This window comes from Cricetulus griseus, chromosome 5, assembly GCF_003668045.3.
Source record: "Cricetulus griseus strain 17A/GY chromosome 5, alternate assembly CriGri-PICRH-1.0, whole genome shotgun sequence".
Lineage (NCBI taxonomy): Eukaryota > Metazoa > Chordata > Mammalia > Rodentia > Cricetidae > Cricetulus > Cricetulus griseus.
Genome location: NC_048598.1, coordinates 56044166 through 56148348, shown reverse-complemented (window position 1 = coordinate 56148348; position 104183 = coordinate 56044166). Strand labels below are relative to the sequence as shown.

Here is a 104183-nt window from a genome sequence, read left to right as displayed (position 1 = left end):
AAGGAGCATTGGAGTTTATTGAAAACTCTAACCCTGGCCATTTTATAAGAAAAACACATTATTAGAGTAGAGCTGAAGCAGTTGTCAGTCATGTAGAAGAAATTGTAACGAGCCAAACATGTTAGTATTCAGGCATCTGTACTGGCCTGCCCGTGAGGTTCTGATAGGATATGTCCTCAGCTGCAGTCACTAAGAGCACCATCTGTACACATTTTCCCTTTTAAAAGGGCCCTGCTGGCCTCTTCTCTCTCTCTCTCTCTCTCTCTCTCTCTCTCTCTCTCTCTCTCTCTCTGTGTGTGTGTGTGTGTGTGTGTGTGTGTGTCTCTGTCTCTTTCTCCCCCTCCCCTTTTTCCTCTCCCCCTCCCCCTCTCTCTCGCTTTTTGCCTGTCTCTGTCTCCCTTCCCCCCTTCCCCCAATTAAAAAAAAAAAAAACCTCCACATAAGCTCTGTCAAATGGCATCTTTCTTTCTCTCCTGCTTTTTACATTACAACAAAACAGACATTCATTAATTATTTGGGCATATTTCTTGAGCAAGTTAGCTATATATAAAGCAAGAAAAACATTCCTTGCTTTGCTCTGTTTCTATGCATGAGGTGTGGGGGATGAATCACACCTCTGAATTTTTGTAGCCCTGGGTGGCCTGGAACTTGCTATGTAGACCAGTAGCATCACCTGCTACTCAAAGACCAGTTACAAATTTTATAGCTAGTCCTCTTGAGACTTAACCATTGGTTTAGGTTTTTTTTTTTTTTTTTTTTTTTTCCTACAGGATCCCAAAGAGTCACCTTCACTCCCATGACAGCTGGAAGTAATTCTAAGAAAACAACGCCCTTTCCCTACTGTTGACTTATAGGGTGTTTTTTTGTTTTTCCCAAGGATATAGATAATTGTAAACTGCTTAGGGTTGATTTTAAGTTGTGCAGGGTGGGGAATGGAAAAATGACATTCAGGAATCTCAAACTCACAGAAATCTGCCTGCTTCTGCCCCCACTACACCTTGTATGTCACATTTTAAAGGAAGGGAAATGTTGTTCGTCCAGGCTGCCTGAGAGGAACAGGAATAAAGAGACTTTCAAGGTTTTTCCTACCCAAAGGTCTTGTTACCGCTGGAGGATAAAGCCAAAAATTTCGAGTTTAATTGACTAAATGGGATTGGCCACTCAGTAAACTGCTTCCTGAGTATCTCCTATTTCCCAACCGGAGCAGGATGGCAGGGAGGGACACGCAAATCTGAAAGGGACTTGGGGAGCACATGCCGCTCGCTATTGGTCAAGAAAGGTAGAGAGAGGAGAGTTGGCCAGGCTTGGAACAGGCTACGGAGAACAATTTTATTAGAAGTTAGACCCGTTAAAGCTGGAGGGCCCATCTGAGGCAGCAGGAAATGACTGCTTCGCATATGTTGTGTGAAAACACCATCACAGGTGCCACCTCAGACCTTAGCGAGCACAAACCTTCCCGGGTGCTTCCGCAAGCTGTCCCCTACATTGGCTGTTGGATTTAATGTTTCCACTAGAGGGCAGGCTAAACTCACAGATTCTGGGCACGGAGCTTCAAGTTCCTTTTTAGTTTTATTTATTTTATTTTTAAATTTATGTGTATGTGTACCTGTTTGCCTCTGCACCGAGTGGAGAACATGCCTGTGGAGGTCAGAGGAGGTTTTGAAAGTCTGGAACTGGAGTTACAGATAGTTGTGTGCTGCCCGGTGTGGGTCCAGAGATCTAATCCAAGTCCTCCGAAAGAGCAGCAAGTGCTCTAATGGCTGAGCCATCCACCCATCTCTCTAGGCCTTGTTTCTTGTTGTTTTTGAGATGGGGTCTCATGTATCCCTGCCTGGCCTTGAGCTGGTCATCCCCTCTGGACTGCTGAGAGTAAACTCATGAGGTGCCAAGCCCAGCTGGGGCTGTTGGATGTCCTAAGCTTAATCTCACCTACTAATTATTTCAGGCTGCTACTATTTTGTTTTGTTTTTGAAACAGGGTCTAACTTTGTAGCCCAGGCTGGCCTCAAACTCACAATTCTCCTACCTCAGCCTCCCGAAGGCTAGAATTACAGGTGTGTCCAGTTCCTGCTGATTCTTTTACTGGTGGTGTGTGTGTGTGAGTGTGATGTAGCACTATTAACTATAGTCACTGTGCAGTACTTTAGATTCCCCCAAATGTATGACTGAAAGTTTCTTTCTTCTGAGTAATAACCCCTCATTCCCTACCATGGCCACCCTCAGCCCCAGGCCATGACCAGTCTGGTCTCCACTTCCCACAGTCTGACTTTTGGAATTCCACATAAGTAAACTCATACAGTGTTTGTCTTTCTGCATTTGGCTTAATTCCTGGAGTATGATATCCTCAGTGTTCACCAGTGCAGGTGCAAATGACACAGTCTCCTTCATTCTTCAGGCTAGATAGTATTCTGCAGCAGATAAGGATGACATTTTCCTTCACATTCATTTCTTCATGGGCCCTTAAGGTGGGGATGTGCTATTGTGAATATTGAAGCAATGAAAAGACTGGCTTGGAATTCCCTGTGTTGATTTGCTGACCTCAAAGGGGCAGCAACGCCCCTGCCTCTGTCTCCCAAGGCTGGGATTACAGGTGTGGGCCTGTGGCTCCTCTGGTGTTTTGGATTATATCATCTATCCTTCTAAATTCTGTTTTATTTTGTTTTATATTTTTTGGCTTTTCAAGACAGTGTTTCTCTGCCTAACAGCCCTGGATGCCCTAGAACTCTCTTTGTAGACCAGACTGGCCTCAAACTCACGGAGATCCACCTGCCTCTGCCTCTGCCTCTGCCTCCCAAGTGCTGGGATTAAAGGCGTGCATGCCTAGCCCACTCTAGCCTTCTAAACCCACTGTTTATTATTAGGACTTGGAGCCATTTATAAGGCATGAAGAAGTTGCTCCTTACAGAAAAAAAAACTGGCTCCACAGTTCAGAACATTGGCTGCTCTTCCAGAGGACATGGGTTTGATTTTCAGTACCCACAAGGTGACTTACAACATCTGAAACTCCAGTCTAGTACATCCATATGTATGCAGCCAAAACACACAGACACATAAAATAATAATAAAAAGATACTTCATGCTGGGTGTGGTGGCAAACATCTTTAATGCTAGCACTTGGGAGGCAGAGGCAGATGGATCTCTGTGAGTTCAAGTCCAGCCTGGTCTACAAAGTGAGTTCCAGGATAGCCAGGGCTGTTACACAGAGAAATCCCGTCTCAGGAAGGAAAAAAAAAAAAAAAAAAAAGACATTTCAAGAAGTCTCCAATGGAACCAAGTGCAGTGGTGCAGGTCTGTAATCCCTGCACTCAAAGGCAGGCTGGAGGATTGTGTGTTTGAGGCCAGATAAGACTATAGAGAAACAAACTCTTTCAATAGAAACAAACAAGTTACCCTCCTCCTAAAAGAGAGAGAAGCAGAGGAGAAGAGAAGACAAGGGAAGCAGGGTGTGGCTCAAAGTGAAGTGCTCACCTTGAGAGCATGAGGACCTGAGTTCAGATCTCCAGTGTCTGCAACAAAAATGTTCGGCATTGTGGTTCCCTCATAATCCCAGAGATGGCAAGATGGGAGGGGACAAGCAAAATCCCCAGAGCTTACTGGCCAGCTAGCTTCAGTCTGGACCATTGGAGGACCTAGTCTCAAATGAAAATTAAAAAAAAATTAGAAGAGTGTATATGGAGGCCTTGTAGAGAAGCTTCCCCTGGGAACCAGGGGAAGAAACATTATTTCAAATTTATAAAATTTAGTGAATTAAATTATTAAAATACATAAGTATTATTAGATATAATATTTACTATTGCCATCATAAAAAAACCACACATACACCCAGTTAAGTGGATTTTGTTTTGTTTTGTTTTATAGTTTCTTTTTTTTTTTTTCTTTTTTTGAGACAGAGTTTCTCTTTGTAGCTTTGGAGCCTATCCTGGCACTCGCGTTGGAGACCAGGCTGGCCTCGAACTCACAGAGATCCACCTGCCTCTGCCTCCTGAGGGACTAAAGGCGTGAGCCAACAACAGCCGGCTTAAATGGATTTTAAAGCACACAGTGCTAGGATTAAAGCTGTAGTTCAGAGGTAGGGTGTTGCCTGTCATGCATGGCATTCTATGTTCAATCCTCAGTACTGCCACACAGACCAATAATGATGAGTGTGGTGTGTAATGGCTGAAATCTCAGCACTTGGGAGGTGCTGAGCAGGAGGATCAGGAGTTCAAGGCCATCCTCAGAGCAAGTTTCAAGCTATTTGGGCCACATCCGACTTCGTCTCAAAAACAATCCCCCAACCCCTCCCCCCAAAAAAGCATGACCTTACAGCTCAGCAGGTTAGAAGTCCACCCAACTGTCACTGAAGTCCAGGTGACAGCATGGCTGTGTTTCTTCTGTTTCTTGTCCTACCTCATCTCCAGAGGACCTCCAGCAACAACTTGAATGCTAGCAACATTCATTTTTCTAACCTTTCTCCCATCATCATTGTCCCCTCTGACTTCAGCTGAGAGAGACTATCCAGTTTTAAGGGCCGGAGTGATTAGATTGGGCCTTGTTGGATAATTCAAGAGTGATAAAGTGTGATAATCTCACTCCTTAATCTCCAAGACCTTAATCACACCTGCAGAATCCTTTTGCCTTATTATAGAGCACCTTTTTTTCCTGTGGGGGTTAAGAAACAGCCATTACCTTGGAGGCACAGACAGGTAGATCTCTGTGAGTTCGAGGCCAGCCTGGTCTCCAGAGCGAGTGCCAGGATAGGCTCCAAAGCTACACAGAGAAACCCTGTCTCCAAAAATCCAAGAAAGAAAGAAACAGCCATCCCCCCCCTGCTGGAAGTTCTGCCTACCAAGTAGAACATACATCTATTGAATACAGTGTGGCAGGTGTCAATTTTGGGGACAGCAGTAAGTGAGACAAGGACTTGTCCTGTGAGGCTAGAGTGAGGACCAGTTACAAAAGGTCTCACACTCAAAGACTTTCTTCAGGAATTTAATTGAAGTTATAGGAACCCATATGTGCCAGACACTCTTGTAGGCTTCATGAATACAGAAGTTTCAAAACTATAGTAAAGCTATTTGTAGTGACACATGCCTTTAATTCCCTTCCAGGGGCAGAGGTAAGCAGGATCTCTATCCATGAACAGTCTGGTTATGTAACAAGTTCCAGACCAGCCAAGGTTACATAGTAAAAGATGTCAAAAAAAAAAAAAAATCAGTTAAGCCAGGCAGTGGTGGCACATGCCTTTAATTCCAGCACTCAGGAGGCAGAGGCAGGGGAATCTCTCTGAGTTCCAGGCCAACCTGATCTACAGAGCTAGTTGGAGCGGAGGAGCATCAATTAATAAATTTTAAAAAAGAACTTTTAAAAGTTTCAAAGCCTTTTCTCAACTTCACTTCCTTCTTTAGGTACCAAATCTTGCTAAGAGCTTCCTTCTTCCTCCTCCTCTCCTGCCTCCTTCTTTTCTTCTTCATTTTTTAAAAATTTTTACTTATTTATTTATTTTGAGACAGCGTTTCTCTGTGTAGCCCTGGCTGTACCAGAACTTCCTGTGTAGACCAGGGACCCACCTGCCTCTGCCTCCCTAGTACTGGGATCAAAGTCGTGCATCACCAGCATCTGGCAAGAGCCCTCTTCTTTATCCTTCTGCTGTACCTATCCCACAGACCTTCAACTCTGACTCAGTGCTGTACCTGGGTGTCTAAGTGCTACAGAACATTCAGATAGTATTGCATAGCATAGCTGTGACTTCTATGCTAGCTGTAAGCAGATGCTGTCCCCATTCCGAGCCCTTTCTTGCTTGGTGCTGGGGATTAAGTGGCCTCTTGGTGCTGGGGATTAAGCCAGGACCTTTTGTAAACTGAAGTTTCTTTTTATGGTCATTTAACTTTAACCATTTCCTTAAGTCTTCAATTCTATCTTTTGGTTTTTTTTTTTTTTTGGTTTGTTTGTTTGTTTGTTTGTTTTTGAGACAAGGTTTCTCTGTGCAATCCTTGCTGTCCTGGAACTCTCTCTACAGACCAGGCTGGCCTCAAATTCAGAAGTCTACCTGCCTCTGCCTTCCAGGTGCTAGAATTAAAGGGCTGTGCCACCATGCCCAGCTTTCTTTTCTAGTTTGACTCCCTTTCTCTCACAGATTGCTTAGAGATTATCAAGGAGTAACTATTTTTCCTCAGGGTATAGCCTCTAGATGTACCAGTCTACAGACGCCATCTGCCCATGAGTGTCTCTACTCAGAGACATCCCAGGCATCCATATCCCATAAGTTTCAGTCCCATCTCCTTTTCTCAGTTGGGACAGTTTTCATTCTCTTCCTTTCTCCTCTTGGTCTTCCCTTTCAACCTATGAGCACGTTTCTTTCCTAGAAGAAAACCAAGCCAATTGAGGAGGCTCAGCACGCAGAAGACAGGCAGTACGATCATGACTTTGAAGCCAGCTTGGCCTACATAGCAAGTTCAAATTCCAGCCTGAGCTACATGTGAAAACCGGTGCCAAATAATAATACCTTTTGTAATCCCTCATACTCCTCTGTCTACTGCATTATAGTTCTCCTCTGGCTGACACACTTCTAGAATGTGTCTTTTACTCTTCAAACCTCTGGAGCCTCATCTAACTCCCACAGGCTCCTCTTCCTCAATGAAAACACAACAATACTCTCCCCCAATAATTTAGAACTGCAAACTCACTTTATTTTATTTAAGATTTAGTTTATTTTTAAACTATGTGTATGCTTGTATGGGTGTGTGCACATGCCTGCAGAGGCCAGAAGAAAGCAACAGACCCCCAGAGTTACACAACACTGGGGAGCTGCCTGATTTGCCTGCTTCTGCCTTCCAAGTGCTGGGATTGAGGCTTTGCACCACCAGGCCCAGCTTGTGAACTCACTTTTTGCATTGCTTTCTCCTCCGTAGGACCACATAGACTTCCTCTACTTGTTTAAACTCATTTCCTACTACATGGTTATCATCTTTCTGAGCTCTTTCTAGCTTCTACTTTTTCCAGCCTAAGAAGCCCTTGTCTCCTGGAGAGCTGCTTAGGTTTATTGCAGAGTTTCATATAAAAAATTAAACGCCCCATATGCTTTATAAAGACATTTCTGACTTTACCAGACTGGAATGGTAGCATCTTCAGTATTTCCTTGAGGCGAGACAAGGTATGCTTAGCAGCTGTTTCCATGGGGGCAGTGGGCATCACAGCTGAGATCCCCCAACGCCTGAAGGGGTTCTGAGAAGGAAGGCTGAGAACCATGATCTTCACAATGTGGCAGGGAAGGGAGGGGGCAAGAAAGGAAGGCAGCAGAGGACAAGATCCATGGTTGAGGAAAGGGTATTTGGAGTTATTTTGCAAACCAGATGCAAACGTGAAGCTGGCCAGTACTGGGTGGAGCCTTTAGGAAAATGCTTGACACGGGTGCTTTCAGGGAGGTGCTCAGAGAAAATAACAGTTTCAAAGTTTTCTTCCTATCTTAATTGGTTTGGAGGCTCCTCTGCTTCTCCTCCCGCCTCAGGTTGGAAGACCGCCCTTGGGCAAACCGGGGAGAAAAGTGCCAACACAGCCTCCCCACCTGCACCTCCTCCATCAAGGTGGTAGTTCTTTCGGGCATCCCTAGCATGCATAATTATGAGAGAAATTCCTCAAACTGGTAGCTGAACGCCCACCCCGTGTCCCTTCCAATAGGGTGATCTAGCTTGCTTTCACCTGACCTCAAAGCAAAGGGTTCCAGCCCAGAAAGCGACGACCATCTGCTAGCGGGGAGTGGGACTGCTGGCCCCGGGGTCCGCTCAGGACGCCGAGCACGGTGCGGAGGCGGGAGGAAGGGAGGAAGGCAGGGAGGGAGGGAGTAAGAGAGGGAGGGAGGGGGCCCAGGTTCCCGCCGCCCCGCCTTCCCAGCTCGGTCGACTAGGCGATTCGGCTCTGCGGCTGCTGCCGGCGGCCTGGGCCGCGGTCCTGGCAGGAGCTGGCGAGCCTCGCACGCCGTGCAGTGCGCCGGCTGTCCGGGAGATGGCTTCTCCACGCTCGCCCGCCGTTCGCGCTATTGTCTCACCCGGGGCCGCCTGACTGCGAGCTCGTGCACACTCCCGGCAGACAGCACCGGGCCCCGGACCGGCTCCCACACCCGTCGATTGCCGGTGCGTCCACTTGCAGCGGGGACCCCAGAGCCGGCGTGGGGCGGGCGAGAGGAGCAGGCTGCACTGAACATCACACGGGGGCTGGCGCCTTCTGGAGCCTCCGAGCGAGCCGGGGCGTGGGAGCCCACATCGCCCAGCCACGACAGTCAGGGTGTCGCGGCAGAAACCGCGACCAGCGCAGGTAGGACCAATACTCGGCGGTGAGCACCGCCCCGGGGCTGCAGAGCGCCCAGCTAGCCGGTGTGGCGAGGACAGAGCTCCCTCCCCGAAGCACCAGCACCAGGGGCAACAATGGCAGCGCCGAGAGCCCAGCCGGTCCCCGGCGCCCGGCAGGTTGCTCGCCCCCACCCCATGGCGCACCAGCCACTCGCGGCCTCGCGGGCGGTCACCCACCGCCGCCTCCATCGGAACACACTTCCCGGGTGCAGCTGTAGGGCGAGCTGAGCCAGGGGATCGCTTTGGAGTCGATTTGTTTATTAGTTTGTTTAAGAACAAAACCTGTCCTGGAGTGGGGGTGATAGGAGTGGCGCTTCCTGTGCAGCGGGTGAGAAGTCAGCGTCCACCCTCCGGACTGTGTACATTTTTCGGCCAGGAGGAGGGTAGGATTGGCCTTATAAGGATAATGCAGCAGCAAAAGACTGAAAGCTTGCAGGAGAGACTGGGACCCTCTGGCCCAAGTCCCCGGCCCCTCCAGGAAAGAGCTCCTCTTTGGAGCTGTACTTGTCCCTCGTTTTTTCGTTTCCATACAGCAGCAGCTTTGGTGTTGTGGTGTGATAGAAGCTGGAAGCCCCGACAAGGCTGCCAAGCTGGGGTGGGGTGGGGAGTCCAGGGGCTTGGCAGGCTTCTGGGATGTGGAAAGAGGTTACCAAATGCATGAGGTTAGTGCATACACCCTTGTTGGCTGAGGTTGAAGTGTGTGGAATCTGCCATTGCTCTTGCTCCTTCAGGGCAACATAGCCCTACATCTCACTTTCCTTTTGGGATCTTTGTGGTTTCCCTGTCCCAGCCCACCAGTCACGCTTAGGGTGGAAGTACTATTGTCTCTGGCTGTCCTGGTAATTTTATTCACCTTGGTCAGAGAGTTCCGCAGACTGGACTGATGAGCCCTAGCAGGCCTGAGACTCTTTAGCCGGCTACCTGGGCTACCAGAAGTGGGCTAATACTGCCCCTCCTTTCTCGAAACTACCTGCTTGTCCAGGAATGGCCAAGCAGATGTAAGCAATTTACACTGAATTCCAGCCCTGAAACAGTCCTGAATGAAAACCTACTCTATTTGCTTCCCTTAGGCCTTGGAAAGATATTCAGGAGAGAACTGGTCCAGGAATGGCAATCCTGACCCACAAATATTCTCTCTCTCCAGCTGCAGCTGCAGCTCCTAGAGCATTGTCTGTGGGCCTGAAGAACTAAAGTTCCTTCCGAGCCTGGCAGTCCCAGTTGGTGCTGAGTCCATTGAAAAGTTAAGTTGAGGCACATTTTATGGCCTGCCTGAAAGCTAGCATCTGAGGAGATAGTGGCTTTAAGGGAGAGCCCTGGGCCCAGGCTGTGGCTGCTTCTCCTTTGGCTTTTGGGTGAGCCCAAGGTTTGGCTTCTGTAGTTCAGAGCTTCCTGCTGAGTGCATGGGTGTGTATGTCTGAAACTGATGGAACTCCCAGGCCTGGCCAGAGGCAGCCTATCCCTTTTCCTTTCCACTGGAACTCTGGGTAAGGAAGGTTTATTTGGGGGCCTGGGTATTTTTCTGGGGTGATCCTTTGGATTTGCCCAGTGGTCTGCAATGTCTGTCTTTTTTCTTTTTTTTTTTTTTTTCCACTCCAAGACCTAATTGTGCTCCTACAAAAACTCCACACCCTTGTGGGCCTTTAGGTCCCTTGTGGTGCCCTGCCCCTGCATTTTACAGGTGTTGTGTGACTGTTGGGGCCATTGGAGAGAAAAATGGAGGAGTGTGCACTGCTTTGGGGGTGTTGTGAGTTGTCCCTCACCCCTGCAGGTGTCCACTTGGTCCACACAATGAGGAATGGTAGAGAAAGTGATCATGGGGCCTGGCTTTGAGTGAGTCCTCATGAGACTTTCTTTCTAGACCTGTGAACATGGACTCTTTGTGAATTTGACTTCATTTTCATATTTATAAAATGGGAGGGAAAGTATCTATGGCTCATAGGATTGTTTAAAATGTGTTGCTTCCCCAAATGAAATGATGTGTGCAAAAGCTGTCAGAAGGGTTTGGAGAGATGGCTCAGTGGTTAAGAGCACTGGCTGCTCTCCCTTAGAACCAGGGTTCAATCTCCAGCACCCACACGGCAGCTCACAACTGTTTGTAACTCCAGTTCCAGAGGATCCAACACCCTCACACAGACATACATGCAGACAGAACAGCATTGCACATAAAATAAATCAATAATTTTTAAAAAGCAGTCAGAAAACTGCAAAGAACCCCACAAATGTTGGTTATAGCATCTTTCCTAAGAGAGGAGGAACAGTCAGGCGTGTGTGGATATGGAGTAGTTTGAGGGGAATATGGAGTAGGGATCATTCCAGAGCCTTTCCCTTTTGAGAAAGGGAAGTGTGGCGTGAAAATATAAATACTATTCCTTGTGTGTTCCTCTTTAAATAGAGCTGACAGATGGGAACTGGGAGAGAGACTATTTAGTGTTTGTAGGGAATTGGGAGAAAGACTTCCCAAAGGCTGCCTACTGTCTGCAGACAGGGCAATGCTGACCTGGCCCAAAACAAAACAAAACAAAACAACCATAACAGCTAACACTGGTATCAGCCAGCCAGTATGTGACAGAGGTGGGATTTGAAGCAGGAAAGCTTTCTGCATATTCCATGCTCATAGCTCAGTGTCACTATAAGAGACAGAGAACAGGTGGACAGCAGAGATGCAGAATGCATTTGTTATAGATTCCCTAAATGCCCAAAAGATGGCACCAGACTGGAGCCACCTTAGATAAAATGCTTCTTAAGGACAGGGGCTCAGGAAGATGCTTCCCACACCCAGCCCCAGCACTGCTGAAGGCCTCTTTAGTTCCCTGCTGTTCGGAAGTGCAAGCGTGAATGTGAGAATTCCTTAGACTCCCATCTCACTTGCTTCCCCTATAAGGATAACCAGATCGAGTTATTTTGTCATCTTCTGGACAACGCTGGTAGTGGATCTGGGCTTAGAAGGCTCTGGGGAAAGAAGGACAGCTTTCTAATGTTTCAGTATATTCGAACTGGATATATTTGCTCTCTCTCTGTGTGTGTGTGTGTGTGTGTGTGTGTGTGTGTGTGTGTGTGTGTGTCCGTCTGTCTGTATCTGTATGTTCATATGTCATACCATGCATGTGGGGTCAGAGGACAACCTTCAGTTGTCAGTCCTGCCTTTCACCTTGTTTAAGCCTGAATTTCTTTGCTGATGAGTAAACCATGAGCCAGCTGGCTCCTCCTGGAGATCCTCCTGTTTCTGCTTCCCATTCATGGCCCAGCACTAGGGCATTGGCTTTTACCTGAGGTCTCAAGCTCAGCTCCCAGAATAGAGCAGCAAGCTCTCCCCCACCCCACCCCTCATTAAGCCATCTCCCCAGCCACTGGTGTCTGGTTTTGTAAAACAAATGTGATGGATGATTCTTATTTCTTCTGATTGTATGAAGTGGTAGAACTGAGAAGGACCTTGACGATAACCTCCTTGAGAAGTGGCTTCAAGGTCACAGCTTTGCTAGCAGCACTGGAATTTGATGCTGGCACCAGGGCTCAGGACAGAACCTGCTCTTCTGCTCTTTCAGCTAGCTCTTTAGCCAGCCCCGTCACTCCCTCGTCACTGGCTTCCTTGTTGGGAAATTCCCCTCAGAGCACAGGGAATGGAATTTACTCACCCTGGTTAAGCAGACTCCGGACTCTAGCTGCTATTCCTTCTTCCTGAGAACTCCCTAGAGGAAGCCTCTCGTGGTATCACATTTCAAAGAGAAGTCAAAGATCACATGCCTCTTTGGAAATATATCCCCTCACTGGACCTGCATCCCTCCTCTCCTCACTATACCTTCTTCCAAAAATTGCTTCTCTCCCTTACCTGGGCCTTCCCAACCCATTCCAGACACTAAGAATTGTCACCACAGACTTTTTGTGTTTTTATTTATTTGAGACAGGAATTCACTCTATAGCCCAGGCTGACCTCAAACTCACTATGTAACCTAGCCTGGCCTTGATCTGCCTGCCTCTGTCTCCTGAGTGCTGGCATTAAAGGCATGTGCCACCAAACTGGCCCAAGGATTTTTTCTTAGCTGTACTTTGGACCCCACAAAGAAGGGGGGAAAATGATGCCCTTGGGCAAAAGTTCAAGTTCACAAAAAAGTGGGAGCATATGATAAATGATTGACAGCTAAAGCCTCCCCATCTGTAGTATTCTTAGCGTCATCTCAGCATCCTCTCCCTGTTCCACAACCTTAGAGGAAATGGGTGAGGTGGCTGGTAATGGAACTGTTTCCCTTTACAGAAAAAGACCAGGCCTAGCAAGATAGTTAGCAGTGTTCGAAAACATGTCCAAGTCATTTGTGCTGGCTAGTGTCTTAATTTACTTGGATTTTTTGTTTGTTTTTATGTGTATGAGTTCGTATATGTAAGTGTACTACATGCTTACGGAGGCCAAATGAAGGCATCAGGTCTCCTGGAACTAGAGTTATAGATGGTTGTGAGCCACCATGTAGTGCTGGGAATTGAACCTGGATCCTCTGCAAGAGCAGCCAGTGATTTCACCCACTGAGCCATCTCTGAGCCTTGGCTTGCCGGGCTGAAGCAGGACAATGTGAGATACATAGTGATTTCCAGGCTAGCCTCAGCTACAGTATAAGACCCTGTTTCACAGAAACAAAACCAGTTTAGAGGACTAATATCTATGAAATGCTTTTTAGCAGTAAATACCTACAGGAATAAAAGTTATTTTATTCTAATCACTAGTGTGGTACCACATGTAAGTGTATAAGGAGATAGGAAGATTTTGGAGATGTCCTAAAGAGACAGAGCAGCTTCAGTGAGGGAAGCCGAGCTCAGGTTGGTTCTGCACTAGGACTGGTACTTGCAGAGGGAGAGTGGATGCCAGAAGAGGGGTCATGTGAGTGGCAGTATGTAGGAAAATCCAGGAAAATGCTTAGTAGCTCTCAGGGTTTGGGGGAGCCTGCAGGGAGCTGACCTGGGATAAAGCTTCTTGAGTACCTGATAAATAAGGGGAGAGACAAATGTTTCCTTAACTAAAAAAAGAATTGTCTATTTTTGCATATGTGTATATGTGCACATATGGCCACCTGCCAGTGGACGCCAGAAGGAGGCGTTGAAGCCCCCAAGCTAGAGTTATGTGCAGTTGTCACTATGGATACTAGAAACTGAGCAGTAAGAGCAGCAAATGCTCTTAGCCACTGGCCTATCTCTAGCCCCTTTTTCTGTTTGTTTATTTTTTGGTTATTCGTGACAGGGTGTCAAAAACTCAGACATCTTGAACTCACTATGTGGTGGAGGCTGGCCCGGAACTCCTGACCCTTTTGCCCAAAGCTCTTAAGTGCCGGGGTTGCAGGCCTGCTCTGCCAAGTCCTGGTCTGGTTTGTTTGCTTTGAGGGAAGGAATCTGAATATTGAAGAGGGAACTTGGTCTTTGTTGTTGTTTGGTTTGGTTTTTGCAAGAGGGGCTTACATAGTAAAGGCTGACCTCGTACTCCAGTGCCTCCTGCCTCTCTCCAACTCCAGTGCTGAGATTTACAGGTGTGTGTGTGTGTGTGTGTGTGTGTGTGTGTGTGTGTGTGTGATGCCTGGTTTGGTCCTTTTTTGAGTGGCCTGGTCAAATGAAGGTATTCTGGTGGTGTAGAGGGAGAGCATGGGGGCATGTTCCAGAATGACTACCAACATTAATGTGACCATTTGGTCCAGTGCAATGAGCCTGGGTTTCCATGTGAGCCTTCGTTTCCCCTGTTAGTTTGGAGAGGTTGATAAATTTTGGGTTCACACGAGTTTCAGTTTAACCCTTGTTTCCTGGTACTGTGACCTTGGGCAGAGTGCTTAATCCCTTCCCTGTTTTATAGTTTCCTCACCCGTAAAATAAGTATAATAATATCCACATTTAGGGACTGTTGTACGGATCAATAAGACAATACTTAGCACAAAATACCAGAGGAATAAAAGGCCAATTTCCTCCTTCCTTTCACTGCCTCTGTACCCCTCCCTCAACTGCTGACAAAGCACACTGGCATTTATGTGTTGTGAGGTATTTCCCTGGCTCCTGTGGATTTCCTTGCTCCAGGGTGCCTGGCCTTCAGTCACACCCTGGGTACACTCACCCAAACTGCAAGCCACATCAGCTGATCCCCGCTGAGAAAGTCCTGTGCCTGCTGCTTCCCTTGGGAGACCCTGGGTGTAGGTCCCATAAAGAAGGAGCTGGTGAGTATGCTCTATAGAGCCAGGTGGACCCCCTTCTGCTAAGTGACCCTTTTACTAAGAATAGATTTAGGCTCTTTCTCCCTTGGAACCTTCTTATGCAAATTGGGGGTTATAGATGGCAGGAAGGTGTTAAATCACTTACCTATAAAGTAGCACCAAACTGCCTGACACCTTCCTCCCACACCACCCATCACTTCCCTCTTTGAAATTCTTTATGACCTTACTACAGAGACTTGAAGCAGTCTCTTGAACACCAGGCAAAGGTGTGGATCCTTGTTCACAAGGTGTTTATGGTTATCAAGGCTCCCACTGAGCAGGCATGCATGGCATACATACAGAGCATAAGGAGACTGAGAACAAGATTTACAGGGGGAGTGTCTAAGGATTTTGAGTGGTAGGTAGGAAGGGAAAGAGAAAGAGAAAGTGTGTTGTGTGTGTGTGTGTGTGTGTGTGTGTGTGTGTGTGTGTGTGTGTATAGGGGGACATAGGTAGCTAGGTGTGATTCAGGTGTGGATGTGAAACAGGGCTTGGGCAGATCCTGCCCCTCTGTAACTACAGATGAAAGGTTGGATACAAACTAACTTATTACTGCCACATGTCCAAGGTTAGCCAGGTGAATCTGGGGAAGCTTGGCAGGACCTCTTGAGGTCTGGTACCATCACAACCTTGCTTGCTCCCCAATCTCTTCCTGTGGCTTGAAGGTCCCGGGCACTGAGGATCTCCAGAATATCTTATTTCTTAGATTCTCTTAGGGCTGTAACCCTGAATGGGGCTTTTTCCTCTATTAGAATGGATACCATTGAGTTCTTGGTCAGCACTCTAGTTTGGGTCCTTAACTGACTTAGAACATGATTAGGCTATCCTCTGTGTTGGCATCAAGGAGAGGAGGGCCTTCAGCTGGAAGCTGTGCAGCCACTGGGGAAGGTCTGGTGGCCACCTGGATCAGGCTGTACTGAGAATAAGGAAGACTGGAGTTGGAGGGATCAATGACTCCAAGAGACAGGCTACCCAATGAGCAGTACTAGGAGATCATTCTAGAGAGAAGCAAGGGATTGTGGGCTCAGGAGTAGAGACAAGGATACCTGCACTGAAAAACTTCCCACCTGTCTCTGATGAATGATTATCCCTCCCACCAAGGTTTCCACGGCCTGGTGGGCTGGGATTTCTCCTTTTCTCTGATTTTTAAATGCAAATTGCCCTGGAGGGATTCACACCTTGGCCTCTAACACCCCGTCCAAATTAGTATCTAATGCCTGTAAGTATTCTATTTTAATGGGGACTTTTTTTCTGAGTGAAAGATGCAAACTGGTTCACTTTCTCTTCTCATGTCTGTGTTGTTCTTCTCCTCCTGTGTTGATGCTATGGTTTCCTCATGCCTTCCTGAATCAGGAAATAACTAGCCTTTCTTGGCACTCCCAAGAGGTCCTGGAGACCTCTGGGGACAGGCTGTCTGGGGTCTGTACTTTCCTGGGGTGCAGAGAAAGTAGACACTGCATGGGAAGGGCCAGGGCTGCCCCTAAATCTGGGTGGCTATTTGTCTTTCTCTTCAGGGCTACTTACTTTCCTCAGATGACTTCTTGCCAGTGACACTAAGAATATGACCTCAGAGTCTAAGCCATTTCTCTCCTCTTAAGAAACTAATGGTTGCCAGGCAGTGGTGGCACACGCCTTCAATCCTGCACTTGGGAGGCAGAGACAGGCGATCTCTGTGAGTTCGAGGCCAGCCTGGTCTACAAAGGGAGTTCCAGAACAGCCAGGACTGTTACACAGAGAAAACTTGTCTCAAAAAAGGAAGGAGGAGGAGGAGGAGGAGGAGGAGGAGGAGGAGGAGGAGGAGGAGGAGGAGGAGAAGAAGAAGAAGAAGAAGAAGAAGAAGAAGAAGAAGAAGAAGAAGAAGAAGAAGAAGAAGAAGCATCTGATGGTGGGGTGAGGGTATGGAGGGTCTGCAGATGTAGATACAGAAAGTGGAGGTGTAGGGGATTTAGGAAGATATAAGGAGTGGGGCAATACAGAGTGATAGCAAGGTGTAGGGGTGTAGGGATTGTGAGGCAGTGAGTATACAGTCTGAACAGGGGAAGACATGGGATAAGCCTGGAGTAGGAGGAGATACAAAGGGTATGTGCAGCATGGGTGTGGGTGTGGGGCTAAAGGAGATTTCGGGAGCATGCTCAATTTGTGTGATCCCTACAGCTTTGGTTGCCTGGGAATGGCTATAGTCTGTCAGGGGTCAACATGATGTGAGGAAAGTGAGCAGGGACTGAAGATGCTCCACTGTGTGACGACCTGGCGACACCGCTGATTGGAGAACCCTGTGGTAGGAGAAGGAAGACAGCGAGCAGGGCCTGGAGACACGTGAGATAGAGCTACCCCAAAAGAAGCTAGCTTCTGGTGCGGCATCAGGGCTGGTGAGCTCCTCTTCCGATCCTCATGAATGGTGGTTTGACCTGCAGCCCTTTCTGCTTAAGTTCTTTTCAGGGCCAAGCAAGTGGCAGACAGCTGCTGGCAGCCCACTGCCCACATAGCCTGTCACTGCCCACCGGTCCCCACATTCAAACTTATAACCAGTCACCTACAGATAGGACTACCACAGGGGGATGCCTACTGGCTTTCTCTGCTCTATGTGCCTGGTTGTTCTGGGTCTCGCTCTGTGAGGCTTCTGGTCCCAGAGTTCTGGCGTGCGTGTGCAGAGGACTGGAAGCAAGAGTCTCCTCCACATCAAGTCTATGGCTCCTTCCCAACTCTGAAGCAGCGCAGTGAGGGCCTCATAGCCCTGGCTGTCCTGGGACTCACTTTATAGACCAGCTGGCCCTGAACTCACAGATATATGCCTGCCTCTGCCAAGAAGGGAGATTTTCTAGGAAAGTTGTTACCAGAAAACAGTCAAGAAATTGTTACAATTTAATGGTTTCCCCTATTGTTGGATCCAGCAAAGATGTTCGCCTTTTAAAGAAGGTCCTCCAGGCATTGTCTCTCTGTCCTCTAGCTAGTCCCAAGTCTCTGCAATTGCCCCAAAATACATTCCCATCCTCTTACCTGGACATGGACCTATCTTGACATACCCTTCAACACTGTCTCCTTGCTCTGGGCAGGCTCTAATAGGGGCTCAGAAGCCACCACTAGCACAGTGAGGTGGCCAGCACTCTACCTTATGTTCTTCCCTCTAGGGAAGCCTCCAATCCAAGCAGGGTGTCCCTTTTGTCCCCTGGCCTGACTGGAGAGGAGCAGCTGTAACCTATTGGTGGCCTCTGTTTCGTGTGCTGGCTTTTTCTGGGAATTTTTCCCACCCATTAAAGAATCCCAGAAAACTGGTTTCCATGGCATATGAGCTGGGGAAACTGACTATAGGCTGGTGACTGTCTGGGTTTTGTAGGAGGCTTCAGTTTGCATGAAGCAGGCAGTGTGTTGAAGCTAAGCTGAGGAGGAAGATGGCAGATAGTGAGGCAAAGCATAAAGAGCTCCTGTGCCCTGTTCCCTCAGTACCCATCTTTCTCTGTCCACCTCCAGAACATAGTCCCTATAGTGCTGTCAGGAGACCAGGGCTCCTCACTGTCAGTGTATGGACATGTGGTGGTTTGGGGGATTTAGGATGGGGTGGTGTGGGAGTTGCTTGGAATGGGGCCCAAGAATTCCCTCTGCTGGAGGCCTTGTTTGGTAAGAGGTAGTCTTCCTGGGAGCTCCCCTGGCCAGCCCCATCCCACCTCTCTTCTCTGGAGGCAGAGGAATGGGAACAATCCTGTGCCCTTTAGAGGGAATCCGAGGATGGACTGAAGGAATCTGTCTGGTTTGGGGGATTTTGGTGAAGGAAGAGAGGGAGCAGAAAGCAGGAGCTGTGGAAACAATGAACCGAATGAAGCTGCTTTCATTTGGCTAAAAGGACACTAGCAAGGGAAATGATGCGGACCCTCTTAGTAGGGATTAAATGAACACCGACCGCAGAGGAGAATATAGGCCAGCTAAGAGAATGACCATGTATGCAATGCAGTGTGTGCTTGTCTATGTTAGGGTTGCTATTGCTGATAGAACATTAGGACCCAAGGCAACTGGGGAGGAAAGGGTTTACTCTGCTTACACTTCCCGGTAACACTCCAGTGAGAGAAGTCAGGACAGGAACTCAAACCTGCCAGGAATCTGGAGGCAGGAGCTGATGCAGAGGGCATGGAGGAGTGCCACTTACTGTTTTACTCACCAGGGTTTGCTCAGCTTGCTTTCCTGTAGAACCCAGAACCACCTGCCCAGGGGTGGCACTACCCACAGTGGCCTGGGCTCTTTTATATCAATCACTAATTAATAAAATGCCCTACAGGCTTTCCTACAGCCTGATCTTATGAACCAAGTTTCTCCTTTGAGAATCCCTCCTCTCAGATGACTAAAGCTTGTATCAAAAACTTTTGAGCACAGGGCTTAAATACAGAAGCAGGGATTGGACCTTTCTGATCTTCTTCCTGGGGAAGGAGTTGGATTCCTGGCAGGAGACCCAGGGACTTGGTGATGGTCCCTGTTCTTGCTGGAGTTGAGGAAGAGCAGGGCAGCAGGTGTGTGGTGTGAGGAGTCGGACATGGGTTCCTAAGGAAAACCTCTGAAATTCTGTGTGGGTATTGAATACAGCCAGAGGTCTTCCTTGGAGAGAAAAATCTGGAAGGCAAAGAGGTTAAATCCTTGTGGAAAGCCACATGTGCTGGGTTATACCTGTAATTTCAGCATTTGGGAGGTAGAGGCAAGGTGGAACAAGAGTTCAATACCAGCCTTGACTACATAGTAAAGGCAAACCTGAGCTTCATGGGACCCTGTCTCAAAAACAAAACAAACAACAACAACAACAACAATGAAGGGCATGGTGGCACACATCTTGAATCCCAGCACTTGGAAGGCAAAAAATGGTGTATCTCTGTCAGTTTTAGGCCAGCTTGGTCTATATAGCAAGTTCTAGGCTAGCCAGAGCTACATATGGAGAGCCTGTCTCAACAAACAAAAAGGAAAGAAAAAAAGGAAGAGGAGGAGAAGTCAGCCAAGCAAACAAACAACAAAACAGCAAACAACAAAAATAACAAGTATGGCCTCCATCCCTGGACCCTGTGTCCTGAGGGAGGTGACAGTCCTCGAATGGTCATCTTTCCTGAGTAGGTTGCTCAAGGCTGTGTGAGTGCAAGACCCTCCAAAGTCTTGTTTGAGAGCGCTCCGTTATTCTTGCCCTACGAGGGCTACCAGGATGTACATTGTCTCCCTGCAGGCTCCATGCCCCAAGCAGGGGTTGAATTATTATTGTTTTTTTTAAACTTTCCTTTTTACTTATTCTTTGTGTCTTTCACATCATGTATCTCTATCCCATTCATTTCCCTGTCCCTTCTTATCTGCCCTCTGCCCTTGTAACCTACTCCCAGAAAATAAAATAAAATAAACTTTAAGAGGAAAAAGAAAAGAAAAAAGAGAACCAATCTCATCATGGAAGCTGTAGTGTGACACAGTGAGTCTCTTTTATTCATATATCTTTACTTCAAACTGTTCATTGCAAAAAGTCATTGGTTTGGTTGGAGGCCTCTGGTTTCTGCTACACTATGGATTTGATGCTACTGGTCCCCTAGACCCAAAGTTGCAGGATCTCCATGACACAGGACAACAACAGGATAACCAAGAGGAGTTCCTATGAGGGCCCAGCGTTGAGAGGGGTTGAATTATTTACATCTGTTTATCACCTTTGCTGGACTGAAAACTCCCTGGAATTACATTCCAGTTGCCTGGATGTTTCTTGTATTTGTTGATTTTCAGCACCATTGGGGGATAGTTCTGGCTTGAAGGAGTTTGGGGAGGAAATAACCCAGAGTCCTTAAGTTCCTCAGATCTTGAGCAGAGAGCTACAGTGAGATAGCTGGAAGCTTCTCTGTCTGGGGGAGTGGGGGTTGGGGCTCCCTCTCTGGCATAGGCTCACAGGAGGGAGGGTCTGCTTTCTCCTGGCTTTCTGCCTGGGCTGCATTGCCTCCCAGCCTGCCCCTTGTCATTTGTGGGCCTCTGTATAGACTGCGTGTGTTGCCTGGTTCTGCTTGGACCCTGGCACCAATCTACTTGACCATGATCATGTTCTTTTCCTTCACCATCTGACTGTCCTATGTTTGGGGGGGGGGGACGATGTCTTTTTACCCAGTTCTTGTCTTCTAGAGAACTCCTCAGGTATGGTGTCAATCAACCCAGCTATACCTCAAAACATTTGCTAAACCTCAAATCACTTGAGAGACTAGTGAAATACATGAAGCCCAGGGACTCGACCTATTGATTCAGGACCTTCAAGGGAGGGGCCGGGAGTTTATATGTTTGATACACTTCCCAGATGACAATTACAGGCATTCGAATGTGGACTATTGGACTATGGAGGAGGCTGTGTTGTCCTATGAGTGTGACATTTTGTGGGTGTGCTAAGAGCATTCTGTTTACATAAATTGCCCTGGTACTTAGGAGAGTCAAACTGAAGTATTGATAGCGTTACTTTCAAATGCTTAAGCAGAAAAAGAACACAAATTGGTGTGTGCAAGTGAGGAGAGGAAACTGGCTGTCAGTGACTCTCCTCTTTCCTGAGACCTAAATGGCAATTTGTTCCTTCCCTCTTCCGTTCCAGTGCTGAGGATCAAACACAAGGCCTCTTAGAGGGTAGGCAAGTTCTCTACCAATCAGATATACAGCCCAGGCTATCGTTTGCTTTTTAAAAATAATTTATTTATTTTTATTTTATGTACATTGGTGTTTTGCCTTCAAGTATGTCCATATGAGGGCATTGAATCCCCTGGAACAGGAGGAGTTACAGACTGTTGTGAGATGCCATGTGGGTGCTGGGAATTGAACTCAGGTCCTCTGGAAGAGCAGCCGGTACTCTTAACCACACCACTGAGCCATCTCTCCAGCCTCCTGTTTGCTTTTTTAAAAAATTCCTAGTACTCTTTAGAACCAATGGACCACAGCAATTTCCAATGCATCTGCCCAGCAAAGAGTAGTAGAGAAGAAATTCCACTGGGGAAGGGAAGAGCAGGGAACATGAGACCTTCGCTACTTAATAGTTGGTTCCCATGCATGGAAAATGTAATTCTGAGTTCTCAAAGGAAGCCAGTTCACTGTCTCCTGACTGACTGCTGCATTCTGTCCCCTCTGACCTCCCCTTTTCTGTGCTCTCTGAGCCTCATTTCACCTCAGAGTCAGCAGTGATGCTGTCTGTCCTGTCTCCTTACTTCCCTGCCAACAGCCTAGTGGTATCCTTGCCCACAATCAGGGCTGGTTAGAGAGGGGTAGCTCGTCTTTCTTCTGTTTGAATTCTAGAGTGGGAAGGGCCCGAGGAGTGTAGCCTCATGGGCTGCCCCTGGACTTTTCCTATGACTTTGGAATTCTTAGCAAGTCTCACTTTAGGGAACCAGAAGGCGTGTCTGACTTTAAGAATCTCAGAAGTAGAAGGCACCTTGTATAGTTTTTTTTGTCCATCTGTGCTCCTCCCTGCCTTGACGATGCCACTCCAACCCAATAACATTCTGTATTGGAAGGACCCTAGGAAAGGATACCATCTGTGCTCTGGTTACCCATTTCCACATCTACAAAATCATCATTGCTAGAAAGTTCCATCCTTAAACTCCACTCCACAGCCATTTTCTGCAGAAGGATGTTAATTTGAACTTGAGGAGGTTACAGGGAAGGAGGGAATGGCCTAGAGGGCCAAGTGGACTAGAACAAGTGATATCTGGACACATGTGAATTCCCCCTAGTTGGGCAGTCAGGGATTTTGGGAGTGGCTTTAATGGGAGCAGGTACCACATGACAGTGAGGACCGGGAAGGGAGCATGAGGTATTGTCCACTCTTTCTTTAAGCTTAGCTGAGAATGGAAGAAAGAGCTGAGAGACCCTAAAGCCGAGGGAGTTTGGGCTATAGGTTTGTTTTTAAATTGGGAGAGGCATTGCTTATATGCCAAAGTGGGAAACCCAGGTGGGAAGAGGGCAACTCCTGAAACCCAAGGAACATTATCCTGTAGAAGATCGAGTGGGTGGGGCATGAGAGGAAGCCTGCTGTACTCAGCAGGAGACAGATGGAATGAAGGGGGGATGAATGCAAGTGTGGATTAGGATAGTGTGGGAAGAGGCAGGAAGTTGGGAGATTATTGTCCATGCCCTTAGTTTCCTATTTCACAATGGTGCCCAGCCAAGGCAAGTGTCACACACACAACACTCTGCTCGAGGCTGAAAATACAGTTGCCTTCTGAATTAAAAAATCTTTTCTTTTTTCTTTTTCTTTTCTTTCTTTCTTTCTTTTTTTTTTCTTTTTTTTTTTGTTTTTTTTTGTTTTTTTTGTTTTTGTTTTTTTCAAGACAGGGTTTTTCTGTGGCTTTGGAGGTTGTCCTGGAACTAGCTTTTTAAGACCAGGCTGGTCTCGAACTCACAGAGATCCGCCTGCCTCTGCCTCTGCCTCCTGAGTGCTGGGATTAAAGGCATGCACCACCACCGCCTGGCCAGGATTAAAAATCTTAAAATGGGCTGGGGTATGGCCCTGTAATATAGCGTGATGGCCCAGTCAATCCTATATTGAACATTTTTCTAGTATCATATATCTGTAAAAACACCAGGGTACTGTTTTCTGGGACCATTTTCCCTCTTCTGGATAATGAAACCTGGCTATCTTGTCCTGGTCCAGGAGTCATGTCTGTGTCCCCCTGCCCCCACCCGCCACCCGCCACCCCCACCATGGGTCAAAAGTAATCTGTAGATCCTGTGGGGGGTGGGAGTCAGCAGGCAAAGGGAAGACAGCTGTTTTGGGCTAGTCCATCTTTGGGGACCTGCTAAGTACACTAGAAATCACACATCCACATAGCCAGCTATGGCTCTGACCAGAGTCCTGCCAAATTCTAGAGTGTCCTAAAAGGCACCTCAGCTGAAGGGGGACCTGTCTCCAATTTTGAGTTGAGTCGAACTTGCCACTCAGGGGCTGGGGGTGTGCCTCAGTGGTAGAGCACCTGCATAGCATGTACAAAGCCCTACTCTCCATCCCTGTTTTTTTTCTCTCTCTCTCTGTCTCTCTGTCTCTCTCTCTCTCTCTTTGTCTCTCTCTCTCTCTCTCTCTCTCTCACACACACACACACACCTAGACCTACCTAGGTGTAGTGGCACACACCTGTAATTCCAGTGCTTGAGAGGCAGAGACAAGAAAAGCAGGAGTTCAAGGTCATTTTCAGCTATGTAGTTAGCCTGCCTGAGTTACAGAGACAGATTGGGGTGGGGTTTTAAAAAAGACACACAAACACACGGATCTATCTGGACCTTCCTATGGTAGTTTTCACCTCTGTGGTCATGAGGAATAAGTAACTTGCTATATGGCTGTGTAACCCCTCGGGTGAAGCTGTCCTATAGAATGAACACTATCTGACATTTTTGTGAAACTGTGAGCCTCCCCATGCTGTTAAAGAAGTGACTGTTTCACACCCCCAGCTACAGACACAAGACGATCTCCTGGGATGTTGTTTTATTTGAGTTTTTATTAAATACCATTACCCCACTGCGGATCAATTAAATCTAACCTGTCGAGAGTATGTGGGCATTGGTAGCTGTGAACAGACCCTCTGTGTTCTTGAATTACAGCTCCAGAACCACAGGACAGACCTACCTTGTCATTATGTTCATTAGATCAGTGCCTCCTGACTCTTCTCTTGTTGTGACTTCAGAAGCAGAAGGTACCAATCCCGGAGTGAGTGGTAGGTTCGCGCAGCTGAAGACGTCTGACCTGGGCTTCCTAAGGGCTGAGGATCAATATTTTGGCAGATCCATACTCAGGCACCCTGTCTCACCTGTTGTTGAACTTTGAATAATTATAAAGTCTACTAAGTAAGGCTGTGTTGTACATTTATATTTTGCTGGGGTTTAATTGACGTGTCATAAGCAGCATATATTTAAAGTGTACAACATGGTAAGTTTGGTATATGAACACACTGGTGAAATCACCACCACCGGCAAGATAATGAATGGGCTGCCAACATAGCTCAGTGGTAGTGCTTGCCCAGCATGCGAAGGCCATAGTTGTGATCTCTGCAGAAAGGGAGTGGTGTGGAAAAAAGCAAAATAAGATAATGAGCATATGCATTGCTCCCCAAAGTTCCCTATGGTTTATGGTAATCCTTCCCTTTCCTTCCCCAGATAAGCATCCATCTGTTTTTCCTCACAGTCGCTCAATCTGCATTTTCAGAAATTTCCTGTAAATGCAATGATACATACTCATACTCTTTGTCTGGCAGGTTTTATTCAAAAGAGTTAATTTGAGATTCATCCACGATTTTACATTTGTCAATAATTCATTCATTTTCATTGCTATAATCATACATTAGTAAGTGGATCACCTTTTTATTTGATACAGGGACTTATGTTGCTCATGCTGGCCTTGAACCCTTTTGTTTTTGTGGTTTTTCGAGGCAGAGTTTCTCTGTGTAGCCCTGGAACTCGCTCTGTAGAGAGCCTGGCAAAAACCTACAGCACCCAGTATTCCCAGGCTGTCTCCCATCCAAGTACTAGCCAGGCCCGACTCTGCTTAGCTTCCAAGATCAGATGAGATTGGGCGTGTTCAGGGTGGTATGGCTGTAGACCACCACACCTGGTTTTATGTGTTTCTGGGGTCAAACCCAGGGCTCTGAATATGCTAGATGAGTACTCTACTAACAGCCTCAGTCCCTACCCAGACTTTTCAGATTTTCAAAAGACTCATTCACCTGCTGATAGATATTATAAGTAAAGCTTCTACAGCTACCATTTGAGGCTTATTGTTATTTACTTGTAGTGCTGGATGCTTTATTATTTATTTGTAGTGCTGGGTATCAAACTCAGAGCTTGTGCATGCTAGGCAAGCATTCTACTGATGATTTCCTGCTCCAGCCCTATATTTAAAGTCTGTGTACAAGGCTGTGTAGCTGTGCAGAGTCGAGTCGTAGGTAGACACGTGGTTGCCTCTGTCAGAAGCTGCCTAGTTTCCAAGGGAGTTATACCATTTTACATTCCTAATAGCTGTTTATGAGTGTATGAGAGATAGCCTCTTTTCTTTGCTAATTTTAACTTTTAGGTTTATGTACTTTTATTATATGCATATGGCCATTTTGCCTGTATGTGTATATGTGCACTACATAGTGTCTGCTGCTCTTGGAGGTCAGAACAGGGTATTGGATTGCCTGGAACTGGAGTTACTGATAGTTGTGAATCACCATATGAGTACTGAGACCTGAACCTGGATCCTCTGCAAGAGCAGCCACTGAGTCATCTCTCCAGCCCCTTTTGAAACATCTCCCACGTCACCCAACCTGGTTATGATCTCCTGGTTTCTGCCTTTCCCTCCTAAACCCTTGGTTTATAGCATGTGCCACTGTGCCTTGTTTAATTTTTTTTCCATAAAGCACCGGGGATCAAACCTATGGCCTTTAGTAAACATTCTGCCACGAAGCCTCGTACCCAGGACCCCTCCCCTTCTAATTAAAGATACTTTATTATTATTGTGTACACATGTAATAGGAGCATGTGAGTGTGGGTGGGTGGGCTATGCCACAGTGTGTCCTCAGAAGTCAGAGGACAACTTCCTGTGTTTTGTTCTCTTTCCTTTCATGGTGAGTTCTAGTGATTGAACCCAGGTCAGCAGGCTTGTGCTGGAAGAGCTTTTACTCCTAAACCATCTCACTGCCCCAACTACCCTTAGCTTTTGAAAAATATTTAGGAAGTGCTGGGACTGGAACTAGGGACTCATGCCTGCTGGACAGACATTCTCCCACTGAGTTCCACCCCTAGACAGCTGTCCTCTCTCCCTGAAGAGACCCTGCTTCCCACGTTTACTCATGGCTGATGAAAAGTACCTCTTTGAACAACTCGTGAAAGTTGTCCTCTGATCGCCACTTGTGTCCATGGCACTCGTGCCCTCTCCTAACAACAAATAAATAATTGTTAAATAAACCATGTACCTCTCTCTTCCCTTGAAGCACGTGTAACAGAAGAAAGGATAGGAATTAGGACCACAGATGGAGACATATGTAGAACGATGGCTGGAAAGATATAATAAAGTTGTCCTGGTATCTCTTTTGTTTCTCTGTCTTTCTGTTCTTTACTTCTGTTGTGGGTATTGAAGAAATGGGCACTGACCCAGATTATATCACCTTATTGTCACAATATCAGATTATTTGATAAGTTTTACTTGGTAACTAAATTACATTTCTACCCCTTGCCTGCAGGTCCCAAGACAACATGTACCAGCCATCCAGGCCTGACACTGGCAGGAAGTAGAAGGCTTCGGTGTCTCTTGTGCCCACACCCTCATCATGTCTTCGATTCAGGGCAATGGGGAACACTGGAAGTCCCTAGAGTCGGTGGGCATCAGCCGCAAAGAACTGGCTATGGCTGAAGCCCTGCAGATGGAGTATGATGCTCTTTCCCGGCTCCGACATCACAAGGAGGAGAGCAGGGCCAAGCAGAACACAGAGCCCTCTCTCATCAGCTGGGAAGAGCCAGCCTTAGACTTCTACAACAAGCCAGCAGGCAGGCGGACAGACCTCAAGCTCTTGCGTGGCCTTTCTGGCTCTGATCCTACCCTGAATTACAACTCCATCTCCCCACCAGAAGAGCTCTCCAACTCTACCTCCCAAGATCCCCAGCCTGGCCCAGATCCCTGGCCCAAGGGCTCCCTGCCTGGAGACTATCTCTATATTTTTGATGGCTCAGATGGGAGGCTCTCCTTGTCTCCAGGATCAGGTGACACAGATGGCTCTTGCAAGAAGTTATCCCCACCTCCTCTGCCTCCTCGGGTCTCTATCTGGGATGCCCCTCCCTTGCCTCCCAGAAAGGGGTCCCCCTCACCCTCCAAGATCCCTCAGCCTAATGACATCAACAGTTTTTCTTTGGTGGAACAGCCACCTGACAAACTATTAGGGCCCCAGGACCCAGAAGAGGAAGAGCTACCTGATGGTGGAGGACAGCGACATATGCTGGGATCTGTGGACTATGATGGCATTAATGATGCAATTACAAGGCTCAACTTGAAGTCAACTTATGATTCCGAAATATTGTCTGATGCTACGAGGGGCTGGAAGGAGGGTCGGGGGCCCCTGGACTTCAACAAGGACACCTCTGGAAAACCTGTGGCCCGGAGCAAGACGATGCCCCCTCAGGTGCCCCCCCGAACCTATACTTCCCGATATGCCAACAGAAAAAATGCAACACCTGGCAAGAACCGCCGGATTTCTGCTGCTCCGGTGAGGACCTTCCTGTGTGTTCGTTCAGAGTGTGGACTACTTTCTCTTTGCCATTCCGAATTCAGACCTACCAAACACAGGCCCCTTAAGTCCTCTCTTCTGCTTCTGCCTTTGGGACCTTTGGGCACTTGATGTGGGAGTTGGGAGGGATCCAAGCTAGGTTTTATTATGGGAGGCTGGGCCAGGAGTATCAGGGAAGGTCTGGCTCCTTTTCTAGGCTAAGTTTCAGTGTCTTGGTCAAAAGAGTCCTTATAGGGGAACCGTGGCTTCTAATAGGTACTTCCTTCATGATGTAAGGACAGATTTAGGAGTCACCAGACTTACCTTTGACTCTGGCTGAATGGTGGAGGTGGGACTTGAGCTGCTTCTTACTCCTGAGGCCCTGCCCTGTCAACTGCCCTACAGTGACAGCACGGCCCTGATGACCATCCATAGTGTTAGCTGCTTGTTCAGTGTTCACAGAATACCAGATCTCAACAACAACCCTGTCCAATGCTCCAAAGTCACACAGTAAGACATGCAGAGCTGATATTAGACTCTGGTCTTGTTCCAAAGTCTTTCTCCCTCTTCCTCTCACTTTCCCCTCTTTGCTGCTTTTTATTGTGATAAAGTATATGTGACCTAACATTTACCTTCAGCCATTTAAAAGTATACAGTTCAGTGGCATTAAGTACAGTCATGCTGTGGGGGTGTTTACTTTTAGCCATCTTTCCCCACTGAAAATATTTAGAAAAAGCCCCAGCAGTATGATAATAATACATTATAAGCGCAAAGCCTACATTTCATCCCAGGTGGCTTCCACAGCAGCCTTGATATATTTCTGGTCCATGGAGTGTCAGGAGTATCTCCAAAGAGGGGACCTGGAGGTCACCTTGCTTTTAGCCCTGACTTCTGGGCGGACACCCTGCTCCCTGCTCCCGGTGAGGCAGGAGGCTGCTTTATAGCTTCAGACTGTAGCACCCTCTTTCCTCCTTACCCATTGTCTTAGTGCCCCGGGGCTTTCCCACCTCATGTCCAGCCTTGGGGATCACTTCCAACGCTGCATAGCTGCATGGTCCTTCCTTCCTCTGCATTTGCAGAGTGAGCCCCTCAAAGCCTAGTCAGGGTGAGCTTCAGTCCCAGAGCTCAGGCTTTTTAAAGGCCCGACTCAGAGGTGGGGCTGCTCCTGCTATTTATAGGGACGGGGAGAGTCATGTCCTTAGCTTAGTTCCTCACACAGAGCCGGGCCTGCTCACAGAGTCAGGCAGCCCAGGGTAGGTAGTCACCTTTGTCTTCCTTCCCCCATCTCATGTATCACCAGAGTACCGAAACGGAGCCGGATCTGGTTCGGAGTCTCCTTGAAGAAGCAAGGGCAAAGCAAAAAGCTCTTGCCAGTCCTGGGGTGGGGGAAGCAATGCGGCATTGGTCCTCCCCACCTCAGGTTGGGGCAGGGGCTCAGCCTGCTGGGAGGGAAAACCCCTTGAGCTCTGTGCCTATACCCCCACCCCGCCCTCGCCGGGCTTCCAGGCGGAAGGATTCTTATCCCAGGCCCACTGAGCCATCTCAGGAAATGGCTGGCTCCAAATGCCAGCCTGGTACCCCCGCTGCCAGCCTCTGCCTGGCAGACTCCCCCTGCCAGCATCGGACGATGCCACCAGGGCCTGCCAGCCGGGCAAACGTAAGTGGCTTTTGTTTTCTTACAGTGCCAGGGAATGGTACAGAAAGGGCATGAAATGGCCTTCAGTGGCCATTCTGTTTTTTTCCCCTCTCCGTCTCTGCCTCTCTTGCCTCTTCTTTCTCTCTGACTCTCTCTCATAGGTTAATTGCTGACAGTGGTACTATTGTTTGGACTGGGACACAGGCATACGCTTGGCAAAGCCAGGGCCTCACATGCCAACTGCCCCACTGTTGCCTTCCCTTTCGTGTGCTGCCACCCCGCTCTACACACACCCAGGGAAGCAAGACTGACCAGAGGGAGGGACACTTGAGGAAGCAGTCAGAATATTCAGAGATGAGCTTGGTTGCTGCCTTCTGCCCTGAGGGACAGGGAGAGCATGAGAACAGCTGAGGGGGTGATGAGAGGTGAGGTCACTCACTCACACACACACACACACACACACACACACACATACACCACACACCACGGCCTCAGACACCCCCTTTCCTCCCCAATGCAGCTGTTAGAACCTGCTGCCTTTACCAGATGCAGCCTGGGACTCCATGGAGCCAAAGCCTCATTCCTGGGTGGCTGCCCTGGGCAGGCCTGTGAAGCCTGTCAGTACCAGCTTTCTCCTTATTTGTTCCTCCCTAGGGCTCATTTGAGGGTTTCCTGGGTGTTTGTGAGCAGCTCTGGGATGGGAGATGGTTTGGGGCCTTGTCTAAGGACCCCAAGCACCACATGCATGTTCTAGGAGAGGAAATGGACAGTCCGGGCAGGCTGTCTGTGGCCCTAGCCACTAAGTTTCTGAGGAGCCTACGGGAGCCCGGCTAGGTCCTCTCTAACACAAGTCCTTCTTACTGAGAAGGCACATGTGTCTGAATTGTACTTGCTACTGAAGAGCTCAGTCCTTGAATCTGGTGTCTGGCCCTGGATGCTGAAGCTTTTATCCAAGGCCAGGCCTCCCTGGGAACCATTTGGACCAACCACCTGTCTGATCTAGCTCAGCTCACCTGTATGTTTCTGGGAGCCTTCCCAGAAGACTTAGGCATCATCACTGTGTTACATACTTGCCTGAATGGCCACACTGGGCTAGTCAGACATGTCCCCCTCACAAAACAGGTATGGCTACTCTTGTCCACTGCCCCAGCTTCTGTGCCCAGCCCAGGCTTCAACTCCTTTTTCAGTTTGGTCTTTGGTGTCCTGGGTTGACAGATAATGTATTTCTAGATTCCCATTTTTTTTTTAAATGTTAAGTCAAAAGTCCTTATACGCAGACTGTCTTTACATCTGGGAGGCCCTTCAAAGAAGGGGTTCCATAAGAAAAAACACTGAGTCAGCTGCTCTTCCCTTAAAGGTGGGCTCCCGGCCCCACACCACCGCCAGTGGCCACGAATTGTTTGAGGTCTCAGAGGAGAGAGATGAGGAAGTTGCTGCATTTTGCCACATGCTGGATATGTAAGAGCTGAAGGATGGGATGGGGTGGGGGGCATGTGCGTGCCTGCGTGAGTGGTTGGGAGGATCCTGAGTCTCTGGAGGAGGCTTACCTCTTCCTTTAGGAAGGAGGAAGTTTATAATAAATAAACTTTCCCTGAGTGGGAGCCTTCCTCCAGCAATTTTATAAAAACCTGTCTGCAGGTTTTTTTTATGAAATCTTAGAAGTTTGCCAGATGTAGTGGCTCATGACTTTAATCCCAATACTTGGGAAGCAGAGGCAAGAGGATCTCTATGAGTTTCAGGCCAGCGTGGTCTATATAGCAAGTTCCAGGCCATCCAGGGATACATAGTGAAACTCTATCTCAAAAGAAAATAAAGTTTTAGAATTTTGTACATTTTTAGTAAAATTCACAAACCTTGATCAGCCTAATTATCCCTGACTTCAGGCTCTTCCCCTCAACTGCCCTTTAGGGGTAAACAGACCTCTCAGTGAGGAAAAACTTCTCTTGTACTGAAGAGAAAGGAGATGGATTTCTAACTACTTATTGGTTAATTCTGTTAAACTTAGTATGGAAAACTCCTTCGGGAGCTCTTGCTACCATTCCACCATGGGGATTGTTTTGCAACTGTAGCAGAGATGGCAAGAGTACAGCTTCCTAGGGCTGCCTCCCCACTGCTCCAGCCTGACCCCTAGATCAGGGGGCTGAGCTCAGTAGGGACAGAAAAGCCCTTGGGCCTTAGGGTAGGAGGGCCCTCATCAGGGTTCTTTGAAGGCATAGTAAGAGTCCTCCTTTTCCTCCTATACAGCCTTCGGACAGGCTCTGACATCCAGGACTACTCCCTAACTGGATATGTCTGGAGCGCTGTCACCCCGAGCCCAGAGCATCTTGGGGATGAAGTCAACCTGAAGGTGACTGTGTTGTGTGACAGTCTTCGGGAGCCACTCACTTTTACCTGCAACTGTAAGTTAGTGGGGGTTATGTGAATGCCCCTGGAGGTGGGCGGGGAGGACTGTGTTTTGGACTGTGGAGTCCCTTAGCTTTGATTCTCATCTCTCACTCTGTAGCCTGAATGAGGGTCAGATGGGACCATGCTTCTGGGGGCGGGGGAGCTTTCTAGAATCTAGTAACTTTCCCCAACCCCACTGTTGGTTTGTCTGCTTTATCTGGCTGTTGGTAGAGGTACTAGAGACCACTTAGCTGGTGATAAAGGATCAAAGTTGGGAGGTCCTGTCCCACCTGCCCAATGTCACTGTCCTCCCTCTTCTGCCTTACTCCTTGTAGGCTCCTCTACTGTGGACTTGCTCATTTACCAGACCCTCTGCTACACCCACGATGAACTGAGGGAAGTGGATGTGGGGGACTTTGTGCTGAAGCCCTGTGGGCTGGAGGAATTCCTACAAAAGTGAGTGAATGGAGTAAGGGACACGTGGGACAGAGGTGGCACCTGCCTCTGGCTAGGAGAATGAGGATGCTCTTAGAGACCTGCGCTAGGCTCGGCATTTGCCGCTCTTCCCCAACCCTGCAGTCAGGACTCCTGCTTTCTGGGCACAATCTCGGCCACGTTGAATTTTCCCTGGGAGCTCCATCTTCCAGCTGGGCTGGCTGGATCCTGAGCCAAATCTCCTGTGGAAAGAGTTTGGAGCTGGAATTAAGTAACGATGAGGTCGTATCTGTGTGCAGGGTTCTGGTTGCTGAGAGATGTGCTTTGTTTGTGGAGGCAGGTTTTGGGCAGTGGCAGGATGCTTTTCCTACTCAAGAGGACATGCAACCACTGGGCAGAAGTGCCCTTATAGAACCAAAGGGAGAAATTACAGTGGCTCTTTCTGGCTTTTTCTTGCCAACATGCCTTTGTTTCCACTGGCCTGTGCAGCTGGTTAACCTCCTTCTAGGCTGGCTTCCAGCTCCCTCCAGCAGTGCCCTCTACCGAGGCAGCTTCCCTGGAAAGTGTGGTGTGGGACCAGCTAAGGGAAGCCCCCTCTACTACTCTGGACTGTGGAAAACTGGGGTGGGGTAGACAAGGCTCCCATCCTCAGGGATAGAAAGTGGCAGCAAACATCAGGAGCTCTGCTTTCCTCCATTCAGGCTTCTGTGTGGCTGTTGCACCAAGTGTGACACCCACTTCGAGGAAACAGGCCTTGGGGATAGGGACAGGCAAGGCCTGTATCTCCCTCATTGTCAGTTTCTGTGACTGCAAAACTTCTGTGGAACTGTACATTTTCCTTCCAGCAAATCTAGATAGAAGAATAGTTTTCTATGGTTAGAGCACAAGATTGGTAGTCTGAAGTAAAGATTCATTTCTTGACTGATTTCTTCAGCATTGGGGATAGCAGGTACTCCCTGGCCTCTGCATCCTCGTCTAGAAACTGAGGGAAAAGAAGCAGGCCCATCATGATATAATTCCAGGGTGCCTTCAGCAGTGTTCCATGCTGTGTTCACTGTATCCTTGCCTCCCATACAGGGGCATGGAGGGGTCCTGGATACAGGGTCTCCGGGAAGCACTAGCTTGAGCAGCTTGCCATTGTTAGGAGGGAACAGGGCTATGGTGGGTAAATCGGACCCCGGTGAACACTATACTAAATTCTGGCTTTCTGTTGACCAGTTGTGAAGCCTGCTTCTTAGTGTCTTCTGTGAAGAGTGGTGAAGTTTTAGGTTGGCAATGTAGCTCAGTGGTGGTAGAAGTGAAACCTAGCACAGGTGAAGCCCTGGGTTCCATCTGTGCAACACACACACACACACACACACACACACACACACACAGATAGAGGGAGAGATCTGTGCACTGCACACACACACTGAGGGAGAGACCTACACAGACAGACAGACAGACAGACAGACAGACAGACAGACAGACAGGACCTGATGAATAGTCAGTAGATACCAGCAGCAAAGGACCAGCCACCAAAGAGGATTCCTGGGACTCCAAAGAACATAGATGCCACATTTTCCCTGAAGACTCCCAATCCTGGAGCCCCAGGTCCAGTGATAGTGGGAGATGTCAAGTGGAATGTTCCCAACGAGATGAGCCCAGATCATGGTCCTTGGGTCGTGCCTTCCACCCCTACCCCAACTCATGTGCACAGCTGAAGCCTTTCACATACAAGTTGAAGGAAGTCACTGAGGCAATGATGCTTTTCCCTGCCCACCCTGCATAAAAGCATAGTGCTGGTTCCTGGGTGGAAAGGGCTAGAAAGTTGCTAGTTCCCAAGGAAACCCTCAGGATTGTTTCACTTGCCTAACTGGCTGATACTGAAGGGAGTGTTGCTCCAGGATGCAGGCAGCTCTGTGATAAGAACCTTGAGACAGTCCTAAGGGAGGTAGGTTGGGTTTCCTGCTACCTCCCCCTCTCCAGCACTGCACTCACTCTTCCTTCCGCACAGACCCTCCCGCAGGCCTGCCTGGCAGTCTAGCCTCTCCACCGCCATATTTCAGTTTTACTTTAATCTTAGCAGGTCAGAGCTCATATTGCAGGTCTGGTCTCTCCAGATGTGGAAACCCTCAAAGTCTAGGCTGGTTTTGTTTGGCCTGAGGCCCTGTACTTCCAGAAGTTTCTGCACCCCTCTTCCCTTTTGCTCCCGTCCATTCCCCTCTATTCTAGCCCAGATTCCCACCTCTGCAGAGGAAGGAAGTCCGTTTCCTGCTTCTGTTCCCCAGATGCTATCGCTTGGCTCAGCCTGCAGCACAAGCCCCACTGAGTGGGGCTTGCTCAGCCCTTTCTTGTGGGTTTCCTTTCAGATTAAGGTGTGATTTGGGGGAGAGGAAGAGGTTGGGTAGTAGAGGGACTCAGCTGTGAGGGTGCGAGCAGTGAGAGCTGCACATTCCTTTTAGAAAGCTTGAAGACTTACACGGGATTCTTATCTGGCAGGGCCATGGAGGGAGAGGAGAAATGGAACCCATTTCAGGATAATAGTTCTGGAATTTTGGTGGGGGTTACCTCATTTGTCCTCAGCACCTTAGTAGATAACACAAAAAGAAGACTGGACATAAGTCTGTGTTACAGCCCATCTCCCCTTTGTTGTCAAAGCCAAGAAAATAGGATTTAAACAGAGGCCCCTAAGAAGTCCTTCTATAACCCAATTCTTTATAACGGGTCTCATCCTTAGAATGAGCCAGTGAGTCATTATTTGTGAGGCTCAAGGGTTAAGTGCTGTGGGTGGCTTTTATTCAGATAAACTCCATGACTTCCCCCCCAGGCTTTACCATGACATTTGGGGGAGTAAAGGATAAGGACTCCAGCATAGGCCCTTTCCCCTTCCTTCTCTCTTCTGTCTTCCCTCCCTTCCTTCTTGGTTGTGTCTCCCCAGGCTAAAGTATATATCTCTCCTCCCACTGAGTCCTTCAGGCACTAATGGTCTTATCCCCCTACCCCACCAGTAAGCATGCCTTGGGCAGCCATGAGTATATCCAATATTGCCGCAAGTTTGACATCAACATCCGACTACAGCTGATGGAGCAGAAAGCCATACGGAGTGACCTGGCCCGGACGGTATGTGTTGGAAATGGCTGACAGCTGTACATACCTGGGGAGGCAGAGTGGACAGAGGGACATTGGTGGGAGTGGGGTAGGTATGCTAGGCTGAGACACAGGCATTGTTCCTGTCTGATGAGGACACTGTTCACTCACTCAGGTAAATGATGACCAGAGCCCTTCCACCTTGAACTACCTCATCCATCTCCAAGAGAGGCCAGTCAAGCAGACCATCAGCAGGTGAGAGTGGGTACCACCTAGGTGTAGTCCAAGCAAGAACTATGAGGGAATGGCATAGATACGCTTGCCTGGTTTCCTGTTAGTGTGATAGATTCTCATAAATGTCTGGGACTTTGATCCAAGAAACTTGTCAGGAATGACCCTACCCCAGGGCGCACTTCCTCTCTTCTCTCAGAGAAATGGTTCTCAACCTTCCTAATTCTACAACCCTTTAATACAGTTGTCCATGTGTGGTGACCCCCAATCATCAAATTATTTTTGTTGCCACTTCATAACTGTAATTTTGCTACTGTTATGAATCATAATGTAAATATCTGATATGCACCCCCCCCCCGGGGGGGTTGAGACCCACTGCTTTCGTGCTTTTTCTGTCATTTGCTAGGTGAGAGGTAGCAAAGTGGAAAAGACCCCTTTCCCATCCTCATGGGGCTTAGAAAGAGTGGGAACTCCTTCACATCAGAGCAGACAAGAGGGAAGGGAAAGTGTGGGTCTCCCAGGACAGTGAATCTTTTGTGATCTCCCCTGTGATTTTTCTCACCCCATACCCCCAGGCAGGCCTTGAGTCTTCTGTTTGACACTTACCACAATGAGGTGGATGCCTTCCTGCTGGCTGATGTGAGTACACACCCTGGGACTGAAGAGAGGAACCACGGGACATTTCCTTCTCCCCAGGTTTCCAGCAATCAGATGACAGTTTGTGACACCTTCTTTTCATCTCTCTAGTTCTGGGCAAGCAAACACCTCCTGGCTGTAGGGCAGATAGCAAGTGTGTTAAAAGGTGTTCTGTCCCTCTGTGAAAGTCAAGAGGTGGACTCTGATGGCTGTCTCTGGAGTAAAGCATCTCTAAACTAAGGGTGTGGCCCTAGGCTTTTTTTTTTTCTATGAAAAATGCCCAGGGATACCTTCTTAAACGGCTTGAACCCGTGTCATAGATAACACACCACGCCCTCAGGGAAGTGGCAAGTCTCAAGGCTAGATCAAACTTTCCCTCGAGGCTTTTACACAAATATGAAGCTAAAGCAAAGGTCTTTGGAAGTGGTCTTCAAAAATCAAGTCCCTTGGCAGGCATGGCGGCACAGGGCTTTAATCCCAGCACTTGGGAGGCAGAAGCAGGCAGCTCTCTCAGAGTTCCAGACCAGCCTGAGCTATATAGAGAGATCCTGTCTCAAAAAACAAAGCAAAATAACAACCCTGTCTCCTCAGTTCCGTCAATCTTAGATTTTTCCCTCAGGGGCAGGATGTCTAGTTCACGATCCACCACTATTAGAACCCATTTTGTAGCAGCCACTACCATAACCCCGGCAGTGAGTTCTTAGACAACTTTGCAGTGTTCTGTATTAGTTTAGGGGGTAGGTAGAGGTGTGTAGCGGGGGTGGGGGGGGGTGGGAGGTGAGAGGGTAGTTTTAGCCTCAGGGAGCTTGTGTGGTTAGGGAAATGGAAGGCTCACGTAACACTATTAGATGGAGGATGGTGACTGTGGGTGTTGGGAGGGGGAAGCTTTGTGAAGGTGTAGGTGTCCTGGTCCCCAATCTGAATTGACCTAAGTAGTCATGGCCAGACAGAAGAGCAGAGTCCAGATGAGAAAATACTGAGAGCCAAAGTGTAGCGAAGAGTGTGTTTGGTGCATCTATGGCCATGAACAATTGGCGGGGTCATTCTGTGGCAAGTCATGAGAAGCCTAAGAGAGGAAGGGGGGCCTCAGTGTGTTTCTCTCACCTCCTTGCCATTCCCTGCCAATTGATTTCTTAACCCTTTAGGCCTCTGGAGTCCTGTGTGTGCTTGTATAGCAGAAATAGCCATCACTGCAGACCAGGGATAAAGGGTTTTAGGGGAGTGACCGACAGGCTAGGGAGTGACGGTTTGCTGAGGCTGAATACCTGAAAATAAAGTGTGGTTCCTGGAATTCCTCCTTCGAGTCACTAGCTCTGCACACCCACGCTCTAAGACTGGGTTGGGGGTGGCACAGAGCTCAAACACTTCCCTCACTGTATGGCCTCCCGCAGGGGGATTTCCCGCTGAAGGCGGACAGGGTGGTCCAGTCTGTCAAGGCCATCTGCAATGCCCTGGCTGCCGTGGAGACTCCTGAGATCACCAGTGCTCTCAACCAGCTGCCTCCCTGCCCTTCACGCATGCAGCCAAAAATCCAGAAGGTAAAAGTGTTAGAATGAGAAAGGGACAGGGATGTTCACAGGTAACCAGGTTTCTGATTGCCAAGTAACCTGTTGTCCACTTACTAACATGATCTTCTAACAGTGTGTGGTGGCCCACGTCTTTAATCCTAGCATTTGAGTGGCAGAGACAGGTGGCTCTCTTGTGAGTTTAAGGCCAGTCTGGTTTACACAGTGAGTTCCAGGACAGTTTGGGCTGCATAGTGAGACCCTGTTTCAAAACAAACAAACAAGGTTCTTCTCCGACACCATCTTTTATGTGTAAGCAGTTCAGATACAGGAGCTCCTGGGAAATGGATGTCAAGCATGTGCCCTCTCCTTAAGCATAGGGGTGGGCTAGCTTCAATCTCATGGGAATAACCACATGAGCCAAGAACAGCTTTATTCAGTCACCAAGGCCTTGCCTGACAGTTTTCCTTATCCGTGAGGGTGCAAAACTGGGGGGGTGGGGGGTGGGGGTGGGGGTGTGATTCCAAGGGCCAGGTAACTTACTCCATAGTGGGCTGGTGTGCTGTAAAGACCTGTTAGCTCCACAGATCCTGTATCCCCAGCCTTACGGCCTGAGGGTGGGGCTCTTTCCTTGAGGTGAGCATGATTTTTTCATCTGCTTATTCTGTCCACCCTGTGGCTCTGGTGTAGACCGTCACTCCCTCCCTCTCCCCAGGGAATCTCTGCTCCTCACATTTCAGCCCTGCCTGGCCCAGATGAGCACAGCTGTGAAAAGCCCTTCCAACTGTGATAAAAATGGGCTGGGGCTCTGTCTGACTCTCTCCTTCTTCCTTTCCCCAACAGGATCCCAGTGTGTTGGCTGTGAGGGAAAACCGAGGTAAGGGCAGCGCTCTCTCTCCCTCTTTGTCCCATAGAGGCTGGACACTGCCAACTGCTGGCTCAGTCCTCATTCTTCTTCCTGCTTGGTCGTGTGTGTGTGTGTGTGTGTGTGTGTGTGTGTGTGTGTGTGTGTGTGTGTGTGTGTGTGTGTATTTCCCCTTGAGGTGTGGTCACAGCTGGAGCCCACATTTCTTTCCACAGATCTTTTTCTCATTAGTTTTGCTAATAACCAGTTCTTATGGTGTTACTGGGAGAGGATGATGAGGTAGAGGCATCGGCAAGGATGAGTTTATCCTTCAATCCAGATGGAAAAGCTCAGCTCGCCCTGCTGGGTTGTGATTCTTCTCCTGGCAGCCACGGCCCTTTACACTTCCAATTTAGAATGGGACTTGGGAGATGGGAGGAAGGATTTTTCCCCAGGATTCTTTCCTTGCTGCAATTTTTAAGCAGATCCTCATCCTAAAAACCATTGTCACTGGCTTCCTTCCTTCCTTCCTTTCTTTTTCTTTCTCTCTGTCTCTCTCTCTTAACTTCCTTCCTACCTTCCTTCCTTTTTTTTCAAATTTTATTTTATTTTTTCTTTAAATTTTTAAATTTTATCCTTTATGTACCTTGGTGTTTTGCCTACATGTATGCCTGTGCTAGGGTGTTGGATTCTGGAACTGAAGTTACTGATAGTTGCGAGCTGACATGTGGGTGCTGGGAATTGAGCCTTGGTCCTTTGGAAGAGCAGCCAGTGCTCTTAACCACTGAGTCATCTCTCCAGTCCTGTCACTGGCTTTCTTAAAAGTGAATGCGTCTTTAGACTTCACAGACCAATAAATTGTCCCCTACAGTCTTCTAGGAACTAACATAGTTCTTTATCTCTCTCTCTCTCTCTCTCTGTGTGTGTGTGGGTGTGGGTGTGTGTGTGGGTGTGTGTTGGCACGTGCATGGTACTGGAGATGTACAAGCTTGTTAAGTACTGTTTATTGTTTTTTTTTTAAGATTTTTGTTTATTTATTATGTATACAACATTCTGCTTCCATGTATTTCTGCACACCAGAAGAGGGCACTAGGTCCCATAACTGATGGTTGTGAGCCACCATGTGGTTTCTGGGAATTGAACTCAGGACCTATGGAAGAGCAGTCGGTGCTCTTAACCTCTGAGCCATCTCTCCAGCCCCCTGTTTATTGGTTTTTTTTTTTTTTTGGGGGGGGGTTGACAAGAAAATCCTTTCTTGAAAAAGGATGTGTTTTTATTTTATATATATGGCTGTTTTGCCTGCGTGTAAGTATGTGTGCCACATGCGTACCTGATACCCACAGAAGACAGAAGAGGGTGTTGGATCCCCTGGAACTGGAGTTACAGTTGTTAGCTGCCAGTATGGGTGCTGGGAATCAAACCCAAGTCCTCTAGAAGAGCAGTCAGTTCTCTTAACCATTGAGCCATCTCTCTAGTCTCAGGAAAAGATTTTTTAAAAATAACATTTTAGCACTAAATTATGTTAAGTATCTATGTTAGACAGGACCACATTTAAAGCTGGGCATCTCTTGACAAAGGCTCAGGTATGCTCCTGTCTCTTTCCTATTTCTCCACAGATGGGTAAACTTTGTCACAGCTATTAGAAATTGGATGGCATTTGGGGATCACTATATATCAGCTGTCCTATATTGCTAGTGTCATGGCAACAAAATGGCCCTTGTTGAGTCCTAATTGAGTTTTCTCTCTGACCCCTGCTCCTTCACAGAGAAGGTGGTAGAAGCCTTGACAGCAGCCATCTTGGACTTGGTGGAGCTGTACTGCAATACATTCAATGCAGACTTCCAGACGGCAGTGCCTGGCAGTCGAAAGCATGATTTGGTTCAAGAGGCCTGCCATTTCTCTGGGGCTCTGGCCTTCACTGTCTATGCCACTCACCGCATTCCCATCATCTGGGCTACGAGGTAAGTCAGAGCTCTGGGGAGACAGATGAGCTTGACTTCCTGGTATCTTCTCCCCTTCTGCATGTGACCTTACTGTCTTCCATCTTAGTGTGTGTGGCCTTCTGTGGCATTCTGGTACAATGGGCTCAGAGGATGAGCCTAGTGCCTAAGGGGAGCCCAGCCAGTATCCATCCCAGAGAGAGAAAGTCCCCTAGGAGATAGATAAGCACCTGCCAGTCCCCCCAGTGCTGGCTGCCTCAACATCTCTGCCCCCTCCAGATCCAAAGCCAGCTGAGGGAGACAAGTGACAGATGGCCAGTTCCCAGATAGAGTGTGGCCCAAGCCAATGGCTGCACTCCCCTGCAGATGCACAATGAGGATGGCAGGGAGGGGGTGACCCTTTGTCTGGGGTTCCCTTGCAGGGGTGGATGGAGGAGGACGTTCTTTTGGTAGTCCTCAGCTCTTCTGCTGGATCCCCAGAGTCCTGAGGCCTGGGGGAATAGGCATTTGGCCCCATCCCACCCTTACCAACCCCTCCCCCCTCCCCTCCCTTCCCCTTCTTTCTTTGTTTCTCACTTAATGTATTCCTCTGGGCGATTGGCGTAGAACAAAGGAGGCAGCCTGGGAAACAGGGGCCTTCTCTGACCTCTTCTGTCAGGCACCTGTCATGAGCCACAGGGACCCCCATGTGTAGGCATTCATGGCAGCATATGTCGTTTTCCTCCCCCACCCTTCTCGCCTGCACTCACACACACACATACACACACACACACATACACACACACACACACACACACACACACACCCGTGAGCTGGAACTGATTATAAGGAAGAGGCTAGATGGCCATTCCCATGAAAAGAAGAAAAACTCTTGTATTGAACGTGGGCCTAAAACTCTGGGGGTCCAGGGATCCAAATCAGGTTGTTGCTCCTAAGCACACTTCTGTAAGTCCAGCTTGGTTGTCCCGACCCTGACCTCATGTTGCATTCTCTAGAGATCAACAGAAATCTACTAGAGGAAATGGAGATTGGCATTAGGGTGGGTTGAGATTGGCTTTAAAGAGCAAACTATACTGACCTGCTTTCGTTCCTTTGTAGCTATGAAGATTTCTACCTCTCCTGTTCCCTCAGCCATGGAGGCAAGGAACTATGCAGTCCCCTGCAGACCCGACGGGCTCACTTCTCCAAGTATTTGTTCCACCTCATCATCTGGGACCAGCAGTAAGTCCGCCCTAGGCTGCAGGATGGCTTCAGACCAGCCTTCTGACTTCAGCAAGGTCCTGGAGCCATATTCAGACCTGGAACAGAACACAAGCCTGGGTTAAATCAGGTTCCATTACTGTCCTTACCAGATAGGTCATGCTGCTTCTTGAGTCTCCATTCCCCTGACTCTTACATGGGATATAATTTTTACCTCTGAAGTTGTTAGGAACATCCAATGAGAAGTATCGGTAAAGGCTCCTTATAATCTATAAAGGATCATACAAATATTCCTTGCTAATTTTAAAAACAGTTTATTGTTTTGCTCATGCCTCTCTTAAAGAATTTAACTGGTGCCGGCGGTGTTGGTGCACACACCTTTAATCCCAGCACCCAGGAGGCAGAGACAGGCAGATCTCTGTGAGTTCCAGGCCAGCCAGGACTGTTTCACAGAGAAACCCTGTCTTGAAAACAACAATAAAAAGAATTTAACTGGTCTGTAGGATTTCTATTCTCTCTGTTTCTCTCAATATTCCCTAGAATAGGCAGAAAGGCTAAGCTAAGGTATAGCTCCAAGTAGTATTTGGCTAGCATATACAAGGCCCTGGGTTTCAGCTCTAGACAGCATAAAACTAACAAACAAAAACCACACCTAAAATCTCAGCACTTGGGAGACACAGGCAAGAGAATAGCTATAATTTTGAGGTCAACCTGGGCTCCATAGCCAAGTTCTAGGTCAACCAGGAGATCCCATCTCAAATACACATACAAAAAGAATTGGGCTGTCCATTATGGATAGAACAAGGAAAGGTTACCTAGAGGGAGGAGGAATGGGCATGGAGCCTGAGGAGAAAGGCTGTTTCCAGCTCTCTCTCTCCAATCCTGTGTTCTCTCTAGCCTGTCTGCCTTAGCCTTTTGACCTTTTTAACCTGGAGGTGGGTGTGGCATTGAAGGGAGATAGACAGGTTATAAATGTTGATAGCCACCAGCACAAGATGGTATCATTTACCATTTATTAACAATGATTTGGTTTCAGCAAGGAAAGCTTCAGCCATAGAAAACAGAAAAGACATGAGGGGTGAGGGGACCTTGAGGATGGCTTTGCAGGTCTTTGTCTCCCAGTGCCTTGCCTGTGCTGTACCCCCTTGCTTGTTGTTGCCCCCACCACCACCCAGCTTCACTTTCCCAGGCCAGCTATGTATGGGTCCTCATTTACAAAGCAGCAAATGCAACTTAAAAGTGTAGAATGCAGATCACAGAGACAGAGACCTCCCTGGGGAGGTCAAGGATGCTTCAATAGGTAGATGAAGGGTCTGGGTATTTTATAGATGGACTAGAGGGGAGGCAGACCCTGTCGTCACACTTAGGTCATTCTTAGAGCAGTAACAACGTACAATAGCCACTAACACTCACCAGGGTAGGAGAAACTCTCTGGAAACAAGGGAGCTGCATTAAATGGTCCCTGAGAAGCAGAGCGTGGTGCTCAGGGCTGTAAGATGAGCAGTCAGGAAGCTGAGCAGAGCTGCTGTGAACTTAAAGCCAGCTTGGACTATATAGTGAGACCACTGTCTCAGTGCAACCTGGGTTCAGTGCAGCACTGCCAAAGCAAAGAGCCCTTGAGTTTCAGTATTCCATGGAGACTGTCCATCCTCACTAGATTGCTCTCTAGAGGTGGGTGCTGGGGACCTTTTCCCTGACGGAGTCAGAGATACGATACCAATGCAGCCCAGTCTTCCATGTGGGCTGTCTTCCATGCTAAGTGTGAGAGCTTGATCCACAGGGCCAGGTCTCTAAGGCCTAGAGCCATGTGCAGGGCATTGCCTCAGCCCTACCCTCCCTAATGTCCCTAAGAGGCTAAGACCTCTTAACACTTCTTCATGAAGCCAAGGCATGGGGGAGAAGGCACAACACTGTGGTCAGGGCTAAGCTTTGGGCCAGCATCTTCAATAGATGATACTGTAGACAGCCTAGAATGGAGGAGAATCGACCGCTCAACAAGATCTTGAAGAGTCATTAGGACACTAAGAAAACAACTTGCTTGGTGGTAGAGTGTTTACCTAGATTCATCAGTACCACAAAAATGAAACAAATAAATAGGTAAGTACCTGGACAGCTAAGCATGGTGTTTGCACACCTGTAATTCAGCACTTAAGAGGCTGTAGTAGAAGGATTGCTATGAGTTCAAGACCAGCCTCAGCTAAATAACAAGACCAGGGAGGGATGGGGGGATGGGGTGGGGGAAGAATGAGGACTTAGCCCAGCATCTAGTGCTTAGTAAATGCTCACTCCTTTACGGTCTTCATGTTAGTACCTCAGCCCTGATTTTCTCAGTTCCTGTTTCTCTGTTCCAGGTGGCTGAAGGTGGCTAATGCATGGAGAATATTTGTGTGAACATGCTATCTATGTCACAGCACCCAGTTCAAGTATAACTAATGCCACACAGCAGAAAGGACCCAAACTATAGTCCCTGATTCCCGTAGTGAGCATGTCAAGCTGTCAGTTCAGTTGTCCAAGATTGTGTGGCCAAGCAGGAGCCCCAGCACTTTCTCTGGAGGAGGCAGCCCCAGTGTTTGAAGAAGGGCTCACAGAAAGTAGAATTTCTCAGGCAAAGAAAAGAGTCAGCTGTCTGAGAGAAGTTGACCAATCCCATGCAAAGGGTTAAGGAGGCCATTTTAGAATCCCATTTGGAATTCTGGGAAATGGGAGGCCTTGCTTGCTTCTCTGTATTATGGTTTCAGTCAAAATGCCCCTCCTCTTCTTTCCTTCCTCCCAAGATTGGGTCTCATGGAGACTCAGATGTTGGCCTTGAAATTCCAGCAATACTCCTGCCTCGGCCTCCCAAAGTCTGGGATGATGGTCAAACCATGTATCAGCCACGTTCTACTCTTCCCTGATGTGTGTGTGACCAGACCAACTCCTCTCCCTGGCTATGGTGTCAGCTGCTTCTCCCTCTCACCGTAGCAGGATAGGGCATCTGCTCACTCTCAAAATAGGCCCAGGAGCCCTGCTCTGTCACCTCCAGCCAAACCCAGGCTGGCATGTTTGTTGGCTACTGAAGGGGCCCTAATTATAGCTGTGGGGCCCCCAGGGTAGAAGCAGCTGGGGCAGACCTGGAGTGTGCCAGCCTGTGGCTGTTCAGTGCCTCTTTTGAGTGGAGACTTCCCCCAGGAGTGAGGGGCAGTGAAGAGGGAGGTGGTCTTATCTGAAACCTCTGACCTTGGGGGCGGCTGCCCTGCCTCTGTGCCCTTTGGGTGTAGAAGCAGCTGGGCCTTGGGCCAACCAGGAGGGTGTGGCAGTGTGGACTTTGGCCCAGAGACAGCTTCCCGGAAAGGTAACCGGGTGGGTCTTGGCTTTCTTTTCCCCAGCCCCCAAGCTCTAGCCACCTCCCCACACCCAAATCTCCTTAGCCTGAATTCAGAGGGTGTGGCTGGTGTAGTCCAGTCAGGGCAGACCTGAAGAACATCTGGCCTTGAGGAGTGCTTGCTTTCATGTGTCCTGTTGCCTTTCTCAGTCCCAGGGAACTCTGAAAGTCCCCTTATCTTTCTTCTTGGACTTTGAACCTATTTGGGGGTATGCCCCTGGGGGCTAGGAGAGGGGCCACAAACAGATGAGAGGGCTGTGGGGGGAGGGCAAGCCGAGTGCACCAAGGCCAGAGAACTTGGTACTTCTTCCTGGTGACTCTGGGATGGCACTGGGGAGGGAGAGGGACTATTGAGTTGAAAGGAAGACCAAAGGAAGCTTTACTGACCCTCTGTGAGAATCTTAATGTGAGAAAAGGAGCCTGGTACAGGACAGAATAGGCAGTCACTTGGACAGTGAGATGGCTTTGGCTAAGCAAGTTCTGCCTGGGCCCTGCCTGGAGTCAGGAATTCCAGAGACATCTTTGTGGGTTTCTGGGAGTCTATAGTAGGAACACCCAGAAGGGGCCCTGCTTACTTTGGGACCTGTCCTGGTTCAGTGAGAGGCTAATCTAGGGACATATGTGACACCTGAGACGAAAGCTGATTCTCTGCGTATACTTGACTTCCCAAGTCCCCCAGCCCCAGAAGGCTCTTAATTTTGGTTCCCCTGTTTCCTAGGATCTGCTTTCCAGTGCAGGTGAACAGGCTGCCTCGGGAGACCCTGCTGTGTGCAACACTCTATGCTCTGCCCATTCCGCCTCCTGGGAGTTCCTCTGAAGCCAACAAGCAGAGACGGGTGCCTGAGGCTCTGGGCTGGGTCACTACCCCTCTCTTCAACTTCAGGCAGTATGTGAGCCCCAGGGGAACAGCTTCTGGCCTTGGAAGGGAACTAGGGGGATGGAGTTTAAAGTCCAGTTGCTACACTCAATGCCTCCTGGGAAGGGCTGGCCACATGGAGCTCATTGTGAAGTCCAGGGGCCCTCAGCCCTAGTAGAGAAGCCAATGACAGGACTAGAGACCAGGACTACTTATAGAATCTGGTAGGTGGGGGAGGGGGCATGGGAGCTTTCTTCAATGGGAGCCTTCCTAGAGATTAGAAGATCTGTGGGGAGAATCAAAGAGACAGGAGAGGGGAAGAGACTTCAACTAGAAAAGGTTTGGGGACAAGAAAGCAGCAGAGGAATCCCCCTCCACACACACACACACACACACACACACAAACACTCACACCTTCATTTACACAGTGGTTGTTGGCTCAACTTGCTCTCCTTCTATCTCAGAGTCTTGACCTGTGGCCGCAAGCTTCTGGGCTTGTGGCCAGCAACACAGGAAAACTCCAGTGCCCGTTGGAGTGCACCTAATTTCCACCAGCCAGACAGTGTCATCCTGCAGGTGAGACCCAGCCTATCTCTCCCCATCCACCTATCACACAACACCAAAGTCAGCTTTGAGGCCCTCATTGAGATGTAGGTAGGAACTGTAGACACCCGGATGAAATGTGACTGAGCACCCCAGGGAATGAATGGAATAGTTATCTGTCCACATTTCACCTCATCCTCTGAAGTGAGGTCTGAGATCTCCCCACAGGGCTCCCTTGGTTTGAGCCCTCATCCTTCCAGGCCTTATTCAATCAGGTGCTTCTCTTGGGGCCCAAGAAAAAGCATTCCCACTAGTCACTCAGGGGACCAGAAGAAGGGAGAGAAACTGGCTCAGTCCTAGTTGTGATTCCCCTTTCCCAAGCCCGTGAGATGTTGTGGTATGAAGCAAGGAATGGCGAAATTGACAGAAAATGAAATAGGAGTATACAAATGCATACTTCCAGAGGCAGGCGGTTTTTGTTTTGACCCTGTCCCCAGGGCTTAGGGAAAAACACCCATACATGCCAGGGTGCAGTGTGCATTTGCTGAACAAGTGGGAACTCCTTGGAGAACTGCATCTTTCAGCTCTGATGCCCATTTTGGAAAGGATATATATTTGGTGGCACAGAGCAAAAGATCACAGGCCTTAGAGTGAATAAAGCCTTCATCTGAGGTGTGGTTCCAGATCCTTACAGGCTACAGTGCCAGAGGACCACACTACGGGGTTCCCAGCTTCAACCTGGGCCCTCTCGGTGGTTTACCCTAGTAATACCTGTTCAGGATTTCTGGGGGTTTGCAGGGGCTTATCCTGTCTTAACTGTAAGCAGCTCAAACCAGCCTTCCCTCCCTTGTCCACGTCCCCTGTGTTTCCCTTTTTGAGAGGAAGGAGTGAATGAAACAGGGCCTCTCTGATTCCTGAATGGCCTAGAACTTACTGTGTAGATCCGCTGTCCTCAGACTTACAGCAGTTCTCCTGCCTCAGCCTTTTGCAGCGCTACGATTCCTGGCTTAACCCACCATGCCAGGCTTCCTATGGTTTCCTTTCAATTTTTGCCAAATGTTACACCTGGGACTTTGGGGATCACCATGGACATGTGGGTTATTTTACTCGTAGCTTCGGGGCAGGGGTGGAAAGGATTGAGACAGGAGCATTGGGGTTTGAGAGAGCTGCTGGGGATGCAGGAAATGGCTGCCTCCACTGATGCTGCCTCCTCTCCTCGCTGCTTCTGCTTCTCTCATCCTATCCCAAGATTGACTTCCCCACCTCGGCCTTTGACATCAAGTTCACCAGCCCCCCTGGAGACAAGTTCAGCCCCCGCTATGAGTTTGGCAGCCTCCGGGAGGAGGACCAACGCAAGCTTAAAGACATCACGCAGAAGGAGTCCCTATACTGGTGAGCCCAGGACACCTCCTTTGTGACACTGTCTGTCCATGTCTGCCTGACCTCCTAGTATCTAGTCCCTGCCCTTGTGCTTAAGGACTGTAGGCCATCGGTGAGGTAGTCATTGCTACCACCTAGGCAGAAGGTGGTGACAGCTTCCAGGCCCTTTCCCTCCCTTGTTGACACTAGGGAAAGTGTGGATAGGGCAGGTCAGGAAGTGAGATACGAGAATGTCCAGCTCCACACTAGTGACCTGTCCCTGACACAGCTACCAGGAGGATCAGAGCTTTGCCGCCACCCCATAATCATGTCTCCTACTTGTTGTCTGGTGGGGCAGCTGGGTGCTGTCCTCACCTCCCTGCCCCCACCACACCAACAACAGCCCTTGCATTTTTCTGGCCTTGTCACATTCTAAAAAGGATCAGGTGTCTTGGCAAGCTGGCAGCTCTTAGGAGTAAATGAGTCCTGGCTGATCTCATCCTTGGGGCTGCTGTGTCCACCAGGGTTGGAGAGGGAGGGGCGAGAATGAGCGGAGTCGGAGCTCTTCAGCCACCTCTCTGGGTCCTGCACAGCTCTCTGCTTATGCTGGGTTGGGGAACAAGAGATGCAGCCCTCCCTGCCCCCACCCCCACTCCTGACCCCATCATTTCATTAGCCCCTCAGCCCCTGTCTCCCATTAGACACCTGATCTCAGGCAAGTCCTAATTAGCTACAGACCCTATAAAGCTAGAAGTCCCAAGAGGCCTCTCAGCCATCCAAACCCTGACAAGTGTTGCTCACCGCCCTCTAGTGGCTCTACTTGGGAGTAGGGCCCCCAGGGCATCCCCGTCTAGTGTTATTGGCCCTCGATTTCAGCTTCAGTTTGACAAATGTCCTGAGATTTGGGCCCTGATTTCCAAGCTTAGCTTCACAATGCTATCACCTGTGGTCATTTTAAAATACCTGATGCCTAGTTTCTGGAGACATTCTGACTCATTTGGCATTGGGGTGGGACCTAGGCGCCAGAAGTCACCAAGCCCCTTAGGTGACTGATTATACTGTGCAGTGACATTGGGAAGCCACTGAATGGTAGGTAGTGTGTGCAACCATTCCCTTGGGATGTAAGGTCTCTGCCCTCTGGCTCACTCTGCCCCTCTCCTCACAGGCTCACCGACGCTGACAAGAAGCACCTGTGGGAGAAACGCTATTACTGCCACTCCGAGGTGAGCTCACTGCCCCTGGTACTCGCCAGTGCACCCAGCTGGGAGTGGGCTTGCCTGCCCGACATCTATGCTCTCCTGAAGCAGTGGACACACATGAACCACCAGGATGCCCTGGGGCTCCTGCATGCCACGTGAGTTGTAGCTCCTACTTGTCCCAGCCCCAGCACCACCAGCACTGACAAGCCAGCTTGGGGAAAATGGCAACACATGGATTTTCTAGTTTCTTTCTTTCTTTTTTTTTTTTTGTTTTTTTTTTTTTTGTTTGTTTTTGTTTTTGTTTTTCGAGACAGGGTTTCTCTGTGGCTTTGGAGCCTATCCTGGAACTAGCTCTTGTAGACCAGGTTGGTCTCGAACTCACAGAGATCCGCCTGCCTCTGCCTCCTGAGTACTGGGATTAAAGGCGTACTCCACCAACACCCGGCTCTAGTTTCTTTTTTCTTTGCATTGTTTTTACCCAGTCTAGTACCTGTGAGTACCCCCATATACAAGTTACCTAGATCCCACCACTGCCATTTCGCATACATGCTTTATTAGGTATCTGAGCCCTCTCCTGTGTATCCGTCACACATCATTAAATTGTAAATATTTTGGTGTAATCTTTTTGTTAAACAATTTTGGTTTTTGAGACAGGGTCTCATCATGTAACCCTACCTGGCCTGGAGTTTGTTTTGTAGACCATGCTGGTCTTGAACTCACAGAAATTCAGAGATATGCCTGTCTCTGCTGCCTGCAGAGTGCTGGGATTAAAGGCATGGGCCACCATACTCCAGTTATTAACAGAGCTCAGGCTTCCATTTTTTTTTTCTTTTGAGGCAAAGTTTACATATAAGATAATGCCCAAACTTCACATAATCATCTATAGTTTCAACAAATGCTTTCCTTTGTATAGCCCAAACTTTTACCACTGAGTTCTAATTTTAACAGTCCTCTCTTAAATCTTTCCACCAAAGAGTTCTTGGGGTCATGGGGCTCCCAGTCTGAGCTGCATTTTCTAGATTGTACCCAGGCTTACCATCTCAGTAATCAAAGTGTACCTGCCTTTGGGACTTTTTGAGGCTACATCTTTGCTAAGCCCTGCAAAACTCATTTCGAAGGCTGTCTACTGGCTTATATAACCCCCCACAGTTCTCTATTGCTTGCCTGGCAGGCTTTGTATTGTAGGATGTTACCAAGAAAACATGCTTCACCCACTCAAGGGTTCCTTCACCTTAGGAATTTCTAGCACAGTGGGAGTTAAGGAAGAGCTTTGGGAGTGGTGTGGAGGACTTTGCTCCATTTTCTTTTAAGTATTTAAGGAATAAGAAAGGCCATTTTCAGCCAGGTGTTGGTGGCGCAAGCCTTTAATCCCAGTACTCCGGAGGCAGAGGCAGGTGGGTCTCTGTGAGTTCAAGGCCAGCCTGGTTTACAGAATGAGTTCCGGGACAGGCTCCAAAGCAATACAAAGAAACCCTGTCTCAAAAAACCAAAAGAAAAAAGAAAGGCCATTTTCCTGTTTCCCCCCTGCCCAAGGGAGACTGTTCATGGGGGGTGGATAGGACTATCCCTAAGGACTGCCATCCAAAAGAGATGTGGATCTGGGTGGGGGTTAGGACTTTTCCTTCTCCATGCCTCTGACACCCACACATAAAGTTTGGCAGCTCACATCTGAGTCACAGCCTGCAGTAGCGATTGTCAAGTCTCTGAACTCTTTTGCAGCTTCCCGGACCAGGAGGTGCGGCGGATGGCCGTGCAGTGGATTGGCTCCCTCTCAGATGCAGAACTGCTGGACTACCTGCCCCAGCTAGTACAGGTGTGAGGACTTGCGGTTCCCATGCCCCGAGCCCTACCCTAATCTTTCTATGTCTACCTTCAGCTGCCAGTATCCCAGGGACAGCAGTCAGTGTAGATCTCAGTGCTTAATAAAGCTTCTGTTTGCTTTCTTCTGAACAGGCCCTGAAGTATGAGTGCTACCTGGATAGCCCCTTGGTGCGCTTTCTCCTGAAGCGAGCCATCTCTGACCTGAGAGTGACCCACTACTTCTTCTGGTAAAATCACGTGCAGAAAGAAGGGACGTTGACAGGATCTTGAGTCCAAGAATAGTTCCCCTATGGCAGGCAAGAGTGAGGTGCTAAGAGACCAGGCTCCAGTGTGTTGCTGATCAACCCTGTGGCCTTGGTCTATAGTGTCTTTTCTCAAGGGTGTTTCCATTCACTTCCATGTAACTCAGAGGAGATCATCTAGATCCCCCTTCTCTACCCACTAATGGCAGAAGTATAAAGTCAAGATGAGCTCGGCCAGGCAGTGGTAGTGCACACCATTAATTCCAGCACTGCGGAGGCAGAGGCAGGTGGATTTTTGAGCGAGTTGCAGGACAGGCTCCAAAGCTACACAGAGAAACCTTATGTGTGTGGGGGGGGAACAGGCTAAAAAGGGGGGTGGCTCAAAGACAGTGAAGACATTGTTCAGAGTAGATTTCCCTCTGAGGTTGGGGGTGCACTTTCTGAGTTGGAGCAGAATATAACCCCTTCCTTCCTGGCTCAATGCTGTGGCTCCTGAGTGGCCTGACTCCCCGCTTGCCCTGCCTTGCAGGCTACTGAAGGATAGCCTCAAGGACTCTCAGTTCAGCATCCGCTACCAATACCTGCTGGCAGCCCTGCTATGCTGCTGTGGCAAGGGACTAAGGGAGGAGTTTAACCGCCAGTGCTGGCTTGTCAATACCCTGGCCAAACTGGCCCAGCAGGTCCGAGAGGCCACCCCATCTGCACGCCAGGTAAGTAGGCAAGGTTGTCTCTATTTCTAGGTGAGACCTGCTTAACTAAGAGTTCACTTCTCAGGCATCCTGAACAGCAGAATGGAGAGTGGTTGTCTTTGTTTTAGTAACTAGAAGGAGGTGGCTGTTACCTGCAGGACATAGGCAGATAGTCTCCCAAGCTGGCCACAGCTCATGAATGTGCTTTGTTTGGCTTGTGAAATATTAGAATTTTGACTTAGCTGTTTGCCTTAATGGCTGGGCATACTTGTGTGTGCTGTCCATTGCACGAGCACACTCAACAGGTGAGGTCTAAGGTCCAGTTGGTCACATTTCACTGTGGGAACCATGTCTCAGGGCTGAGACGGGTGGCAGGAAGGGGCACCTTTATCTGTTTGTGGGAAAGCACTATGCCACACCAGCAGTGATTCTGGTTTCTGACATTTAAAACTTGGGAGATCTTTATCTGTAAGTCTGTACAGGCGGCTTCTCTTAGCAAAGCCCAGAAGGACTTACCCCTTTTGATGCCATGTGCCCTCCATTCTAGGCCTGCTTCTTCCCTGCTCCTGGCGGCCTTGCCCCTGTAGAAACTCAGGTGCACTTCTTGTGCACTGAGCAAGTCTGGGACCCAAGTGGGTGACTGTCCTTCCCAAGAGTTTCTCCGAAGTTGTCCGTTATTTAGGCACATGACTAGGCCCCTTCCTCTGGGAGGTAGATGCCTGGCTCTCAGTGGAGGCTCTGGGCCTCTCACCTCATCCCTGCTTTTCCCCACTCCCTCTGAAGGGCATCCTTCGAAATGGCTTGGAGGAGGTGAGGCAGTTCTTTGCCCTCAATGGTTCGTGCCGTCTGCCACTTAGCCCCAGTCTGCTGGTGAAGGGTATCGTGCCCAGGGTAAGTCACTGCTAGGTGTAGAACTTCAAAGAATAGAGAACACTTGGAGAGGTGAGGGTCTCCTTACCCTGTCTTAGGAGAGGAGGGAGGAGGGCAAACAAGTTGGCTCTTTCAGCTTGATTGTGTGGACTTGGCCGACAACTGTAACTGTGGGTAGGGCAGAAGAACTGAGTCAGAGGTTGGGTCTCCTGGGAGGTAGATGTTGAGGAAGAAGCTGGGGAGGTTGGTGATGATGGCAGCTCTTAGCCGACTGCCTTGACTCACCATCCAGCACGGGTCTTTGGTTGGTTGTTTGATTCCATCCTCAAACTCTTTGGCACAAGGTACTATTATAGAAGTATAGGACATGGGATTTACTAGAAGTCACAAACTAGTAAGCTGTTACTCAGTGAGGGGAAGAGAGTGGGTAATCAGATGTTAGAGCCATGGTTCTAGCAACCTACGCCAGGAAGAGAGAAGCAAGGAAAGGGATGTGGACTTTGGGTTCCTGGGAAATCTGGAAGAAGGTAGACAGCGTCTTGATCCAACATGAAGAGGTCATTTTCCTTCCTGGGTGTGGACCACCCTGACATTAATCATCGCCCTCTCTACTGTATATACAGGACTGTTCCTACTTCAATTCCAACGCAGTCCCCCTCAAACTCGCCTTCCAAAATGTGGATCCCCTGGGCGAGAACATCCGGGTCATCTTCAAGGTGAGAATGCTTTATTCAGCGGGTGTGATGGCATATGTCCGAAATCTCAGCACTTAAGAGACTGAGGCAGAGGCAAGCCTAGGCTATGTAGTGACCTCCAGGCTAGGCTGGGCTGGATATTGACACTTTCCAAAAGCAAAACAAAGCAAACCTCTCTTGGAAAAAAAACAAAGACAAAACCAATACTTTAGTCATGCCTAGTAGGAGTGAAAACAGTAGAGAGAAGAGAATGTTCAAGACTGAGGAAAGGCCTGAACTGTTCCTGTTTTCCTCTTCTCCTCCCTTCTCCTCTTCCATCCACCCCCCCCCCCCCGCTGGGGATTGAGCCTAGGGCCCTGAGCATACTAGACAATGACTCTACCACTGAGCCCTGAGCATACTAGACAATGACTCTACCACTGAGCCCTGAGCATACTAGACAATGACTCTACCACTGAGCCCTGAGCATATTAGACAATGACTCTACCACTGAGCCCTGAGTATACTAGACAATGACTCTACCACTGAGCCCTGAGCTTACTAGACAATGACTCTACCACTGGACCCTGAGCATACTAGACAATGACTCTACCATTGAGCCCTGAGCATACTAGACAATGACTCTACCACTGAGCCCTGAGCATACTAGACAATGACTCTACCACTCAGCCACATCTCTAGTCCACTCCTGCTACTTTTTTAATATTGAAAAGACTATGAGGTAAAAAGGGATTTTGATAAATTCTGCATGGCCCCAGAAGGCTAAGAGCAGTGTTAGGAGAAACAGAGGCAATTGATAACTCAGAATATGGAAGCACTTTCTGGGAGGCAGGGCTGCTTCCACAATGCCACGGGTAAGGTGATGATCATATTCTAGTAGAGGATGTGGCTGGCTGCTGGAGAACTTATAGGAGGTGCTCGTTCAACTAGATGAACCTCATGTTTTCCCTCTGACTGACTCCTCCGAGGTAGTGAGAAAGAAGTAAATGAGAGTCTCAGAGTATATGGGGGGGGGGGGCAGCACAAACCTACCTGGAGCTCAGGGATAGAATGTGTGCTTAGCATTCACGGCACTCTCGGTTCAAGTTTTAGCATTCAAAAAGTAAAGAAAAGGTACTCTATGACTAGAACCTTACAGCACAAGTTTGCTGTATACTATACTTAGTTTCTGATCTGGTGTAAACAGTCAAGTTTTTAAAAGGCCTGGTGAACCAGACATAATGATATGTATCTATAATCTCGCACTCACCAGCTGAGGTAGGAAGGCTGCTGCTCAAAACCTGGGCTGCACAGAAAGACCTTGTCTCAAACAAACAGGCCTGTTGATCAGGGGGGTTTCTTGCAGAAAAGGAAGCATAATTCAGTTCAGATGGGGATGCAGCAATGGCAGGTGAGGAGAGAGGTTGTGGCGGGGGTGGGGGGGGGCAGTAAAGGGCAAACTGCAGCGATCTGTGTCCTCTCTCTTGCTCCTTGACCTTGTGTGGGCCAGATCAACAGATGAGTGACAGCTAAGCCGGAGAACTGCAGCTTCTCCCTGCCACTGTAGCGTGGATGCTGTGGGGTCTGGGTGCCAGGGAGAGGCTGTGGATATGGGTTTTAATCGCTCTTCTTCCTGTCCAGTGCGGGGACGACCTTCGCCAGGACATGCTCACCTTGCAGATGATTCGAATCATGAGCAAGATCTGGGTGCAGGAGGGGCTGGATATGCGCATGGTCATTTTCCGCTGCTTCTCCACCGGCCGAGGGAGAGGTCAGTGGGGAGTCGGGCTGGGCATCCTTTCCCTCACTGCCCTTCTGCTCGTTTCCCAACGTGAACAATGGAGAATAGAAGGGCAGGATTGTTCCATGAGAAGATGTGGGGTGACTTGAAAAAGGGAAAGCAAGGGAGAGACTGTTGCAAAACAAAACAGACTTGGAGGCATAGCAACCTCTGTGGACTTTGGATCTTGATCAAACAAACCAATTGTAGTTTTGAGATGGCTGTAAGAAATTTTAAAATAGGCTGGCTTCAAGGGCCACTGTTAAGTTTTTTTGGATGTGACAAGTACATGGTTATTATGCCCTTTTAAAATATGATTAACAAGTATTTATTGCATGAGACGGCATGTCTAAAGCAGAGGGTGGTGACAATGCATCTGTCATCCCAGCTCTCAGATGAGGTAAGTGGATCAGAAAGTTCGAGGCCGGCTTGGGCTACAGAGTGAGACCCTGTCTTCCTTTGCAATCCTGAAGCTGGAACAGCAGGAAGTAGGAGGCTAATTGGGTAATGGAAAATAAAATGAAATTAGCAAAGTGTTGATGATTGTTGAAGCTGGGTGAGGATTACATGAGAATTGAGTAAAAAACCCTGTATATATTTTAAGAGTTCCATAGTAAAGTTTGAAAAGAAAAAAAAAAATTATGACCTGGGAAGCCTAGAGCCAGTCTAGAATATGTGATGTGGGTGTGGTCTTCTTTCCATCACCCATCATGTAGTCCTCCTACTGATAGACTTTGTCCAAAGGCCCTGGGGCATGTAGCCCAGCCAAGATAGACTTCCTCACTCTGTTCAAAAGCATGAGTCTGACCCATTCTCTCTCAGGGATGGTAGAGATGATACCCAACGCTGAGACACTGCGCAAGATCCAGGTGGAGCACGGGGTGACTGGCTCCTTCAAGGACCGCCCCCTGGCTGACTGGCTACAGAAACACAACCCTGGAGAGGATGAATATGAAAAGGTAGGATTGGGGGATTCGGGAGCCCAAAGCTGGGGCAGTGTGCCTGTCTGTGGCATGGGGCTCTGCTACCACCAGACCTGCATGTACACAGATGAGCCAGCTCAGCTTTGCTGAAGGACGAGCTCATTGTGGACTGATGCATCTGTGTAGCTAGAGATGGGTCAGATGACTATTGTAAATTAGCAGTAACTTTTGGTATTGGTCAGAGAACCTTCCTTGGATCTTATGGGTGGGGGCAGCTTATGAGAGCTTGCTGTCCTCTTTGTGGATCCTAGCCAGTTCCCCTTGTATTCTCAGAGGGATTCAGTGATGCTGCATAGAATTTGAGATGGCAAGAAGAGGCTTTGAATATCATTTTAACAGCCCCCACCGTGTGTGTGTGTGTGTGTGTGTGTGTGTGTGTGTGTGTGTGTGTGTGTGTGTGTATGTGTGTATGTGTGGGCATGAGTCAGGTGTATCCTTTGCTCCAAGCAGTGGAGCTGGTATGCAAGACTGTAACTTGAAGCCAAGATTGAGGCTAGTGAGGAGACTGACATGAGAGCAAAGAGGCCCAGCTGGCCCCTGACTAGAGGAAAGAAAGTGAGCTAGCTTCCAGGGATTGCAGGGCCTTGGTGGTCTGTTATTATCCATGGCCAGTCCACAGCTTCATGACTGTAGTCCTTGGATTAATGAGAGTGAAAAGGGACAGGTTATGATAAAAATGTCAGAATGTGGGACACACTTTCAATCCCAGCACCCAGGAGGCAGGGACAGGTAGATCTCTTGAGTTCCAAGCCAGGGCTACATAGTGAGACTGTCTCAAAACCAAACAGACAAATGCCAGAATGTTAATTCCTATAAGGCTTGCTTCAAGAGAATATAAATACTAATTCAGGTTGATCAATACATTTTACTCCTGAAGGAAGACATGCAAGCGGCCAAATTATAACCAGAATGTGCCTGGTGGATGAGAGATTGGTGGTCTTAAATGGCCCTAATAAGTTTGTGGTCCCCAGGGTTTAATCCCTAGCTCCTGCGCGTTCTGGCTAACACACTCTTGACTGACATGCCCTCTGTTATACCTTCTATCCCTATTCATGAATTGAGGACTCCAAAGCCCTTCTTGTAGCCCCTTCCCCCCTGCCGCTTAAGCCTCTGTAGCACTGGCTGCCTGGATTCCTCAACTGCATCTCTGCTCAATGGAGGTGAAGCTGAGTTTCCTGTCTCTCCTCACCTCCGGAGACCTGCTTATTTTATGTTTCCTACCAGTAAATGTAGGATGCTGCTATCACCCAAACCAGAGCCACCAGTTTCATGGGGTTCCTCTGCCTGGTTTAGGGGACTTTTTAAGTCCACAGCCATTCGTATCACACATTTGCTCTGGGTTCTTCAGAGGCTCCTACCAGATAAGTCCAACATTGACATCACAGCCTGGCCTACCTCAGTCTTACGCCCTGCTCACTTAGGCTCTGGAGCAGGGGATACTTGCTTATGTCTAGTACCTTTAGATGATAGTACCCTCTGGCCTAGAAAGCCATTTCCTCTTCTTCAGCATCAAAAACTGCTCCTTCTACCTCATGAGACTCAACTTTGGAGAGGACTATTGTTTCTTCTCTCCCTCCTCCAAATCCATATGCTATTTATGCAACCTGTTTTTTTTTTTCAGGTGTCGAACGCCTCCCATAACAAGCTCTGTGCTAGGTGTTGGAATTGTAATTACTCTATGCCAGTGTACTAGCAAGTCGTACTAAACGTGGAAGTGTCTACAACAAGCAGGAACATATCTGAAAGCTAACTTTGTTCATTTTTTTTTCCCCTTTTGGTTTTTGAGACAGGACCTTACTCTGTAGCATAGCTCAGGCAGGTCTGAAACTCATAATCCTCCTGCCTCAGCTTCCTGAATGCTGGGATTGTAGGAGTGAGGCACAGTGCTAGTAGTTTCTTATGGTAATGCCTAGAAGAAAAGAGCGTGACCATCCTAAGTAAAAGACACCCATATTTCATCAGTGAGACCCTCAAGTTAGGAGGAGGGTCCTGCAGTGATTGAGGTTCATACCTGCCCAACTCAGGGAGGAACGGGGAGGGGTGTTGTCATTGCTGGTTGGTACAGGTTTTGTGATCTGCAGAGACCTTATCTAAGATATAAAGAATACCTATAACAGAGGCAAGTTATTGGAGATGTTAAGTCAAAACTGGGATTGAATGAGCTATGCTCCTTTCCAAGTGGTTTCTTTTCACTCACAGATTTTTTGCTTTCTAAGAAATGGTCTTTCCCTTAAAGAAGCCTGAGTCCTTTGATATCTGTTTGGGTTTTTTTTTTTTTGGTAGGATTTTATTTGTTATGTATACAACATTCTGCTTCCATGTATATCTGCACACCAGAAGAGGGCACCAGATCTCATTACAGATGGTTGTGAGCCACCATGTAGTTGTTGGGAATTGCACTCAGCTGGTGCTCTTAACCTCTGAGCTATCTCTCCAGGCCTGATATCTGGTTTTTTGAGATGAAATGTCACTACGTAGCTCTGGCTGGCCTGGAACTCATTATGTAGACCAAACCACCCTAAAATTCACAGAGACTTGCCTCTGCCTCCCAAGTGCCACAATGCCTGGTCCCCCTCCTTTTTGTGTTTGTGCATGAACATGAGTGGGGTAAGTGCACACACCTGTGGGTGTGCATGCTAAGACCCAAGCAGGGTATCAAGGGTCTTTCTCTGTCACTCTGTACTTTTCTGTCTTTAGGTAGGGTCTGTTGAGGAACTGGGAGCTTGCTGTTTGGCTAGGCTGGCTGGTCAGTGAGCTCTCAGATTCTGTCTGTGCCCCCCCCCACACACAAACATTGGGGTTATAGACAGGTACAGCTACACCTAGCTTTTTACATTGATACTGGGGATTCCAACTCAGGACCTCACAAGTGCTCTTACCCCAGCCCCTCCCACCCCTTGAGCCCCAAAATATCTCCAACACATTTTACCAAATAAGAGATGTCTGATTTTCAAGTGTAAAACAGTGCAGCAAGTGTGAAGCTGTCTCAGCTCTCCTTTGGAATGCAGTGATTTTGATTAGGTAAGCATTTAGCTGATATCAAGCACTCTGGAATGGAGAGTTATTTGGGACAGGAAGAAGGGTGCATGAAGAAGGGTCATGTACCAGGATTTTTGGGGGGTTCACCAACCAGCTCTCAAGTCATGACACCAAGACTTATTATTGAATGCACGGCCTAGCTTAGGCACATTTCTGGCTAGCTCTTGTAACTTAAATTAACCTGTTTATCTTTATCTACCTTTTGCCTTGGGGCTTATTACTTACTTCTGTATATCTTACTTTTGCTGCTTCTTTATGTCTGGCTGACAGCTGCCTGGCTTCTTGCCCTAGGTGTGTCCTTCATTCTCTCCTTCTCCTTCTCTCATGCCCTTCTCTTTCCTCCTATTTATTCTCTCTGCCTGGTAGCCCCACCTATCTCTCTCTCTCTCTCTCTCTCTCTCTATATATATATATATATATATATTGGCTATTCAGACCAATCAGGTGCCTTAGGCAGGCAAGGTGAAACAAATGCAACACATCTTTACATAATTAAACACCCATCCTTACATCATTAAACAAATACAGCGTAAATGAAAGCAACACACCTTGACACAGTTAATATTAAGCAGCACAAACAAATGAAATACATCTTTGCCTAGTTAGTATAATATTCTACAACAGGGTCAGGTGCCCTTGGTTCCGATACTCAGTAGCCAGACTTGAGTCAGGGTTATCGTGACCTGTTGGAAAAGTTTTAAGCACCAGCCTTTCTGTCCATTAAGGTCTCCCAACTGAAAGTCACATGTCCACTGTCTTTCTAGCGCCCCCCCACTACAAAACACATTCATAAGGAGGGTGTATATAGACATAAACTCCCATCTCCTACTTCAGAATGCCGGACGATGGGAGATGTTTCTGTGTATATAATCCTGTGCTGTGGTCATGATGAGGACGAGCAGGCAGGTGCTGGGTGCTGCTAGAGTTCACATGAGAGAGGAAGGTCAGGGCTGGCTGCCTGTGGCCCCACCACCTGCCTCCACTCTCACAGGCTGTGGAGAACTTCATCTACTCCTGTGCTGGCTGCTGTGTGGCTACATACATCCTGGGCATCTGTGACAGACACAATGACAACATCATGCTGAAGACCACCGGACACATGTTCCATATAGATTTTGGCCGCTTCCTGGGCCACGCGCAGATGTTTGGCAATATCAAGAGGTGAGTGGTCTCCCGTATGGAGGGTGAGAGTGGCTCAGAGCTGGGCCACTGAAGCAGAAGGCCTCAGAGTGCTGAGAAGAGAGACCAGATGACCACATGACGAGGGGTTGAGGGCTGAGCTAAAGGATAGCTAGGCACCTGAGCTTCAGCAGGGAACCCAATTGGGTAGCTGGGAGAAAGTGTTACTAGCTCACAGGTCAGAACACGTGATGGGGGTGGAGGAAAACAGCCCTTGGTGGAGCTCACAAGGGGCCCTTCCTTCTCCATATTGACCTTCTACCTATATGTTCCCTTGGCCCAGGGACCGTGCCCCCTTTGTCTTCACCTCGGACATGGCGTATGTCATCAACGGGGGTGACAAGCCTTCCAGCCGGTTCCATGATTTTGTTGACCTTTGCTGCCAAGCCTACAACCTCATCCGCAAGCACACCCACCTCTTCCTCAACCTTCTGGGCCTGGTGAGGAGCTCATCTCTTTTGACCCTCCTTCTTATTACCTGGCTCCATCTTTAAGACTGTCCCGGATTGTTCCAGAGGTTTCCTGAAGATCCAGTTGTGTTACCTGTCTTTCCTAAAGGCAGGGGCCCAAACTACTAGGAACAGTGATGCCTGACCCCCTCATGTAGCCTTCAGTCCCTGTGGCCCTGTAACCACTACCCACATAATCTGCCTATAACTACAAAAGATGATGGGGAGCCTAGTACAGAAAATCTTACCTCAGGGTAGAGAGGAAGCCATGCTTGGCTCTTGTTACAGGCAGCCCCTCCTTTCTTCTAGATGTTGTCCTGTGGAATCCCTGAGCTCTCCGACCTGGAGGACCTCAAGTATGTGTATGATGCCCTGAGGCCTCAGGACACAGAGGCCAATGCCACCACATACTTCACAAGGTAACACACAGCGCAAACCACACCCAAGTAGTCCATAGACTGCTAGGTTCGATGGAGCAGGCTGAGCAGTGGGAAAGGCTTAGCCCAAATGGCAGGGCCAGGACTTAGGTCTCTAGCCCAGTTTTGCCTTGGTAATCATTTTGCTCCTGTCTGAATTCTGGGGCTAATATGTATAAGTAGGGTTCTCTCTCTTTTTCTCTTCTTTTTTTGGGGGGGTGTGGTCAAGAAAAAAGAGTTCCTCTGTGTAGCCCTGGCTGTCCTAGATTCACTCTACAGACCAGGCTGGCCTTGAACTCAGAGATCTGCCTACCTTTGCACCCCAATCGCTGGGATCAAAGGTGTGCACCACCGCACCCAGTTTATGATATTTTTTTAGCTCTTTTGGTCAGACCCTTCTGCTTTCACAGGACATGGCTTAGTTTGAGTGGTGCTTGGTGTGGTCCTGGGATTCCATTTGCTAGTACTATTGAGACATTTGCTGTCCCAAATTCCCTCCTACCCTGCTTTGAGTATCTTTGGCAGGAGGCATAAGAACTCAGGATTCACAAACACAAACTGTATGAGGTAATTGTGTCAATCATGTGCTCTGTGAGAGTATTACATTGGGAACATAATTCAATCTGGTGGTTAATTTCGGGGATCATGGTTGCACACACTGTAATCCTAGCACTTAGGAGGCTTGAAACAGGAAGATCACCGTGAGTTTGAGGCCAGCCTGGGTGACATAGTGAGATCCTGACTACCCCCACCTCACCCTATCACCTACAAATCTCAGCACTTGGGGAATATCTGTCAAGGCAGAGGGTTGGGTCCACAGTTACAACCTTTGTTTCCCATTCTGCACAAACAGGTTGATTGAGTCCAGCCTGGGCAGCGTAGCCACGAAACTCAACTTCTTCATCCATAACCTGGCTCAGATGAAGTTCACAGGCTCAGATGATCGGCTGACCCTTTCCTTCGCGCCCCGAACACATACTCTCAAGAGCTCTGGCCGCATCACTGATGTTTTTCTCTGCCGTCGTGAGAAAGTTTTCCACCCCAGCAAGGGCTATGTAAGGGTTTGCTCCTCTCTGACCCTCATTGCTTCCTGTCTACCCATCTTCTTGGCGTTAACTCTTTCCTCACATCTGTATGGTGGTCCCTAGAATTTACCAAGACTCTTGCATTGGAAATAATCCCAGACAGATCAGTTCCTTCTCTTAAGGGACTTGCATAGGCCCAGGGAGCTGAACTGGTTTGTCATTCTGTGAGCCACATGTCCTGTGAGGAAGGCCCTGCCTGTGTGCAGCCTACCCTCTTTTCTCCACTGGAGGCTCTTCTGAGACCTTTATCCTCCTGGAAAGCACTACACACACATGCATGCACGCACGCGCGCGCGCGCGCACCCACCCAGCCACCCCCCCCCCCCCCCCCACACACACACACACACACAATAGTAAGCAGATGGTCAGGCAGGTGTACTCTGTTTTGGCCTTCGTAGATATATGTGGTGAAGGTGATGCGAGAGAATGCTCATGAGGCAACTTACATCCAGAGGACCTTTGAGGAGTTCCAGGAACTACACAATAAGCTGCGCCTGCTCTTCCCGTCTTCCTTCCTGCCCAGGTATCCCCCGCCCCCAATTCCCTTGAGCTAAAAGACACAGGAGAGGAGAAAGCATAAAGCTAGCAGGACTGTGTGTGGGGGAGGAGGAGGCACGGAGCTAGCAGGACTGTGTTTCATAAAGGACCATTTGAAACCGAGGCTCTTCCTGCTTCACCCTGCGTGGGAGTGTGTTTGGTGACAAGAGCTCCCCCTGCTGGTTGTTATTGCCAGACATCCCAACAGCCTTGCTCTAGCCTTGGGGGAAAACAAAACACGGGAGCACTAGCTGGAAAGAAAGCCAGCTGAGCTGCAAGTGGGCACTGGGAAAATCTGAACATGGCTCATTATAATTTGTCAAAGAATTATACCATTTTTCTAATGGATAAAGTGTGATACACACACATTAGGACCTTTGACACCTACATCATGAATGAGCCTAACTGAAATGTGCTAGTCACAAGAAGATTAAAAAAAAGATATGATCCTACTTATTGGAGTGCCCTAGAGTAGTCAGAGTCTGGTGACGTTTCTGCAGCACTGTGAATGTTATCAGTGCCACAGAACTGTACCCAACAGACTTGGTTTTTCAAGACAGGGTTTCTCTGTGGCTTTGGAGGCTGTGCTGGAAGTAGTTCTTGTAGAACAGGCTGGTCTTGAACTCACAGAGTTCTGCCTCCCTCTGCCTCCCTCTGCCTCCCTAGTGCTGGGATTAAAGGTGTGTGCCACCACCACCCACAAGTCTTTAAATGCTTGATAATTAAAATGCTGGGATTGTCTGGGGTCCCAGGAAGTGTGTGTGTGTGTGTGTGTGTGTGTGTGTGTGTGTGTGTGTGTGTGTGTGTAAAGAGAGACAGAGACAGAAACAGACCAACCCAGACACAGACATGAAGTCGGGTAGGAGTCAGGGAGGCAAGGGTCCCCCAGAGGAGAAGCAGCTGGGAACTGAGGATCAGGTAAATAGAAATGCAAATGAAATGTCTAAAAATCTTCACATTCTCTCCCCATCCTGTATCCCTTGTCTGCCTGTCATCCAGCTTTCCTAGTCGCTTTGTGATTGGCCGCTCCCGGGGAGAGGCAGTGGCTGAGCGGAGGAAAGAGGAACTAAATGGCTACATCTGGCACTTGATTCATGCAGCCCCAGAGGTGGCTGAGGTGAGAGAGCCGGTAGAGGATGCGAGAGGGCAGGACCTCTGTGGGGGGTGTGTCTGTCTGCCTGGTGAATGACTCTACTGAGGGTTAGAGAGCACAGGGCCATGGTGGATGGGGCCTCAGGCCCATGTTTTGTTTTCATTTCCCTTGCTTGTTAGAAACATTCTCTTATCTTGCTCTCCTCTATTCTTCCCCCAACTCAACCTTCCTGCCCCCTCATGTCCTCCTCTCCCCTCCTGTTCTCTCCAGAGAAAGGCGTGTGTTTCAGTTCCAGGCTAATTCAGTCCTATCTCCCCAAGGTAGTGTGTTGATAGGGGACTAGTAAAACAGGAGTAGACTAGAATAGACTGCTTTTGGCCTGAAGTGGCCTGTTTTGTTTATTTTTTAATTGACTTATTTTGGTTTTTGAGATGTGGTCTCACTCTAAGAACTTATTTTGCAGACCAGGCTAGCCTTGAACTTGTAACAGTCTTCTTCCTTCTGTTTCTTGATTGCTGAGATTACAGGAATTTGTTCCCCAACCCACCATTTAATCGTTGGCTATTTTCTCTTAAAAAAAAAAAAAGTGTGTGTGTGTGTGTGTGTGTGTGTGTGTGTGTGTGTGTACATATAATTAGCCCTTCCTGGGTCATGACTTACTGAAGAGTGGCCCCACTTTCTGGTCTGTTCCAGTGTGATCTAGTATATACCTTCTTCCACCCCCTGCCTCGGGATGAAAAGGCTTCAGGCACCAGCCCAGCTCCAAAGTCCTCAGGTACAGTACCTTCCTGGTGGCAGTCCCGCCAAAACACATCCCCACCTCTTTGTCAGCTTCCTTTCCTGTTCAGTTGCTTACTTGCTGGGGACTCTGGTGTTTCATTCAGGCTGCAATGTCCACGGCTCTATGGCTGAGTTCCCTAGGGGATGGATATTTATTTAGTGATAACACCCCTCAGATTGGGTACACTTATCCCAACCCAACTGGATGTTACATTCCACACCACATGGTATCAGAAATCTGACAGGCTGGGGCAGGACTTAGGAAGGAAGTAGAAATGCCTGCCTGGCACCAGTCAGGGACACTTCTGCTGGCCTGTGGATCTTTCTCAGTTTCCTTTATCCCTACAGATGGGACATGGGCCCGGCCCATTGGGAAGGTCGGTGGGGAGGTGAAGCTGTCCATCTCCTACAAAAACAACAAACTCTTCATCATGGTGATGTATATTCGGGGCTTGGTAAGTGCAGGCCCAGCCCTCATTGGTGCCTTCATCTTTCTGCTGGTAGTTTCTGGGTGAGTCAGACCTTCTCTGCTCCCGGATGATAAGAGTAACCACAGATGTTTACCTAGCCACTACCACAGGCTGCCCATGCCAGGCCTGTGGCTGACCAGGATTCAAGGCATAGCTGCTTGCTTGCTGTGGTCTATGCAATGGTGTCCTGAGTACTGTGAGCCTCTTTATAAGATGACTTGGTGCCTCCCTCCAAGGGTTGCTGTGGGGATGAACTGAGATAATCCATGGGATGCACTTGCCTTTCTGAGTAGTACTGTTGCTATGGTAATTATGGTTTTATAAAAGAGAGGCCTGGGGGCTTACTATCTAGTAATAGTAATGGATAAATATAGATATGTGAGTCTAGACAAGGCAGGACTTCCTTCAGGCATATTCAAGGTGGTATGTAATTAATTTTGGCACAGGTTCTAAGAACATCATGAATGGGAGAGGAACTTTTGTTGAACATTTATAATGCGTAGCATCCCATGTTACTTATTTTGAAGATTGGAGCACCAAGTCATAGCAGAAATGTGTACTTCGGAGTCAAAGAAACCTTGATTTCATGTTCACATTCTTTTAGCACTTACTCATTCAACAAATGTTATCTAGTGCCTACCAATACATTAGCCCGTAATACAGGAGAAGTCAAAATGCACCTGTGCCCAGGGTGCTTGCTTACAGTTTGCTTGGAAAGGGCCGACTGTAAAATAGACAAGGAAAATAAATGATATGTCAATGGGCTGAGAGCCTATAAAAAAAAAGAAGCAGAGGAATCCAGGAGGAAAGACAAGGCTGGCATTTGCATTAGGGGTAAAGGAGGCCTCAGTGATGAAATCTGTACAAACACCTAAGGAAGGAAGCCCCTTGTGTGAATCTGAGAGAGGATTGCTTCAGACATGGGGAGCAGTTAGGTCTAAAAGCCCAGACTCCAGGAGAAAGGGGAGGTCAGGGGGGTGTTATCAGGAACTACTTATTTCCCATTGGCTACAGCCCAGGGTGAAGAGTACAGGAACCAATGGGCACATAGTAAGGCTTTGGCTTCAGTCTTTAGTGGTCTTTGGATAAATGTGCTGTGTTCTTATTTAAGTGCCGGGGGGATGGGCCTTTTAGTTTACTTCTTTATTTTTGTGAGACAGGCTCTCAGTCTAGCCCAAGCTAGCCTGGAACTGGAACTCAATATGTAGCCCAGCTGGCCTTGATAACAAGACAGTCCTCCTGACTCAGCCTCCCGAGTCCTAGGGTTCCAGGCATGAAATGCAATCTCAGCTTTGACTTAAGTATGAGTTTGGAGACGATGGATTGGTTGGACCCAGGTTCTAAGAACAGAGTCAACCTGAGTGAAGCAGGAGTCAGTAGACTTTGAACAAGTAACCTCTTTTCTATGACTCATTATCTCTACCTGTTAGGGCTTAAAAGGGACCAAATGACAAAATAGCATGGAGAAGAGATGCCTGGAGAGACTTGATGTTCACTTAAAACTATATTACAAGCCAAGCACAATGATACATTCCTTTAATCTCAGCACTCAGGAGGCAGAGGCAGGTAGATAGATCTCTGTGAGTTTAAGTTTAGCCTGGTCTATATAGTGAGCTCTAGGATAGCCAGGGCTATGTAGAGAGACCCTGTCTCAAAAAATTAAAACTAAAAAATTATGTGTGTGAGTGTGTATTTAATGGAATCATGGTAGATCTTTTTTATCAGCATGTAATGAGCTGGAAAGCAGATAAAAAGATTAGGTATGCACCACAAAAAGGCAGAGGGTGAATGAGAGAGAATCTAGATCAGAGTATGGCTTCAGGGATGCCTAGAAAGTGGACGATACTGTGGGATCTTCATCTTTTGTTTCATTCCATTGTAGCAGCCGCTCCAAGATGGGAATGACCCTGATCCCTATGTAAAGATTTACCTCCTTCCTGACCCTCAGAAGACCACAAAGAGGAAAACGAAAGTGGCCCGGAAAACCTGTAACCCTACCTACAATGAGATGGTATGTGGAAAATGGGTTGCAGGGGCTGTGAGCAGGAGTGGGGGCAGGAAAGCACAGGAGTTGACAAACTGATTATTTATTTTGAGTGTTTTGTAACTGAGGCTGGCCTCAAATTCCTGATCCTCCTGCCACCACCTCCTGAGTCCTGGGATTCTAGATGTGAGCCATACAACAACACCTGCCATGTGAGTGCTGGGAATTGAACCTGGTCCTCTGAAGGAGCAGCCAGTGCTTTTTTTTTTTTTTTTTTTTTTTTTTTTTTTTTTTTTTTTTTTCTGAAGAAGGGTTTCTCTGTGTAGCTCTGGATGTCTTCAAACTCACTTTATAAACTGGGCGTTGGTGGTGCACCCCTTTAATCCCAACACTTGGGATACAGCTGATCTCTGTGAGTTTGAGGCCATCCTGATGTACAGAGCGAGTGCCAGGAGCTCCCCCACCAACCCCCCCAAAAAAAAGAAAGAAAAGAAACTCAGTTCAGGCTGGCCTTGAACTCACAGAGATACCTCTCTCTGCCTCCTAAAATGCTGGGATTAAAGGCATACACCACCATGCTTGGGCAATAGCCACTGCTTTTTAACCCCTGAGCCATCTCTCCAGCCCAACAGCAAGCACTCTTAACCACTGAGGTGTTTATTGAGCCACCATTGTACTTATAAAGCCTAACACATTGTACCATCTGCCCCCCCCCCTCCCGCCGTGGTAAAAGCTCTCCAACCCTAAGGGTTGTGAGTCTCAAGAAGGGACTTGGGTCCTACTATCTGAGGAGGGGAGCCTCCTGGCCCTGTGTGGAAGATGACCAGAGGCTCCAATAAACATAATCCCAGCCTTTAGGAGGCAGAGGCGGGATTGCTGTGAGCGCCAGACCAGCCTGAGATACACGTTACCCTATCTTAAACAACCCAGGGACTGGGTTATCTCTTCTGAATCCCCATGGACTTCCCCTGCCCTGTCTCATGACTTTCCTCTCTTCCCAATGTCCATGTTTGCAGTTGGTGTATGATGGGATCCCCAAGGGAGACCTGCAGCAGCGGGAGCTCCAGCTGAGCGTGCTAAGTGAGCAAGGATTTTGGGAGAACGTACTCCTTGGCGAGGTGCACATCCGCCTTCGGGAGCTGGACCTGGCCCAGGAGAAGACTGGCTGGTTTGCCCTGGGATCTCGAGGTCACGGAACCTTATGAGCCCAGTCATGGACCAGACCCGCTGCTGCTGCCCAGAGCTAGGGAAGAAGTCTCTCCCCTGCAGCTCCTTTGCTGGGAAGGGGCAGAGCCATGGGTGGCCTTCCCCATGATCTAGGTGAACCTGATCTCGGCGAGGGGCTGCAAGAGTCCAGTGCTCTCCGCTGCCCCTTCCTCAGCCGAATGCACTCGGGTTGGTTGTGGGGAACAGCCCCTTGGAAGTCGTGGGGTTTCAGCAGAGTTTTAAGTTTACCTTGTGTCAAGGGAGCAATGCCTGCTTTGGGGTGTGTGGAGTGCGGGCTGTATGAAGTAGCACTTGGGGGAGGGTGGGTGGATATTTTATTTTTATTTTTAAAAAATGAAATAGTAATGTTGTCCTAACTGGGACAGGAAGCTTTGTGAGAGGGGCATCCCATGCCTCAAAAGACAAAAAGAGGACTGACTATTTGGGTTTTTTGTATCATGAAAGTTCTTATTGGACTTTTCCCCAGGACTTTTGGGGTTTTGTTTTCTAGCTATAGGAAATGTTGGGGAGGAGCCCAGTCGGTCCTCGGTGAAACCCTCCCCCTCTCAGGCGCCCTGGGGAAGGGTGGGGAGGACTCGCTGACTGCTGGGCTGAGGCCCTCTCTGGGCCGTCAGATTTTGCCTCCAAAGGAGAGCAGCGTGATAACTACGTGTGTAAGGAAGGGGCCTTCCATGTCAGGGTTCCGCCAAGGACCTATGTTCAGGGACCCATGCTCTTTAGGGCAAAGCTTTTTCTCTTCTCTTTCCCTGCTGGTTGGATTTGACTCTAACTCTTCCTCTCCTGCTTGCCCTCTGATCTCTCCACCCTCTGTGGGTCCTGGTGAATACATTGGGATGCTTCTACACCCCATCAGGGACAAAGTGTTGCGACCCTTAGCTCTGGGCTATCCCTGTGGAGGGCAGGTGTGTAGTGGCCACTGAGACCCAAACCCTGTTTCTGTCACACTTCAAATGGACGAGGAAGGATTTAGTGTGTAGACAAAGGGTGCCCAGCCCACAGCAAGAGGGGGCTGGAAAGGGTGAGGATTGGTCTATGCCATTGTTTCTTCTGGTTATCTTCCTGGCCAAAGGAAACTGGACTGGAGCAGCATATGCTTTAGAAAACAAGCAAAGATTATTTTAACACATGTCTGTCTTACGTGGTGCTAGGGATCAAACCCAGAGCCCTTTGACTACCAGGCAAACACTCTACCAACAAGCTACTTCCCCAGCCCACCTCGTACTCTATTCTTACCAGATGAATTTAAAATCCACTCGACTTTCCCTCCAAATAATTGTTCTATTTAAAAAGCGAGAGGTAGATTTAACTTTTTTTTGTTTTTTTTTTTTTGAGACAGGGTCTCACTATGTAGACTAGGCTGGCCTCAAACTTATAGAGATCTTCCTGCCTCTGCCTCTGTAGGGCTGAGATTAAAGGCAATGAACTTTTAAAGCAGGAGTTATTTGATAAGGGAAAAGGGTTAGCAAGGACACCATAAACAGTTTCTCTGTGACCCCACTACTGGAGAGAGAAAAGCTCCGTTCATTGAAGCCACATGGAAGCGAGAAAGGTTTTGTTTTTGTTTTACTTCTGTTTTTGTATGTAGATATCATATGTAAATGAGGATAATCTTGACCTACTTGCCTTTAACCACCCAGGTGCTAAGATTACAGACATGAGCCACCACATCCATTTTTTTTTTTTTAGAAATGCCAGGCCAGTGTGATGGGTCAGTGAGTAAGGGCACTTGCCCTGTCAACTTAAGTTTGATCACTGAGACCTTCAAGGTGGCCAGAGCAAACCAACTTCCACAAGTTTGGCTTCCACATACATTATACATCATGTGCGCACACACACACACACACACACACACACACACACACACACACGTAATATACCCCTTTTAAAATGCCAAGGATAAAGCAGACTACTAAAGGCGGGAGACCAGAGAGGGAATACAGTGGAACCTTCCAGATGTGTTTGGACCATAGATGAGCTACTGGCTTTTTGTCTGTAGCTCATTTTATTTTGACCCTTTATGCCCCTGACTTAAAGAGGTTTACGTACTGTACCCACTTCCCACATCCCTTGTATCTTCTACTTTCTCTGGGATTGTATTTTCTAATAAATGATATTTGAGAAGACAAAGCTACCATTATTAAAGATTGGTTGATGTGTGAATGTTTGGGTTAAAGCATCGGGTGTGTGTTTATATGCCTAGTGTAAGACATGGGACGGGACGTTTTTTACAGCTGTCAGCTTGCTACCAAAGCTTCAGGGCAAAAGCTGTGCTTCAGCAGGCCTGACAGGTTAGGCTCAGCCACTGTTCCCACATGCCAATTAAAAGGAGAGTGGTGACGAAAAGCAGGGAGAGAAGATTTATGCAGTGTGACCACATTGGAAAGACATAAACGGGTCTGGTGGCACCCATCCCCCCAAGTTCATCTTCAGGGTACTGACAGGACCTCTAGGTCAAAAGAGAGGAAGAACTGGAGGGGAGAGCAGGTATGCATAGTTAAGTTGTCTCGGTCAAGGTGTGACACCAGCTCTTATGGTCTCAGCTGGAATCTTACAAGGCACTCCAATAAATTGTTGCTATAGATTGCTCCTACTGTCCAGACATGATTCCTCCAAGATGATCTACTCCTGGATGCAGTGTTTCAATCATTGACAATTGACATCGTCTTCAGCAATCTCCATCTTGGGGAGTTCCAGGCTAGACTTGGCTACAAGTCCTGAAAGGAAAATTAAAAAACTCAAGGAGAGTAAATAGTTAAAGAAAAACTAGCTTAAAAGTGCTTGTTTGAGCCGGGCGTTGGTGGCGCACGTCTTTAATCCCAGCACTCGGGAGGCAGAGGCAGGCAGATCTCTGTGAGTTCGAGGCCAGCCTGGTCTCCAGAGCGAGTGCCAGGATAGGCTCCAAAGCTACACAGAGAAACCCTGTCTAGAAAAACAAAAAAGTGTTTGAGTCATTTCCTGAGTTTGTGAAATTGTTAGAGAGGGATCAAAACTGTGAATAACAAAAGATTCAGAACAGCCACGGTTAGAAGTTGGCAGAAGAGTTAGCAATTGACCAAGCAGTGTAAGTTTTTCCATTGCATATTCATTTTAGGTTAATGATTATGACTGGCAGCACATTAGGATCATCAAACTGTCCTAACTTTCTTCTCAAGAATACATTTAAATGTTTTATTTGTTTTAAAACATGGCAGGGTAGTTGTGGCAGGTGGACCTCGGAGTTCCAGGGCAGTCTGGGCTACACAGAGAAATACTATCTAAAAAAAAAAAAAAAAGATATCTATCTCTTTTGGGGCTGGAGAGATGGCTCAGAGGTTAAGTGCTGGCTGCTCCTCCAGAGGTCCAGAGTTCAATTCCCAGCAACTACATGGTGCCCTCTTCTGGCCTGTAGGCATACATGCAGGCAGAATACTGTAAATAAATCTTGAAAAATAAATCTTAAACTATAAATAAATAAATCATTTATTTGTGTGCCGGGTGGTGTGCCGGGTGCCGGGTGGTGGTGGCACATGCCTTTAGTCCCAGCACTTGGGAGGCAGAGGCAGGTGGATCTCTGTGAGTTCGAGACCAGCCTGGTCTACAAGAGCTAGTTCCAGGACAGCCTCCAAAGCCACAGAGAAACCCTGCCTTGAAAAACAAAAACAAAAAAGGCAAACCAGTGAAGACACTTAGACACTTGCCCTGTGAGCCTGGCAACCTGAGTCTGTTCCCTAGAACCCACATAAGTAGGAGTGAACCGACTCTCCAAAGTTGTTCTGTGTACTGTCCATGCTCACATTGTACATATGTATGTGAGTGCTGATCATGAATAATCTAAGCATTATATATATGTATATATGACATGATTTATCAATAATAGTTTGCATTTACACACAAATTCACATTTAATTTTTGCCTTTTAAGAATAAACAAGTACAGCAGGCAATGGTGGCACACGCCTTTAATCCCAGTATTTGGGAGGCAGAGGCAGGTGGATCTCTGAGTTCCAGGCCAGCCAGAGCTACACAGAGAAATCCTGTCTTAACAAAACAAAAACAAAAGAATAAACAAAAATGTCTTTAAAGTAAAACATACTTGTTTAGAGGTGGCTCTCTAGCTGACTGGTACCCAATCCTTTCTAATTAAATAGTGGCACTATCTAAAGTGTACGGTTTTAATGCACATCTGTTCATCTTTGCTTAAAAGAGACAATCATGAGGCTGGAAAGATGGATCAGCAGTTAAGAACACTGGTTCTTGCAGAGAACCTGGGTTTGGTTCCCAGCACCCACGCTGAAGTTTATAACCATCGGTAACTCTAGTTCCAATGGCTCCAGTGCCGGCTTCTGGCCTCCGTGGGTTCCTACACACATATGGTGCATATACATACATGCAGATAAAATGTCCATGGGCCCACTGGTCCATCACAGACAGGCTGCTGAAGAGGGTGCTGAGCTTAGCTCCACTTCACATCTTCCAAAGTACTCACTAGGCTCAAGAGGCAGCTGATGAACAAGGAGACCCTAAGCTGGTGATAATGGTCATGGTGGTGACTGGGGATAGGTGTGGTGGGTGCTTTTGGAGGAAGTGACTCTTGAGTATAGCTTGAGACAGGTTTACCACTCACTTGGACTTGCCGCCCTGCTGCCCTGCTGCCCTGTTGCCATGGACCCTGTGACCCCATGAGTGTTCTATCTTGTGAGCATTCCAGTTTGTGAACACTAGCTCAGGCATTCTTCCCTTCAGTTCATTTTGCTGGGATCCTCCTGTCTGCTGTGAGCACTGGGATGTGACTGTTGGTAGTGACACTTCTTCAAGCTGTCCTCTGGTATGGCTATTACATGACGACTAGCCTTTGTCCTTAGCAGTTGTTGCCTCAGCGGTCTAAGTGAAGGCCCACTCCTAAGGCCCACAGATACTAAAAACATAGTGGGGTCTACCTGAGAAGGGCATTGTGTGTGTGGAGATGCTATGGTGGCTTGAATGAGAATGAACTCCAGTAGGCTCCTATATTTAAATATTCAGTCCCGGGTTGCTGGTACCATTTGGGAAGGATTAGGAGGTGTGGCCTTGTTGGAGGAGGTGTGTCACCGGCTTTGAGGTTTCTGATTCTCTCTGCTTGTGGATCAAGATGTAAACTCTCGGCCACTGCTCCAGCACCGTGCCTGCTACCATGCTTCCCACCATGCCGTGCTGTTTTACCTTCGCTACAGTGCTGGTGCTTTGAACTACTAGAGGCTTGGCCGCTAGTGCAGTAGCCTGGGGGGAATTCTGTTCCCCGGGACAATGGCTCTGTTGCTGCTGCTAAAGGCAGTTCTCATTAAGTCTCTACCGTTCTAATAAAACTCAAGATTCAAAGGCTAGAGTAAAAACCTTCGACTTCGGAGAATTAGAATAGTAACTGGTTAACATTCTCTATTTGCTGGTGTCCTGGAAGCCACTCCCTTCCACAATGCCCCAGCTAAGCTCCCCACCCCCTGCTTCTTCCTGTCAACCAGTTGCTAACCCCATTTCTCTGAGCCCAGGTTGATTTTATTTAATTAATGCAAATGCAACACATTTTTACATACTTAATAAATGCAGTACAAAAGTGCAATACATCTTTACAACGTTAAAGTAGCATCCCACAGCATAAACAAATGTTAACATATCTTTGCCTAGTTCTAATATTCCACAGTCAAGATGACCATGGACTCTAACCCTCTGAAACTGTTAAGTCTCAAACTCAGTGATCGGATCTTTGGAAGGTGAGATTGTTGTAGGTAGACTGGGTACAGGGTCCCAGTGTGTCTCAGACTGCCAGTGGGCAGGGGGAGCCACCAGGAGGGCCTGCAGGTGTCTGGGCACCAATATAATAGTTTAGTGGCGGAAGGCGACTTTGGTGGATTGGAGCCAAGGAGCACGATAAAGTCACACCATACAACAGAGCTCATGTGGGAAGTTTACTGCGGGGAGGTGCAGAGGCAGCCTCTGAGTAAGAGCAGAAAGAAGCAAAGAGAGGGGCGAGAAGGGATTGCCTTTTACAAGACGATATAGCGCATGCGCGTAGGAAGTGTTCTGCTTAGTGGCTTCAGCTGCTGCATATCTTGGCTGCTGCTGCTGACCTGTCCTGTTAGGTCCCTAAGAGCGTGCCAGTGTAAATGCCTGAATGCTAACACTTTCTCGCAAAAGTTTTCTTGGTCATGGTGTCTCTCACAGTAACAGAAAAGTAACTAAGGAAGAAATCCAGCCTTCTATCAGGCCACCATGCTGACCCGCGATGGACTCTTTGAAGGGCTGTCTTACTTTCATTTTCTGTTGCTATTATTAAAAAAAAAAAACAAAACAAAAAAACAAAACTGATGAAAGCAACTTAAGAGTTCATGTTAGCTCGCAGTTCAAGGTACAGTCCGTCATGACTGGGAGGTCAAGGCCACAGGAACTTGAAGCAGCAGGTCAGGAAGTCTGCAGTCAGAAGAAAAGAAAAACCGAATGCATGCGAGCCAGTGCTGGGATGGCTTTCTCTACAGTCTAGGATCCCCGGCTTAGGAAAAGTCCCACCCACAATTAAGTTGAGTCTTCAATCAGGATTATCTCCCACAGGCATTCCCAGAGGCCCAACTCCTAAGTGATTATAGATTCTGTCAAGTTGATGATTAATAGGAATGTCACAAAGATTATTATTGAGTTTCTTGGGTAACAGAAAATAGGTCAAATTCTGGGAGGGTTTAGGAAAAGCAGGCTCCTCCTAAATTCCAGGAGATTCCAGACCTCTCTCCCTCCTACCTCTTACCTCTCTCTGTCACTCTTTCCCTGGTTCCCTGGCCCTGTTTAAGATTGACTGCTTTCCCTGCCCACTTTCCCTGTTTCTCTTATGCCAGGTGAAGTTTCCAACACGCCCCTCTTGCTGGCTGGGGGCTCCTTTCTGCCTTGGTTCCCTCTTCCCTGTCCCTCCCACCCAGAAGTCACTTAGCCGGTCCCTGTCCTTCTCCCTAGACCTTTGTGTTCAGGAGCCACCAGAGCTGGGTCCTTTCTCCTTTCTGTCTCCTCTGTCATGGTCTCTCTGCCAACAGCCTGTGAGGAAGTCTGCATCTAGCCTGGCTCGGAGTGGCCTGCTGGAAAACTAGAGCTTCTTCTGCTCTTAGGAGCATGTTTGGTTTTTTTTTTTGGTTTTTGGTTTTGTTTTTTGTTTTGTTTTGTTTTGTTTTTTGAGATGGGGTTTCTCTGTGTATCCCCAGTTGTTCTGAAACTCACTTTATAGACCAGGCTGGTCTCAAACTCCCAGAGATCCACCTGCCTCTGCCTCCTAAATTCTGGTATTAATGGCATGTGCTACCACCATCTGGCCTGGGACATTTATTTTTAAAAGGACGGACAATGGCCCTTTTGCCATTGTCTACCCTCATGTTTTTCTCTGCAATGGCCACTTTGGTCATTATTCACTTTCTCCTGAAGTTGGAGTCATAGGTATGTACATGTAACTCTGTTTGGCGTCTCCTCTGTTATTACTGAGAGGAAACCACTTCATCTGGGTCTAGCACTCACACCAGGCTCTACCTACACCATCTCTGCCTCCCAGACTTCAACACATACCCCTGACTGCTGCTGTGAGTCTCAGACCCCAGGGGACCTCCAGGTTATCACTAGGCAGCTTGGTCATGGCTGGGCCAGTTTCCTGTCTTGGTTCTTTGCTGCCTCCTGGAGATTTCTAGAAAACACAAATCCCCGACTCACATACAGAAAGATGTTGGTAAATGTCCCTGTCCCTGAAATGGGGGAGATGGGGAATCCCTGAAAAAGACAGACTTTCTGGTCTCAAGTGTACATAACCCCAAAGTTAAGCTGCTGCAAATTCATGGTCACCAAAACCTCCATTGAATCAGTGGTTCTGGGTCCTTTGTCTCAAAAACTGGGGGAGAAAAATTGATGGACAACAAAGGATGAGTTTTAAAAGTTTTATTATAGAAACCTTAAGGATTTAATGTAGAGAAAGCAATCAGAGCTCCTGTGTAGGATTATTGCAGGAAAGATTAAGACTTTGGGGCATAAGGAGAACAGCTGAAGGGAGTTGCCACTGAGCTGTTTGTCTAGAGACTTTTTACAGAACATGACAGAGACTGGAGAAAGACAGGTAATTTCTATTAAGTTGGCTATTTCTTTGAGCATATCACAGGCTAAGCTAACAGGGACTAACATGCCCTTGGTATGTGGACTAACCACAGAGATGATCCTATGCCATTCACGTGCTTCTCACTCAATTATGATGGTGGTCACACACTGAAGCCCACTATTTCCATTTCAACTTTTTTAGGTATTTGTGTATGCGTATTTGAGTGAGCATGCATGTGTGTGTGCATACATGTACACACCAGAGTGTTTTGGGTAGAAGTCAGAGGCCAACTTTTGGGTATTGGTTCTCTCCTTCTACCATGTGGATCCTAGGAATCAAACTTAAATCAACAGGCTTGGCAGCAAGCACCTTTACCTTCTGAGCCATACACTAGCCCACTGCTTCCCCCAGTCCATCTTTGATTTGCTAGTTGGTGACCTTGGCTTATTCTGCTGGCCACCACTAACCTTGGATGACACTTTGAACCACCAAAGTTGAAGGTGTTACTGGTCTCTGGGCAGAGCCTGCTAGCCATTAAATAGAACATGCTTCCTTTGTTTCCAGTTACATAACCAGATTGTAGTTTACCATGAACCCACAAGCTTTATTGCCCACAGAGAGCCAACTCTTACCACAGCTACCAGGATGTAGCTGCAGCTCTTCTTGGTAACCTCATATTTGCTCCTTGTGTGCAGGGATCTGTGGTGTCTCCATCCTTGTCTATGGGGATCTATGGTGTCTCCATCCTTGTCTGCAGGGGTCTATGGTGTCTCCATCCTTGTCTTTGGGGATCTATGGTGTCTCCATCCTTGTCTGCAGGAACTATGGTGTCTCCATCCTTGTCTATGGGGATCTGTGGTGTCTCCATCTTTGTCTATGGGAATCTGTGGTGATCTCCATCCTAGACTAGGTGGATGCTTTTCAGAAACTCTTATGCACAATTAAGAATATATGTCAGGTGGTAGTGGCACAAGCCTTTAATCCCAGCACTTAGAAGGCAGAGGCAGGCAGATCTCTGAGTTTGATGCTATCCTGTTGAGAGAGATGTTGGGAAATGCTGGGCCCCAGTCCCTAAGGTGTCCCCGTGAGTAGGTAACCACAGATGCATCCTGTTTTCTGGTCCTGCCCCAGCCATACCTCACAAGCTCTTACACCTAGGGGTTTTCTACTGTGCTGTAAGTCTGTAGATAAGGCTGCTCCCTCCCTGCAAAAAACAGCGACCGGCACACACACTCTTAGTACAAACAGCTGGACGTCTTGTCTTTCATTTAAATCTACAGGCTTTCACCTGATACTTAGACTTAGTCATGGCATGGGAGCCACACTAGCCTGGTCTACAGAGTTAATTCCAGGATAGCCAGGGCTACAAAGGGAAACCGTGACTCAAAAGACTCAATATACAAACAAAAGAGAATACGTGAGCCCTCCCTGGGTCTCAAGACCTGAAAAAAACTTGCTTCCCAAGTTAGAGGTCACACATCCTCCGTCTGGCATCCTAACCTGGATGGAACTCATTTCCCAGTTCCTCAGAAAACCTCAGGCCCAGCTTTCCAGGTTAGAAGCTTTATCTTCTACCCTCTGGACTCAGTTGGAGCTCATTTTCCCAGGACCTTTGAACCCAAGTGGAGCACACTCCCCAGATCAGAGGCCACATCTCCCTCCCTCCCTCTGGTACCCTAACCCCAAATGTACAGAAATCATGAGCAGCTCACTCACCAGTATCTCAGGACCTGAGCAGAACTTGCACCTAGGTCAAAGGCCACATCTCCTGCCCTCTAGCACGCTACCCTCCAACATTGCAGGACCTACATGGGCCTTGTCCCCAGCATCTCAGAGTCCACACATCTACTGCCTCCCAACCCTGACTCCTTAACCTCCAGAGTCTTATCCCCTCCCTCCAATTCCTTAACCTTTGTAAAAGTATCATAACCCACAAGGTACACCTGCCTCTTTCCTCAGGTCAGAGGCTACCACCATTATGTCACATCCCAACTCCCCGGTTTTAGGTACCCACTTAGAGCACCTACCTATGCCACATCCATGCCAGCCCTGCCTATCTAACCCCCTCAGATCACCCACTAGTGATATCAGAAACACACCTGCCCCTAGCTGAGCTGGCACTACCTCAACTACCCCAATCAAGAGGCAATACATGGGGCCCCAAGACTAAACTTCAAGCATCCCATAGTACACATAGTAATGGCCAACAGTGAGAACAGCATAGATAAAATCCCAAAGAATTTGAGTTACAGCCGAGTTTAAAACCTGGATTCTGAAGGGGACCATGGTGAACAGTAAGTGCAACTTCATTGCTATCAAGCCTGAAGGGGTGCAGTGGGAGCTCATGGGAGAGGGCATCAAGCATTTTGAACCAAAGGGATTCTGCCTTATTGGTTTGGAATGCATTCGGGTTCAGAGGACCTTCTCAAGAAGCACTGCGTCGACCTGAAGGACCGCCCCTTCTTTACTGGCCTGGTGAAATCCATGCACTCAGGACCAGTGGTTGCTAGGGTCTGGGAGAGGCTGAATGTTGTGAAGACAGGCTGGGTGATGCTCAGAGAGACCAACCCTGCAGACTCTGAACCTGGGACCATCCATGGAGGCTTCTGCATACAAGTTGGCAGGAACATCACTCACAGCAGAGAAGGAGGCGAGCTTGTAGTTCATCCAGAGGAGCTGGGGAATTACAAGAGCTGTGCACAGAACTGGATCTATGAATGACAAGACACCTGCTTCCCCGCTCTACCTACCCCTCTGGGAACCATAACTCCCTGTGCAGTGTTAAGTGCCACTGGTAGATTAAAACAAAACAAAAAAAAAGGAGTCAGGTGATGGTGGCACACACATTTAATCCCAGCACTCAAGAGGCAGAAGCTGGCAGATCTCTATGAGTTTGAGGCCAGCCTGATCTGCAGAACAAGTTCCAGGACAGCTAGGGCTGTTACACAGAGTAAACCCTGTCTCAAAAAATAAAAAAATAAATTAAAAAAAAAAAGAAAAGAAACGGTGCTCACTTCGGCAGCACATATACAATAGTTGGAAGGATACAGAGAAGATTAGCATGGTCCCTGTGAGAGGATGACATGCAAATTCCTGAAGTGTTCCATATTAAAAAAGAAAAACAAAAGGAAGGAAGGTAGGTAGAAAGGAAACTGAAAGAAATGTAAATATGTTCAAAGAATTCAAAGAGGACATGAATAAGCACCTAAATGAGTTTAATATGACAGGAATAAAATCCTCAATGAATTCCAAGACAAAGAACTGATGGAAACCCAAACTTGAAATTAAAAACTCAGTGATGGAGGTAGGGGTAGGGAGATGGATAAGAGAGTAAAAGCATTTGTGTGGAAACCTGTTTGGAACTCCAGAACCCATGAGGGCAAGTGTCTGTAATCCCAGCATGCACTTTCGGGAGATGGGAGACAAAGGCAGGAGAGTCTACAGAAACTCTCAGGCCAGCTAGCCTGGCCTAATGGCAGCAAAGAGACCCTAACTCAAACAAGGCTAAAGGTGAGGGCTGACAACCGGAGGTTATCTGCTGCCCTCCACATGCACTTCGTGTCATACACATGCCTACACCCACACTGACAAGCACAAACACACTCACATGTATCACACCCTTTTTTCTCAACATTTTTTTTTGTTGTCTTTTTTTTTTTTTTTTTAGAAGGATTTCTCTGTATAGCTTTGGGTCTATCCTGGAACTCACTCTGTAGACCAGGCCAGGCTCGAACTCACAGCCAGGACTGTTACACAGACAACACCTGTCTCAAACAAAACAAAACAAACAAAAAACTAAATGGGCCTAAGGAGATAGCTCAGTGGTTAAGAACACTGGCTGCTCTTCCAAAGGCCCAGGGTTCAATTTCCAGCACCACCAACAGCTTACAACTGTCTATAACTCCAGTTCCAGGGTTTCTGAGACCCTCACACAGATATACATGCAGACAAAACACCAATGAACATGAAATAAAAATAAATTATGTATAAGAAAAATAAATAATAGTGATGTACTTCACATTCTGAAAGTCCACAAGCGCCAACCCCAAACTAGTATATCCAGCAAAACTATGAGTCACAAATGAAGGGAATGAAAGAATAGCTTTCATAAGAAATGCAGGCTAAAAGAATTTATGGCTATGAAGTGAGTTCTACAGAGGATACTAACAGGAATACTACAGACTGAAATGAAGAATAAACACATTCTAAAAGCTACAGGAAACAAAATAAACAGCATTAACATAGTGATTAAGCAAGGAGAACTAAAAACACTAGACACTACAAAATCATCAAAATGACAGGAACTAATACACACCCTTTCTTTCTTTTTTTTTTTTGTTTTGGTTTTTCAAGACAGGGTTTCTGGAACTAGCTCTTGTTGACCAGGCTGGTTTCCAACTCACAGAGATCTGCCTGCCTCTGCCTCCCAAGTGCTGGGATTAAAGGCATGTGCCACCAACGCCCACCTCATACCTTTCTATTTAAAGATCTACTTGTTTTTGTCTTTTGGTTTGGTTTGTTTTGGTTTGTTTTTTGTTTCTGTTTTTTGTTTTGTTTTGTTTGTTTTATTTTGTTTTGTTTTGAGACAGGGTTTCCCTGTGTACCTTTGGAGCCTGTCCTGGCACTCACTCTGTAGACCAGGCTGGCCTCGAATTCACAGGGATCCACCTGCCTCTGCCTCCCAAGTGCTGGTATTAAAGCCATGTGCCACCAGCGCCAGCAATCTACTTATTTTAAAAAGTTATTTGTGTACATAAATATCTGTGTGTAGCGCAGGTGTGTGGTAGTACACACCTTTAATTCCAGCACTCAGGAGGCAGAGGCAAGCATATCTCTGTGAGTTCAAGGCCAGCCTGGCCTACAGAACTAGATCTAAGACAGTTAAGGCTACACAGAGAAACCCTATCTTGAAAAACAAAACAAAACAAAAATCTGTGTAGATATGTGCATGTACCCATGGAAGCCATCAGATCCTCTGGAGCTGGAGTTAACTTGTGAGACACCCAGTGTGGGTGCTGGGAACTAAATCCAGTTCTATGCAAGAGCAGTACAGCCAGGTATGGAGGCATACATATTTAATCCAGCACTGGGAAGGAAGAGGAAGGTGGATCTTTATGTGTTCAAGGCCATCCTGGTCTACATAGAGAGCTCCAGGCTAGCCAGAGCCACACAATGAGACTCTGTCTCAAACACACACACACACACACACACACACACACACACACACACACACACACACACTTGCAGTACATGCTCTTATTTACTGAGCCATCTCTCCAGTCCTACCTTAGCTGTCTGGCTGTCTGTTTAAACTGAAACCTAGAGGCTGGAGAGATCTCAGTGGTTAAGAGCACTTGATGCTCTTCCAAAGGACCCAGGCTTAAACATCATCTATAACTCCATTTACAGGGGATCAGACACCCTCTTTTGGCTTCTGTGGGCAGTAGGACACCTGTGGAGCAAAGACATACATGCAAGCAAAATACCCATATACATTAAAAAATAAATAAGAACACCTAAATTTCATGTCAAGACCCTAAATATGGGGCCACTGGACCTCTTTGTTTCTCTTCCTAACATGGTCACATTGAATAAATGCCCTTTGCCTGGTTTTTGCTATTGCTTTGTCTCTCCAATTGGCCTACTGAAGATAGGTGGTCAAGCCTAGTTTGTTAGGGTTGTCAGGGTCCAGGCTCTGACCATGACTACAACAGCTTTATTTATCCCCTGATCTTGTGCTAGCTCTCCTAAGCAACCTGCAACAGTCTCTTAAGTTAGTCTGATGGTTGACAGTTGCAGAGTGTCTTAATATAAGTGATGTCAACCTTGGAAAATGGATATGCCTCATTAATTCTGTCAACAAGCACATACTGAATATACTGTGCTCCCTAGTGGCTTGCCATTATTTGCAAAGAATACAGTTTAAGGGATGCTTCTGGAAATGTGCCCTGGGTCCTATATCAGGTACCTGACTGTGGGTTACAAAAATAGACAATTCTTTGCATTTAAAAAGCTTATGGTCCCAATTTATAACACCAGAGAAAGAACCTCTTGAGGCACGTGACAGTTTTCAGCTCTTAGAGCAGAATTGTGGCCCAGAAGTAAGCCCCAAATGGATGATGGAGGAGGAATTGTGGTTCCTTTCTAGGACTTTACCCAAAAGTCTTTAAATCATGCCAGTGGATATCCAGATTTCATACACGGGGATTCTGTGGGGCTTCCAAGGGAATTGTCTTCAGTAAACAGTAAAAAGTGTTAATCTTTGTGTTTCTAAGTGCTTTTGTGGCATTGCAGCTACTGTGGACATGTCCCTGAGGAGCTTTTAAAAGTTTGAACTTGAATCTGGTGAGTCTTAGTTAAGGATATTTCTTACCCAAGTGGGGTAGAAATCTGAACCCCCTAAGGGAGTGAGAATGAGAGAGCTGGGATTGGGAAAGAGAGGTCACCAGAGAACAGAGAAACAAAGGAAGCCCATAGGGCTGGGGTTTGAAGTTGAAAGAGTAATAAAAAATGAAGTTACCTAACACTGAGGTTTGTGGGGCAAAGATTAGTGTGGATTTGAAAAATGAAAATGTAGCCAGATAGCAGTGGTGTTGAACTTTAATTCCAGCACTCAGGCAGATCTCTGTGAGTTCGAGGTCAGCCTGTTTGTTTGTTTGTTTGGTTGGTTTTTCGAGACAGGATTTCTCTGTGTAGCTTTGGAGCCTATCCTGGCACTCGCTCTGGAGACCAGGCTGGCCTCGAACTCACAGAGATCCGCCTGCCTCTGCCTCCGGAGTGCTGGGATTAAAGGCGTGTGCCACCAAGTGCTTTCTTATAGAACCCAGGACCATCAGCCCAGAGATGGCAGCACCCACCATGGGCTGGGCCCTCCCCCATTGGTTAATTGAGAAAATGTCTTACAGCTGGATTTCATGAAGGCATTTCTTCAACTGAGGCTCCTTCCTTTCTAATGGTTGTAGGTTGTGTCAAGTTGACACACAAAACCAACTAGTACACAGGAATTTGTAAGCTACATGGCAAAACACAGTCTCAAAAAACTGTATGCAAAAAGTGCCATATTTTATTTTGAGACAGGATCTCTGGGAGCCCAGGCTGGCCTCAGAGCTTCCTATGTAGCTGAGGATGACACTGAACTTCTGATCATCACCTCCCCCAACAATGCATATGAAGCTCAAAGTTTAAGTTGTTTCTAGTATAGGGTTTGTCTACATTAGGAGCTAAAACCAATGCTAGGTGTGGCACACACAGAAAATGTAGCCAGGCGGCAGAGGTGGCGAACTCAAATTCCAGCACTTAGTCACAGCTCTTTGAGTTAGAGGCCTAGTATACGAACAAGTTCCAGAACAGCCAGGGTTACACAGTGGTCCCTTCTAAGAGGCAAACTCAGCCCACTTCTGCTCTCTTTCTGGCATTTCTCTGAGGGAACAGGTTACTGTTTCTGTCTCTCTGTCTTTTTTTCTCTTTCTCCCTTTCTTCTCCCAATAAACTTCCCACATAAGTTATGTCTGCAAGTCTCTGTCTCTCTCCCTCCATTTGTCCCTCATCCACCATAGGATCTGCCAAAGGTCTCCCCTCGCATGTATTCATAACACAGAGTAAGTTCCAAAACAGCCAGGGTTACACAGAGAAACACTGTCCCAAAAAGTTTTTTTTTTTTTTATTTGTTTTGTTTTCTGAGACAGGGTTTCTCTGTGTAGCTTTGGAGCCTATCCTGGCACTCGCTCTGGAGACCAGGCTGGCCTCGAACTCACAGAGATCCGCCTGCCTCTGCCTCCCGAGTGCTGGGATTAAAGATGTGCACCACCAATGCCTGGCAAAAGTTTTTTTTCTTCAAACTTATTTTTATTTCATGAGCACATATGTAAGTGCACATTTTCTTTTTTGTACCTGCATGTATGTAAGTGCACTGCATGTCTGGTACCCGAGGAGGCCAGGTGGCAGCGGCATTGGATCCCCTGGAACTAGAGATGTTTGTGAGCTGCCATGTGAATACTGACAACCAAATCTGGGCCCTCTGAAAGAATGTAATGATCCTTGAAAGATAGTTATTGACACCAAACTGATTAAGCCAATTAAACTTCTAAGTCTTTTTTATTGATGGCCCAACCAAGAAGTGGGCTTGTGGCCCTGAAAATTTTCTTGGTGCCCAAATTCAGGACACAAATTTTAAAGACAAAACAGCACAAAGATATATCGAAGTTAGATGAAGGTCAGAGTAACCTTGACATGTTAGTTCCTGGCAGAGCACAGTAGTTATTTTAGACATAACTTGACAACTATTTTGGTTAATGTATCTGGACAATGGTCAATGCCATGTATGTGGGGTGGGGGAGGTGTCTCTGCAAACGCCATGGTCAGCAGAAAACAATCCATGTGAGGCAAGAAGGAAATCCAGTTCAACACGACTCAATAGCCGTTGTTGGTTCAAACTTCTAGAGTCAGTATAGTGTAGGCACAGTTAAGCACAGTACAACTTGGAAGAAAGTTTCCTGGTGTAACACAATCCCGTGTGCTCAAGGAGGTATACTTACATTGAAACTCTTCTCAAGCTGGGGGGTGGTGGCACACACCTTTAGTCACAGCACTCAGGAGGCAGAGGCAGGTGGATCTCTGTGAGTTTGAGACTGATCTACAAGAGCTAGTTCTAAGACAGCCTCCAAAGCCACAGAGAAACCCTGTCTCAAAAAACAACAACAACAAAAAACCAAACAACAACAACAAAAAACAAAAAACAAAAACAACAACAACAACAAAAAAAACAAAAAGCAACCAATCAAACAAAAAACCTCTTCTCAAAGTACATGCCTCTTCTTCCCTGGAGTGGAGATGGGTTCTAGAGACAGGCTACCTGTGTTATCCTGACAGCCTAGGGGGAGGATATGATGTGGTCTCTGTCATATAGCTAACACAGAGGTCACCTAGACCATTAGTTATTTCTGTTCCTGCTTGCGGGACCTTGGAGGAGCTAGGTGTGGCCTGGCCCTACAGATGGCACAAGGATCAACTGGGCTATTAGACACCTCCATTCCCAGCCTTATGGGCCAAAACATCTCTTCCATTGAAGAGACAAGCCTTTGTTGTCTCAGAAAACATTTCTGGTTTCCCTAGTGCTTACCTGAATCCTAGGACCTTTGTGCTCCCAACAGTCATGAAAATCTCAGATGTGTTGCCAAGGCAGATGTGACCATTGAGGGAAGCAGGCAGAGGTCTGAGAACTGTCTAAGGGAATAAAAAAAATGGAGTCAGGACAGGATGGTGTTGCCTTAGTCATTTCAGAGAAGCAAGTGCTCTTAACTGCTAAGGTATCTCTTAGCTCTAAAACATGTTTTTTTCTTAAATCAAGGGACTGTAGAGATGGTTCAGTGGATAAGAACAGTAGTTGCTTTGCAGGGAACCCAGATTTGATTCCCAGTGTCATGGGAGTACCAGAGATGACCACTCAGACACAGTTTATAGCCAATTGAAAAATCTTTATTCCAGCTGACTAGGACTATACTCAGGTATTTAGGGGCCCAGGGATATCCTCAGTGTCCAAAGCACAGGATTTTTGAAAGCAAAAACTGCATTCTGGCATCTTATTAACAGCTGCAGGGCAGGTTGAGGGGGAGGAGTCGTGTTTGAACAGGCAAGCAGTTTAACAGAAGCTAAGATGGGTTGCTGGGACATCTTGACCTTGAGTTTCTAGAATAGAGTTTTGGGTAATTTTCCATGGGATTCTCCATCAAGGAGATCAAACTCTAGTTAAAACTAAAATGGCCTCAGCAAGAATACAAGATGGAGGAACCTCTGCACTGTCTTGCGCCATCACACCAGCGCCCGCATGATGGTCCACAACTGTCTGTAACTCCTGTTCCAGGAGATCTGATGCGCTCCTTTAACTTTGTGGGCACCAGGCACACATGTGGCATGTGGTATACATACATATATACAGACAGACCAAGTACTCATATGCATAAAACAGAGAGAGAGAGAGAGAGAGAGAGAGAGAGAGAACTGCCCCACACCATTGCTTTCTTAAAACATTTTCAGGCGAGATCTGTTTTTCTTGCCAATATTCTGCTATGATTCCTTAGAAGCTGTATGGGTTTCTCTGGAAAAAAGTTCCCATGAAGAGTCTGCCATCAGCATTTAGATATGAATGGATGGTCTGGGTAGTGGGAAGTAGGGGACAGGAGAACAAGGTGAAAGACCCCCGTGGAGGTACTTTCGTAGAAGGAGACCCGTACCCAGGAATCAGCGAGACCACGAACTTGGATGCAAACTGCAAGAGGCTTTATTGGAGACACGGGTACCCGGGGCGACTTAGCTTCTGTGAGGCCAAGCGCGCCGAGCCAAGGGAGAGGGGTCCTTATATAGCAAAAAGCGCAAACGAGAAGCAGGGATTCTATTGGATAATTCAAATGAGGCGCAGTACAGAGCTATTCCCATTGGTCAATGTAAATGAGGCGCTATTCAGGGTTATTCAAATGAGGCGAAGTATAGAGTCATTCAAATGAGGTGAAATACAGAGTCATTCAAATGAGGCAAAGTACAGAGTCATTTCTATTGGGTGGTTCAAATGAGGCACAGAGCCATTCTAGACCAGCATATTCTCAAGGTCTGGTGTCTGGTACAACAGACTCAATTCCCCCCTCCGCGTCCAGATGGCTGACCTTGGGGGCGGAGACCTTGGGATGGAGTGTTCCTCATCGGGCAGGGGCGCGGGGGCAGGGCCCCAGGCTGGCTCACTTGGTGTTCGCCCTCGTGCCGGCCCACCTGGTGCTCGCCCTCGGGCCTCCTCGCGGGCTCCTTTCTCGGCCCCAGCCCCGGGGCGCGGTGCCAGGCGGGCGGGCAGGGGGCGCGGGGCCCCCGCCGGGGTGGACCAGCTTTGGAGGGAACCGGCGGCCGGACGTGCGGCGGCGGGGGAAGTGGAGGCCGACGGGGGGTGGAGATCGGGGAGGCACAGGAGCGAGGCATCCGCCGCGCGCCCCATCAGCTGCCGACCGGAGGAGGAGGCAAACTTAAGAGCTAAGGGGCAGGGGTCTTTCAAAGGCTATATATAATCAAATCCATAAGAAGGATGACATTTGGTTGTCAGTTTTTTTCTTTTTTTCTGAGATAAGGTTTTACTGTGTAACACTAGTGGGCCAGGAACTTACTATGTAGCTCAGGCTAGCCTTGAACTCATAGAGATCCACCTGTCTCTGCCCCTGAGTGTGGAGATTATAAAAGTATGCACCCTAAGCCCTACTTTTTTTTTATTTTCAGTGTATGTGCATGTGTGCTTGTGCGTGCGTGCGTGCATGCGTGTGTTTGCCTGTATGCCTGGTTCTGAGACAAAAATTTATTAACATAACACCAGTCCAATTTTTGTTGAAGGATTGGTTATGTACTTAAAATTGTAGGCTGGGCTTAGTGGCACACACCTGTAATCCTAGCACTTAGGAGGCAGAGACAGGCAGATCTCAGTGAGTTCAAGGCCAGCCTGATCTACAGAGCAAGTTCCAGAACAGCCAGGGCTACACAGACATACCCTGTTTTGAAAAAACAGAAGGAAAATATAAAAGCAAGCATTACTACAGAGTCCTCAGCAATGCCAAAGCAGCAGGACACACTTGAGGTGGTGTACTAGTTACTCTTCTGCAGCTTGACAAAACACCATCACTACAGACAACTTAAGTGTAGATGGAGTTTCTGTCCTGCCTGGTCCCACAGCAGTTTAGCCCCAAATCAACACACAGAGACATATATTATTTATAAACTGTTTGCCTGATGGCTTAGGCTTCTTACTGGCTAGCTCTCTCTTAATTATTAAACCATAACTATTAATCTATGTATTTCTACATGGCCTTATCTTACTGGAGAAGGCTCCAGCATGCTACTCCTTCAGTGGTTCCATGGCATCTCCTGGTGGCTTCTCTGCCTTCCTCTCCCCAGAACTCTCTTCATCTACATTTCCAGAGTGAGAGTCCATGATGGCAAAAGATGGCCATAGCAGCAAGCTGAGAGGTCACACCTTCAACAGCAAACACAAAGCAGAGAGAGAGAGAGAGAGAGAGAGAGAGAGAGAGAGAGAGAGAGAGAGAATACAGGAAGTAGGTCAAAGCTATATAAACTTTCAAACCCTGCCACCATGGTACACTTCCTCCAGGAAGGCTGAACATCCTAAAGGTTCCATAACCTCCCCAAACAGCACCAACAGCTGGGGTCAATGTTTACACGCCTGAGCGGATGGGGACGTCACACTTAAGCCTCCACAGGTGTGTTATATGTATTTCTGCCTGTAATGAGGCTTGGGCTCCAAGGACTTCCAGGGTTCAACAGAAATCTCTTTTCCTGGGTTAAGGGAAGGTTGCTCCATGTGCATGGTGAGAGGGGCCTGGATTTTTAGGAATTTCTTCTGATAAGAAATACCAAACAACTTTCTTACCAGTTGGCTTGAAGACAGCAATGGGTATTTAGTCAATTTCCATGCAGCTTCAGAATGCCATTTTATGTAAGTCACTTGAACAGTCATGGATTTTGATGTTTTCAGGAGGTACAGGAACCCATACTCACCAAACCTAGTAGTCACTACGCAGTAGAGTATGGCATGGACCAGACAGGACAAGGGAGGGTGGGTAGAGTGGGCTTCACGGAGGACATATTAACTGAGCCAGTTCCTCCCCATGCCCTACTCCCTCTCTTTTTCCTTTCCTTTCTTTCCGTTCCCATCCCCCCAACTTAAAACAAGGTCTCACTATGTAGCTCAGGTTAACCTTTAACTTGCTATGTACCCCAGAGTATCCTTGAACTCCTTATCACCCTGTCACGTCCTCCTCAGCACTGGGCTTACAGGTTTGTACTGCCAGCTGTGCTATGACTTTCATTTTAAAATGTCATTCTGTAGCTCAGTGGTACAGCACTTACCTAGCATGTGTGAAGTTCTAGTCCAATACCCAGCAACAGAGAATGACAGGGACAGGGGAGATTAGTGTAGAGGAAGAGTACTTGCCTCGAAGGTTCAGTCACCCCAGAGAGAAAGAGGCATAAGGATGACTTCTGGGGCTTGGGTCCAGCTCAGTAGGAAAGCATATTGTTTATGGTTAGTATGTATGAATGAGATGAAGGCACAGTAGGTTTGACATGTCTGATGGATATCCAAGTGGAACAGAGGCCTGGAATCTGCAGCTCCAAGGGACAGTCAGTCTGGAGTTTGGGCCCAGGTTTGCAGCATTTGGACGGAATTTAAATTCTTGGGACTGGATGAAATCACTTGAGTTACAGAATCTAGAAAAACCAGTACGAACAGGACAAAGAGTAATAGAAGGGAAAAAAGGAGGAAAAGTAAGAAAAGAAGAGGATGAAGGGAGCAATGAAATTCTAGGAAAACCAAGTAGATGCTATGATAGGGAACAAAGAAAGGCTGTTCAGTGCCAGGTGTGGGAGCAGTCCTATCACCCTTCTCCTTCAGAGGATGAGGCGGTAAGTCCAGGATCAAGGGCTCCGCAGTCTGTTTCCTCTGAGAACTGTGGTAAAGAATCTGTTTCAGGCTTCTCTTCCAGTGTCCCGTTATTTGCTGTTGGATGCATGACTCTAACATTTGGCTTCATGTTCTCACAGCACTCTCTCTGTGTGCGCTGCGTGCATACACACGTCTCTGTCCAGGGTCCCCTCTTCAATAAGTATTCTATTAATTGGAATTAATTGGATCAGGGCTCATCCTGATGACTCCATTTTAAACATGATCATCTGTAAAGAAAGAATTTCCAGATAATGCCAATTCACAAGAACTGGGTGTTAGGGCTGCAGCATCTTTTTTGGGGGGAGTGGAGTGGGTTTGAGACAGGGTTTCTCTGTGGCTTTGGAGGCTATCCTGGAACTCACTTTGTAGACCAGGTTGGCCTCGAACTCACAGAGATCTGCCTGCCTCTGCCTCCCTAATGCTGGGATTAAAGGTGTGTGTCACCACTGCAGGGCAGAGCTGCAGCGTCTTATAGACGGCATAATTCAACCTCTAAGAATCCAGAAACTAGGGCTGGAGAGATGGCTTAGAGGTTAAGAGCAATGACTTTCTTCCAGAGGTCCTAAGTTCAATTCCCAGCAACCACATGGTGGCTCACAACCATCTATAATGAGATCTGGTGCCTTCTTCTGGTGTGCAAGCTTGTGTGCACTAATTGTATACATAACAAATAAATAAAATCTAAAAAAAAAAAAATCCAGGGACTAGATGTGCTAAAAGGTTCTTGGAGGCTGTGTGTAGTGGGGGTTGGGGGGGCAGGACGAAGGCTTTAAGAGATAATGGGAGAGAAGATGGAGATCATGAATATAAGCAACTCTTGGAACATCTTGCTTTGGTAAAAACTTGGAGGGGAGGGAGGAATGGCTCAGTGGTTAAGAGCACTCACTACTCTTCCAGAGGACCTGGTTCAAATCCCAGCACCTACATGACAGCTCATTACCATCTGTAACTTCATTTCCAGGGGATTTGGTGCTCTCCCTCCTGGCCCCCTCAGGCATAGCATGCATGTGGAACATGGGTATACATGCAGGCAAAACAATCAAACTCATTTAAAAATGAATAAAGTTGGAGGAAAAATGTATCTAGGAGGGCTTAAATATATATTTTACATTAAAATGTGCTAGCCTAAATAATTTATTACCGAGAGAAAATCTTGTGTGTTACAGAGAAGTGATAGCAAGGTTGGGATCTTGGAGGCTTCTTGGGTGTATAATGACATTAAAGGTTCTGAGTATGAGCCCAGCTACAGGTGGATTGGGCAGGGGGAAAATAAAGTTCTTTTTTTTTTCTCAATGAAGTATTATTAATCCCACCGGTCAAGAATAAGACCACTTCCACAATTTAAAGCCAAATTTGAAGCAAGCTTTAATTAAATACTGGCCAGGTATCCATCCAGGTCCATCCCAGTGTGTCCAGAAAATAGCTCTAAATCACAGTTTGCAGTGGCTTAAATGCTTCCTCTCAGGTCCAATCAGGGACAAGCACACATCCTGATGTATTTCCTGCCTGTGAACCCCCTGCCTATATGTGATCAAGCACATCCAGTGAAGATGGGGGCCAACAAACTTATTTAGAAGAGTGAAAACGTGTGGCTTGTTATCCCTATAAACAAGGGCCTCCAGCACTTCAGGAACTTTTTGTCCTTGGGCAAGGGGCTTGCAGATCAGAGGCATTTTTGTTTCGTGGATATTTTAGGAATAGTAATTAAAAACTTAAAATGTAACTTTGACTCTCAGAGTATGAGGAGGAATTTTAAGCTAAGAATGTGTATTTATGGGAAGGCTGGGAATTTGAAGTGGGGACCATTGTGAAATAGTCTTAAGGTCTGGGAAAAACTGAACTACTAGGGGATGAGGGTAGGGTAACCAGTTGGGTGTAACGAGGTTGAAGTTTTGCTAGACGAGAAGGTTGGAATGAGAGAGTGGCAAGAGAAGGAAAGGTTATTTGTTTGTTCTGATTCTCTCACTCTGGAGAGACCTGAAACTCACTAGGATGTAGCCCAGGATGGCCTCAAACTCACAGCAATTCTCCAGATTTAACCTTTCAAGTGCTGGGATTACAGGTATGAACTTCAAGTCTAATTAAAAGAAGGGAGGTTTCAAGGCTAGAGGTGATGGGTCATAATAGAATAAAATAAGTGATGATGACAAGGGCTATGGTCTCAGAGAAGTTAAGTAGGTGAATAGACCTGACCTGGGGGTATACACCTGTAATCCAGCACTCAGGAGGCTGAAGCAGGGAGATCGGTGAGTTCAAAGCTAGCTGAGGCTACATAGCAAGACTGTCTCAAAACAAAAACTAAACAACAAATCAAACAAACAAAAGAGCTAACTAAATCAGGGGCAAATGAGTTGGGAAGGTAGGGTGTGAAGCCAGAACAGCCAGAGATATGAGGAATGAGTACGAATTGGGAAAAAGAAGCGGTGTATCTTTTAGTTAAGGTCTTTAAAGGTAAATACAATGAACCAGGGTTTTGTCGTCTTCTGACAAAATGCCAGTCAGCCTGCCAGTCCTAGGTCTTCGTGTTTTCAGCAACCAGCACTGGCCAAGGTAACTGCTTATCTCTGTGTACAGAGCCACCCTCTGCCCTCCGGCTGGAAGGTTGATTCACCATTTTCTTCCAGTTGAGACCTCAAGGCAAAGCCACATTCTCCTTACTTTTAAAGCTTTCTGGTTGCATAAACTCCCAAAGCAACTTTGGAGATAAGAATAATAAAAAATTACAATTAACTGCACAAGGAGCTGGGCATGGTGGCGCACACCTTTGATTGCAGCACTGGCAATCAAAGACAGAGGCAATGATCTATGTGCGTTCAAGGTCAGCCTGTCTACTAAGGGACAGGGTTGTTACACAGAGAAACCCTGTCTGGAAACACCCCCCCCCCACACACACACACATAAAAAACAAAAAACAAAAAAACAAAAAAAACCAAAAAACAAAACCTGCACTCAAGAAAGGTTTTTCTTTTTAGTTACTTTTTAATTTACTTTTGCAATGCTGGGGATCAAGCCCAGGGCTTGGGCTTCCTAAACCAACCAGTGCTGTACCACTGAGCTGTAACATCTTTAAGCCTCATTTAAAAAAAAAAATTAAGAAATTGATTTTAGGGTTTAACCCACTGAAAAAGTTACAGGTGAAATAGGTGGTTTGCTCCTGTAGAAGGCTATTGTAATAAAAGATGAGCAGCAGCAGCAGTCTGGAAAGGAAGTTGACACAATTCCTTTCTGTGAGGAATATTAGAATTAGAATGATAGCGCCTCAAGGCCATCACTGGGCCATGAGGAGGAAGGGAGGGCATTAGACAGAAAGGACACAAAATAGGAGGATGTAAACATAAAGAGGCCTTAAAGGGAAGGAGAAGAGGCTTTCCTTTAACTTAGAGAGTAGCTTCACTAAGAGAGAGAAAAAGAGAGAGGGTGCTGGGGAGATGGCTCATTACTTAAGAGCTGTGGTGCTCTTCAGAGGACCCAGGTTCAAGTCCCAGCATCCACACCACAGCTAACCACCATCTGAATCTCCAGTTCTACAGAGCCTAAGTCCTCTTCTGGCCTCCCCAGGCACCAGGTATGCATGAGGTGCACAGATAAGACAGGTGAAGCACTAGTAAATCTTAAAAAGAAAAAGGAAGGAAGGAAAAGGGAAAGTTATACTGAGAGGGACAGCAGGGGACACTGAGGAAACTCTTCATAGAGCAGCTTTGGGAGTGATCCTCCTAGCAAATCCCCTTGAGCAGTCTTTCAGGTCTGGCTTTTTATAACCTTTTAGGGGTAATGGGAAGTTTTAATCATGTGATTTAGTTGAGCACAGGGTGTTGGGAGCACAAGGGTCCTTGTGCTCACAAAAAGCACTAAGGAAACCAGGAATGTTAAACACACAGGGTGCCACTTCAACTGAGGAAATGTGTAACCTGTTTTCCTCCCCTAGAGGGCTGGGAATGGAGATGCTAATAGTCTCTGGGACCCTTGTATGACTGAGACCACACCAGATCCTCCCCCTAGGCTGTCAGGATAACAAAGGTAGCCTGTCTCTAGAACCCATCTCCAGGGAAGATGTGGCATGCACTTTGAGAAAGTTTCAATGTAATTATGCCTCCTAGTGCACAGGGTATTGGGTTACACCAGGAAACTATTTTTCCAGATAGTGCTATACTTAACTATGCTAACCTGGCCGGGTGTTGGTGGTGCACACCTTTAATCACAGCACTTGGGAGGCAGAGGAGGAGAATCTCTGTGAGTTTGAGGCCAGCCTGGTCTCCAGAGCGAGTGCCAGGAAAGGATCCAAAGCCATACAGAGAAACCCTGTCTCAAAAACAAAAACAAAAACAAAAAACAAAAAACAAAACACAAAACAAAACTATGCCAACAATATACTGCCTGGGTCAGAAGTTTGAACCAACACTGGCTACTGAGTTTTGTTGAACTGGATTTCCTTCTTGCCTCACATGGATTGTTACTCTGGTGGCTGTGGCATTTGCAGAGACCCCCAATAGGGTACTTAAAAGAGCACAGTGGATGGGGCAAATCAGGGCCTGCTGTTACAGCACAGACAGAGAGAGCTGCAAAGGAATTTCCTGATGCATGCTGCGGGCTCTGGCCTTGAGTTGCAGTCCCATGTTCTAACTGCTATTTTATTAAATTTGTTTCTTTAGGTTTTATGTATCTGAGTGTTTTGCCTGCATGTGTGTATATGCCACTACCTGTGTGCCTGGATCCCCTGGAACTGAAGTTAGGGATGATTGTGAACCACCTAGTAGATGCTGGAAGCCACTAGGTCCTCTATAAGAGCCAGTGCTCTCCAGCACTGAGCCATCTCCAGACTCTAGCAGCCATTTTGTTTTATTTTTTTTCTTTTTAAAATTAATTATTTTGAGAGACCGTGTTATATAACTTGCTATGTGCTGGAGGATGACCTTGAACTATCTTTCTATCTCTGCTCCTGGACTGCTGGAGTTACAAGTCTGTGCCACCATACCCAGTTTTATACTCAAAAAGAGGTGGGGGGGGGCAGAGAGATGGCTTAGAACATTCTGCCAAGACTGATGTCCTGAGTTCAATCCCCTGGACCCACTTGGTAGAAGGAGAGAACCATGTCTCAAAAATTGTCCTCTGCCCTTCACATGTGTACTATGGTTTGAATTCACACAAAATATCTTGAAATAAGTACACTAAATGTATATTTTAAAAACCATATATAACTGGGCAGTGGTGGTGCATGTCTTTGATCCTAGCACTCAAGAGGAAGAGGTAGGCAGATCTCTGAGTTCCAAGACATCCTGGTCTACAGAGCAAGTTCCAGGACAGCTAGGGCTATACAGAGAAACCTTGTCTAGAAAAACAAAACAAAAAACCATACCAAAATGTCTTTGTCAAGAGAATGTGGAGAAGATTTTTTTTTTTTTAAGATGTTCTGACCTAGGTTGAGGAGATGGTTTAGATCCTCAGTCCAGTATTCAACAACAACAACAACAAAAAACCCTCAGGTAATTAGTGACTGTAATCTCATCATCTCATTGCTGGAGGGCAAAGACTTGAGAATCCTGCAGGCTCATTGGCCAGCTAGTCTAGCTGAAACAGTGAGCTCCAAGTTTAGTGACAGACCTTGTCTCAAAAAATATGGTGGACAGTGATAGAGGAAGACACCCAGCAGTGGCCTTTGGCTTCCACACAGGCATGCACTGGCATGGCTGGAAGCACACATGTGAACACACAGAGAGACAGAAGAGGAGGAATATGAGGAAGGGCCAGCAAGGCATGGTGGTGGACCTCTTAAATCCCAGCACCGGGCAGGCAGAGGCAGGTGGATCTCTGTGAGTTTGAGGCAAATCTAGTCAAGTTGCAGGATAGCAGGGACTACATAGTGAGGGCCCTGACTAAGGGGGGAAAAAAAAGAAAAAGAAAAGAAAAAAGGAGAAGAGAGACAAAACAAAACAAAACAATAAAAGAAGAAGAAACCTGACCTCAGAAATAACTACCTGAAGGAGCTCAGGACCAACAGAAGAGAACATGATAGAAACATATCATAAAAATGTAAGAAATTCTAACTGGTTGGTGGTGGCACACACCTTTAATCTCAGCACTCGGGAGACAGAGGCAGGGGGATCTCTGTGAGCTTGAGGCTAGCCTGGTCTACAAAGCAAGTTCTAGGACAGCCAGGGCTACACAAAGAAACCCTGTCTGGGAAAAAAAAAGGAATCTCTAAGCGGCTCTAATGGCTCATTTAATAAGCAACTTCAAGGGAACTTTTTGTTTGTTTTTTTGAGACAGGGTTTCTCTGTATAGTTCTAGCTGTCCTGGAACTCACTCTGTAGACCACACTAGCCTCAAAGTCAAAGATCTATGGGCCTCTACCACCTCTACCTCTGGAGTGCTGAGATTATAGGCAGGTGTCACCACTGCCTGTGTGTAAAGTTTCTACATAAAACAGTTCCTCTTGTCATTGGGAAGTTGAAGAAGTTGGTATAGTTCCTTACAGCCTGGAACGGAGGATCATTTACAGGAAAGGATGGTGCAATCTGTTAAACTCTGTTAAGAAGTGTGATATCAATTGGCGTTGGTGGTGCACGCCTTCCAGCACTTGGGAGGCAGAGGCAGGCAGATCTCTTGTGAGTTTGAGGCCAGCCTGGTCTCTAGAGTGAGTGCCAGGATAGGCTCCAAAGCTACACAGAGAAACCCTGTCTCGAAAAACCAAAAAAAAAAAAAAAAAAAAAAAAAAAAAGTGTGATATCAGAGTTGAAAAGGACCAACGGATTCTGAGTGAGGAGATTAGTGAGGGCCTCAAGCAGACATTGACCCCATCCATCCATCCATCCATCCATCCATCCATCCATCCATCCATTTTTGATTTTCCCAGACAGGGTTTCTCTGTGTAGCTCTGGCTATCCTAGAACTTACTTTGTAGACCAGGCTATCCTTGAACTCACATATACCCTATACCCTCTGCCTCTTGAGGGGCTGAGATGTGCCACCATGTGGGGTTCTCAGACGCTGACTTCTAAGTTGAACCTGGGAGTATGAGGAGGTATGGGACAAGACAAGGTGGGGCTTTCCTGGTCATCAAAGGCCAGGAGGAAGGATAAGTCCAACGCTCTGGAAGAGAACACTAAAGAGAATCTGAGGCTGAGTAGCATTCGGAGAGGTCAGGCTGAATAGAACCTTTATTCTGTAGGCAGTAGGAAACAATTGAGGATTGTAAAGGAGAACAACTGCAGAATTTTAGCTAATGTTTGTGTTCCTACCATCTGGCTAGGCACTGTATTAGGAACATAGCTCCCCAACCACTGGTTAAAAGAGAAATGACAGTTTTAGCTTCCCCTCAAAAGTAACTGAGGCTTCCAGTAATTAATTTGCATGCCTGGATCTCTTTTTTACTATGAAAACTGACTCATAGTAGTAATACATTTTCCTAAAGCTTTTTAGGATTAAGAAACCAGATATTTCCTGACATAAGTAATAAGATATTGCTGGGGAGTAAACAACAAAAACTCTTGGTTTCAGTAAAGAACTTTCTTTGAACATTGAATAGCCCCCATAAAGCATGAGGACCTGCTGGCCTACCTTTGCAAACCAACGATCTTCCATCTTAGTTTTAACTACTCTTTTCCCTCTGTGATAGCTACTTGACCTTGTCATTGCACTATTGACTAAAATTAGAAGAAATAAGGAAGCAAACTAAATACCAGGTGTGGTGTCACATGCCTTTAACCTCTGCAGAGATTAAAGGATAGGTAGAGGCAGGCGGGTCTCTGTTTTCAAGGTCAGCCTGGTTTACACAGTCAGTTCCAGGACAGCTAGTGCCCTGTAGACAGCCCCTGCCGAAACAAATAAAAAAGAGAGAGAGAGAACTAAGACCGACCTGTAAAGAGAACTAGCCAGCACTTGGGAGGCTGAGGCAGGAAGATTGTGGTTAGCTTGGGGCCAGCCTGGGCTACAGAATAAAATCTGTTTTAAACAACAAAAAAAACCTTTCCTCATTACAGCAATTAAAATTATCAGCCAATCTTTTTATTTTTTTCCAGAGGACAAAAGTCACAGGGGTGTCCTTCATTGGGTATTATACTCCATGACCTTCATTACCCAGGAGCTAAAATGAAGAATTGAATTCGCTGTTGGGTGGGGACTCTTCCCACTCTGTGACCAGCTTGCCCAGTACAACACGGCTTCCTTTGTGACGTCTAAATTAGACCACAGGCAACGCTAGAAACTTTGAAACCCTAAAGCAGGGGGGCAGGAACGCATGACTGAGTCCAGTTTTCACTTGAGTTTTTTACTACCATTACTCACTTCGGATGATCTGTGTCTTAACCTCAGGCTTGTTGGTTATACGGCACTAACAGCCTCATATTTACTTATTTATTATTATTATTATTTGTTGTTTTTCGAGACAGGGTTTCTCTGTGTGGCTTTGGAGCTTGTCCTGGAACTCTCTCTGTAGATCAGGTTGGCCTCGAACTCAAGAGATCCACCTGCCTCTCTGCCTCCGAGTGCTGGGATTAAAGGCGTGCGCCACACCAACGCCCGGCCCCACCTCATATTTAACTCACATTTACTTAACAATAGGAGATGACCGATAAGTGATACTCTGCCTCACGTATCGAATCCATAAAAAGGGGCTCAGGAGAATTCCCAGGTCCTGTAGAAAGGCCTTCACCTCCCTGAGCCCTTCCCTCTAACTCAGAGGGTGGGGCGTGCGGTCTCCTAGGAGACCAGAACCAATTGATTGCGCCTGCGTACATCCTGGGTCCGGCTGATGCAATTTTCCGCGTGTGAGCCCGCTCTATCCAGAGTAAGGAAGCCGACAGGGACCACAGTCGCAGCCAATCAGCGGCCACGCGCGAGGGTGAGGCAAGCCCGCCTCTCGGGGGATGGGGGTGGGGTTCTGCAAATGACGTTAGGTGGCGCTGGGCGGTAAGCGTAGACGCCCTCGGCCCTCGGTGTAGTCCGGCAGCTTCCGGGGTGTCCGACTGCGGCCATTTTGGGCTTTGCTTCTTTGCTGGCTCGCCCGCCCGCCCGCCACCCAGCCCTTCGGCCTGCGCGTTTCGCGCCTCGTTCTCCGGAAACGTCGCCGCTGCCGCGTGAAGGCTCTGGTCTTCGGTGGAGCGGTCTCACACGAACTAGGACGCCTCCTTCCCCGCCGGGATGGACGCAGCCGCGGCCGCCACAGCCTGCGTGGGCTGTGAAGCTGTGCGGTGCGCCGTCTGCTGCGGAAGCCGCCGCCCCCTGGGCCTCCTCTGCCGGCTTAGGAATCGGCCTGCAGTACCGACTCGGTGGCTGGGAAAGGCTGAGGCTGTGTAGGCCGCGGATCCCGCCCTCCCTATCGCCGCCGAACACCCGAGCTCCTGCCTGAGAAACTGCCAAGGAAAGGAGATGGAGCTGGGAACGCAGGGGCCTCGGATGCGGCCTGCCCCTCGGAGGGGCTCCTGGTTCCGGCTGCCCGTCCTTCGGCGATGGCACGCCGGCTCTTCCGAGTTCTCGACGCTTTCCTCTCGGGGAAACTCCGGGGACTCCGTTCTGCCCGAGCCTCGGACCAGGTACTGGGCCAAATGGCTTTCCCAGCTGTTTGCACTGCTCCCTAACTTGCTCCAGAAGCTGTTTATTTGGAGCCACCTTTTCGGTGGCATGATTCCGACCAGATGGCTAGATTTCGTAGCAAACCACAGCGCCCTGAGAGCCTTGAGAGGACGGCAGGAATCTGCCACCCCCACGGTCCAGAAATCTTTGAGTTCACTGCAGCTGGACTCTTCGGAAGACTTGGGTGTCAGCCCGTTTGATTGGCTAGAGGAGGATCTCCAATGGCAGTACTCTTCCTCAGACCTGGAATTGAAATTGAAAGCCCAGGAAAGCGCTTTGAACTCCACAGCGCACACTTTTGTCCTGGAGCAGGGGCTGTGGGGAATGGAGTTGTTGCCCAGTGGTCTTCAAACCGGTCTGGTCTCCCACCGAGAACTTGGCTCTTCTCCCGCTGGGCCTCTGGACACTCAGAGCGTAGGCAGTTTCAAGGTAGTTTCCTATCTGCTGAACCATTCCTGTCTGGACTGCCTTCCCCAGCTAGAGCTGCGCTGTCAGAACAGCGTTGGAGCTGGCCAACTCGTGGATTTCCGAACACTACCCCCAGAGAACTGTTGCCGGTTTGAAGGTGGTTGTCACCCCCAACCACTGCGTGCAGAGATCTCGGCAACCGCGTGGCAGAGATGTCCCCCTCTTTCTACAGAAGGGCTGCCGGAAATCCACCACCTTCGTATGAAACGGCTAGAATTCCTTCAGGCTAACAAGGGGCAAGAGTTACCCACCCCTGAGCAAGATAATGGCTACCACAGCCTGGAGGAGGAACACAGTCTTCTCCAACGGATGGACTCTCAACACTGCTCAGATAAGCCAGCACAGACGGTATTTCCTCCTGGAGCCAGCCCAGAGCCCACTGAGAAAAAAACAGACTTGTTGGTTCAAGAAGTTTCCCAAAGCCTCCAGGAAAATAGCCCGATTTTCGGGTTACCTGTGGAAAAAGAGTTTGAGGAGGACCACACTAGTGTAGTTAATTGCTCAGCCGTAGAAGATGACCTTCCTGTCTCCGCCAGACCAGTGTGTAGCAACAAGCTGATCGATTACATTTTGGGAGGCGCTACCAGTGACATGGAGACCAGCTCCGACTCGGAAATTGAGGAAAGTGAGGATTGGGACGAGGAAGCAGAGGATGATGGCTTTGATAGTGATGGTTCCCTGTCGGAATCAGAGGAGGAAGAGGACTCTGAAGGGCTTCACCTTTGGAACTCTTTCTACAGTGTAGATCCTTACAATCCCCAAAATTTTACAGCCACAATTCAGACTGCTGCCACAGTTGTCCCAGGAGGCCCGTGTGATTCAGGGAGGCCCTTGTCTGCCAACTCCGATGTAGGGAGTAGTTCTCAGGCTGGACTCCTTCCTGAGACCCCCTGGCATAGTTCTGGGGAGGAAGAGGACTGGGAATCCAGTGCAGATGAAGCGGAGAATCTTAGATTGTGGAACTCTTTCTGCAATTCTGAGGACCCCTACAACCTTTTAAATTTTAAGGCTCCCTTTCAAACTTCAGGGAAAAACTGGAAAGGTTGTGAGGGCTCAAAAGCACCTTCTGAGGCCATGGTGGCCTTTTCTGGGTGTCAAAAAAGCGCCTTACTTTCTTGTAAGGTACAAATGTTAGAGAGCCAAGAAGATTGTCCAGACTATGGGCTGGGTGAGGCTCTTTCTGGAGAAACATGCACCCATAACAAGAGAAAAAAGGTTTGTTTCTTCCCTTTTACATGCTTAGTGATTTTCTGTGTTTTGATAGTTACTATAGCAGCATGACTTATCCTGCGGGGGCATTGTGCATAGTGTTGGGGGAGGCTTCTGAGCTCATGGGCTTGGATTGAGAAATACTCAAATGACCCTTCTTCCCAGTATAGAGAAGTATTACCATCTGAAAGGAGGACACCAGTGTGCAGATGTTAGCAGGGCTGTCATTTAGGTTGGTGGGTCCTGAAGTATAAAAATGGTTCACTTGTATTTTGTTTGTGAGTACTTAATATGTATTTTCATGACAACAGTGTCTTTATTTCTGTCCATTGGAACCCAAAGGAATACTAGTAATTATTGGGCTATATAATACAATACTACTGATAATAACCCAAATAGCAAGTTAGGTTTATCTAGTTGTTTGTGGTGATATGCCTGTAATTCCAGCGCTTGGGAGTTGCAGGTAGATTATTTTGTGAGTTTTGGGGTCTAGCTTGGTCTACACAGTGAGTTCTAAACTTGCCAGGAATACACGGGTGGGATCTTTTCTCAAAAAGGAAAAAAAAAAAGGCAATACTCCTGGCTTTTCCTGCAACTCATTGTGTCCCGAGCTGGCCAGAACTTTCAGCCCATTTTGTTTTTAGGTCTCACTGCAGACTGGCTTATAACTCACTGAAGTTCAAGCTGGCCTCAAAGTTATGCTGAGCCTGTTGCTTTAGCCTCTGAAGTTCAGGGATATCTGTGAGCCTCCAGGCTAATTTTAAAACTTCATGGGACAGTTTGCTTTTTGATTATATTATTGTTAAGTTTACTTCATGTTTAGGGTATTTGAATTGCTTTATTTCTCTTACTGCTTATTCAGCTGAAGGTGTTAACTGAGAAAGCATGCCACCCCCAAACACAGATGTTTTTATTGTTTCTTTAGTTTCTTATACTTCCACCAGTGAGTGTCAAATGGACAGTGTTCCTTGGGACAGGAACTATCTAAATGGTGGTAATCTCACCTCTTGCCTATAGAGGCATATAAGTCATGCTAAAAATGAAATTTTAGTTCACATTTCAGAATGATATAATGAGAGCACATTCATTCATTCATTCATTCATTCATTGCTGCATCCTGAACCAAGGGGTCTACCACTAAGCCACATCTCCAGGTCTCATTATTCTCTTCAAGAAAGGCAAATGCTTTTGAGAGGGAACAAAGTAGAGTAGTGACCTGAGCACTTGGCCTCTGCAGACCTGCATTCTCTGCTCAGGGGCATTAGGTCTGAGATGTGTTTGGGGTGGGGGGGTGAGGGGCAGACAGCCAGACCAGACAAGTTATTTTAACTGCCATGCCCCGTGATCCACTTACTTATCCAATAGGAATACTAAGACCTGTTGTAGAAGTGTTGCAAGACTTGTTTTGTCTTGTGATGCTGGGGGTTTAATTCTGGACCTGTTGCATGTTAAACATGCACCCTGCCACTGAGCTAGTTACACCTGCAGCCCAAGTTACCAAAAGATAAATGAGTAAGTAAAACTCATAATTAATTCATTTCCATGTCTTTGAATGGCTAAAGCCAACCTCATGTCTCGTTTAGCTTAAGACTACTGACTGATATGATAGTTATTTAACAGCCCTTGGCTACCCGCCATTATTTAGTTTTATGGGAATGATGAGTAGTGCCCAATTCTTAGAATGAGGCCTTGAGGTCATGGAGTGTAAAGTACTTTGTGTACTGGCAGAACAGCAGATTGTAGACTTTTTCATCCTAGTTATACCACTTAGAGACTGTGGGGTTTAGACTGGTCACTGGCATCTGGTTCCTTGTCTGTACAATGGTGATAATACTGGTTCACATCTCAGGGTTGACATGAGGATCAAATGAGAACGTTTGTAAACTTCTTTGAAAAAAGTTTGGCATTTGATAAACAGTATAAAGGGGCTCATTTTATTTATCTTAGTGACCATAGCTGGGTAACCACTAGAATGCAATATCTGGTAAGGTGTTACATGCCTACTAATTGTCCTCAGGGGCATTCCTAGGCCTGATGTAAAGGGAAGGAAAGCTGCAGGTCTCATTGGGATTAGCTGATGTAACTATTAAACATTCTTTAAAGCCACGCCCCCCCCTGCTGAAACAGGGTCTCATGTAACCCATTCTGGCTTCTACCCCTGATCTGCCTCAGCTTCTAGTGCTGGGATCATGGTATCTTGACTTCTTCAGAGTTGTAGTGGTTACTCCTTGAATACTTTTTCATTTGGGGGGAAAGTACTAAAAAACTAAATTTCTGTATTTCTTTAAGACTTAAAGGATAGCTGGATTAATAACGGGGAAATCCAGAATTTCAGTACCATAAATGAAGAATTGGGCTTGAAGAGTCTATCTGTAGCTTTGTGAAGAAAGTACATCTTGTTTTTGCAGCATTGTTGGCTATTTCATTACCTTCATGTGTAGTGGGGACAAAGATTCTTTTTGGTGTCGGTGTTAGTTCTAAGATTCTAGAGTTATTAACATTGGGTTTATCTTTCTAGGTAACTTTCCTTGAAGAAGTCACCGAGTATTATATAAGTGGTGATGAGGATCGAAAGGGACCATGGGAAGAATTTGCAAGGGATGGATGCAGGTTCCAGAAACGGATTCAAGAAACAGAAGATGCCATTGGCTACTGCTTGACATTTGAGCACAGGGAACGAATGTTCAATAGACTGCAGGAACATGTTTCAGAAGACACACTATTGCTCATCAATGTTAAGACTAGTGAACAGTCTGCAGCCCTGGCCCACACACTCTCTTGCTTGAGAGGTTTCTCTTAAAAACAAATATTGGCACCTGTCCTTGGACATGTTTTTTTTGTTTTTGTTTTTGTTTTTCAAGACAGGGTTTCTCTGTGTAGTTTTGGAGCCTATCCTGGCACTCGCTCTGGAGACCAGGCCGGCCTCGAACTCAGAGATCTGCCTGCCTCTGCCTCCCGAGTGCTGGGATTAAAGGCCTGCACCAACAACGCCCAGCCTTTGGACATGTTTTTAAAGAAACAACTTGTATCTAGTGATATAGTTGAATTATTTTGGGGTAATGTGTCTCATTAGAAACACCAACTCCAATAATGAAGGATCTCTAAATCTTTAATCCTCTTCCTATTTAATTGAATGTGGTTTTGTGT

The 104183-nt window shown here is 47.5% G+C and overlaps 2 protein-coding genes, 1 non-coding gene and 2 pseudogenes across 3 annotated transcripts in view; 4 read left to right on the top strand and 1 right to left on the bottom strand.

Moving 5' to 3' along the window:
- Positions 1 to 7893: 7893 nt before the first annotated feature.
- Pik3c2b (phosphatidylinositol-4-phosphate 3-kinase catalytic subunit type 2 beta) lies at positions 7894 to 68521 on the top strand. The gene is made up of 33 exons (XM_027417615.2): positions 7894 to 8288; positions 26709 to 27725; positions 30719 to 30819; positions 31606 to 31760; positions 32082 to 32202; positions 35172 to 35283; positions 35426 to 35505; positions 36057 to 36120; positions 37509 to 37655; positions 38466 to 38499; positions 40232 to 40427; positions 41505 to 41627; positions 45686 to 45853; positions 46288 to 46399; positions 47616 to 47758; positions 48891 to 49079; positions 50644 to 50737; positions 50878 to 50972; positions 51517 to 51697; positions 52460 to 52567; positions 53170 to 53262; positions 54862 to 54991; positions 55823 to 55959; positions 60014 to 60183; positions 60485 to 60641; positions 60960 to 61069; positions 61920 to 62121; positions 62550 to 62674; positions 63688 to 63805; positions 64475 to 64556; positions 64910 to 65016; positions 66914 to 67042; positions 68032 to 68521. Exons 2-33 carry the CDS (start codon positions 26796 to 26798, stop codon positions 68218 to 68220), a joined length of 4902 nt encoding a protein of 1633 aa, XP_027273416.1. The 5' UTR covers positions 7894 to 8288; positions 26709 to 26795; the 3' UTR covers positions 68221 to 68521.
- On the bottom strand, positions 24970 to 25088 carry LOC113835961 (annotated as a pseudogene).
- Positions 68522 to 78590: 10069 nt separating the features above from the next.
- LOC100767579 lies at positions 78591 to 79027 on the top strand (annotated as a pseudogene).
- A 285-nt stretch (positions 79028 to 79312) lies between these two features.
- LOC113835979 lies at positions 79313 to 79419 on the top strand. Its single transcript, XR_003485881.1, has one exon. It is a non-coding gene; the product is annotated as a U6 spliceosomal RNA (small nuclear RNA).
- Positions 79420 to 98738: 19319 nt separating this feature from the next.
- The window catches only part of Ppp1r15b (protein phosphatase 1 regulatory subunit 15B), an 8450-nt gene continuing 3005 nt past the window's right edge, over positions 98739 to 104183 (top strand). The window contains exons 1-2 of the mRNA XM_027417614.2: positions 98739 to 101042; positions 103555 to 104183. The exon at positions 103555 to 104183 is cut by the window's right edge and continues 3005 nt beyond it. Coding sequence (XP_027273415.1) covers positions 99156 to 101042; positions 103555 to 103836 — 2169 coding nt within the window. The 5' untranslated portion in view covers positions 98739 to 99155 and the 3' untranslated portion in view covers positions 103837 to 104183. The remainder of the gene's footprint in view (positions 101043 to 103554) is intronic.

Excerpts from the sequence above, each read along its gene's own strand:
- Pik3c2b (XM_027417615.2), top strand. The coding sequence starts at position 26,796 with ATGTCTTCGATTCAGGGCAATGGGGAACACTGGAAGTCCCTAGAGTCG. Across the intron at positions 27,726-30,718 it reads GCCGGATTTCTGCTGCTCCG|GTGGGCTCCCGGCCCCACAC; the intron begins GTGAGGACCTTC and ends CTTCCCTTAAAG. Across the intron at positions 37,656-38,465 it reads TGCAGCCAAAAATCCAGAAG|GATCCCAGTGTGTTGGCTGT; the intron begins GTAAAAGTGTTA and ends TTTCCCCAACAG.